This window comes from Erigeron canadensis, chromosome 6, assembly GCF_010389155.1.
Source record: "Erigeron canadensis isolate Cc75 chromosome 6, C_canadensis_v1, whole genome shotgun sequence".
NCBI classification, from domain to species: Eukaryota; Viridiplantae; Streptophyta; class Magnoliopsida; order Asterales; family Asteraceae; genus Erigeron; species Erigeron canadensis.
This window is the reverse complement of record NC_057766.1, coordinates 31,822,602-31,964,215: the sequence shown is the minus strand read 5'-3', so window position 1 is coordinate 31,964,215 and position 141,614 is coordinate 31,822,602. Positions and strand designations below refer to the sequence as shown.

The 141,614-nt window shown below is 32.9% G+C and overlaps 22 protein-coding genes and 3 long non-coding RNA genes across 36 annotated transcripts; 11 read left to right on the top strand and 14 right to left on the bottom strand.

Annotated features, from left to right (window-relative positions):
• Positions 1-6,869: 6,869 nt before the first annotated feature.
• LOC122605546 lies at positions 6,870-7,714 on the bottom strand. Its single transcript, XM_043778503.1, has one exon. It carries the CDS (start codon positions 7,613-7,615, stop codon positions 7,103-7,105), a length of 513 nt encoding a protein of 170 aa, XP_043634438.1. The 5' UTR covers positions 7,616-7,714; the 3' UTR covers positions 6,870-7,102.
• Positions 7,715-19,973: 12,259 nt separating this feature from the next.
• On the top strand, positions 19,974-22,256 carry LOC122602724 (pentatricopeptide repeat-containing protein At1g20230-like). The gene has a single exon (XM_043775314.1). It carries the CDS (start codon positions 20,090-20,092, stop codon positions 22,148-22,150), a length of 2,061 nt encoding a protein of 686 aa, XP_043631249.1. The 5' UTR covers positions 19,974-20,089; the 3' UTR covers positions 22,151-22,256.
• A 64-nt stretch (positions 22,257-22,320) lies between these two features.
• On the bottom strand, positions 22,321-23,682 carry LOC122602726 (oxygen-evolving enhancer protein 1, chloroplastic). Its single transcript, XM_043775316.1, has 2 exons — positions 23,349-23,682; positions 22,321-23,196 (listed from the first exon to the last, which is right to left on the bottom strand). The coding sequence occupies exons 1-2, from the start codon at positions 23,580-23,582 to the stop codon at positions 22,447-22,449; spliced, it is 984 nt and encodes a 327-aa protein (XP_043631251.1). The 5' UTR covers positions 23,583-23,682; the 3' UTR covers positions 22,321-22,446.
• A 745-nt stretch (positions 23,683-24,427) lies between these two features.
• Positions 24,428-29,335, bottom strand: LOC122602723 (wall-associated receptor kinase-like 14). Of its 2 annotated transcripts, none has more exons than XM_043775312.1 (4): positions 28,364-29,335; positions 26,996-27,070; positions 25,077-26,899; positions 24,428-24,823 (listed from the first exon to the last, which is right to left on the bottom strand). In XM_043775312.1, the coding sequence occupies exons 1-3, from the start codon at positions 29,103-29,105 to the stop codon at positions 25,647-25,649; spliced, it is 2,070 nt and encodes a 689-aa protein (XP_043631247.1). In that variant the 5' UTR covers positions 29,106-29,335; the 3' UTR covers positions 24,428-24,823; positions 25,077-25,646. The 2 variants fall into 2 exon arrangements, with proteins under 2 accessions (XP_043631247.1, XP_043631248.1); XM_043775313.1 differs by having other exon boundaries at positions 24,428-24,818.
• Positions 29,336-34,084: 4,749 nt separating this feature from the next.
• On the bottom strand, positions 34,085-35,633 carry LOC122602725 (protein JINGUBANG-like). Its single transcript, XM_043775315.1, has one exon. The coding sequence runs from the start codon at positions 35,619-35,621 to the stop codon at positions 34,092-34,094; it is 1,530 nt and encodes a 509-aa protein (XP_043631250.1). The 5' UTR covers positions 35,622-35,633; the 3' UTR covers positions 34,085-34,091.
• A 9,276-nt stretch (positions 35,634-44,909) lies between these two features.
• On the top strand, positions 44,910-48,935 carry LOC122603481 (extra-large guanine nucleotide-binding protein 1). Its single transcript, XM_043776194.1, has 8 exons — positions 44,910-46,425; positions 46,523-46,660; positions 46,842-46,946; positions 47,030-47,215; positions 47,306-47,468; positions 47,560-47,801; positions 47,898-48,061; positions 48,157-48,935. The coding sequence occupies exons 1-8, from the start codon at positions 45,103-45,105 to the stop codon at positions 48,752-48,754; spliced, it is 2,919 nt and encodes a 972-aa protein (XP_043632129.1). The 5' UTR covers positions 44,910-45,102; the 3' UTR covers positions 48,755-48,935.
• A 766-nt stretch (positions 48,936-49,701) lies between these two features.
• On the bottom strand, positions 49,702-52,400 carry LOC122604707 (B3 domain-containing transcription factor VRN1-like). The gene is made up of 4 exons (XM_043777578.1): positions 52,308-52,400; positions 51,348-51,726; positions 50,087-50,235; positions 49,702-49,953 (listed from the first exon to the last, which is right to left on the bottom strand). The coding sequence occupies exons 1-4, from the start codon at positions 52,398-52,400 to the stop codon at positions 49,702-49,704; spliced, it is 873 nt and encodes a 290-aa protein (XP_043633513.1).
• A 5,139-nt stretch (positions 52,401-57,539) lies between these two features.
• LOC122604706 (amino acid permease 3-like) lies at positions 57,540-59,576 on the top strand. The gene is made up of 5 exons (XM_043777577.1): positions 57,540-57,651; positions 57,786-58,019; positions 58,213-58,306; positions 58,423-58,637; positions 58,771-59,576. The coding sequence occupies exons 1-5, from the start codon at positions 57,540-57,542 to the stop codon at positions 59,574-59,576; spliced, it is 1,461 nt and encodes a 486-aa protein (XP_043633512.1).
• A 1,298-nt stretch (positions 59,577-60,874) lies between these two features.
• LOC122605286 lies at positions 60,875-63,415 on the bottom strand. Of its 2 annotated transcripts, XM_043778194.1 has the most exons (2): positions 62,888-63,414; positions 60,875-62,470 (listed from the first exon to the last, which is right to left on the bottom strand). In XM_043778194.1, exons 1-2 carry the CDS (start codon positions 63,341-63,343, stop codon positions 60,983-60,985), a joined length of 1,944 nt encoding a protein of 647 aa, XP_043634129.1. In that variant the 5' UTR covers positions 63,344-63,414; the 3' UTR covers positions 60,875-60,982. The 2 variants fall into 2 exon arrangements, with proteins under 2 accessions (XP_043634129.1, XP_043634128.1); XM_043778193.1 differs by having other exon boundaries at positions 60,875-63,415.
• Positions 63,416-65,800: 2,385 nt separating this feature from the next.
• Positions 65,801-67,816, top strand: LOC122606244 (GDSL esterase/lipase At2g23540). Its single transcript, XM_043779204.1, has 5 exons — positions 65,801-66,065; positions 66,429-66,559; positions 66,664-66,912; positions 67,112-67,367; positions 67,517-67,816. The coding sequence occupies exons 1-5, from the start codon at positions 65,819-65,821 to the stop codon at positions 67,744-67,746; spliced, it is 1,113 nt and encodes a 370-aa protein (XP_043635139.1). The 5' UTR covers positions 65,801-65,818; the 3' UTR covers positions 67,747-67,816.
• Positions 67,817-69,009: 1,193 nt separating this feature from the next.
• Positions 69,010-72,475, bottom strand: LOC122605992 (methylesterase 10-like). Its single transcript, XM_043778957.1, has 3 exons — positions 72,033-72,475; positions 71,319-71,447; positions 69,010-69,488 (listed from the first exon to the last, which is right to left on the bottom strand). The coding sequence occupies exons 1-3, from the start codon at positions 72,417-72,419 to the stop codon at positions 69,207-69,209; spliced, it is 798 nt and encodes a 265-aa protein (XP_043634892.1). The 5' UTR covers positions 72,420-72,475; the 3' UTR covers positions 69,010-69,206.
• Positions 72,476-83,353: 10,878 nt separating this feature from the next.
• LOC122603969 (autophagy-related protein 101) lies at positions 83,354-86,430 on the bottom strand. Its single transcript, XM_043776839.1, has 7 exons — positions 86,143-86,430; positions 86,001-86,037; positions 85,178-85,263; positions 84,453-84,548; positions 84,183-84,348; positions 83,943-84,105; positions 83,354-83,731 (listed from the first exon to the last, which is right to left on the bottom strand). The coding sequence occupies exons 1-7, from the start codon at positions 86,173-86,175 to the stop codon at positions 83,656-83,658; spliced, it is 657 nt and encodes a 218-aa protein (XP_043632774.1). The 5' UTR covers positions 86,176-86,430; the 3' UTR covers positions 83,354-83,655.
• A 2,708-nt stretch (positions 86,431-89,138) lies between these two features.
• Positions 89,139-91,462, bottom strand: LOC122605746 (L-ascorbate oxidase homolog). Its single transcript, XM_043778703.1, has 8 exons — positions 91,319-91,462; positions 91,115-91,224; positions 90,730-91,000; positions 90,525-90,624; positions 90,078-90,423; positions 89,635-90,000; positions 89,448-89,529; positions 89,139-89,336 (listed from the first exon to the last, which is right to left on the bottom strand). The coding sequence occupies exons 1-8, from the start codon at positions 91,460-91,462 to the stop codon at positions 89,139-89,141; spliced, it is 1,617 nt and encodes a 538-aa protein (XP_043634638.1).
• A 1,372-nt stretch (positions 91,463-92,834) lies between these two features.
• LOC122604705 lies at positions 92,835-93,374 on the bottom strand. The gene has a single exon (XM_043777576.1). The coding sequence runs from the start codon at positions 93,372-93,374 to the stop codon at positions 92,835-92,837; it is 540 nt and encodes a 179-aa protein (XP_043633511.1).
• A 1,924-nt stretch (positions 93,375-95,298) lies between these two features.
• Positions 95,299-97,717, bottom strand: LOC122605747. Its single transcript, XR_006324704.1, has 3 exons — positions 97,480-97,717; positions 96,119-96,431; positions 95,299-95,615 (listed from the first exon to the last, which is right to left on the bottom strand). It is a non-coding gene; the product is annotated as an uncharacterized LOC122605747 (long non-coding RNA).
• A 2,883-nt stretch (positions 97,718-100,600) lies between these two features.
• LOC122605255 (probable disease resistance protein At5g66900) lies at positions 100,601-104,199 on the top strand. The gene is made up of 5 exons (XM_043778166.1): positions 100,601-101,354; positions 101,934-102,340; positions 102,432-102,793; positions 102,878-103,089; positions 103,203-104,199. Exons 1-5 carry the CDS (start codon positions 100,733-100,735, stop codon positions 104,039-104,041), a joined length of 2,442 nt encoding a protein of 813 aa, XP_043634101.1. The 5' UTR covers positions 100,601-100,732; the 3' UTR covers positions 104,042-104,199.
• Positions 100,835-105,849, bottom strand: LOC122605256. 9 transcript variants are annotated; one of them, XR_006324573.1, is made up of 7 exons: positions 105,580-105,849; positions 103,483-103,892; positions 102,860-103,399; positions 102,077-102,786; positions 101,854-102,004; positions 101,154-101,386; positions 100,835-101,012 (listed from the first exon to the last, which is right to left on the bottom strand). It is a non-coding gene; the product is annotated as an uncharacterized LOC122605256 (long non-coding RNA). The 9 variants fall into 9 exon arrangements; XR_006324579.1 differs by having other exon boundaries at positions 101,154-101,382; XR_006324575.1 differs by having other exon boundaries at positions 102,860-103,026.
• A 1,242-nt stretch (positions 105,850-107,091) lies between these two features.
• LOC122605253 lies at positions 107,092-110,842 on the top strand. Of its 2 annotated transcripts, XM_043778163.1 has the most exons (12): positions 107,092-107,456; positions 108,084-108,220; positions 108,322-108,589; positions 108,688-108,784; positions 108,874-109,008; positions 109,093-109,177; positions 109,355-109,487; positions 109,582-109,760; positions 109,851-109,971; positions 110,053-110,232; positions 110,328-110,399; positions 110,503-110,842. In XM_043778163.1, the coding sequence occupies exons 6-12, from the start codon at positions 109,116-109,118 to the stop codon at positions 110,689-110,691; spliced, it is 936 nt and encodes a 311-aa protein (XP_043634098.1). In that variant the 5' UTR covers positions 107,092-107,456; positions 108,084-108,220; positions 108,322-108,589; positions 108,688-108,784; positions 108,874-109,008; positions 109,093-109,115; the 3' UTR covers positions 110,692-110,842. The 2 variants fall into 2 exon arrangements, with proteins under 2 accessions (XP_043634098.1, XP_043634097.1); XM_043778162.1 differs by lacking the exon at positions 107,092-107,456 and having other exon boundaries at positions 107,928-108,220.
• On the top strand, positions 108,059-109,096 carry LOC122604704 (replication protein A 70 kDa DNA-binding subunit-like). Its single transcript, XM_043777575.1, has 5 exons — positions 108,059-108,220; positions 108,322-108,589; positions 108,688-108,784; positions 108,874-109,008; positions 109,093-109,096. The coding sequence occupies exons 1-5, from the start codon at positions 108,059-108,061 to the stop codon at positions 109,094-109,096; spliced, it is 666 nt and encodes a 221-aa protein (XP_043633510.1).
• A 1,497-nt stretch (positions 110,843-112,339) lies between the features above and the next one.
• Positions 112,340-112,921, top strand: LOC122605258. The gene is made up of 3 exons (XR_006324582.1): positions 112,340-112,424; positions 112,498-112,611; positions 112,791-112,921. It is a non-coding gene; the product is annotated as an uncharacterized LOC122605258 (long non-coding RNA).
• Positions 112,922-112,996: 75 nt separating this feature from the next.
• Positions 112,997-117,386, top strand: LOC122604703. Its single transcript, XM_043777574.1, has 9 exons — positions 112,997-113,090; positions 113,168-113,510; positions 113,604-114,544; positions 114,633-114,981; positions 115,087-115,560; positions 115,872-115,963; positions 116,344-116,531; positions 116,617-117,261; positions 117,357-117,386. Exons 1-9 carry the CDS (start codon positions 112,997-112,999, stop codon positions 117,384-117,386), a joined length of 3,156 nt encoding a protein of 1,051 aa, XP_043633509.1.
• On the top strand, positions 117,353-118,033 carry LOC122605254 (ATP-dependent DNA helicase PIF1-like). The gene has a single exon (XM_043778165.1). It carries the CDS (start codon positions 117,439-117,441, stop codon positions 118,006-118,008), a length of 570 nt encoding a protein of 189 aa, XP_043634100.1. The 5' UTR covers positions 117,353-117,438; the 3' UTR covers positions 118,009-118,033.
• Positions 118,034-122,478: 4,445 nt separating this feature from the next.
• Positions 122,479-125,529, top strand: LOC122605252 (probable disease resistance protein At5g66900). Its single transcript, XM_043778161.1, has 5 exons — positions 122,479-123,201; positions 123,289-123,689; positions 123,798-124,159; positions 124,246-124,457; positions 124,555-125,529. The coding sequence occupies exons 1-5, from the start codon at positions 122,562-122,564 to the stop codon at positions 125,391-125,393; spliced, it is 2,454 nt and encodes an 817-aa protein (XP_043634096.1). The 5' UTR covers positions 122,479-122,561; the 3' UTR covers positions 125,394-125,529.
• A 1,288-nt stretch (positions 125,530-126,817) lies between these two features.
• LOC122605818 (pentatricopeptide repeat-containing protein At4g37170) lies at positions 126,818-129,128 on the bottom strand. Its single transcript, XM_043778776.1, has one exon. It carries the CDS (start codon positions 129,103-129,105, stop codon positions 127,078-127,080), a length of 2,028 nt encoding a protein of 675 aa, XP_043634711.1. The 5' UTR covers positions 129,106-129,128; the 3' UTR covers positions 126,818-127,077.
• A 9,662-nt stretch (positions 129,129-138,790) lies between these two features.
• Positions 138,791-140,961, bottom strand: LOC122604019 (LOB domain-containing protein 36-like). The gene is made up of 2 exons (XM_043776903.1): positions 140,632-140,961; positions 138,791-139,874 (listed from the first exon to the last, which is right to left on the bottom strand). Exon 2 carries the CDS (start codon positions 139,862-139,864, stop codon positions 139,013-139,015), a length of 852 nt encoding a protein of 283 aa, XP_043632838.1. The 5' UTR covers positions 139,865-139,874; positions 140,632-140,961; the 3' UTR covers positions 138,791-139,012.
• Between the last annotated feature and the right edge of the window lie 653 nt (positions 140,962-141,614).

Sequence of the window (141,614 nt, the reverse complement as noted above, 5' to 3'; positions counted from 1 at the left end):
GAGCATGATATCCGCGCAATGCAGCGACGATGACAGTGACATTGATGTGGTGGCATCGACGGATGGTGATGGTGGCGGCGACTGTTGGTGGCGGCAGATGCGTCAAATGGTGAAGGTATTTGATATAAAGATATTTGATTTAAAAGAGTAGTGGATATTTTTTAAAAGATAATGAAATGATTGTGTAAGTTAATTTATTAAGGGTAAAATGGTAATTCCGTATACTCCAAAAATCTTAATTTTTCAACTAATTTGTATATAGTAGTATAGATAGATTGACTTTTTGTACAACATTATTACTATTTTCATTGACCTACGTACATGGATATCTACACATATATGATATATACATGAAGTACAAATGGAACAAAATTGATAGATCCAAAATAACTTTGTGACAATTTTTATTGCGGAATACAGACATGATGTATGGGATCGTTGTTGTTCCCATCTCAGCAGGCTACATGTTCCATTCCAAGTGTAATTGTGTAAATATTATGTACATGACATAATATGACATCCCATAAGAAAAGCCTACCCCATCATCATGGACACATATAAAAGACATGCCCAATTGTCTATTGTCCAGTTGTAGTACTGTTGTCTAATAGAGCATATGCATCACGAGATGTATTTATTATAATAACTTTTCATTTACACTTCGATATGTGAATTCGCAAGTTTCAAAGAAACCTTTCATACGATCGGTGGATTGATTGATCCTTTTAAACTTAATTTGCCAATTTTCAAAGGGTAATTAAGAATCATCCACCCTCATGTACCGTCTTGGCATCAGAGCGTATAACACATAAAACTTATGTCCGATAAGTCACTATCCGCAGTTCACACATAGATCACAACTCTACTTGCCTTTTGCAAGGTTTTAAACTTATGACTTTTAGTATTCATATGTGGATTCATCTGACCACATAATAACGGTACTATTGCGGTTTAGCACCTTACTAGATCATGTAATAATCAAGTTGCTGTTAATTAAAAAGAGAAACCTTTCATATTATAACAAACAATATTAGATGTAAGTTTCGTATACTCATTTCTCCTCAAGAGTCAAGAATATGGTAAAACAATACTCGATCGGTATATATTATTTCTTATAATTTAATTAAGTCAAGAATTGATCTCAATAATTCATTTTTTAAACTACAAACATATATAGAAGGATCAATCACAATGGGCAGCTAAACAAACGGGTGATGATCTCTACACCATTTATTTTTGACCATACACCACCAAACGTGCTTTGAAGTGTTGTACATTATAACACTATATAGCATATTTGGTGGTGTATAGATCAATAAACGAATCAATAAGGGAGATGTTCTAAGACATGTGCCACCGATCTTGTCAATTTCTTAGTAAGTCACTTCGATCGGTTTGGAAACATTGTTGGCACTAACCCTTTACTTGGTCGTTTCAGTTGATATATTTTTGCGGTTAACTACTGACTAATGAAGTTTTTATAAGTAAATAAGATGAAAAACAAAGTTAACTGATGTTAACAAGGTCAATAAGTCAGTGTGTGATTTAATAAGTGGATAAAGTCATTGAAGGTGTATAGACCAACATGATGGACCAACCCATAGGATGGGCCAACATGATGAACCAACCCTTGGGATGAACCAGCACGATGAGCCAACGAACGAACGAATCAACGAACAAGCCAAAGCAATTCATCAGAAAGTATAGTGGAGACCAGCTCACAAAAGGGCTCGCTATTGTCCAACGAATACAAGAACGATAAGGTAAGTACCAGCTTATTACCCGGGTGATGAACCACCCCCGAGTCGAAGCACCTTATTATCCAATATGGTGACTATAAATAGAGGACTTCAGATCCTCATTTATTACGTTCTCAACCACTCACTCTCTTCCTCTTTCTCTCTCGATTATCAATTACCTTACGAAAAACCCATACTTATTATCACGCCCGAGCTTGGTCAAAAGAGGAACCTTCCTCCTTTTTTGACGAGGCTAACGGTGTGCTTTCTTTGTCATAGGTAGCACGCTAGAACAAGTTCAGACGAACCAACTACCTCATCAAGCAAAGGAGTACAATTTTCCTTCGTCAGTCATAAAACTGTTTAAAGAAAAAAGAGAATACTGTTGAAAATAATATAACTAAATTCAATAACGATTATTCAAATTCATGTGACCCACCCAACCCTGGTATCTATACAGTAGTAGTTAGTTTAGTTAGGCCTCAGCCAACCCTGCAGCTTTTTCTGACTTACCCTCACTGCCACATCAGCTTTTCTTTCTCCTTAAATCACTTATTCTTATTCACTATCAACCCTACCTCTTCCTCATCTCTTCCCCACTTTTATTAATCTCTTCCTCAAATAAAAAACGTTTTTTTAATTAACATTGCATGCGGCCCCACCTAAACTCATTATTAAACGTTTTTTTTAATTAACATTGCATGCGGCCCCACCTAAACTCATTATTACTCGGCGCCACAAGGAAGAGGGAAACAAGGAAGAGCCAATAAGAGACATGGTGCTATCGCAGGAAGAGTGGAAGAGCATCCAAGATGAGCTTTCACGTCGGGGTTGGCTCCAGCCTTATGCATGTATTGTCTACCCTGACGGCTAAAACTTAAATGTCGTTGGATGCATAAATAGTGACGGAACAAAAAACAAAAGTGACCGGTAGCACAATGTTTTATCCACTAGTTTTGTATCGGCATAAAGTAATGATAACAACTAAATTGTTACAATTTTTAGTTTTTTTTTTAATGATTTTTGACTATTTATAAAAAAATTTAAGAATTTTTTTTGCACTTTTAGTAATTTTTATTTATCATTTAGTTGTACAGATACGTTTTTATAAGTTTTATTGATAGAAAATGTTTTAAAAGTTTAAAGTTTGTCACATTAACCGGTACCCTATATTTATTTGACCCGTAACACCAATAAAAAATACATCATTTTTTATAAAATTTGTATTACATGAGTTTAACGGACTCAAAACCTTGGTTACCCCTAAGTTACATGAAGTTCCGTCCATGTACATAAAACTCTTTACTAGTAAGCATATAATTTATTGACTACATATAATGGGACTTTTGTATAGAAGCTAGACTAAATGTAACGCAAAAATGTATTTCATTTCAATATATAAAAAAATTTTGAAACTGCAAACTTCTAATATTTAGACATGATACATCTTGTAATGTTGGGTATTGTATAAAACTTTACACTACACAAAAATAGCTGGATTATTCACGTGAATTCAACACCCCTGGTGATCCAGTAATCAAAATTAATAACTTGTACACTACCTAACGATCATAAAAAAAAAAAAGCTAGACAATAAACGAAAATATTGTCCTAGGATTAAAATCGACTGTCCCATAACTTGTCTGTAATTGATACCAGATTCATTTAAAATCTTAAGTTTTAATTAAAAAATATAGTATACATAACTTTCTCATCTCGCCCTACTCAACACCTTGAACCGCAACCATTATTGTCAAGGGCGGATCTCTTTTGGAGCCAGCGGAAGCCCGTGCCACCACCGTTTTTTCACTTAGTAGTACCTGTATATGCGCTCTTCGTCCAAAATTTTTTCACTTAGTAGTACTATTAATTTATTGTCCCCGCCAACGTACCATCTAGGCATGATGCCTCAAAAACTTTTCTTTCGCTTTCATCTCCCTTTCTATTCCTAACTACTGGTCTTTTCCGGCATCCCGGCCCATTGCATCCAACAACTTCCCTTTCCTTTCCCCTTCCTGCACCCAACCAAAGCCCTTCCTTCCTCACCTCCCTCACCCTTTTGATAGCGCTTGTCTTTTTTTGTTTGGACATACAAATTAAAAAAGTTGCCAACGTAGATTCCTAGCATTTTCTTTATTGCGAAGAAAATAAGAACATCATTGCTTTTCTGACCCCTAAATTAGATTAACTCGGTCATTGAACTATTGAAGTAGAATATAGAAATGAAAATGACATTTACATATTTTTGGTCTTGGTCTCGGTCTTGTTATACCAATGTAACTCGAGTCATTGCATTAAGTCATGGGTGAAAGAAACCATGCCTACTTTTATATTTTTCCATCGGATAGACTATTAGAATATAACTTCTTTTTTTTTCCCTACTTGTTAATATTTACTTTTTCCAACCATATCTATTTTTTTTTGTCATATCTTACACCTTTACAATTTGTCATATAAGCATGGTAGCCGCGTAATGAGACAGCGGTCTAGTGGTGTCGGTGACGGTATTATTGGCCAGTAGTGGTGGAGGTGTCAAGTGGTGTAGGTTGATGTAAATGACTTAAAGTGTTAATTATTAAAATAAAGGTTTAGGGTGTAAATGAAAGGACCAGACTCGATTAACCGAAAATACAATTTGATTTTTTTTTTTACAACCACACTGCGCCGCAGTGGAAATCCTCGGCCTAAGATTGAACATGCCCCACTGCGCCGCAGTGGGTTTAACATATCCCTCACTGCGCCGCAGTGGGAGGACCAGATTTATTTCTGTGGAAACCCACTGCGCCACAGTGGGCAAAACCACCCCCACTGCGCCGCAGTGGGATACCTGATCAGCAACTAAAAATCATTTTGACACATGAATCAACTTGCAATCTTTACATTTCACAAAGAACTTCATAAAAACACATTCCAAAGATTTCCAAGACACATATAGACACATTTTAAACCAATTTACAACATCAACATGTTCACAAATCATGGATACCATCAAACAGGTCATTTACCCATTTTGACACCGTTTCGACCAAATATGCAACTTCACAACGGATTGAAAACTTTACACTTGATCATAAACACAAGTTTAACAAGAGTATGACCATCAACGCAAAATGTACCAAGAGCCATAAGGTATGGGACTTCTAAGCATCTACCAAAAGATCGTCATTCATCCGCAAATGACCTATTTACCTTAAGTCTTGCAAAATACTTCACTTCAAACACTTCAATCTCTAAATCAACACTAGTTCCTTCTTCCGGAACTACCTATAAAAGGGTAAACAACTAAAATATAAGCAAAGGCTTAGTGAATATATACTTGCATACATTTACGAATACGAAGGAGGGCAAAGTACAAGGACTTTTACATGTAACCTATGGTATCGTCATGTCACATTTACATATTCACCTTGTACACTAACAACACATATATGGATCCATATAAGCTAAACAATCATATCTATCGGGATTCTTAGGCCCCAGAGGTTCTTAGGCCTCGTATCATATCAACTATCGGGATTCTTAGGCCCCGGAGGTTCTTAGGCCTCATAAACACAATGCCCCACATGGGTTTATGCCACATCAATTACCACACATGGATTTACGAACTTCAACATGAAATGGTCAAAACCACCATGGACAAAAGGCTTCAATATGATGTGGTCAATTGATCCAACATAAACATAAAGGTATGCAAATATACTCACCTCCTCCGCAAAAAGGACAACAAAGCTAAAACGAATAAGCACAAGCAAACTTCAACCTATAATCATATCATAAAATGCATAAGCTTACATTCACAACTTGACTAGTTCAACTTAACCATTCCCAATCACTAGCCTTTTCTAAACCCAAAACCCAACCCATTTGTCATTGAACTACTTTCATCTTTAACAACAACATTGGGTAGTTCAACCTACCATTTTCATCCACATTTCAATAACTAATAAAATTCATCTTTTCTCATTAACTAAGATTTTCACATGAACTTATCAATTTTATAATCAAACACATCACATTGCTCAATGACTACTAGGTTAACTAAGGAATTGGGAAAAATTATCTATAATTCATATTCTACCAAAAATCCCCAAAATTGGTTCACTCCATGAACCCTAATTTCAAAAGAAATATGAAAGCTAAATTAGGGGAAATCAATACCTCAATAATGGAAGACAATAGATTAGGGTTTTCAATTCACAATTCTTTCCTCTTTTTTCTCAATTTTTGGCCACCACCACAAAACCCACAACCCTAACTTTTGAATTCTTGAATGAAGATTAATTGATGGTGATGATTATTAGGGATGATTTTTATCTTTTACTTGGATGAATTATTCTTTGATTTTAAAAGAAATTGAGAAGGAATGCATGGGAGGAAGAAGAATAGGAGAAATATGATTCATAAGCAAATAAGTGTCTGGCACTTCCTATGGGTGCCACGACCCACTTTTCAAATTGATGGGTATTTTACACGCTATCCGTTAAAGTTCCAACTAAATTAACCCCATATCCAAAAATAAAATACTAGGAAATTAGTTTAATGTCAAAAGTATGAAAAGAGGTTAATTTCTTTTACCTTAAAATATTTGGGGTGTTACAGTAAATTAATTTATTAAGGGTAAATTTGGTAATTTATAAAAACTATTTCCATAGTGAGTATTTTTTTAAGAGCAATTTAGTACCTTCCTATGTAACATTTGAGTGACACTTTCTATTTGTAAGGGTTGAATAATTTTTATAAATTTGTAAGGGTTGAATTATTTTTATAAATGAGTATAGATATTACCATGTAGAAAGTCATACATAAATTGTAAAAATAAATATTGTATTAATTTTCCTGATAACTTAAACAAAGGTTGTAAAAATAAGTTTTTCAAATTACAACCTAATAAATGGTAATCATCAAGTAAAATTTACACAACAACTGATCATAAGTTTTTACGATACTATTTGTTGCAAATCATAATGGACCCATATCGATCGATTATAATTTTCAAAAAACATAAGCCTAGCTAGCTAGCATATACAAGTCCAAAAAATAAGCAATGAATTACAATTTTTAAATATATATTCTTAAGTCCTAAGTCATGTATATAAAAAATGCAACTGCATGGAACGTGCAATAAATTAATTCAAACTCAAACAAAAAATAATAATCCATCTCATTTCAGGACTAAAACTTGCAATTTAGAAAGAACCCAAAAAATAAACCAAAAAGTGTTACATCTCCCTACAAAAATCTAATCTCATCAACAATAATATTCACAAACTATATATATAGATCATTAATTTCTAATCTCTATATATTCATCATATCATATATATATATATCCATATATATATCCGCATACATATATGATAAATCTATTCAGGTATGGCACTCAACATCACATTAAAATTCCGTCTTCTCCCACTGCTTCTAGACCCAACACTTCCAACATCCGAAACCCGACCCGAATTCTTGACATGCCCATTATTATTATTACCACCATAACCTCCGGAAATTACAGGGGTAGAAAAATAAACATTTTTACTGCTACTTTTACTGCTACACCCACATTTATCTGTTTTATTAGCCAATGCTGATGTGGCTTTGACAGCCAATGCAGCCATTTCTTCAGGCTGAAGCGGTTTTCTTAACCGATTTAACGGTAAAGCAAAATACAACTGGCCAAGTTGTAGCGTTTCTTGTTCCGAAACAGGCGAAACGACGTCGTCGAACTCCATTTCATCCGCGTTACATATAAAAATGGTTGGATGTTTTTGTAACAGGTTAGAAACCTTAACAGGGTACGAAAATTCTTGTAAACTTCCATCGTGTAATACTAGTTTTGCTGTCGCGACAGATGTTGCGTCGCATGAACTACAAATTCCCATGTTTCTTTTTGTTCTGTGTGTGTGTGCGTTTTGTTGTTTTTTTTTGAGAGAAAGTTCGGAGAGAAAGAAAAAAAGAGAATTGGAAATAGTCAAAATGAAATGGTTGTGATTTTTGAAGAGGTGGGTGGAGATGGAGTGAGTATATATAAGGAAAGATGACACGTCGGATGAGGGTAAAAAAGGTGATTAATATAGAAAGTGGGGGTGGGGTCTAATTTAGCTGGGAGGTTGTGGATGACAGGCTGTGAGCATCAATAAACAGTAAATTTTGGGCGAGTTTTTTTCATTATTTTATTATTTGTAGGGGACCGGTGGTGTGGTGAGATAAGGGGTTTGGAGCTTACGTTAGCAGATAAGTAGCTACGTATATATACGTAATTTTCTTATTTTTTGTTTCTTTTGATCAAGTAAATTAATTGTCATTTCTTAGAAAATAATAAAAAAAAAACAAATTTCATCGAATTATACTTGATGAAAAAAAATAAATAAATGACTACTAAACATAAGAACAATAATCTTAAAATGACGTTACACACTTACACTAATACTTTTTCTAAACTTATCTTGTTTTTATAACTCCTTTTTTATTTTTTCTCTATAAATTTAGCGTTTAATTCGTTGAAGCACGGGTAAAAATACATTTTAAAACTTTTTAATCTAGATGAGCATTCAAACAAAAGTTTGTGAAATCTAAACTCGTGAGAACAAATTAAAAATGTGTATGAATGCACGTTGGAACACTTTATATGTTTAAATATTTATACATTTTTAGCTTTTTTAGGGGCATATGGTATAGTTAAATCACTTTTATTTTATCACAACAATATCAAAAAAATATTTAACAAAACGCTATCATGTATCATCCACTACATTTAATGTTGCATTTGTTCAAGTGTGAACAAATTAAAAAATTTGTAAACGCTTTTATGTGTGTAAAAATATATATAATTAAAAGTGTGTAAAATTAAATTTATTCATATATACTAAAAAGTATGTATAACTAAAAGTTCACACTTTTTAGCGTGAATTTTGCTAATTATTTTATAACACCCCATTTGTCCATACTAACTTAGTAACTTCTTAGTTAGTGTGGACAAATGAGGTGTTACAGATTACAGATTAATTGTGAAAGTCCACACTAATAAATGTGAACTTTTTTTTAAAAAACTCAATTTTTAGTGTAGATAAATTTCTACACACTTTTAGTTCTACATATTTTTACGCAAATTAAAACGTGACAAAATTTTTAATTTTTTCATACTAACTAAAAGTGTGGACAAATACAAGTAGTGATCCGATCCATGTTCCAAATACATCACTAAATATTTAGGATCTACACTTTTTCATTTTAATATTTTTCCGATCATTATATTTTGGGTAAATTACAAAAATCATACCTGAGGTTTGTTCAAAACTACATTGGTCATACCTACAATTTTAAAATTACGCGAGCCATACCCATAATTGTCAAAAACTTATATTGACCATACCTATCACTCACGGCCGTTAATTTGGCCGTTAATTCAAGTCACGTGTTGTGCATGTGAGATATCAAAACCGTAATTTTATGTATACTTCAGGTATCATTTGTGTATTCCACCCTAATAAAAATTATTAAGATATTTATATTTATATTTCATTTATTAAAGTGGGTATATATTCTATATTAAAATTCAAACACACACACACACACGCACACACACACACACACACACATATATATATATATTTAAAAAAACCTATTTTAAAATAAAAATTAAAAAAGTTATAAAAGGATGTTATCATATGATACAAGTTTAGGCTTAGAAATTTTAAGATTAGACTAACAATTAACCCTTAAACTTTAAACACAAAATACTACAAATTGCTAATTTTAAGATATATTCTAAAATCATAACGAGTATTCGATATTGCTTTACCCTCTAATCTGAGGGGGATGTCAACAAACCATACGAAAAAATTATATTGCTCTTTAAAATTATATTTTTTTAAATAGGTTTTTATTAAAAAAAAATAAATCATAAATTACTACTAATAATATAATAATAATAATAATAATAATAATAATAATATATAAAAATGAAAATGTTAGTGGTTTTGATGGTTCTCATCCTTGTTATATTTACTATACACATATAACAAAATAATAATGACATGTTTAATAATAAATGTATTCTTGTATCAACTATTTTTCTCGATATACTTTTCATTATAAAATTTATTGTTTCATAATAAATGTCATATCTATCCAACTTAATAAATGAAGTATAAATAAAACTCTGAAATTCTTAATAATTATTTTTATGGTAAATTACAAGGATAATACCTGAAGTATTCACGAAATTGCAGTTTTGATACCTCATATGCATGACACGTGACTTGACTTAACGGTTAAATAGACGACCGTCAGCGATAGGTATGGTTAGCGTAAGTTTTTGATAATAGTGGGTATGACTCGCGTAATTTTTAAATTGTAGATATGACCAATGTAATTTTGAACAAACCTCAGGTATGATTTTTGTAATTTACCATTATATTTTTAGTTGGTGATCGCCATCACTTACTTCTATCACGTATGATCATTATGTCACTAATATTGTGGATCGCACGACAACTATACACGTACCCACGTGTGAACACTTATTTTTGTTGTCTACACAAAGTGTTCAATCTAAAACTGTGAAAGAATAAAATGTTAATTATGCTTTGACAAAACACCTTATAAAAGTGCTTATAAAGTGTCTCATTTATACGCAAAGCTTGATGAGTTATCAAATGTTTTGCGACAAAGTGAATGCATTATATAGCAATTAATTGTTTTCGTTGAAAAAGAATAAAGACAAAATATGCTTTTGAAATGTGGAATATTATCAACATAATAAACGGCCTTGTTTATCTTTGGAAAAGTTTCGATGTGATAGAAAAATGATAGATTTTTATTTTAAACTTTATTAAAGGTATAATAATTAATAAACTATGTGATTTTATGGTAGTGATGATTCAAGTTTATACGAACGTGTCTTAAGTTGCTTGTAAAATTATTATTGTATAGTAGAATACGTAGCAATATGATTCAAAATGGATACATAACGTACTTCTAACATGAATACTTCATGAACAAATTAACAATACGTTTCATTAGTTGATATCCATATCACCAAAATAAAACGAAAGAAGTATTTATTTATATATACATTATTGACATTTTTTTTTATAAATAGTTATTATTTTATATTATTATACATCAATATAAATTCAATGTTGTTGGGTTGCTTATATTTTAAACTGTTACAATTAATTTTGACAAATCCCATTTCTTAATTTATACAACTCGTTAGTTCATTAAGTATGATAGGGATTATATTTATATGTTGTCGATGAAGATTATACATTTTTTTTAAAAAATCAGCCAAGAAGTACATATGGAATTAATTTATGCATGTACATAATCTATATGCGTTGATAATGGAAGTCTGTGTTAATTTGAGAGACATAGGTTCAATTTTTATAAAAGGTACGTCTGAAATGAAAACTAATCATCGATGAAAAAAATCAATACGGAAATTTCACATATACCAAAACAGTATATGAGATTACAATTTTTATTATGAAATAAAATTTTCATCTGCGGATCACTTATTATTCTTAATTGATAAAAGAAATAAAACGTATAGTAACTATAGCATATACTCACGTATTGTATGTTTTTTTTTCTTTAAAGAGTAGCATATATGTTCTCTGTTTGGGGACTAGGAGTGGTGGGATACATTTTATCAACCCTCCCAAATCTGATCAATAATATTTATTCACATCATTTTATCTTTTCAACCCTTCTACTCAACCTTTCCAACCTCTTTTACTGGCATTCCATAAAATTTTCAACCCTCCCAATTTTATTTTTTTTTAAATAAATAAAAAACATAACATTTTATTATTAAAACATAACATATTATAAATAAAAACGCAATACTACATTTAAAAACTAAAAAAAACAAAATACACTTCAACATTATTTTTTAAACTAAAACACACAACATACTAAATAGTTTTTTCTAATTTAAACATGTTATTATTAAAATTAAAAATCCATTATATTAATTAAATCAAGTAAATTATTTAAAACAAATTATATCAAAAAAACTAACATAATCTGTAAATATATAATACTTGAGGGTATGTTTTGTAAATATTATACTAAAAACAAAAAAAAGAAAGTATATACACATATATACATCACAGTTTAAAAAAAAAAACTCCAAACCCATTCCAACGGCTAAAAGAAGGAGATGGTCCCCACGTTTTTGATTTTATGAGCAGCGGGCTCCCATATTACCACCCAAACCGCTCCACCATAAATTTCATGTTGGCGGTGATGAACCCGTCGGTTTCATGTCATGAAATCACCGACCCGCCGTCCACTCCTAGTCCCCTTATGTTCAAAAATAATAGCATTGAAGCTCATTATATGCAAACGCGTGTTCTTTTTAATGACAGCTTTTAGTTAAGGTTACTTTGTCTACGAGTCAACTTCATTTTGGTGTTGCAAAGTTTGATCATGAATTGTTTCTACGTAAATGATTTTTTTAGAAAAGGTATGATTGATCCATATAGGATTCGTCGATTAAAATGATGTTTAAGGGTAAAGTTACACTTAATTTAATGAGGGTATAATCTAGTATGAGAAAAATGGTATTTAGTGATCGGAGGGTAATAATAGATGATTTCAGACTTGCTAGCGGTTCCTTCTTAGTGTGAGGCCATCGATACCTCACGCCACCAAGTGTATGTATGTGTGTGAAAATGCATTGTCCCCTCTAGGGTTCTTGTGGGGAGGTATTTATAAGCCCTCCACCTAGAACTCACGAGATGGGCCGAAGAATCTATAGGTTGAGCCTGACGGCCAACTTAACGGTAGTCTCCGACACATGACCGTTACCGTTAGACATGTGTACCAAGATTGTTCGTTAAGAGACATAAGCACGAACTGTACGTACTGATGCACGTGCCACATTGTACTGTTTGTCTGCCAGATGATCGTAGAGTTCGGGGCCTATTCATGGTTTCACTGAGTAATTAAGGTATGTACCTTACTATTAATACTAGTAAGCCGGAACGTCCGGATCATTAATGATGATACATCATCAAATGACAATATAATACAAACATTTATAATTTCTAATCTCGATAAGCCAAAAAAAAGAGAATTTCTGAACCACTTAATTAAATTCCATATAGTAGTTAGATCGAATAGACATTGATATTGGCATAGGTTATCATTTCGTTTTTCTTTATTGACTTTAACATTTATAAATGATATAAGAATAAAACTCTGATATATATAAACCTACATAGTTTCATCAAATAAAGGATGGATAATTTTCACATCATGAAAGACATATGCCATATCTAAAAATAGAATATATTAATTTATTCGCTAGTAATTTTTGACGGTCCAAAAATTTCTATATATTTAGCTAGACATACAAACCGTAAACGTTACTTACAACAAAAACATGGAATAATTCACTCACAAACGTGTGCGCACAATAAACTTACTTTGTGATTTGTTAATTACTAATCTGTCGTTCTAAAAATAAATTAATTACTATTTTGTTTTGCTATCTTTAATTATCTATCAATTATTTTTCGTTATCTATTTTTTTGAACGTTCGTTTTTTTTGTCAGAATTTGTTCACCCCATATATAGTCTTTACATCCACCGGGCAGGATGCCGTCGCGGTAGTACACAGAGAAAACCTCCGGATAGATCGTCAAACAGCACAGTATCTACGACATTGAATGTCATTTGGGGTTAAACTTGCGCTCCTTTAGACTCGAACACTGGTTGTCCAATAAAGTAAACCTTCATTGGAGGTCTCGGATACCACTGGACTATCAACTCATATTATTTTATAAAAAAACATTAAAAAAAATATGTGATAGATTACGATATTTCCAATTTTTTTTTATATTACAAGTAACACAAAAAATCATCGGTAATCTTAAAAAACTATAAATTATATATATCTTGTCGTATTACGTGGATACGATACTTGTACGGGACAAATTCGTAACAATCCAAATATAGAATACGTACATATAACATATATAGCAACTCATATGTTTTTTAGCTTACTGTTTTTAACTCAAAACTCAACAAATCGACGTTGGTTTTCTAGGCGTTGTTTGATTTCTTTGTAAAAATACAATGTGCTATTTAAGGTAAACGACAAAACGTATTGGTGACGGTATTTTGGTAGTTACTTTGATACAAGTTAAAGGGAAGTAGAACTGTAGTATTATTGAATTAGTACGTGGCTAGCCAAGCTAACCCATCGAGCCACGGTGCGGTGCCATCGGATCACCACGTGGTTGTATATAAATAAGTGGCACCGTTACCGCTAATGGGAATCTGAAAACTGACACTCATGATATCTGCTATACAATCTCCATACATTGATTTCAGCCTTGGCCTCCAATGACTTATTTACGTTTATGCCCACACTGTGCGACATTCAGTCTAACTTTTTTCCTTTATTAAGGAAACGACAAGTTTATTAAACAAATATGTTGTAAAGTGATGTATAAGAAAACAAATATGTTGATGAGCATCTATCTATATATATAGAGGTACAAAGTTTGATGAGGCTTTTTTGGTTATGATAGCCCGAATAACTCTATGGACTGTTAGATTATCCGCAGTTTAAGATATCCTTTTAACAAACATCTTAATTAACATGTTACGTCAGCTTTTTATCCATCTTTCCCCAAACACTTTTTATCCACAACAATAATATATTCATCCTTTTTACAAACAACCAAATAAATTCCAAAGTAACTTTTATCTTTTACCTTTTATCTCTCCTCATTTTTCCCCATCTTTCTTTACAAACAACTATGGATGGACATCATCCATGTCACCATCCACATCAATAGTCTTTCTACAAACACCCTCCATATCACCACAAATTTCATATGAACATCCTTGTTGTGATGTTCTTATGAATTACTTAGGTTATCACTTGGACTATATATATGTACGTAGTAACTTTTTTCAAAGAACATGGTCAATATGATTCATACTACATGCATTCGTTAGTGCTTCTTTAAAAACTAATAAGATATGGATAAACAATGGAAGGAGGAAAGATAAAATTCATTTTATTTTTTTGTATTTTCTAGATTGTAAAATGATAAAAAAAAAAGTTTAGAAATTAAGGATGTTCTAAATCAAAGTTATTATATTTACAAAAACAGAAAAAGGTCTTCATTCCTTACAACGAAAATAACAATACCCAATAATTACATAAACAGATATTAGAGGGTGTTTGATAGGATGAAATAATAGAGAATGTAAATATAATAGAGAATGAAAATAATGAGAAATAAAATGAGTATATAAAAAAAGAATATATTCCGTTGTTTAGTTGTAAATGTTTAAAAATTGATAACACTTAATTGTAATTGAAATAACGTATTAAAACTTATCGATTTAGAAAATTCAATCAAAACAATTATTGAATTATATAGTCTATCTTGGAATATTGCACATTCTCCAGCAGTACGGTAAAGTCATTCAAGATAATAATAATAAGAAATTTATGTTTTGCTATATTGGAATTTTGACAAACTTTATGTTGGAATTGGAAGAAAATTATGTAGTTGATCGATCAGATCAAATACACAAAAGTCATGGCTAATTGGCTATGCTGTTTAAAATGATAGTTTGACTGAGTTGTTTTTTTAATGAAAAATGATAAGTACTCCTAACCCAATAGCTTAATAATCCTCCTAAAATATTAAGAAGGTGACATGTGATATATGCACTATATCTTTTTCCTAATCTTATCCTCTGATTTTTCCACATGTCATCATCTCATAGTTAGGAAGATTATTAGGCTATTTGATTATGAGGATTAATCATTTTTCTTTTTTAATATATGAGGAACTCTCTATCCAATATAAATAATGATCTTTTGAGGCATGTACGTATGTTATATTTGCGTTTATGAACTTATCAAAAATACCCACTTGCGAATTTGCAATAATTTGGTATTCATTTGTACGTACAGTATGCCTATGACTATTTAATCGTATGTGTTTGTTATAAATGTATTTAGAATGCGTATACATGAAAAACTGTAGCTAAAATGAAAACGAGTCTAACTTGCTAAACAAGGTATTCAAAATACGTACATATAATTGTTCCAATAAACTATTAAGATCATCTAGAGATGTAATCATAAAGACTGTAATCTGATAGAGACCCTTTCAAGTTGGTCAAATGTAATCGATCCAAAAGCTCCAAACATGACTGATGCCACAATTAAGTAAAACAACCTATTTGATTTGTTCATTTTTTCGCCACGCAATAAAAAATAACAACGATATTCGACAAAGCTGGATTATGAGAAGGTTAGATGACAAAGAAAAGAAATACTAATGATAATGATAATAACTTAATTAGATATATTAGCACTTGCAATTTTAGATAGGAAGACTTGCTAATCCGATCCCACTCAAGCTGGATATATAGTCTTTCCCCTTGTATAGATGACACACCTTTTCAACTTTCTCTTTATAAAATGGTTGTGGACTTGTGGTTCTTAGATTCTTTTTAGTTTTTAGAAATTATTTTACAATATATTACGAGTATCATGCTAATGCCAATGAAGCACAAAGCATGCAACAAGGAAGTTTCCCTAAAACATACTATAATCCATTATAATTCTACTATCCACATTCCACATCATTAGCTTAATTCACCAAAATTCAGATTAGAATATGTACAAGTTATAATAATATTTACCTATGAATTGAAAAGAAATCATGTGCAGCCTGCCAAGCAAAGCTGTATATATTAGGCTCCCATGCACTAGCTACTAATAATTAATTAACCATCTTCATTGTGTATATAATAAACTCGATCAATGTTTATTTCTTTAAATAATTCAAAAATCTAAAGATCTACACTCACAGATTCCATATAAATGCTAATTTTAACCAAAGCTGACTGGATTTCAAGAATTTAATCAGTTGGCACGTTCACTAGTTCTTGGAACAGCAGACAATATGACAAGAAACTGTAATAGCAATGACTAGGACTAGATTTAAGAAATAATGCCCATATTCCAAATCCTGTTCCTATGCATGTAAATGTTGGTCATATCTATATATATATGGGCTAGCTTATCTGTTATTGTCTGCAAATGTGTAACAAGATTGAAAGTGGTGATCAATCATGCACATATATGTGATCTGGACCGGTCAAACTTATACATCAAATTAATGATCATCAAGACACACGTATGCGCGGTTTGATTTGATTATTATATAAAAATGTCAATGCTGATGAATACAGAAAGTTTTGGTTGTTTTTCTTCTGTGGTGTTGGTTGGTGATTATAAAACTGATTTGGTATAGTATTTTTAATTTTCCCACTTGACTAAATTAAATAGTTATTTTGGGAAAGATTCAACTAATGAAGAACTAATATGGGAAAGTTTCTGCCCTTTGCAGAATTGTCTCTAAGGTGCAGTTAACTTGGTCATCTGCATTTGCTCATCATGTGTGCTGTTTTTTTTTTTTTTTTTTCCTTTTGGTTTCTGTTCCAGCTGTGATCAATGACAGGACAGAGCTACAAACTAATGAAGATCGGGTGATGACTGTTTGGGATGTTGGAAAAGTAAAGGTCGCATCATTATACAAAATGCATAAGCTAAGGTTGATCCAAGACGATATATAGACGCTACTGATGATTCAGATACAATTATGAGGTATAAACTGAGTTGAAAGTTCATAATATTGTTATAAGAATCTCAGAAGGTAAGCAGAACCCAGAGTCACATAGCTTTGAGAAAAGTGTTTATAGTACGAGTATTACTGAATGGCAGTTAAAGCGAATGCCTTTTGAAATGAGTCGATTTTTGGCAAGTTAGCTTCATATAAGTCATTTGATCACTCATATTTCTGGTCATCAACTCTGTTCTTTCGATGCCTTGATCCTTCATTTGTTTTCTTACACTTTTCACGTACATCCTGCCATCTTTTGGCTTCACAATATATATTCGATACAAGTACATAAATTTCCAAAGTAAGGTTCTAGTTCCAAAACCTGTTTTAAAATTTGTTTCCCAAGTTTGAAATTTTACATGAATCCTACAAGCCCGAAGCAACGGACCCCAAACTACAACATCAGGCTTCATTGTCATTACTTTAATTAACTTTATGGCATTTCCAAATACCCCAACTCTTCAAAAAAGATTAATCATACAATCATAACGTTCAACTTCAGGTGGTATTTTGTACAAAGTAGTCATTTGATCGAAGTAGTCAAGTAGAATGTACCTAGTTGCATCAAAAGTTAAAAACAAAGTTAAATCTATACTAGTTGCATCAAAACAAAAAACAAAGTTTAAAAAAAATAATGATAAAAATGTAGAGCTTGCATTCTTCATGTAATGACTTAAAACTCATAATTGCATTCTTCATGTAGGTTATGTTTTGCACATGTTTTTCAAGAGCTTTATGTTTTTATTTTAAACTTAAAGTTTCTTAAAGTTTTGTTTAATCTATTTTACCCATCTCATCTATTAACTATTTCAAATTTTTTTACATATTTATAATATCCATATAAATTTCTTACTAATTTAACAAAATTGTTAGAAAATGTCGAACTTGGATCACCAAAAGCCACTATCTTTAATAATATAGAAGATCAAGATGGAATATTGATGAAGGCGGCAGCCAAGAGAAGAGTAGTATTCTATTCAGTGACGGATCTAGAAATTCAAACAAGGTTATGTAAAATTAAACGATATTCACTTATAGCAAAAATCCAAAAAATATTCGGTTTTTATGGGTTCGGATCGCGGTTTTAAATTTGCTTTTGCTTTTTTTGTTTTATCAACCTTTTATACAAATCATAAAATCATATTTACCAAATACTTTTACGCTTAAAAATATGCAAGTCAATTTGTTCATATTTTTAAGTATCAATATTTATTCAAATACATATAAGAAGGGGAAAAAATTTCTAGTCGGTTGGGTCCAAGTGGCCAAAAAGAAATAGTAAAGAATTTGCACACAACCGACTTGTTGGGTGGACCGATCAATAGTCGGGAGAATAAACTACTAATTAAAGTGGCGAGTGGGCAACGCATGTCTGCATGTTCCCTTTTTACTTATTCAATTTTTATAACTTTATACATGTTCCCTTTTTTACTTTCATTTGGCAGTGAATTTCTATCAAGCTATATATATTTTGTTAAACTGATAATTAAAACACGGAAAATGCTAAATACAAACCTTAGAGTTGTATTTAACGTGCATAAAAAAACTTATACCTTTCATATTAAAAGTCTGCCCCTGATTTTTATGCTAAATGTACAAACAATTTATACACCTTAAACACAACCCTTAGAGTTGTATTTAGCAAACCTCTTAAAATATTTAAGTTATAGCCGACGGTTTGCTTTTAATCAACTAACATTAATTATGTAATACATTGAATTGTAAAATCAAAAGTAAAAAAATGTAGATCATTTTCTACTTTATATAATTATATACTACATTGTAAAATAAAAATTAATTGGCATGCATCATTTTAATAGATTTTATTAATTTATATTTATTTGTGATTATGAATAACTTAAAATTTCGAAATGAAATGTTAATTTTAACATAACTAGTTAATCAGCCCGGCTTCAACCCGGACATTTTTAATAAAATTTTAAAAGCAATAAAAATTTTAAAAAATTTATATAACTTTTGTTATTGATATATTATAACTCGGCTTGAAGATATTAAATTGATTAACACAATAACTATATATATTAGTACCTATTGCATTAATAAAATATAAAAAGACATTTATGATTTATGATATTATATAAAAAAGTATTTATTTTGTTTTTTCTACTAAAAGAATAAATTTGTAGACATCATAAATAAAATAAAACATTTTGAAAATATTTAATGGGCTATTTATCTTTAAAATTTTATTAATTTGATATGACATCATAAATAAAATAAAAATATTTTAAAAAATTTTGTAAACATGCCACATCATAATTGTTTCTAAAAATAATTTAAAAAACAATCCTTCTTTATTATATATAAAGAAGATTATTAAACATTACTCTATAATTTATTTTTTAAAAAATAGTTTGGTTGGGTTGTTAATAAAAGTGTGAAAATTAGATTTAGTTTGGTTGGATAGATATGAGAGAAAAATCAATTATTTAATGAATAGTTTGGGTCTAAGTATATTTATACCTAACAAAAATCCATTTTTTACACAATTATCTTATTTATTAATCAATTTAATTTTTGGCATTCTTTTCGAGCCTTCAAAACGGTTCCTTGTGGTGGGCGTTAACACACGGATGGTCTTATAGTTATGCCGTTAATGTCGTTAAAACCAAACAACCTTTTCAGCGAAAATCTTTGTATACAATAATCACTTAACCAAAAATGTTATCCAAGCTGCCAACTAACCTCCCGCCCCATCTGAGTCTCAAACTCATCAAGACATACTGCGATTCCGGTGATTTACGACGTGCACACCAACTGTTTGACAAAATTCCTGACCCAGATTTACATTTATGGACAGTTTTAATATCAGCTTATACAAGACAAGGTCTACAGAAAGAAGCTATAAATTTATATACCCTTTTAAGAAACAAAGATATTAAACCTGATAAATTCATACTTTTGTCATTCGTCAAGGCGTGTGCCACGTCTAGAGACGTCGTTGAGGCTCAAAGAGTGTATAAAGACGCTGTTACGTTTGGGTTTCATCGTGACGTTTTGTTGGGGAATGCAATGATTGATATGTTTGGGAAATGTAAGTATCTTGAAGGTGCAAAAAGAGCGTTTGATGAGTTGGGGAATAGAGATGTGATCTCTTGGACTTCGTTGTGTTCTTGTTATGTTAGTTGTGGGAAGCCGAGAATGGGGATTCAAGCGTTTAGAGAAATGGGGTTGGATGGAGTGAGGCCGAATTCAGTTTCAGTTTCTACGATTCTTCCTGCTTGTTCTGACTTGAAGTGTTTGAATTTGGGTCGAGAAATACATGGGTTTGTGGTGAAAAATGGAATTGGAGGGAATGTGTTTACTAGTAGTGCGATTGTGGATATGTATGCTAGTTGTTTGTGTATCAAACAGGCTGAACTCGTGTTTAATAGAATGGTTACTAGAGATACCGTGTCTTATAATGGGATGATATCTGCGTATTTTGAGAATGGAGAAGCTGAGAAAGCGATTAGAATGTTTGAAAAGATGAAAAATGAGGGTTCGAAGTTAAATTATGCATCTTGGAATGCTGTTCTTTGTGGGTGCTTGCAAACTGGGCGAACACAACAAGCATTGGAGTTACTTGCAGAAATGCAACACACGGGTTTTAGTCCGAATCAGATAACATTGACTGCTATTCTGACTGCATGCACAAACTTAGAAAGCTTGCGGGGAGGCAAGGAGATTCATGGTTATATCTTTAGGCATTTTTTCTTGGATGACACAACAGCCTTAACCGCTCTGATATTCATGTATGCTAAATGTGGCAAACTTGAGTTTTCTAGAAAGGCTTTTAAGATGATGTCTAGAAAAGATACAGTTGCATGGAACACAATGATTAATGCAAATTCAATGCACGGGAATGGAGAGGAAGCATTGGCTCTTTTTAATGAAATGCTAAAGTCAAGTGCCAAGCCTAATGCAGTTACTTTTACAGGAGTTCTATCTGGTTGTAGCCATTCACGACTAGTAGATCAGGGCCTCTCTATTTTCAACTCAATGAGTCGGGTTCATTTGATTGAACCAGATGCAGAGCACCACTCTTGTATAGTAGATGTTTTGAGCCGTGCAGGCCGCCTAGACGAGGCATATCGGTTCATACAAGATATGGTAATTCAACCAACCGCTTCTGCTTGGGGAGCCTTGCTTGGTGCATGTAGAGTATATAAAAATGTAGATTTAGCACGAATTGCAGCAAAACGGCTATTTGAGATTGAGCCACACAATGGTGGGAATTATGTTTTGTTATCTAACATCTTTGTCAATGCCAAACTGTGGGGCGAAGCATCAGAAACTAGGAAATTAATGAGGGATAAAGGAATCAAGAAAGAGCCAGGTTGTAGTTGGGTACAAGTCAAGAACAAGATACATACTTTTGTGGTTGCTGACAAGAACAATGAGCATAGTGATGCTATTTATAAGTTCTTGAGTAATATGAGTGAAAAAATGAGGCAAGCCGGATACTTGCCTGACACAGAATTTGCACTTCAAGATCTAGACCATGAGGAGAAAGAAGGCACCTTGTGCAATCACTGTGAGAAGCTTGCCGTGGCGTTTGGTTTACTAAACATGAATGGTGAATCATCCATTACGGTGTTCAAGAATTTAAGAATTTGTGGAGACTGCCATAATGCCATCAAGTATATGGCTAAAATAGTTGGAGTGACGATTATTGTCAGAGATTCATTAAGGTTTCATCATTTTAGAGATGGGCATTGTTCTTGTAAAGATTTTTGGTAATCTTTTTCAGTAAGTTATGGCATTTCCTCAGCTGCTCAGCATCGCATTCAACTTTGTAACCGATTCAAAGCAAGGTACAAATCATGATATTATACTAATGTCGTGTTGAGTTGTAGTGTAACAAACACATGTATCATAGCATTGATTGTAAGAATTGTTGATAATATATATGCAAGATAATCTCAGTAGCTCTTCATTGGGGTCAGAGAAAAACTTTTCGATCATCACCTTTTTATAGTTGAGCACAAATCATAAATCAAGAAAACAAATACATCAAACTATAACATACACTCTTATTACTCCAACTGAGCATACCAGACACCTTGAATTTTCACATCTTTGGGAACCTTGGCCCCCAAATCAGTATCTGAAGGCTGAATACTCTCAAACACACCAATCAGTTCACCAGTCTCGGGCTTGCTTGAGGTAACACTCAAGGTGATTTTCCCGGTTGATGCTGCAACATTCTTTACATTCTCCTTAGAAAGCTCCTCTTCATCTCCTCTGCCTCCTGCTGGTAGAGCAACGGCATTGTCATAACCGGTGGAACCACCTCTACCCTTTGGGTCAAGGAAAGAAGAACCTCTGTAAGATGGCACTAAAAATTCCCCACCAAAGCTCTCGGGTTTACCCGATGCTACAAGTTGTTTGATGGTAAACAAGAATGGCACACGTTCCCCTCCTGGAAGTTGAACTGTCACTGCAGCGTAATCAATACCATCTTTTTCTTCGAACTTGAGGGTGCCATCAGGTGAAACTTCCAATGGGCCCTCAATTTCATCGAGGGTGTAGGTCAAACGGGTCATGAGTTTGGTCTTTTGGAAGTCTGGTGCAGAGTTCTTGCTCACACCCTCAGCTTTGACTGTGAATGAAGTGGGTTCTAAGCAGAACTTCTTGGCGTTGTATTTTCCGGGTTTGACCGCAAATCCATCGACTCCACCTTCAATGGTTGGGCACTGGTTAGCTGTACCTGTTCCCTTGACTTCCATGTATGTCTTACTTTGGATTTCATCAAAAGTTAGCCTTTTTGTTTCAGCACCTGCTCCCTGTTAGATAATATATATATAGTTCAGTATAGTTGGTGTAAACCAAATGTATACAGGCAGTTTTAGGGAATTAGAGTCCAGTTATGAATATAGTGATCATATAATACAGTTATCTCCACGGATGACAAGCTTAAGAACAGGAGAAAACATACCGAAACGACAAGGGCAGAAGTTGCTAGAGCAAAACCGGCAATCTTGGCCGCCTCGGTGAACTTCTGAGAGAAGTCTTTAAGATCAGATTGAAGTGAGCAGCTGATTCTGGCTCCAGCTGACTCGACACCGAAAGCCTTACAAAGGCTCTGAGAAGACTTGAGCTGGAGTCGGTTAGAGACACCAATCTTGGTTGGCTGCATGAATGTAGCAGCAGCTTGTAATGAGGCTGCCATTGTTGTGAACCTCAATTCACCACACTTTTTTTTTGTGTTTCTTGGAAGACTTTGTTGTTGTGAGATGTGAATCTAGTGACTACTTGCAGACAATTGGATTAAAGTAGGAAAGAGATTTGTGTGGTGTATAGAAAGAGGGTTGATAGATACAAATTATCTGGTGGATTTGGATATAGCAAGATAAGCAGATAGGATAAGATGGTCTTTCATTGGTTGCTCTGAGTTAGTTTTTATGGCTTTGTGAACTGCCACCTGGCATTCATGGTTTGTAGGACATAAAAAGTTTTATTGTCTAGAATATTATTATTTTTACAACAGATTTTGATTAGTTTACTTTTCAAACACTGTAATTATTGAAGTTAATATTTTCTTGATGCAACCAGGCTTTTAGTTGGGTTATTTTTTTACTTTTAAGCACTTGGATTTGAATTTTCTTGTTTTTTTGGTCTGGGCTTGAGAAAATACTGTAGTTATGTGGATATGTCATTCATCTAGATACATAGTATTTACCGAATGAAATGGACACAGTAAATAGATAAACTGGGTTGGTTTTCCTTGTTCAGGTTACCCAGAAAGGGGATCTTTTGCTTCAGATGTACGACCTACTAGGGTATCCTCGTGGCCGTTTCTGACCAGTGACCACCCCTTAGATGTTTACTTATGTTGGTTTGAATCTGAAAGCTCTTGTGAGGACATCAAGTCGCCCAAGCCCTACGTCCCGGTTAATGATATGGACAAAGTATTTGCTCAATCTAGGGGCATCGACATACATAAATTTCAAGTTCTGTTCTTGCTTTTAATCTTGTATTCTTTAATAGACCAAAAGATACCATGATATGTATCCATTTGATGAAAAACTCGGATAAAGTTTGATTCGCATTATGTCCCTTAAATGGATACATATATGAATGAAAGCGTACAAAGATGATATTTATGCATTTGCCGAGGTCTACTATGCCTTCCTCATATCATAGGAGCCATATCCGCCTTAAACGAGGAAGATTGACCTGGTTTACGTGGGGAGGACACATTGTATAAATCCTGTGGATTAGTGACCCATGAGTCCATGACCCACCAAAGATGAAATCGATACCATTGTCCACCAAAACAAGACTAGACTATAGACTCACAACCATAATTTTTATTATTATTATTGTCAGATGTAATTAAGTTTAAAAAATGGTAAATCCTTCAGTCATGACATTTCATTCCTATCAAACAGCTTCCATGATCAACCTATCCTGCCAAATGGGAGGCAAGAATCAATTTCAATTCTTATACGCGTAACATACAACGGCCAGAACCAAACCATATTTACTTGTTAAGTTTATTGAGCAATATGTAGGTATGAGATTCAAACTCAAAAATTTAAGGCAGATCATAGTTAGCTTGATTCTAGCAAACTTCGTGCTTCAAGTGTAGGCCAAAAGAAGATTGAATATAAAGGAGCCAAGATCAAACTTCAACTTAAATGAAAGTTCCCGATATATTTACCTGCAGAAGATGTAGTATTAGCAGTGGTAGTGCTGGTAGAAGCCTGGTAGGATGAAGCAACTACAACCCCAGGCCAGGGACGACACATACAATGCTTACCCTCATCTATGCTCCCATAAAGAGTTTTCAAATGTTTCCCACAACCTCCCCACCCGTATTTCCCACACTTCTTGCACTCCACCCTATAACACATTGCTGCACACTCCTGTAGTTATTTTGTTAGCCACCTTTAACTGTTTCTGATCAATTTATAGGACAAGAAGTTCACCAAAACTTTGGTTTCATCGATATATTGTACCATGAGGGCCTTGTGTTGAAAATAACGATTTTCATTGGTCCTTTTTGTACCTTTATAACTAAGTCTGCTGTTTCTTTCCTAGGATCCAATGATCTTACCAATGTGTTTCAAATAAGATTGAACCAACGTACAAACGACCCAAGTGTATTAGCATAAAAACGCATGATATTACTCTCTTTTTTTATGTTCACGAGAGGGACGGTCAGATGCTGATATTCACAACATCAGTCATGCTTACTCACATTTTGTAAACACATAATGGCCATTAGAGTTCAAGAAACAATGTTGCCTAACAAACTGTTGGTTGAGGGGGAGCTCTGATCACTTAAGCATGAAGCTTCAACAGAAACCTGGGAAGTATCTTTATCTTTTCTTGTAGTCAAACAACTTGTTATCATTTGGGGAACAACGAATCTTCGGCTTCCTTTCTTCTCACCTCCACTATACAGTGATGAGGAAGAGGATGCAACCGAAAATGATCTCTTGCTAATATTATCATCACACTGAGACCAAGCTCTTTGTTTAATTTGGTCCAACTCATCTGCAACTTCCATCATTGAAGGCCTTACATCCCCATGAAAAGCCAAACATCTAAATGCCAGTTCAGCCACTTTGTGAATCGACGAAATTGTCCATGCATCTCTGTTTGGCTCCAAAAATGGATCTATCATTTCATCTATGTGACCTTTTCCAATCTTGTCTATGGCAAGAGCAGCCAAGTTGACTTCACTATTACGCCTAGACAAGTCAACCACCTTTAGAGCTGTGATTATCTCTACAAGTACCACCCCAAAGCTATAAACATCACTTTTATCAGAGAGATGGAAATTTTGATGGTACTGTGGGTCCACGTAGCCAGGCGTCCCTTGAGGTGCAGTCGAGATGTGTGACTCATCAAGCATCCCAAGCCTAGAAAGACCAAAATCTGCAACTTTTGAACGATATTTGTGATCTAGAAGTATATTGCTAGATTTTATATCTCTATGATAGATAGGTGGATTCATCGCAGAGTGAAGATAAGCAATAGCTTGTGCAGTTTCGGTTGCAATGGCCAACCTTATGGTCCATGGAAGACCTTTTCCTCTTTCTCGTTGTAGATGTTGAGATAGCGTCCCGTTTGGCATGAACTCATAAACAAGGATTTGCTCGCCTTTTTCAATACAAAAGCCTAAAAGGCGTACAAGATTTGGGTGGCTTACAGAAGACAGAAGCTTGATTTCATTCATTACTTGATCCATTCCGTGTGCTTCTATTTGTCTAATCTTTTTAATTGCAACCCAGTCGCAATTGTTAAGTTTACCGGCATAAACTGTGCCATAGGCTCCTGTACCTAACATTTGTTTCTCAGAGAAACCATTTGTAGCCCTCTCGATTTCTTTGTAGGAGTAAGATGGTACATTAAAGCTACCTGTAGCTTCTGAAAGCAGACGTTTTGCACTCATTTGGTTTCTTAAGATCATTCGTTTTCTGATGCAGTAACATATAAGTGTGATAGTGGCAACAAAAGAAGCTCCAGCAATAATTCCTAAGAAATAAACGAAAAGATAAGTACTGTCTTAAGCCAGTGCCCCAGTTTGGCTAAAAAATGGACCAAATCTTGAACTGCTTGTGATAATATTACCTGCGATTAGCACAACTACTCTTGTAGTTCCACCACATTCACCAGACATGTATTTTGAAAAGTTGCAATTTGACACTGTTGCAAGTTAATACAAACAAAGTTAATCAGCATAGAAAGCACTCATAAGGACACTCTTAAAGCAAAAGCCCAAAAAAAACCTATTAATAACCGCATCCATATACGAAAGTTTAGCACACCATATGTTGGTACAATCTGGATCAGTAACACAAAAACACAAAGTTGTCCCAATTGTTATTTATAGCATTATCAAATCCTTTATCTTTAAGAGGTCAGTTTAATAGTAGAAGTTTCTTAGGATACAAAGGTGTGTTCTTTTTGCACCATTCGTGCAACGATTAGAGAAGACCTGGTATCACATTTTGGGCTCTTGTGCAGGGAACCACAAATTATAAAAGAAAGTATTATTTGCATAGTCAATGGTATGGAGGATCCTGAATCAAGAATGATTCATCGTTTGACTAATGCAGACATTGAAAATGCAGATTTTTCAAGAAAGCATCTTTTGATCTGATCTAATCTAATCAATATAGTCAGAATACTTCACGATTTATCCATCTAACTACTTGCAATTGCAAGCATTCAACCAAGTCAAAACAAAGAAAATGTCACAAGTAGATAACGTTTATGTCTATCCCTGCGTTGTCATTTGATTATAAACCAGAGATTATATTACGCAACTGGCTTACTATTTACTAACTGCATTCCCTGAATCCAAATGTTATCTAAACTAATACTTGTACACATAGAAACCATGTTTTGCTGATTTTAAAGGCAAAAGTAACTTGGATTGTAGATAAAAGTACAACGGTTAAACGAATGAGTTTTTTCCTGCCCTGTCTATCAAGGCAATACTCAGTAGGAACTTCTATGTGGTTGGAATTCCATGATTCATAAAGAAGATAGATCTTTAATGAAACTATCCACCTAGATCCATCATTGCCTAAAGTCAAAGCAATTACATCAATTACCACAACCAACCAATTAACAGATTGGGGTGGACCAGAAAATATTAAATTTCAGTTCCTTTTAGTCTACTCTAACTAATTTGTATCATTCAATAATGGCAACTAATCTTCTTACTACACTTTTCCTTCTACATAATGCAAAACAACATCTAATTCTTCACCATTGACTAATTGAACTTAGAATTATGCCACAAACAACTATAGCAACAAACAATTAAAAACTATACTATTTTATATACAATGTGGTGTCAGTAAACTTCAGGGTGACCGGATAAACATGTCAGTAGTATCCTTTTTGGTACTAATCTAACCTGTTTATCTGGTCACCTTTAAGTTTACTGACAAATAATGAAAGTAAATAAAACTAAACCAATCAACTAACCTTTCCGGCAACCATTTCCAGCGACGAATCCATCTCCATCATATCCATCAACACAATTACATCGATACCCAACTCTCGCATTATCAATCGACACATTCTTACAAACCGCCTTATGATGACAACTACAATCCCCTTGCATCCACCACCCCAACTCCATAGCTTGAAACCCCATTGTCACTAACGACCTCTTCTCCTTATCCAAATCAATAACAATCGAAGAATACAAAACCCGACAACCTTTCATTTCTAATTCAACTGTATTCATAAACTCCACGTCAGCATGAGAAATATTACCATTATCCGAATTATAACAGCTTATATTTGTATTACCCATTATATCACACGTTGGTAAATTAAACTGACTTTGAACCATACTAGTTGACAATAAACACTCATTTGACGTGCCACGACTACAATTTCTCAAGATTAACTCATTTCGCGATGTTATAGCATAGCTTTCACTTCTAAATCGACGTATTTCTTGATATGGACGCGTGCAGTTTGCTGGAAAAAAAACAAGTATATGGTCACTTGTTATATTAGAAACCTGGTATTTTGATATATGAATTTCGCCCGCTTTTGTACACTCGAGACGAATATTGCACCCGTCTGAGAATCCAAACGGGTAAGGTACCGCGGTTTTTTGATTGTTTCCTTTGCAAACACGATCACAATTTGATATAGCAAAAGATGGTGGTAATGCTATTACAAGAAATGTGATGAAAAGATGATGAATGAACATTATGTTTGAATAACAATAATAATAATAATATTAGTACTAAATTGTTAGCCGTGTAGTTGAATGAATAAAAAAAAGGTGTACAAATAAATACTATATCTGTGGCCGGTGGGTCTAAAGATTTAAATGAGTGTGGTTGATATGTAGTTGAGAAATTTATGTGATGTTCTTTTTAATGAAATGTTTTTTTAAAGATAATAAAATATGAAACATATATATACATATACATGATGATATGATATGAGGAATTTGGATTTTGGATGTAGGAAAGACAAGAGATGTTTCTGAGAATTTGAAAAGAGAGACAGGCCGGGTACGTACGTGTTGATGAGGAGGAGGTTTGGTGTTACTTGAAATAAACATGATACGCGTATGTAGTTTGACCCAACTTGTCATAATAATTTTTTTGAACGAAACATGTCATAATAATATTAGTTAAATGAAGAAAGAGATTTGGGAATGATCGACAGTATATCTTCCAATTAAGACAATGATATATTTTTTAAATAATTATATTAATTAATAGTTGATCTTAAATTAGTGCATTCAGTTATAACTTTCACCCTTACGATAATAAAAAAGTAACTACTCCTTTCAATGGTGTATTTCAGAGGTAAAAACTCTAACCACTAATCCAATCCACCTGGTTTTTATTTGTAATCTTTCCATTCTATTTGTATAGTTTTTCTTTCCATATTCGTTTGTTGATATCCTTCGTTTAATATAACTTATTTTGGTTAACAAGTTACATTATAAAATATAAAATAGGCCAGGTAGTCTTAGGTTACCAGATATAATGTAAATCTTTTAAGAAAAAAACCGATGTTCATTTTTGTTACGATGAAAGTTAGTAACTGTAAACATTTAAAAGATTTTCTTAACAATAGATTTTATAGAGAAGTACTTGTGTAACTACTAGTTAGTCTACTTACATATGTTTAAAACTAACTTGTAAAGAAATACTCTAAATCTGGTTTTTCGTTTTCGGCTTTGACTTCGTCTTATCGTCGAGAAATTTTTTTAAAGGTAAAGTCTTAAGCCAGAGGTCTTTTTAGAGTAGTCTCTCATACATTTGTTTTCCATGATTGGGTTCCGTTCTTATATTGTATATTTGTATATTTAACTTTTTTTTAAAAAGTTAAATCAAATCGGACTCGATGCACATCGGCACATGTGAAAAGGGTGGCAGCTTGTTTCTTTAAAGTTTACACTTATTCCATGGGATCATGCAATGTTGTATTGGATTATCGGGTGGACCCGTTAGCTTTTTTTCAAGTAAAGCAGCTAACTTTGTTGGGCCTCATATTCATAAAGTAAAAATAAGTGACAAGTTGCAAGCTGATGGGTAATCCATTGAATTTTACTTTTAAGTTTTTTTTTTTTATTTAATAAACTTAATAGTTAAGAAATTAATCATTCATTCAAATTTTATGTCTTTTTTTTACTTAATAAATAAAAATAATTGTCAATTACATATATTTTACTTAATATATACATACATTCTTAATGCATTTAGCCACTTAATACATTTAACACTTAACGACTAAAATACGAAAAGGGCCCTAAGATCCATAGAGATTTAAGTACTAAACTAATTAGCATATGTTATACTTTTTCCTTTTTTTTTTTTTTTTTTTATCGACTGTTCTAAAATTCAATTAATGAATGATAAATTTTATTTTATTTTAATTGATCAATTGTAAACTTAGTGTACTTAGAAGTACACTAGATTTTAGACCCGTGTCCAACACTGGACACAAGATTTACAATATTAACAATATTTGATCTTCATACATTTAAGTCACAAAAGCTTACAATTTTTAAAAAACACGGTTTTAAGTGTTATATTTTGCAAGTTGTAGTACAATAATCATAGGTTCCTCACTGTCATTATTAGCCTAGACATATTGATGGAATTGTTTACCGTAGTCATTTCACAAGGCATATGCTATATATAATAATTTCTCCATTATAATATATTTTGAAACAGATGTACTCATAATGTAATATTATTAGGAAAAATAATTAAGAATTGAAATATAAACATATTTGTGATCCCGAACTTGACATTCAAGTATGTATTTAATCATGATGCGCGTTCATAACACGCATATGTTTATTTTCAATCACTTGTTCTATGATAATATGATAACACTTAGGATTGTTTTATATTTTTTGATAACAATTAGGACTCTTCTAATATTTGTTAATAAGTCATTAGGTTTTCAAATAAATATTTTTTGTAGAAAATATTTCATATATATGTTAAATTTTTTTATTTAATTAAATGATTGTAAATTTAAAAAAAATTTCTTAAGTTGATGACTAAAAATAAATATAAATTAAGTATTCAGGGCTAAAAAGTGTAAATTATTGATGGAAAACAAAAAAGTGTAAATTAATGAGACTTTTTCTAAAAATTAATATAAATATTAATCTAATGATATATTTGGATAATGATTATTAGGATTTTTAATTTGTAATCATCAAAAGTTAATTTGATGAAATCGAACGATGTGATTGGTTAATTAGTCATTAATTCAACTGTCTTATAATATATATTAAGATTAAGATTTTTATTTCTAAAAATTTCTATAATTTAATAAAGTTTTAATTAAACCTTTATAAGACACAATGTCTTTACGAATACGAGGTTTTTAGTGATATGTATATAGTCATTCAGATATTTATGAATCGTTATCATATATTGCTTGTGCACTTTGGATCAAACTGTGTATTTTTATTTGTATAAGTTAGTTTCTTACTTACATTTTTAAAAAAAAAATTTTTTATTGTTTTTCTAAAAAAATTATAATGACGTGTTATTATCTTGTTATTAAATAAATTGGTAAAAGAGATATAAAATTTACTATTTAAGAATGCATCATTAATCTCTCTAGATTAAAAAAAAAACTTCTACATGAAAAGACAAACTAATGATCAACAAGCCCAATTTATGGGGACTAGGCAATGCAATGTGAATTGTGATCTTGAGTTCTAGGTTACTTTTTTGTAAATCTGGCATTTGCTCATTTGTCAACCGAGGCAAAGAATATATTTTGCTCATTTGTCGACAGAGGAGGCCCGGAGGGAAGGCAAAAGCCCAAGCTCTTGCCAAAGCACATGTTTGAAAAAGACACAAAATTGTTAAAATTTTTCTACTTATATTACATATATATTAATGTAATCTATAATATAACTAAAAGAGGGGTTGAGGGTATACTTGGCACCCCTAATTCACCTTTTTGAGTCTAATTCTCCATCCTTATTAATTCTCTACTTTTTTAATATTAATCTAAATTAATTTACACTTTTTGGTTTTCTATCACCAATTTACACTTTAACCCCAATCTAAAATAATTAATTTACACTTTTTGGTTTTCCATCATCAATTTACACTTTAACCCAATTTAAAAATAATTAACTTACACTTTTTGATTTTCCATCACCAATTTATACTTTAATCCAATTTTAAAATAATTAATTATGCTTCTCAAATAAAAAAAAAAAAAAAAATCCTACGTCCGACCAAACCAAAAAATAGTCGACTACTAGGGCTTTTTTTTAATATACTGTTTGTAGTAAGTTTAGATTTAACAAACTGTAAAATTTTAATTTAACTAAAGTTGGAAAAAAAAAAGGTAAACTGAAATCAATATTTATATGGAGTTAATTTTCATATGTTTCATTCTTTAGTTTCGTATTGATTAAATTATGATATTGGTCATAGGGATTTAACATACTTGAATTCCAATTTTTAGCTTTGATTAATATATTTTAAGACTACACGTCCATTGGACGGGCTTGAGCACTATTATGTACTAGTCCTAATACCCGTACGATGTACGTTAACTATATAAATTTTATCATAAAGAAATTCGAATATATCTCATATATGATTCGTGAGTATGAAATAAATTGTGGTTAAAGTAAATCGATGATTGAAGCTAATATAATAAACAATAATGATAAATATAATATATGTTTAGTTAAAGTTTTGGATTTACCTTAAATTTTTAAAACCGTATCAAAATCGGAACTTGTAAACATAGTGGATGATGACAAATAGCTTTGTGATTTCGGATTGTGAACTTAAACTTTTGAAGTTTTCATGTTAATAACTTATTATAATTAATATAGTTGAAGAACTGAGAAAGGAAAATAGACAATTTATTAATGAGAAAACGATCAATCAAATAAGGTTATAATGTCTTTTATATTAATAAGACAAAAGTTAGAGTTTAATTGTAAGTCTGATAAGGAAATTGAATTTATATACAACTGAAAAAGCTAATTTATAACAAAATAAACAAACTAAAAGGACACGTGTTGATCAAGGATTACGCCACGTGTCGTTTCAAGAACATATTAATCATGTTTTAGTTTATTGGTAGATATTTGATTCTCATAACTAGTTAATACAACAACAACAACATATGTTAATCCTTGAGCGAGGATGGGGGAAGTGAGTTGTAAACAATGTTACCTCTATCCAAAGGTAGAGAGACTGCTTTCATAAAGACCTCCGATCACCAAGAGATAAAAGTTAGAAAGTGTAAAGTGTTTAGATACCATACCTGTCAGTCGAAAACATCATAAAAAGATATACATTTATGCTTAGTCCGGCTACCTCTCATAACTAGTTAATAGCTGAATATAAATACTATGATTTTGTTATTGTTATAAAGTCTCGTTTATAAAACAAATTGCTTATATAATTGAATTTCCTAATAGCTAGGGACGTATTTTTTTCCTAACTCAGTCTGGACACTTGAATTTTCAGAACCGTTATTGTTTGTCGACAAGATATTGTCGTCTTTCTCGTCGAAATTGAGCTCTCTGATGGTTAACCTCTTTTTTAGAATTGATTCATGGATGTGTGACAAAATTAAGAGTTAATTTTACAAGAGCAAATACACAATTACCCATTTGTACATTAACTCATCACATATTGTACATGGCCACTTTTCATATACCTTGAACTCATGATCACTCTCGTAAGCGTGAAAACATTTGTCCGGAAGAGCTTCTAGGTCGCGAAGAGCTACCTGGCCGATGGTGTTGCGCAAATGGTGCTTGTTGGTTCTGATCCATTTCCGTGGTTTGTGTTGATACCCTCCATATCTTTACCGACTTATCCAAACTACCACTATACAATGTCCGAACCCTGTTAGTAGTACTATTACTACAATGGCGTGATGCTCCTGGCATCCGCTCATCCTCCACGGCTAGACACTTCACTGGTCCAGTATGTCCGGTTAACGTATGCAAACACTTATGCTCACCCCCTTCTTCCCTTCTCCACACACAAATGTTTGTATCAGCTGAACCGCTAAAAACCAAATTCCCCGTTGACACCAAGCACAAAACTGCGAGTCTATGTCCTTTTAAAAGCCCTCCACGAGCCAACAACTTGTCGCGCTCCCAAAAATGCAAAAAACCATCCGATGAACCACAATAGACCACTGTCCCGGTATCGTTAATCACCAAAGATGTCACGGCACATTCTTGCTTCAATAAATTGTCTATAAAAAAATGCTTAGTTCTCTTCCCTTGATACTCCCTTTTCCAAACCTTAACTGTTCCATCCGCGGATCCTGAAAAAACCATACCATCAAATCCTGTGACAACCGAGTTGATAGCGTCTTCGTTAGCATTTATAGACTCCAAACACTTAAAATCTGATACACTCCAAACTTTAATAGTCTTGTCCCAAGAACCCGAATAAAGAAGGGATTGATCTTCACTCAATGCAAGGCTAGAAATCGCGTCATAATGTTTAATCCATATTTGTTTATGGTTGCCTCTAACTTCGGTATAGTTTTTTGGTTTCATGGATTTTTTAAAAATGGATTTGAAATTTGGCAATGTCCCAATTCTTTTATGTACACTAGGGTTCTTTACGGATACTTTCCAAACTCTAATCTTTCCGTCCTGATGACCAGTAAATATTTTTTCGTCCGCAATCACAATGGCTTTAACCAAACCACTATTCGATTTAAACCAAGAAAATTCCTTATGGTTTTTCCAAACACGAATGTTCTTGCTATCCGAGCCGGTATATAACAAATCACCGGTTGCAGCTAACGAATATATATTCCCTTCTTCTCGAACAAGGGAAGCCATTAAACCAGTGTAGTTAGAGCCGGTGTCAGACGAATCCGGGGCTGATCTTTCAACGTAAGATTGCCATGGGGATCTTGTTAATGGAGACATTTGTTGTGTTGAAGGTGAAGCACCAAAAAATATACGTGATGTATATGAATCAGAACGATGAACCGAATCTTCAGTTGGAGAATCAATATCGTCTATTATTGGAAGAGGAGGATGAGGATGGGGATTATTATCGGACATGTTTCTTAGACGAAACGACAATTCGTCCATCATTTCCTTCGTACTACGATCATTATTGTTGTTGTTGTTTATAAGCTTTCCGGCTTGATTTGGCCTTGCTACATTGGCGTCGTTGTATGAAGTATTCGACGTGATATGATCTCCTTGCGCCGGGTTTCTAATCATGGTGTGGTTTTGTTTTTTTCTTGAATTTTTTGTTTATCCTCCTAACGAAAAGGCGAACAATCAAATTAATGTTGGTGTTATTAGGCCATGATTATAGATTTGGAGGTCTAAAATATAGAAAGGAAGATTGTATTTTGAAGGAAACAAGAAGTTCAAGGATGATAGAAAAATGAAAGAAAGAAAAAAAAAAAAGAGGGAATTGAAGAGTTCTATGGACGTAAAAGTGTGTTTAAAATTAAATTGAATGGCAATGAAGATGCATGTGTAACAGGTGGTGCATGATTTATCTTTGGTGATGAAACATTACGTATTTGGATGTTTTTAATTACTTAATGAGATGGCACATTATATTCAATCTTACATATACTTAAAATTCTTACAACTTTTTAATTTTTACCATACAAACATTCTTATATATTAAATGGGTTCTAAAACAAAATTTAGAAGATATATTCAAAAACTCATGAACATGATACAAACACGTACAACAATTTTGGACATGCTTCAATGTTTAAAGAAACTATGAACATGTATGGACACCTAGTGACAACTAAAGATACGTGTGTTGAAGTTAGTCTAAGAATCTTATAAAGTTTATTGTTAATTTAAACTATTTTAGTTAATTATTTATTTACATTTCTTTTTCTTCTTTGAAAAGGAATTAGAACCAAGGCTGTGATAGTGGGCTAGGCAATTGCCTAGAGGGCTAGAACCTCACACATTTAGGGCCCTAAAATCTTTGGGTTTTGGGCTTGTAAAATGTGAAGATTTAGGCTAGCTAGTTCTTATTTATCTTTTTTAACAAAAACTATATTAAATTACTAAATTGAATCATATAATACTCAAGTTAGAAATTGAACTTGCTCTTTACTTCAAAGGAAAATGAATAATGTGTTTAAATGAAAAGTCCAAAGATTTGTCTAACAAGGAGTACGTGGTTAACAGATAGCAAAATCATAATAAATATTAAGAAAAAAAAAAATGTATATCTCATGTGTCAACAATTAAATAGATTAGTATCTTTTAGGCATACATATCTTAATCCAAAAAACAAAAGAAAGATACCGCTTATGTGCCTTATGCGGGTTATGATATAGACAGACATTACTCCTACTAAGGTAGAAAGACTCTTTTTAGGTTCTACCTAAATGGTAGAAAAAGACTTCTTGTATTTGCATGGGATGAAAATTGATCGAAGATATTTACTCCAAACAACGAAAGTCTACAATTAAATATGGGTTAACGACATATAAATGATGACCATGTAGCTCTTTTTATGCAACATACCTTTCTGTACGTAAAGACTAATTCGTGCATTCTAATATCTATGTGAAATGGAAAAGTATTCAAATCCCCGACTATTTTTTTTATCAATGTATTTTATAGTGGCTCACTGGCTCTATAAAGCATTTAATTATATGTATGGAAATGATACCATTAAAGCCGAAACGGGCCATGTGGTTATCTATTTGTACTTTTAACGTGTAATGGAAAATAAACTACGTACAGACTATTACGACATAATTTTATTTATCAAGTATGCAAGATATTTGATTGTTTTTTAATTTTTTTTGTAATAGTCAACCAACAGATACTCCATGTGGAATAATTTTATTTATCAAGTGACTAATCCAACCGCATAGTGCCCTTGATTAGAAGTCTCAAGTTACTCCAGATTCGGGAAAAAAAACCCGATAACCTGTTTGCTTGTAATTAGCATACGACGACAAATTATATGTAAAATCCGCATGCCTCAAAAATCGAATTGATCACCTGGTCGGTCTCTAACAGACATAGTCTGTTATTGAGCCATACCCAATTAACATGGTGTACGTTCTCTTGAATCTTGATATTTCTAGTAAGTACTTTCACGTACAATGAGTAAATTAATTATTATTCACTTGGAATCTCATAGAGGGAAATGTACGTGTAACATCAGCTTTGAATTCTACGACTGTATCTTGGACTCAGATCCAACTATTATACGTACATGACCGGTCAAGTTGCAGTGACACAGTGGAATCCGTTCTTGATCCGTCTCTTTTCTTCCAACTTTTTTCTATTTCTCATTCAAAATGCCTGTATATATTTATTGGGCCTCTAGCCCATGATTTTGCCTTATCACACTAGTGAGACCTATATTATCAATCTAAAATTTTAAACTATGAATTGCTTTCTTGACGAATGTTTACAAATGTTAATTTTAATATTTATTGAGTTAATATTTTCTATTTACGATTGCTGCATTTTTATTTTCAACAGAATGTTTCAGTTAGATAGACACATCTAAAAAGTGCCGAAGCCCACAAAAACACAAGTTAGCAAAAACTTTTAAACATAAAATAAAATTTTACAATAAATTAGACAGGGAAGAATAATAAAATTGTGAAGAAATATATACATTTTTATGACAAACTATAGGAAATAGTGTTATATTTTCAATTATTATTATTATCTATATATATATATTTCTATATACTTTTATACTACTATATAAAGCAAATTACCTTTTCTTTAAGTAATTAAAATTTTGAAATGATCATATTATCTCTCTTATTTATTTATTAATTTAAACATTTTCACCTATATACCTATAATATCCTAAATGAAATAACTTAAAACATAGATCCTCCAACACTTTAATAACCATTTTAACCCCTCTAAAATCAATTAATTTACATTCACTATCACGCCACCACCACTGCCGCCACCACTGTCGTCGTCGCCACACCATCATCGCTATCACTATCGTCGCTGCATCGCGCGGGAAACCCCGCTAGTTGTATTTAAGTGGATGAGTTTTATTGTTTAGATTACATAAATGAAGAGAATAATTATTTATTTCATATATATGCGACTTAAAAGATGTATCTTTAGATCATTATAAAATATTTTCTCTGACCATCTTTAAATATGTACTTAATGTATTTAAACTTGATAAAATTTGTGAAAAACCAATGCTACTTTGATGGTCAAAAGGTTTTTCCTCTAACCATTATGACTTCCAAACTCATAAAACATCAGCCCATGCCAACCGATTTTGATGACGGCGGTGTTTTCGTATGGGTTAGATGTAACCCATACTACAACCCACATCAAATGCTAACGCCATAAATGACATATGATCATCGTATTTTATTACGAGCATAGTACCCGCGCGTTGCAACGGCTAGAAGATGAGGACAATATAAAATGAAGGCGGTGGTGGTGATCGAAAAATGCGAAAAAGAAGGATGTTGTGTGTTTTGTGGGTTTAAATTTTTGATAAGGGTACTTTCGGTAGATACTTGAGGAGGTGTAAAAAACAATAGAAGTAAGAAGGGTATTATGGGAATGAAAAAGTTGCTTAATTTCTTAAAACCAATACCCTTTATAAGGGTTTATAGAAGTGTATCTTTAGATAAGCCTATATGTAATTATGTATCATTTCTCGTATTAATTATTACTTGATATAGTAAATACTTTGTCTTAAAAGTAAAAAACTGTACAATGATATTCCCTGATAATTTTTCCTCCAAATCAGGTTGAGGTTCAGACCGGATTCTCTCTGGTCATTGTAAGAGTGGCGTCCGACATGGTCCCGGGTCTGGTCAAGCCAGTCCGAGTTGCCATTTTCAATCGTGTCAAATACCTTTCTTAACCCACCCGCCAATTTTATTAACTCCCAAAAAGGATATCACTTATTCCAGACCCAAATATCCAAGATCCAATACATATTTACTCTCTTTAAGAGATAAATTACAAGTGGATAAGCGCTGAAGGACTGGATTATGTGTTTTTTGTCCTGGAAAAATTAATGATTTAAATAAAGCAAGAAAGTGACTAAACTCTGCTTTTGAGATGCAAATGGACCAACACAAAGGAATAGTATTAAATTATTTTTGGCGTAATTTTAGTGTTAACTTCGTTCACAATCAAACTAAAAAAATTGTAAACTAGTCTAACTGGTCAGAGGCATCTCAGGTTTTATCTAAGGTCTTGAGTTCGATTTTTAGGGATGACAAGTCTTAGGTTTTTTTTCCCCGAATACTTGTAACAGCCCATAGTCAATATCTCATTGTCTAGGGTACGTGCAAGACTTCACCATTTACGATGAGGTTTCCCTGATGTCACATACCGACTTAATGTTAAAAAAAACAATCAAACTAAAATATTTAAATTTTAAACTAATTTTATTAAGATTACTTTAGTTAATACTAGTTATAGCTATTTATTATTGAAAAAAGAAATATTTAGTAAAAAAATATTAATGATATCAAGGATAAAAATTTTTAGATAGATAATAAACATTAACATCACGAATATAATATTATGATCAAAAGTTTCACAATACGTCTTGTTAAAAATGTTTCGATTAAGAAGATGCTTTTCAATTAATTGAAGATTTAAATCTCAAGGGCATGTTTGGTTCACAGAATGTTTTTGAAAAGAATGAAATTTTTCGAAGGAATTGAAATATACAAGAATGAAATTTGACGGAATGTTTTTGATTTTTTGAGAATTCAAGTGACGGAAGGAATGAAATTCCTTCCTCCATGCCCAAGGAATGGAGATTCCATCAAATGATGGAATGTTTACATTCCTACGGAATGATTCTTCCTTCTTTGAACAACCAAACGCACTAAAGAATGAAATTCAATTCCAATTCCTTCAGATTCCATCAAATTCTGTGAAACAAACGTGACCTAAGTTTCTTAAGAAGATGTGTATTGAGGGGATTATGTTTTACACTATTTGAGCTATATGGAAACATCGCAACGATCAAGTTTTTTCTTCCCATGGCCATCGCTCGGATTTACTATTTGATTTCATCGTCGCTCAATCGCATGTGTGGTCCACGAACAGGTGTAGAAAAATGTGTGTGTCAAGGGATGAGTGGTTTCAAAACCCGCTTCTTTTCTTGTAATGTTCCTTTCCTTGATAATGTAATTGTATCTATACTTTTGTAACAACGTCAAGTATTTTGCTTGACGATATTTTATTTAATATTTTGTTGTTCTAAAAAAAAAATGTTTCGATTATGTTCATGAAAATTAAGATTAGTTGGATAATACTCTTAATCTTATATAGTTTTCTTAACTAACTTTTGTATACATTTCCAGATCTAAGTAACTTTTTTGAGCTTAAATTTCAAAAAGTTGATTTGTACCTAATATTTTAATTTAACAACGTTCCCTCGTGAAACTATAATAATCCATTTCTTTTGACGAAAATAGCAGATCATGACCTATCCCGATACTTTTGGACTCGATTCAGACGTACAAACAAGATCATGTTGAGTGTTGACTAATAAGGCATCTTATACGAGTAAAAGAATAGGAAGTGAATATTTGAACCCGTTTATTTTTCATTTGAAAACTTCATACGAGTAGCTTTTAAGAACCAAGCCGATCTTAGTTCTTGTTTTGTCGACTTTCTTTAAAGGCAAAGTCTACTTTTAAGTTTCTGTAATTAATTGCTGTTCAAAAAAAAAAAAAACTTTTAAGTTTCTGTTGAAATTTTTTTTATTAATACCTACTAATTAACAATAAAAATTTAAGTTGTGCTTCATATATGTCATGAGATATAGATCATAGATATAAGTAGAAGTCATTGTGACTTTGTGGTTCGGACCACACTGATAGATTAAATAGGATACAAAGGGAATCACGCCATGTAACAACTTTTTTTCAACTAGATACTTCCAATACCACTATGACGTCGAACCACCTCGTTTTTCATACAAAGTATGGAAATCGACAATTTATATATGTTATACATTGACAATTAGAACCTATATATTATAGGCCCAAGGTCTAGCCATGTGGCTCAAAAACCAGAATTGTTGTCAAGCCATATGGTTGATAGTAAGATCGATACTGAAACACATGACCAATTGACCAAACAAAGGGTTCTACCGTTCGGGCTACATTCTTAATAGAAACATGCAAAGCCGACACTGTATTCTTGAGTTTAAAATAGATAGAAAGAGAAGGGAAATATTGGATAGTGAAAGAATGGAAAAAAATTACTTTAGATAAAATTCTCAAGTTTAAAAAAAATGAAAGGAAAAGAAAGATAAAAAGATACATTTTTACTAAAAAGTCATTGTTATATAAGAGTAGCTGCAGATTACTTTAAATTATTTTGGCCTGAAAAAAGAGAAAAAATATACCGGAGACGAGACAAAAGAGAAAGAAGCTAGGAAGAGAGAGAGAAACAAACTGAATACTTTTGTTTTCTTCTTTTCAAATCTCATTGTTTTAGGTTCGGAAATAGCGTATGTATGCCTAAATTAGCTTTTATATCATTTTACAAACATTATACGTATTGTTACTCATTATCAAAACAACGGAGACGTTTATCTTAACCGTAATGCCTAAAATGCACCAACAAACATCACATAATGGGGTTCTTAGGCCCCAGAGGTTCTTAGGCCTCGTACACAAGGGGTTTTTAGGCCTCGTTAATCACATATCAAGAGGTTCTTAGGCCTCATAATCACAATGCCCCAAATTGGGCTTAACGCCAAATCAATTTCCATACATGAAATCCATCATCATATGGAGATCGACCCAACGTATACATAAATGTATGCAAATATACTCATCTCCTCCGCGACTTGAACAATAACTCGATATAGTGTCAATGCACAAATACAAGCTTCAACCTATAATCACATCATAATATGCATATAAGCTTACATTCATAATCTTGACTACTCAACTTAGTCATTCTTATCATTCACTATCTTTTTTTAAATTCAAACCTATCTTATTTGTCATTAAGTTGTTTTCTCTTTCAGAATTTTATTAGATAGTTCAATCTACCATTTTCATCATCATGAAATCAACTAGTGAAAATCAACATTTTCACAATTCAATATTTACAAGTTAACATATTTACTCCTTAGTCAAACTTATCATACAACTCAATGACAAACTAGGTTATTCAAGAATTTGGGGGTAATTTATATAAAACTCACTTTCTAGCAAAAATCCCCAAATTTGAAAATCCTCATGAACCCTAATTCTCAATAACAAATAAAAACTAGGTTAATGGAAATCAATATCTCAAAAGTGAAAGACAATAGATTAGGGTTTTCAAATCACAATCTCCTCCATTTTCTTCTTCTAAAATTCAGCCACCACCACCACCACACAAACCCTAAGTTTTCAATTTATGATCATTGAAGATGATTATTATTGTTATTATTATCCTTAGATTACAATGGAACTAGGCTTGATTTTTGAAAGAAACAAGAAAGAAACAGGAAAGGTGAGTAAGGAAGGGAAGGATGGCTGACACATCCTCAAGATGCTACACCTCTTTTTCCAAAATTAGAGGGTATTATATCCGCTATTCACTAAAGTTCCAACTAAATTAATCACATATCCAAAAATAAAATACCAGGAAATTACTTTAATGTCAAAACTATTAAAAGGGATTAATTTCTTTACCATAAAAATATTGGGATGTTACAACTTAACTCTAAATCGTTTAATCTAAAATTGTTGTTTTTGTTTGTAATAAGTTTAGATATAACAAACTATAAAAAAATTTATTTAACTAAAGTTGAAAAAAAAGGGTAAACTGGAATCAATATTTGTATGGAGTTAATCATTATATGTTTTCTTATTTAGTTTTCGTATTCATAGAGATTTAATATACCAGAATTCCAATTTTTTTAATTTTGATTAATATATTTTGAAACTATCCGTTCATTGGACGCCTGAGCACTAGTATTAGTATCAAGTATCAACACATGTAATGAAACCACGGCAATTTAAAAATTAAACGAGAAAATAAGCTAAAATTAAACGAATGAGTCGAATCAAGCAGTAACGTATAGACAACACACTTTACAAGACGACGACAAAAAGATCTACAACATTACGATAAAATAGCAACAATCAACTATATTATTTGAACAAAACATAATTTATTTAATTATTAGAAAAATTTTACATAAAAAAGCTTCGACGTGCATGCTTATTTTCGTAAAGTATGCTTTTTAAATTAGGAGACGATTAAGTTATTTTCCAACTTGAGTTAAGTTGGAAAAATCTTAACCATTGATTGAAAATCAAGTAACAAGATTTAAAGATAATCTTTAAATCTTGGCATTTGATTTTCAAGGATTAAGATTAAATTGAGAGAATCCTCTCCTTATAAACTCAAAATCTCAAATTAATACATTTTCCATTGTAAGTAAATAGGGCTGTAACCAAGTGAACCTTCGATAAACCAATTATGAACCATTTGGCTATAAGTTTGTTCATTTATGTTTCATAAATGAAATAAATGAACTTAAACACAAAAATCTATTCGTCTAGTAGTTAAAAACGAACAAACACATAACTTTTGTTCGTTCATATATATATCCATGAACATTTAATAATTAGATCTATACCCGGTCGTTTACCGGGTTAAAAACAATATAGTATATATATTTAAGAGTACACAAAACATGTTGAACTTTATATACAATAACAAAACTGCAAATATTCAACTTTTATTAGTAACGCGTAACATAAAACATTAAAAACCCACACATAAGATTACTGAAAAACAAAAGTTATAGATTTTCAAATAAATATATTGACGGTGCAATAAGTTATGGTAAAAATATAATACTATATATTTTCGACCATATCATTAGAAACACATATCTATACTTCTATATAAAGAATTCTATATAATGCAAACTACCCATCCCCTTTAAGTAATTAAAACTTTGAAATGACCATCTTACCCTTCTTCTTTATTCATGAATTTAAACATTTCCACCTATATACCAAAAATACCATCAATGAAATAACTTACAACATAAAACCTCCAACTCTTATATAACCACATTAACCCTTTTACATCAACTAATTTACACCGCCGCCGCCACTTCCGTCATCACGACACCGTCGTTGTTACCATCATCACTGTCGCATCACGCGGACATCCGTCTAGTAAACAAATATCACACAGATAACATCCTTCTAGTAAAGATATAATATCGTCATACAGCAGGGTTTAAAAATAAACTTAAATACTTAACCTATACAAAAAATGTATTAATAAACAAACATAAATACTACTTTTAATTTGTATTTATTGAGTTCTTTCACTTGTTAAAAAAGGTTTTTTCTTCCTCTAAAATTTTAAAAAGTAAACATATAACAACACTATCATAAAAAAAAAGAGTAAAGAAAATAAAATAAAAACTAATCACCTTCGATTCTGATGGCCATAGAGAAAAAGGACAAAATTCTCTTGTCTCAATACTACTACTGCTCTTTCACTCTTTCTTTCTCTCTCACACTCACACACACACACAAATACCATATGCCTTATTCTTCTTCCCACTTTTTTCTCTGTCCTTTTCACGCCATTCACTTTCCCAAATCCCTCACTTCTCACCGGAATCCCTCCCTCATTCCATCCATCCATCCAAACACACACTCAAATTAGGGTTTCAGTCCATTCCATTCCCAATTATTAACACAATATGGTTTCAGACGAACCACCCTATTCTTTCGCCACTGAATACGACGGTCCACCAATCCACGGCCTCCCACGTGCTGTCCCAATTAATCTCCACAAAATCCCCGTCGCCGCTGCTGCTGTCGTAACTAACTCATGTAACGGTAATAACAAACTGTTGTTTTCTTCTACTTTACCTGTTATACAACCTATACTTACATCTCAACATATATCTATCATCTCTAACAACTTTAACAAAAACAATTTGTTAGTTACAACTAATTCTCAACAACTTATTTATAATAATATTAATATTAATATTAATAATAATAATAATATTAGTGATATTAAATGTTTGAAGAAAAATATAGGGTTATTAGGTACTGAACTTGAACCCGAAAATGAACCCGAACTCGAAACCGAGACGAGTGTTTCGGTTTCGCCTACTATAAGTAATGTGATTAGTTCAGGAGAGATTACTGATGTGATGGATAGTAGTAATGGTGGATGTGGACTAGGTTCGTCTTTCGTTAGCCGTGATTTCGAGTTGTCGGGTAGGGGAGAGGGGGAGAGTTCGGGTACATTAGGGTTTTCGGATAGTTTTGATAAGTCTAGGGAGTTTTCGGGGAATTCGTTGAAGTTTAATGATGGGTGTAAGGAGAGTTTGGATTTTAATGAGATGAATTCCAATCATTCTGATTGGGTATCGAATGCGTCTAGGTTGAGTTTTGAGTATCCGTCGTCGAGGGTGTCGAGTTTGAAGACGGTGGTTGGGGATTGTAAGGGTGAGAGTGAGAGACGGTGTGATTTGAGGAAGAATCCGTTGGTTAGTTTTTGTGATGTGGAGTCGGAAGACGAGGGGTTTGTTGAAGAGGTTGGTGTTAGAAGTCAAGTTGATTGTGTGAAGGTTAGGAAAGAGCCGGAAGTGAAGACACGGAAAGGGGCGTGTTATAGGTGTCTTAAAGGAAACAGGTTTACGGAAAAGGAGGTGTGTATAGTTTGTAATGCAAAGTATTGTGTTAATTGTGTGCTTAGAGCGATGGGGTCGATGCCAGAGGGAAGGAAGTGTGTTACTTGTATTGGGTATTCGATTGATGAGTCAAAGAGGAGTAAATTGGGGAAATGTTCTCGATTGTTGAAACGGTTGCTTAATAGCCTGGAAGTTAAGCAGATTATGAAGGCTGAAAAACTATGTGCCGTTAATCAATTGCCTTCAGAGTATGTTTGTGTAAATGGGAAACCACTTTGTCACGAGGAGCTTTCTGTATTGCAAAGTTGCCCAAATCCTCCAAAGAAGCTAAAACCCGGGAATTATTGGTATGATAAGGTTTCCGGTCTTTGGGGAAAGGTAATAAGATTTAGTCTTTGTAACCTGTACTATGTGATTTTCTGTTTCTTGTGTTTATATGGTAATTAAGGTTGGTTCGGTCTTGATCTTTTAACAGGAGGGTGAGAAGCCTTCAAAGATTATTAGTCCCCATCTAAACGTTGGGGCTCCCATTATGCCTGATGCTAGCAATGGAAATACAGGTGTTTTTATAAATGGTCGTGAGATAACAAAAGTTGAGCTAAGAATGCTGCAGGTTTGTATTTCTTAACTGGTTACATATGTTATGAAGTTATAACATGATAGATAATCTATTGTATCAAATAATGTATAGGACATGTTCAATTACCAATTATCTTACAGTTATAACATTGATGGATAATTCAAAGTTTACAGTCTGTAGAGTATGTTTAAACCGATTATCTTAAATGTTACAGCTATCTGGAGTCCAGTGTGCTGGTAACCCACACTTTTGGGTGAACGATGATGGTTCTTATCAAGAAGAGGGACAGAAGAACACCAGAGGATATATATGGGGGAAAGTGAGTATTTTTAGTTAGAATTTTGTGGTTTTTTTTGTTTCGCTCCACAGTTCTTTAAACATATAAAGTTTCGTGGTAATCAGGCTGGAACGAAGCTGGTTTGTGCTGTACTCTCACTTCCTGTTCCATCTAAAACAATTTACCCTACTGGAGAGCTGTTGAGTAACACACTTGGTCAATCGTTGACAGACTATTTTGACCAGAGTGCACCACAAAAACTTCTTTTAATTGGATGTTCTGGTTCTGGTACAAGTACCATTTTCAAGCAGGTGATTCCATCTCTACTCATTCTATGTTTCTAATTTCTTTCACTTTTTATATACTGAATTTATTTACCTCGAAATGCTATCTATGATTAGGCTAAAATCCTGTATAAAGAAGTCCCGTTCACCGAGGAAGAACGTGAAAGTATCAAGTTTATAATCCAGAGCAACCTATATTGCTACCTTGGGATTCTTCTTGAAGGGCGTGAACGCTTTGAAGATGAGGTATTGAACGGAATGAAGAGAACTGAATCTGCTGGTAGGGATTTGGTTCTGTTAAATTTTGCCCTCATATACGTTAAGCAATTTTATATTCGACAAATTTTGAAAGTAATCTTGGCTATGAACAGGCAGTGAGGGTGCAGAGGATGAGAAAATTATCTACGCCATCCCCCCAAGGCTGAAAACATTTTCTGATTGGCTTCTTAAAACTATGGTTGCTGGTAATTTAGAAGATATATTCCCGGCTGCCACACGGGAGTATGCACCAGTAGTTGAAGAGCTATGGAATCATCCTGCCATGCAGGCCACATACAAGAGGCGAAACGAATTAGAAACACTTCCCGGTGTTTCTAGTTATTTCTTGGAACAGGTAAATAAAAAATATTATGCTTTTTATGGATTGTTTTGACATTTGTTTAACCATGTAAGCTTTGAATTTAATATCTTATTGTGTATGAATTACCAGGCTGTTAACATATCGAGAGCAGACTATATACCTTCAGATGTTGACATCTTGTATGCTGAGCATGTTACTTCTTCAAACGGGCTTTCTAGTGTCGATTTTTCTTTTCCTCGGTTATCACCTGTAGAAAGCAATGACACCAGCGATCAACAAAGTTCTTCACTCAGGTTTGTTAATTAAATCACAAGTTTGGCTCAAATAATCTCAATGTTTAGCACTTCCTTTTTGGTAAACATGTCATAATCTTTATGGCCTACACTAGGTTCCAACTTATTAGAGTGCAAGCAAGAGGCTTTGGGGAAAGTTGTAAATGGCTTGAGATGTTTGAAGATGTCCGAGTTGTCATCTTCTGTGTTTCCCTAAGTGATTTTGATCAGTATACTATTGATGGAGAAGGGAATTCGGTGAACAAGATGTTGCTAAACAAGAAGTTTTTCTCGAGCATTGTGACACACCCGACTTATGATCAGATGGAGTTTCTACTAATATTGAACAAATTTGATGTATTTGAGGAAAAGCTTGAACGGAACCCACTAACTTGCTGTGATTGGTTTAGTGATTTCCAGCCAATAGTGAGCCGCAATAGCCACAATAAGAACATTAGTAGCAACAATATCAACCACAGCCCTTCCATGGGACAAATGGCTTCACATTATGTAGCTGCGAAATTCAAGAAACTATATGCATCGCTTACTGATCGCAAGCTGTTTGTTTCAGTGGTGAAGGGCTTAGAACCAAACAGTGTGGATCAGGCTCTCAAGTATGCAAGGGAGATTGTTAAGTGGGATGAAGAGAAATCAAATTTTAACTTCAATGAATACTCGATTTATAGCGATGAGGAAAGTTCCAACTCCCAATGATTCTCTACACGAATGTACATAAAGAGTCTTGTCACATGAACAGAGAGGCAAGTACTAGCCATGTGTTTTGACATCACCCCGCTTCATTTCTGTAGCTGTTTGATTGAGCTGTATTATAGAATTGCAAAATGGATCACATTTTAGGTGATATAAATGTATGTATGTGATTTCTATTTGATCATGTGACCTTTTCTAGCTGCTTCACAAAACTTCATGGGGAGCAAATTGAGCATAAGCAAAAAAGTAGGTTGTTCCTCACCCTTTAGCGATATTGGTTAAAGCACTTGTAGTTGGTCAGGTCGAAGTGAAGTAAGCAATTGAAGAAGCAGGCCCAGAGGAGGATGGTAACTCCAATTTGGTCTGTACTTACCTTTAAAACACATATCTCCAACTGTAAGACCACTGTCATTCACAATCAGCCAATCGGCATACCCCAATAAGCATTGTATGACCTTAAGAACACATATTTCGCCTTCCATCATACATAGCCCTGCTATTCTGTTTAGTAATTAGTAACCTTGTATAATCTTTACATGACTACTGTTAAAAACACCCCAGAAAAATCTCATTTGCTCTGGCCTCCTATATGATTTTTTAGTTAACTAGTCCCGTGATTCTAACTTTAACATCCTTCTGAAAATACGTAGATGCATTAAAAGCAAAAAGGGCAATGGTACATTACAAAAGCTCCAAACAGGAGCATTGAGCTACAGATATGAGATTAGACTTAAAATACACCAATTGTACATGCATGAAGTAAAGCCAAAAGTACAAGGTACCACCAAATGACTTGTAATTTGCATATCTAGCTATTGGAGATCAATCGGAAAAATAAACTCAATTATTGAAAATACTTCTTCTTTGATAGAACACAGAATCTGCAGGAGCATGTACCACTTTGTTTCCATTTCCATATCACCCATGTGAGAACCATGAAGTACTGTAATCTAAGAAGCAGATCGAAAGATTGTGACCCCAAAAACGTTGTGGTGTTTGTGCAACAGCTCAAAAACACACACATCCCCAACTTTAATAGCATTTTCTTCCACAAACATCAACCAATCACCAATCCCTAAACAACCATTATCAGCAATAACCTCCCATGTCTTTAGTGTTCCATCATTCTTAAGCTGAAGCAAACATTTGAGTCCGTTCGTATAACCCCTCCATTTTTTCATCCTGAAATCAGCTGGTACATACTGCATATGTAAAAAACAGATATGTTAAAAAGACTTGAGTATTCGTGACGCCTATTTAAGAATACTTTGGGCCTTAGACCAAATTTGATTGTCTCATTTTTCAAAAATCTGATGCCAAAGATGTAATACTTACCACTCCACTCTTTGTAACATATGATTTCTGCATATAAACAATGAAAAAAGGTTTGGCAGATTTGAAATTAGCCTTGGCCTTTTCAAGTGCTTTTCTTCCATCCTCCATATTCTTTTTTCTTTCCATCTTCTTTGAACATTCACCTTCATCTAAAACCAAACAAAAAATAAAAGGAGGTTTTTTGTTGTTCAGTTTACCCAAGGAAGATGGGTCTTTAACTTAGATGTACACGCGGCTTAACCATGGTATCCTCTAGGGGTGTGAGAAATGAACTGGAAAACCGAAAAACCGAAACCCGAAAAAACCGAAAACCAAAAAATCGATGTGTAACGGTTCAATTACAGTTTTCAATATTCATTACCCGCGGTTAACTGAACCGAACCGAATTTTGTTATATACCTACATATAAATCATATATATGTATATTTAGACATATATGTATTACATGATTACATCATTTAAATATCTATTTAGCTAAATTTTGGTATTTGTTGTCTAAAATATTAACAATTTTACTAACTTTCTTTCACAATCTATGATTAGTTTTGGATATTCTAAATAATTTTCTTATATATATATATATATATACTCTTTTTAGAAAACTTTGTTAACTTTGTTTAAAATATTAATCTAAAATAATAATAATATCACATAAAAAACATTCTAAGTAATAAATCATGATATTCTTAAATAGAAACTTGCATTACATAAATATAACGGGTTAGAAAAAAGTAATTCAAAATTAGATGTAATATATATTAATTTATAAAACAAAATATTAGCATAGAAAAATAGTAATGTAGTTAAATGTCTATTATACATAGAAAAATTAATTAATATAATGTAAATTGATTATTATAATTGAAAACTTAAACTTTATATATTAGCATAACTTTAATAAATGGGTAACCGAAAATAAAATCGAATTTAACCGACTTTTTCGGATAACCGAAATTAACGGTTTAAAATTTCTAGCTAACCGAACCAAAACCCGAAAAACGGTTCAAAATTTCTAACTAACTGAACCAAACCAAACCGTTTACAACCCTAATATCCTCGTGACCATTTCCGAGGGAAACATTTTTCCTAACCATCCTGAGATCATCCTGAGATGTTTACCTAGTAAGACTCAATCAGTAGGCCAATTTCTTGTGAGAGGACATCAAGACGTCCAATCACTAGTCACTCGGGGAGGTGGTTCAATTACAAAAGAATGAGTAAATAATTATTACAAAAATAAAAAATAAAAAATTCAACAAACCACCTTGTTGATCTTCACTCCAAGTCTCATCTTCTGACTTAACGGTCTTCAACTCACCACAAGAAACTTGACTGTTTCTTGTATCTTCTTTTACATACTTTTTGTTACCATTTATGTTCTTTTCAGGGTATTCTATTTCTGATGCATTTGAACTAAATATAACCACACCAAATATTGAACACCCTTCATACTTAAACATCAACAAGTGCCCAAACTTTATACCATAATGCTCCACAAATTCACCCCAACCTTTTTTAAGCCAAATCTCACCTTTTGACTTTTTTACCTTAACTTCCCAGATATCACCATTTGGTAACTTCAATGCCACCTTATCTGACAATTCCTTTCCATGTTTGCCAGTAAACTTCTTTGATAACCTCTGTACAAGTTATTTAAATATTTATAAACATAATATATATATAAAAAAAATAGACCCAGCAGTCTCTACACCCTAATAAGGGTAGAGATTATTTATGCATATATTAATATCTTTCTCGTGATGGTTTATTTTGAGAACCCCATTCAGCTGTCACATGTATCTTTATAGATCCTTAAAAATCTTTTATTTTTACCTCTAACCATATAAACATCTTTACATATCCTTATATTTTTCACATCATTACACATCCTTACATATTTTATATAAAAACAAAAAATAAATACTATGCATGTATACCTAAAGATATCTAAAAACATGTCCATTAACTATGGACAAATCCCCTATGCACAAGTAAGGACGAACATGTTTCAATGTTACTAACAAGAAAAGATAAGCAAGGATATAGAAGGGTGTGTAAAAACATCCCCTTGGAGTAGCCTAAGAAACAATAAAACCAATCAGAGGTTTCATGGTTTATGATACTTCACAGTCAACAGTAATAACTTAATGATGTAAATAGTAAAGACTGATAAAAACAAGTATATATATATATATATATATATATATATGAATAGACTTACAATGCCTGTAGATGGAGTGTCGTTAGAAAGAATGATCCTAAGAAAGTTGAATGGATTGTTCTCTGGAGGCAATGGGGTGTGGTAATTAATCATGCTTTGGCTTTGTAAATTGATCAAGATTTGGAAATTGATAAATGACTAAATGTAATGAAATATGGTGAAGTGGACTCTTGGTTTTCTATTATGAGGAGCATGGTACTCACACAATGCGGTTGTGGTGACGGGACAACGGTTTAGTGATGTCGTTGACGGTATTATTGGTGGTGGTGGTGGTGTCAAGTAGTGGTGTAGGTTGATGCATGTAACGGTAATAGTGAAAATTTTAAAAAAATAAAGGTTTAAAATGTTAATCATTAAAAATAAGGATTTAAGGCGTAAATCAATTTTATTTAGTACTTTCGACATTTGAATAACATTTTTTATTTGTAGTGAGTGAATAATTTTTATAAGGAAAGTATTAGATAGTGTTTATGAACACCCAATGGCATGGGTGTTAAGTCCGGTTTCTGCATTAATTATTATTTTATTTTTTTTGAACATATATAGTAGCTTTTCTTTTAAGGAAAATGCTAAAGGAAGCCCTTAGGGCTTCATTTAACGTGCATAAAATGATTGTACGTTTCCATATTAAATGTCGGCCTCTTGAATTTTATGATAAGTGTACAACTAATTAATGCACCTTAACGAAAACATTTAGGGCTTTGTTTAGCAAAACCCTTCTTTTAATTACTTCGAACGAAGTAAGCTAATTTAGCGTTGGAATAAAATCGGCGAAGTTTGAAGGTAACTGAAACACAAATAAAAACAAAGAATAAAAATTAACTTTGTTTATTAACCAAGTGATTGCATGAGATATCCACAATCAGCTTCCTCTTCCCTCATTTTAATTAGATGGAAGGACTAACGAAGTCATTCTAAAACTAATCCTAATCTATTAACAATGTATAGAAGCTATTTTAAACTTTCTATAAATCAATTTTCTTTGCCTTACACTTATGCTTTTAGGCTTTATATAAGCTAACTTGAGTACTTGACAAGCAATCTCTAAATAAATATATATTACAAATAATATTAAAATTATTCACACTTTTAATTAGCGTAAACAAATTAAAAATTTGTTCACATTTTTATGTGTATAAATTTATGTTAAACTAAAAGTGTGTAAAAAATTTATCCCACTAAAAATTGTGGTATCCTAAAAGTTCACACTTTTTTAGTGTGAACTTTCATATATAATTTGTAACACAAAATTTGTTCATAGTGACTAAAAATGTAGCGTGGACAAATGGGGTGTGACAAGTTAAATATGAAAGAACACACTAAAAGTGTGAGCTTTTAAAATATCACAACTTTTAGTGTGGATAAATTTTTACACACTTTTAATACAATATAATTTTACATACACAAAAGCGTAAACAAATTAAAAATATTTTTCATACCAATTAAAAGTATAAATGATTGAAATATTATTTGTAATGTCCATGGCTGAATGGTTATAGCGTCCAACCGGGCAAATTCGTAGGTTTGATTCCTGTTGATAAACTTATAATATATATATATATATATATAGGGGATGAGAATATAAGGCTGTTGGGTATCTAAGTTTAGGTGTGGAACACTCACATATTGTTTTTTTAATCCATAAAAATCATGGGGGCCCATGCATTTATTCATTAAACAAGAAATAATAAAATATTAGTATGTGAGGGATTCCACACCTAAGCTTAGGTGCCGAATAACCTTATACTCTCTTTTCTCATATATATATATATATATAAAGCTTCCTAGATTGGGGCTTCAGCCGGCCATAAGCCAAAAATTGCACATTTAATGTTGGGTATTTTTTCAGTCAATTGATGGTCAAACCGTCAAACATTGGGTAAATAAATTGGGGCACAATAAAATTTCCTTGTAAGCTGTAACCATAAACCACGATTCACTTTTTTAAAACATTGATGATGCATTTTTTCAGCTTTCAACATTGATAGCACATTTAATTATGACTGAGAAATCATCAAAATACGTTTCAAACACAAATGATAGATTGTTCAAATTCAGGTTGGAGTTAAAGTTTTTTTAAAGATAAATTTTGTTAGAAATTTCGTGTCGTGATTTAACAGCGGAAGGTTTAAAATATGTTGTCTTAATTGAGTCTGCGCTAGAGAGCTCCTTCGAAGTAGAAATGTCTATTTCAAATATCTGATTGGGAAAACCATCTACTAATCCGTTCGAACGCACTACGATTAATAAGGATAAACGTTACTCCTTCATACTTGAACTTGGGTATGTCCACTACAAGGCCTGAACACAAGAGTTCTTCAATGGGAATCTGTTCTTTCAACCACTGAGTTTATTAACCGAATAATATAAAATGGGTGGGGTACATGACCGACCCGATTTGAGTGACAGTTAAATTTTCAAAACCTTTAACAAAACAACTCTATTAAATCAGAATAAGTAGTGGAAGCATGTTAATAAACTATTAAATCTAATTTAATATCTCTTTCCAAGATCCACATGCATGCAATATAAGTAACTTAATTAAATACAAACTAACTTCGTTACAGTAGTAGAGATTCTTCATTGAAGTAGAAGATTCCGGAAATAAGATTCCAAAATAGAAACCTTTCGTGTGTGCGTACACGAACAATGTCTCAACCAATGATCTGCTAGACACCGTTAAGCTTGCGATCACAACCAACCGAAACCCTTGCGAATCACCCTAGCTAGTTGAATTCGACTTCCCTTTGATAGGGTTGGTCGAATTCGAAACCTTTCGAGAGGAGGGGATTTCGAAAACCCCACAAAGACAAAAGGCAAAAAACCTTTTGCTAAAACTAATTTAGGATTTAACTAAAACCTTAAATAACTAAACCTAAAACAATATAGGGTTTTGATGGTTTTGCTTTGTGAATGTTGAACCACACAAAGGAAAGAATCCCTTTGTGTGTGTTTTTAGAGTTTTTTTTGTGAATGAATTATGGAGGTGATTGAGAGGTTTATATAGGCAAAGTTCCTAATCAAATAAGGAAACTAAAAACCTTATAATTCTTTTATGGGAATTTCGACCACCTCCCTCACTTCCGTTGAAGATTTTTGGCCATGAGACCTTAGAAGGGTTGGACCATACTTTCCATATTATAATTAATCCATTACTAATTATTTTGGATCATTAAGTAATTAATTATTTAACCCGTTAACTCATTTATTAACTATTAAAATACTTTTAATTATTAAGTTGTTTATCAAATCAATTAAAACTAACTTTAATTGACTTTTATTGATAACATGCAGTTGTCAGCTTATCCATTTATCTCAATTAACTCGTGTTAATTTTATAAACGAATAATTTAATTAAAACTATTTAATTAAATACATGAATGATCAAATGTTATTCCGTAGCTTTATGGTTAAACATTATAAACATTCTATTGTGTATGACCCTACGGGCCCAAATATCCGAAGACATATAATTTGTCGGGTTTACCAAAGTTCACACTATTTCAACAACTATTTAGCATAATATTGAATGAAAAAATCAACCACCACAGTTAGAATGCAACTCTGCAATACCGGGTATGCAAAACCTTGTGCATTTTAGATGATACAAGACCTTTGTTACTAAGTTTGATTGTCCTGTTGAAACGAAGTAATGTTGATGCCCGACCCGATTAGGACCAAACGAGATTAATAACATGCTAAACAACTTTGATTTGGTGAAATGGTCTAATCTCAAATAGTTGCACTTAACCATGTTCGTAACAAGATTGCACAAAGGTCCATGTCGAAAACCCATGTAAAAAAACTTATTCATTCCGCGTGAAATGCCCTGAGATTCAATCTTCAGTCACCAATTTCTTTTTTCCGAACATTCGGTCGGTATACGACGTACATCACATAAACCTCACCATATAATAGTGAAACCTTAAACGTACCCTAGACAACGATATATTGGTTATGGGCCGTTATAAGTATTTGGAGGGAAAAACCTCAAGGTTTGTCATCCTTAAGGATCGAACTCAAGACCTTGGCATGGGTTAAACCGGGAATGCCTTGATTAGCTAGGCTAGACATTATTGGCTAAACCTAATCACCCACACATCACATCCAAATCTTAAAAGAATTTCACTTATATATTAAGTAGAATTTTCATTTTGGAGAAAAGTTGCTAAACCCAAATCAAATGATTCTATATCTGTTTGTGTGCTTTCATATGCAAACCATTTAGCTAGTCATATATCTGTTGTTTTAACTTTTAACTCGGATAGCTAGACCGGATATTCAACTAGTTAAAAGGAAATTTTATTACAAAATATCAACTATTCAAGAAAAGGAATTTTTATTATAAAATAAACACCTAATCGTTGTTTAATTAATTAATTTATTTTATTGAAGTTACAAATAAAAATCTTAATTAGTTTTTCCAAATTAAAGACACCGACTAGATATATTTTTTTAAAACTATTTCCCCATAAAAACCTAACTTTGTGATTAATATCCATAAGTTTTATAAAATGTCCTTTATAACCTTGTGATATTTACTTAAATGTGAAAATAGTAATCGACCCGTGTAGCCGTATAGTATTGGTAGAAATAAAAATAGAAAGTATAGATGATGTAAATTAAATAAACAAATGAGAAATTTTCAAAAAAATAAATAAATAAATAAACAAATGAGAACTTTAATAACATTGAGGGGTCTTTCATGTTAATTAATACCGTCATTACAATGCTAGTTGTCCAAATTGTAGTCAATCTCTGACAAGTCGGCAATGTATATATATAGGCATGCATTAATTGGCGCATTGCATATAGTTATTGCAAGGGATACACGAAATATTATTGAGTCGAAATTCAGGAGATCGAGAAAGAAGTATACGACTAATCAAGAACCATTCAATTCGACGTTTAGGGTTTTTGGTTTGATCAATCGTTCGTACGTGATTAATTAGTTATCAGGTAAAATACTACTCTATTTAACTTAATTTCAACTAATTAATTTCTCGGTATAATTAGAATTACTCGTAGTGTACGTACGTATATCCATGCATGACTACTTTTTACGTACTTAGAACATATACTCGTATATAGTCGATCGTCGTTAGTAAGAGGTTTTTAAACTGTTTTCCGTTAATCTTGTTCAACTTTTTAGTTATTCGAATGATCTTTTCAATATTAATTAACATTCATGTTGTAATTCCCTTTCAGAGTTGTACTATTTTCGGAAAAAAGATGAGTGATAACGTAAGCGAAAAGGCTCAAGAATGCATCATTCAAGTTGTGGGAGACTTCGCCCAAGACGAGTCTAAGTTCTTCGATGACGATGGTCGTCCTAAGAGATCTGGTACGTACCTTTTTGTAACCCGGCCTTAATTTCTTTTTAATATATAATATAATATTTTTGTATCTTAAATATTTGATTTGCATACGTCGATCACTAGTACTTACTTACTCGATCTTGGCGAAATTATAATATAGGGAATGTTTGGACTACAAGTGCACATATCATTACTACTGTCATCGGCTCCGGAGTGTTGTCACTAGCATGGGCCACGGCGCAACTGGGCTGGGTCGTTGGGCCGGTCGTTCTTGTCGGGTTCTCGTTTGTGACTTACTACACATCTTGTCTGCTCGCCTACTGCTACCGCTCGGGGGACCCTATCACCGGCAAGCGAAACTATACCTACATGGAAGTTGTTCAGAACAATCTTGGTACTCTACTTAATTTTCCCCCTATACTATACTCTTCTATTTAATTAATTGTGTATGTTTGTAGGGATAGATTAAATTATACTCATATAGTATTTGAACATATATATATATATATTATATTATTGCATATTTTCGTTAAATTCGATGGTAACTTATATACATTATTATACTTATGGAAATATTAATTTTTCAGGGGGATGGAAAAAGAAAGTTTGTGGAAGCATTCAGTATCTGAATATCGTTGGAACGGCAATTGGATACACTATTGCAGCATCCGTTAGCATGATGTGAGTATATATTTTTCATATATCTAGTTAACATTTAAATCAACTGTTAATATTGTGTCGATCGTATCATAGATTTTTAATGTGATTTTCTTTTTGGTGACGATTGCCAATAACAGGGCTATAAAGCGATCAAGTTGTTTTCATGAAAAGGGTCATGAGAATCCATGCCAAGTATCAGGAGCGGCATACATGCTCATGTTTGGTGGCTTACAAATTTTGCTCTCTCAAATTCCAGACTTCCATCAGATTTCATGGCTTTCGATGGTGGCTGCTGTCATGTCATTCACTTACTCCACCATTGGACTTGGCCTCGGAATCGCTAAAGTTGCCGGTAATTTGTTTATTCTTTTTTAATCATGTTATCTTTATGTTAAACTTAATTAATTAGTGTGTCTAGCTATATATAATAGAGTAGTAATTTGTTTATATATGGAGATTGATATGTTATCTTGTTGAATGAACAGAGAATGGAGAAATCAAGGGAAGTCTAACTGGTGTTAAGATGGGGAATAATAACAATGTGACAGCAACTCAGAAAACATGGAGGGCGTTTCAAGCACTTGGTGCCATTGCTTTTGCGTATTCCTACTCCCTTGTTCTCATTGAGATTCAGGATACCGTCAAAGCACCGGCTGAGCACAAAACCATGAAGAAAGCAAGCATGATCAGTGTTGCGACCACGACCGCCTTTTATATGTTATGTGGATCTTTTGGCTATGCTGCCTTAGGAGACATGGCACCTGGAAACCTCCTCACTGGTTTTGGTTTCTTTGACCCTTTTTGGCTTGTCGACATTGCCAACGTCGCCATCGTGATCCACCTTGTTGGGGCCTACCAAGTCTTCTGCCAGCCCTTATTCGCCTTTGTTGAAAGCACTGCCGTCAAGTCCTTCCCTGAGAGCAAATTCATCAACAACGATATCGAGATCCCAATTATTCCTGTTGGGGAGCATAAACCCTTGAAGCTAAACATGTTCCGGTTGGCATGGAGAAGCGCCTTCGTCTGCCTGACCACACTCATTGCTATGTTGATGCCGTTTTTTAACGATGTTGTTGGGATTATGGGAGCATTTGGATTCTGGCCATTGACCGTCTACTTTCCGATAGAGATATATATTGTTCAAAAGATGATACCAAGATGGAGTGCCCGATGGATTTTGCTACAATCACTGAGTGTCGTTTGTCTCCTTATTTCGCTCTGTGCTGCGACGGGATCAATTGCTGGGGTGGTTACTGATCTCAAGACTTACAAGCCTTTCAAGACAATGTGACTGGAGTGCAAGAAAATACCATAACACGAAGTGGAATAGTATTCAACCGATTTTCAGAGACAAATTTCTTATGGTCACAGATTGGGTTTGGATTGAATAGTGCTACTATGATGCATGTGCGAACTGGAATAGAGAGTGCGTGAAAGATGAGCCTTCTTGGTCCATTCTAGTGCATCATGGTTATGTTTCTGTGAGTTGTTTCAAGATGTATTTCTTGCATACTTGATGACAAGAAAAGTTTAAGTCTATAATGCGGGTTAATTCACCTGTCCATTACTGTTGTTTTGCATGTAATTGTATTTTGTTGAGCAGTTAAAGTTATAGTGTTGTTTACAGTTGTATAACTCTAACCTACAAGTGATCTGTTTAAATCCAATATTCGATTTTGATTATGTTCCTCTGTTTCGTGCTTGTTATTTCATAAATTAGATCTGAACTTTGTTGTATATTGAATTCAATATTATGTTATTTGCACTTCATGGAATATACTTGTTTGAATAGGGTGATCATCTGCTTCTTCTTCCATCACTTGGTTTTAGTAGGGGTTTTGAGGAGCTTGTAGAAACTCCTTGTTTTGTAGCTTGATTTGTGACCATATGATTTTAAATTAGCACAATATTGAATGAAAAAATCACCTACCAGTTAGAATGCAACTCTGCAACACTGAGTATGCAAAACCTTGTGCGTTTTAGTCTTTTAGATGATGCAAGACCTTTGTTACTAAGCTAGGCTTTATTTTCAAACTTGTAATGAAGTAAGGTTCATGCCCGGCATGATTAGGACCAACCAAGAGTCCGAGACTATCATTCTATCTACACACTGAACAACTTTGATTTGGTGAAATGGTCTAATCTCAAATAGTTGAACCTCATTCGTAACTGGATTGTACAAAACTCGATGATTGAAATCCATGTAAAAAAACTTATTCTGTGTGAAATGCATAAGGTTTCACCATAGTCACCACTTACATACCCACACCTTACCTCTAGCATGTCTAGCCCATGACATAACACAAAGCTTCCCATCTAAAACTCCTTAAACAATTTGACCAGACACTTTGCATTTTGGATGGAATCTTGGAAAAATGTTGCTAAACCAAAATCAAATGACTCTACCGTTTGTGCTTTTTATATCCGGACCATTGGTATAACAAAGCCAATGAATAGGGCAATCATGCCAATCTAGATAAATTTCATCAGTATTATTTATGAGATTTCTTAACGGGTTGTTTGGGATTGCTTATTGTAACCTTCTGCAGAAGACAACTTATTTTAATCAAAGATGATCAGATACACAGTTTTGATAAGCAAAATCATTAGCACTATTAACACTGCTTTATGTGTTGAATCAAAATACAATAAGCACAATCAGATTTAGTAAGTTGGCAAGGAAGAACCTTATCGCCTTTAAGACTCTTCACCTTCTATGACAGTTGAAAGTCCATATTCTCGAACAAAAGATGAATTAAGGAATTTAGAGACAAAAACCCATAATTTATAAACATCATCAAAGTTGGTCAAAAAACTGAGTGAAGCAGTGACGACTTCAGCTCTAACAAACCCTCCTACGTTGTTGTCCATTGGTCTGCAAATTGTTGTATCAGCAAGATCAATAGCCCCACGATTCTGCTTTGTGCTTTGTATGATCTTTATATGACTAAGAATGCCAATACCAAGTGAAATCCCATTTGCTTCCGCCATCTTTTGAACTATTTCTGGACTAATTAGTCCCATGCTTCTATCTCTAATATTAAATGCCACAGATGCACCCCTTTCGTACTTGATTTTTGGACCATATATGTGAACAAGTGGAACCACATCTTCTGTATTTGAGCCAGGTAGTCTCAATTGAATCAAGGAAGTAACAAGCCAGTTGATCAGAAACCGAAGCCTAGATGTAGTCTTGCTCAGCCCCAACATGTTTACATGATCAAGATGTCTACATGTTATCTTGGGTTCCTTCCTATCCGATTCAAACTGTTCTTCTTCACTGATAGAATCATCTATGTTCTCAAAACCAAATGATACTCTTCTCCCCTGCAGCCTAAACTCGCCCTCAGTGTCTCTTCGTATAACTGAATTATCAATTTCAGGCTCTTCTTGTATTTCTGGACTACAAATATTTGCTTGAAAGTAGTCTACTTTGTTGGCCTTCATGCTTTCATGAGCCTGTGATTGGGATTCTATGTTGCTTACTCTTTTTCTTGTGAACCAAGACGGTGGTGGTAAAGGCATGACAGGTTGTGATCCTAATGGACTCGGGCCTAAATCAATCCACATCGAGTCCTCAGGCGATCCATCATCACTCAAAATCGGACTTTTCATGATTGAAAAGATGCCAGCTTCTTCAAAAACAGGGCTACCCTCATCACTATATGTGTAGTTACCATGTTCTATCTCAGTTTCGTTTACATCCCTCACAAGAGACGGAGTCAATACACCTGAAAAAACTGGTAGCTGACTTCCACTTTGGCTTTCAGGGACTACATCATCACATTCGGTCCTTGAGAATTGAGGGAATCCACCCGTAGAATCGCTATAAAATGAGGGATACACTGGACTGATCTTCACCATACCGGAACCAGTATGACCAGGTTGCTTCTTAAGGATTTTAATCATAGATTTCTTGATAAGAAGACACCCAAATCCTGTTGGGTCAAACCCAAAGACTCTGTAAAATGATGTAATGATGAAATCGGGTCGAAAAAGAGATAAGCCAAGTGAATCCATATCTAATGGACCCAATGCCCCTGCATCAAGCAATACATGCCAGTTGTTCTGTTGAGCAAATGACATCCATTGGTATGAATACTTAGCACCAGTAACTCTTGATTGAACCGGAAACACAAATAGACCTTTCGATGAATCTTTCTTCCTCTTTTTCTTGTTTAAGATCTGTTTTTTCAAATGGGTTGAACATGGTTTAAGTGTAGGCCATTTAAACCAAGCACTATGAACCTTAGCCCCTTTCTTTTTAGCACTCTGAGCCATCCAATTAACCGACTGACTTTCGTGATCAAACATTGTTAATAGGTTTTTATTCGTGTGAAAAGGATATGATTCGGCTAGAAGCTTAAAAGCAGAACCTCTACTAACCGTAAACACTAGACCATATTCATTTTCAGGGATGTTCAAGTAATCCATGATCCTAGATTTTATATCATGTTCAACTGTACCCTTCTCCATACAACCATATAATGCATAATTACTTAAATTTGAAGTTATTTCGGTTAAACGTATGGTACATGACTCCATATATTGAATAACTTGTAGAAAAGAAAACAGCCCAAATCCACAATAATCAAGACACACCTTAGAATCATTGTCAACCAGGTGTCCATACTCATCAACTCTCAACTCATCAATCCTTTCAGAAGACTTGTATTTCGGATACATGGTGAGGAACTTTGCGAACGCTTCATTAAAATCAGTAATCGAATCTTCAGTCTCAAATACGGTATCTGCAGCTAAAGAAGTTGCTTTCAAAAACTCCTTTTGAGCTTCTAGTCTTGCTAATGACCTTGATCTTTCCAAAGTACCCTTGTGTTCGACATTGATATCTTCTGAAACGTCGATAATTTGATGTTTAACAAGAGACCCATATTCAGATGCTTGTTGTAGAGCAGCTTTGAGCTTATTTTCATGCAATTTCTTATCATCTAATGAGTTTCTTTTGGCCTGATCATCAATAGATTGTTTGGACCCATGTTTCTTTCTGGCCTTTTTGCTACAAATTAATAAACAAGCATAATGAAGTGAAATATGCATGAATTGAATCTTTCTTTAAGATTCAAAACAGAAATATATGAAATATGCTTTAGAAATGGAAGTAGGAAAAGAAAGTGATTTATTTTGTGCTGTTTGTTTTGTGTTTAACTACTACTCTAATTTTTCTATCACAAAAGCTTCAACTAGAAACTAACCTTTGATTAAAAAAGCAAAAGCAATATTCAATGCATGCATGATGGAATCAAACTTTAAGTACATAAGTTATATATAGGAAAAAATCATGCATGATGAAGGATACCTTTGCTTTGTAAAGAAGAAAAGAATGCACATATATATAGTATAGAATAATATATATAGGACCATATAATGATATTTACATAACATGGAGCATATATCATATCTTCTGGAATGTTTTGGTGTTTCTCCCTTTTCTTTAATTTACTTCTCGGAGAAGTAACTAAAAGAAAATATCGTTTTCTTTGTATGAATCAAAACCCGCCAAAGTACTTTAGTGGTCAGATGTATGATTGTAGTTCTCAGAAGAAAGCTCAAGTTCAACCTTTCTACATCAAACATGCATTGTGGCATGAAAAAGTGTACATAATCACGTAAATTTCGGGTTAGACCATGTATATGAGAGGGGAATTGATATCCGTACCAAACATTTTGATAAATTTACTAAACTGTACAAACTTTATAACATACAGTACAAGTAATTCATGTATAACTTTGGTAGATTAATAAAAACAAATGGTACAAATGTTATCTCCCATACGAGAGAAATCCGCCATCTCGAAATTATTGAACATGAAAGACCTCAACCTTTATTATTATAGTGTGAATCAAATTTGTTTTAATCCGTGAGCTATTTACTCCAACAATTTTGAATGCTTTTTCGCAATTTGATGTCTTTAAAATCACACTGATAATAGCAAGTGACCAGAATTTTTTAAGATCATAACAAAATGAATTAGAATTAGGTTAATTTCTGTATAATAATAAGTATATATATATATGACTAATTTGCCAAATCTAGACACATGTCTAAAAATATGATGATAACATTATAGATTCCAATTTTGATTTGCCATGTGATAACATCATATTAGTAATTAAGCATATATCTAAACTTACGAAGTTAGACGCACATCAGCGCGATGCCACGATGATGGTAGCGACAGTAGAGTGGTAGTTGTGGCGGCGACGGGTGGTGGTGGGGTGACGGTTAGTTGGGGCTGCAGTGGCGGCACAACGATGATGTGGGTTTGCATGTAAAAATAATTGACTTTATTTGGGGTAATATAGTTATTTTAAGGGTTGGATGATGTATGTTGTAAATTATTTCGTTAAGTTTATTATTATAAGTGTATTGGATGAAGATTGTTAAATTATAAAAAATGTTTAATGTGCCTAAATAATATGGGATGCCTAACAATAAAGAGCGAGGGTTGGTGACCCATTGGTAAGGTCTTTGACCTTGGGAGGATCCACTTGGGTTCAAGTCTCACTTCCACATTTTGTGAGGGTGGATTAATTGGGGGTTTTTCGAGAGTCCCGATTTCCAGGCATACGTGCAATTTAGTAGTAGGAGTATAATAGAATGCCGTTAAAAAAAAAACACAAAATTTATATGTGTGTTAACAAATAAATAAAATATTAGGTATATTTGACAAATATATCATGAATTACTCTTAAATTTATAACTATAAGATCGAAAGAGGCAATTTTTAGTCATATTTATCATTTTTTTTATTAATCTTAGATAATTGAGTTACTCTCTCTGGTATTTCTAATCAAAGTAGTATGCACATCAAAATCATAAATTAACTATTGCATTTCATTGCTACTTAATATAAATTGTCCACAAATGGAAAGAAAAAGAAATGGTTGCACCAAGCCACCAAGGAAGCAAAAGCAGTGAAGTTCTTTTAAAGTTGATATGGGAAGTTGACTCTTGATGGTTTGGTTAAAGTCTCATCACTTTTCTTATTTTTTTTTTCTTTTTTCAATTTTTATTTTCTATCGATTAAAAGTAATATGGTACTTATATTATTAATTTCTATTCTTAATTTTTATTTTATAACGATTAATTTTTTTCTTTAAAGGTTGTGAATAATATACTACACCATAACTTTTGTACGTACTGCTTATGTATAATGTTAAAAAGATTTCGGTCATCAACCCGCCACACGTACATGTATACTGTTTAGTCTACAAAATTATGTGGTTGCAGGCAAGACAAATGCCAACAGTACTATGTGAATCAATAAAAGTAAAAAAAATTATTAATACATGTCTTAAAACCTGGCATTCTAACTAGTCAAAACAGGTGAAGACAATAATGACGATTTCTATAGTTGATCAACAACCTAAAACCTGGTCTTACCAAACACACATACATTTTCACTACCATAAAACATGCAACAAATATAAAGCTCACACCTAGCTTTTATATTTTCACCACCAACATTTTTATATATGGCTTCTAAGGATCAAGCTCATGCTCCTAAAAACATGGCTGCGATTTTAGCTCTTTTTGTTGCTTTCGCTGTTGTTGTTGCGGCTGATGATGATGGTGAGGGAGGTTCGGCTTTGGGAGCTTCTTATATCTTTGGAGATTCATTGGTAGATGCCGGGAATAATAACTTTTTGCCGACGTTATCTAAAGCTAACATCAAACCTAATGGGATTGATTTTAAACCGTCTGGAGGAAAACCTACCGGGCGGTATACAAATGGTAGAACCATTGGAGACATTATCGGTATGTATGATCCTAAACTCCACTCTTTTATTTTTTATTTTTTAAAAAAGAAAAAGACAAACATGAATAACCATTAGCTATTTGGTGGATGAAAATCCGCTAAAGTTGTCTTCTAACTTTACTAGTAAAGTTGAACGCATCTTGATCATTAGATTAAAATCAAGGGTCAAGATTTAAAAATCATCTTTGTATTTTGACCCTTGATTTTTATTCAATGGTCTAGTAAGGTGTAAAACAAACCATGACAATATAGGTTGTAGGTTCAAGTTCCATCAGCGAAACATTGTGATCAATTAGTATTAGAAAAAATAACGTTTCATCATATATGTATACTAGTTAAAATGTTAAGATTTTTTTTCATAGGTGAGGAACTTGGGCAGAAACACTATGCAGTGCCGTTTTTGGATCCAAATTCTACTGGACAAGCTCTATTATATGGTGTGAATTATGCCTCAGGTGGTGGAGGGATTATGAATGCCACCGGTAGAATTTTTGTAAGTTGTAATTAAGCGCTTATGGTACAATCACTATTAAATTAAATATCTTCATCATGTTGATACATTAATGATACTAATCTAAAATGTTTTTTTTTTTATAGGTAAATCGACTGTCAATGGACATCCAGATTGATTACTTCAACATCACAAGAAAACAGATTGATAAACTCCTTGGCGCTTCAAAAGCGAAAGAACACATTATGAAGAAATCAATCTTTTCAATCACGATTGGTTCCAACGACTTTCTCAATAACTATCTCCTTCCGGTTCTTTCAATTGGAGCTAGAGTTACACAAACACCCGATTCTTTTGTGGATGATCTACTTAGTCACCTCAAATCCCAGCTTACTGTAAGTCTCGCCCTACGAAAAAAAAACTTTAATACAAATACTCACATATACATGTCCCAAGCATACTGACTACCTCATAAACACGTCAGCAAACTATTTCAGTATACTAAACTTAACTGATTACATATTATATGATTGGATTCTAACTAGTATTAATTGTTAATTAACATCTTTTGTGTGTAAAATCGATTAATTGCAGAGACTTTACCAACTAGATGCACGAAAATTCATCATAGGAAATGTAGGACCAATTGGATGCATTCCATATCAGAGAACAATTAATCAATTGAATGAGGATGAATGTGTCGCGTTGCCTAATCAACTTGCACTTCGATACAACTCTAAATTGAAAGATTTGGTTGCACAATTAAACGACAATCTCCCAGGAGCTACTTTCGTTCATGCCAATGTCTACGACTTAGTCTTGGAACTCATCACAAACTACGCCAAATATGGTAAGTATTGATCACCAAACTTAACTACTGATTCAACTCTTTAAGTCCTCTTATGGACATTATTTGTTTATCATTATTTTCCCTTTTTAGAAATTAAGAAGAAAAAAAAAAGTTATGGTAAATCATTTTGTTTTGAACAATATTGATAGGATTTAAAACCGCAAGCAAAGCATGCTGTGGAAATGGAGGTCAGTATGCAGGGATAATTCCGTGTGGTCCAACGTCGAGTTTGTGTACGGACAGAGATAAACATGTGTTTTGGGATCCATATCACCCTAGCGAAGCAGCTAATGTGCTCATCGCGAAACAATTGTTAGCAGGGGACCCGAAATATGTATCTCCAATGAATCTTAGAGAACTCCGAGATCTAAATCTATAGTCAAGTATGTAAATGTAACTATATATCAAGGATCGATCAACCGCTGCTTCTGTTTTGTACTGTGGATCGATGTTAGTGTTTCAATCTTTATGGTTATCGTGTATTTAATAGTTAATTTTTACATGTATGTTAATTAATTGGCCAGCATGTGTTGAATTGTAAAATTGGAAATAATCGAAATATGAGCTTGTTATTTTGGGATTATTTTTTGTGATTTCATGTTCATGACACAATAAGTTGCAACATATACTATACCACTTTAGTTAACTACACTAAAGTTAACTACACTATGCCACTTTTGTGATTTCATGTTCATGACACAATAAGATCGTTCTGAGATTAATTATTTTCGTTCTGGGATTAATGATATGGTTAAGTGAGTAGTGCATAAGTGCGCATACACATGAATATAATGAAAAGGAAAAAAAAAGGAAGTTGGGCCTAATGTTATGGCCTTATAGGCCTTATCTAAGAACAAAAATGAAACTTATATGTGAGACTGACTTTTTCATATATTAATTTATCAATCATATTTGTTGATATAAAATAACTGAAAATATAACCATACGCTTTTCTTAGTAATAAAATAACTGAAAATATAACCATACGCTTTTCTTAGTATATTAAATCAACAAATATAGGCTCGTGGAGAAACTAATATTGCAATAATAAATAAATGAAATATTACGCGAATGGATTTGAAAAAGTGATACGACTTGTATCACTTATGTACTTGGTACGCATGTGACCCATGACGTCAAATTGTTCGTTATACTTCGACTCTATATTAGTCCTAGGTTTGTTTATTTTTAAAAAGATGACGAGCATGGTACCCGCATAATGCGGCGGTGGTGGTGGGGAAGACGATCTAATGGTGTTAGTGATGGTACTATTGGTGGTGGTGGCAGTGTCAAGTGATCTAGGTTGATTTAATCGTGATAGTGGAAATTTTTAAAAAATAAAGGTTTAAAGTATAAATTAATCCATTAAGAACAAATTTGGTATTTTATAAAAATTATTTCCATATTGGGTGTTTATTAAGAACAATTTAGCAATTTCGTATGTAACTATTGTGTAACTATTTCTAAAAATGAGGGGTGTGATAATTTTTATATAGGAGTATATATAGATAAAGCATAAACATCTAAATTTAAATATCATTTTTAAATGATAAAAGTTGATTTAAATGTTTGAAACCCAAATTAGTACAAAAAGAAAGGGGAAATGGATTTTAAAACCCATCACGCGAGTTTGATGTGAGTATATAATTATTTAAATGGGCTTGATATTCATGTTGTAGTCCAAAACTATCAACCAAACACTTTCAACAAAAATGAAAATCATAACATGAGTTATCAATTATATATAGCAAGCTTATAATATTCTGAAGGAAAGCACATCTATATATTCATAAATATATCCAGCAGTATTACTCGGCTGATTAATTGTAATATAATCAATCACGGGTACTTTGAGGCTATTTCTTGCAAATATAAAGATAGATCCTCCGATTTCGACAACATGATCATATGACCGGCTCCTGGAAAGTGTTTTACTTCATTTGGGGGACTGTCTTTTACGACAAATTTTTGAAATTCTTCATTCATAACTTGATCTCCTTGGCATACCACATAAATCCTGCTAATCGAACCATATTTGTCTTTGGTTAAAAGAGAATCCTTGCTCATATCCTCAAAGAATAACCCACTTGGTCGTACCAACATCTTTGCCAAGGTTAAGTCCTATATTAAATCATTCTTTTTAGGTTAGAGATCGATACACAAAAAGATATCGCCATGTATGAACATGAATGATTCAAAGTTTATTATTGGTCAACAATATGGAAAATCAATTATATGCAAAATTGATAGACGCAGTAACACAAGCAAATCAAACGAATAATTGATATATTACAAAAATCTTCCTAGGTAACTGCATTAAAAATTTATGCAGTCAATATTATCATTCAAGCCAAGCCCTAACAATATATAGTTATTTGATTATATATAATTTTTTCTTATAAAAGGGCAATCAAATAAATTAAAGCAAATAGCAATTACAAATCATACATAAAAATACGTAATACCTTAACACTAAACCACAAACACTCAAAAGAGATAAAAATTCCTTAAGAGAAATAACTAAATACTTTTCTTATTTTGGACAAATTTGGTATTAATATGAACAAGCAACTTACTATGTTGTAGCTAAGTACATATAATATCAAAACTACACTGGGAGTTTCTCCTCCTACTAGATATTGAGGGTGATGAGGTTCTCTAACGTGGACCCGGTTAAGACAACGTAAGCTAGATCCTTTGTTGCGAGTAAATGATACACACTTTAAAATTTAAAAAAATAAAAAATAAAAAAAAGATGCGTTTTGAAAAACAAACTACATTTAGACATACAATAAGTGAATAACCTATTAAACTATGATTATGAAGTAGTCCAATTCAGTGGACTCCATGACGGGCCCATTCAAAAAAAAAAATGCCCATTATTTTTTCATTTTTTTAGCCTATATTTCTTTAACAAAACATTTCAAAGTTTTAGGGAGTAGTTGATCTTCTAGCTTTAAGAATGCGAAATCTGTAACCATCTTGATTTTGAAATAATAGATTTTAATATGAAGTACTCCAGTCTCAGTTTAAATTTTGTTTCTATTGCTAATTCTAATTAATTACTCGTATCTGAGATTAAAAGTTATGCACTAATTGAAAGATGAGTTGGTATAAACTTAAAGAAAATGCTAAATGAAGCAATTAGGGCTTCATTTAACATGTATAAAACAATTGTACTTTTCCTTATTAAAAATACACCCCTTAAATTTTATGGTAAATGTACAACTATTTAATATAATTTAATGAAAGTCTTTAGGAATTCATTCAACAAAACCCCAAACTTAATTATAATGATTAAAAAAAAAAGAGTAAATGGGTAGATGGTTTCCTTGACCACCACGTCGTTAAAATAGATTTTGCTTTTAAACCAACGGTTGACAATTGTTGACCAGTCCTTCAAATAAAATGGACATGTCGTCTTACAGTTTAGCGTGTCTTGCACATGCTACTATTTAGTTGACCAATTTAGCGGCCGTCTGATAGAGGGACGAGTTTGTTCGAAATATGTAAAAGCGTAAAGCCGAAATGTGTAAGTTGGTCCAAACCACATATAAATAGTATATAATTTTCAGGACTTCAGATTTTGTGATTATCGAAATTAATACTAGTATATTTCTGGGTTAACTTTGAACTAAGATGCATTGATGATAGACCGTAAATAATGGGTTAACATTTCGAGGACAAAATCCTAAATTTGCTATTAAGTTTATCGTTTAGGCCAAAAATTTTATTAATTACGAGTAATATATATAGAAGTAATACATGTTTGTAACTTATTTTGAATTATTTAGTACGTTTATCGTTTAGGCAAAATTGCAGCTGGCAGGTGGTTTCCTGTCCGCAAATGTTTTCCGCCACATGACCACATTTGTAATATTACGAGTAATTGCATATATACAATTATAAAACTCCAATTTCTCGTAAAATATAATCAAGAATAAAACGCACCTCCGGTAGGCAATTCGGGTACATCATGGTGGTCATGTAACCCTCCCCTAGTTCCGCTGTCTTTGGCATTCCATTATCCAATGTAAACCGGCAATCCATAAATGTTTCAGGCTTCGAATTCATGAAATACTAATTAACAAAACCAAAAAACACATGAATTAGAGTAAGATTTTGTCTACGTACTTTTAATGGAACTCCAACATTAAAGTTTAAACTACATAACTCTTTGATGAGACTATTTGTGGGCGCCCTACTAAGTGTTTTTTTTTTTTTTTTTTTTTTTTTTTATTTTTAATAATGACAACTGTAGAATAGAACATTTATCAATGTATCATCTTAAACTAAATACCTAATTAAAGCAGGGTAAATAGTTGTTTTAACCAAGCTAGCTCCATTACATCCAACGTTCCTAGAAAATTTTGATATGAAATATACTACGAGTACTATGTTTTTAGTAAATTTTAGATGTTACTCGTATATATGATATATATTTTTTTCTAAACAACTAGCATAAAAATATTGTGGAGATGACGATAAGAAGCACTAGTAGTTTTAAAACAAGTTTATAACTCTGGCCGCTTGTAACTTCTAAGTCAAAACGATTATACGTCAATTAAGTAGTTCAAGTAAGATAAAGTAAAAAGGAAAAAAAAAAAAAAAAGTTCTCGAATTAAGCGATAAACAAGAAGATGATGTATTAAGTATTATATATACTTGTTGCATCTGGACGGAGGGCGGATCTTTACAATTTGGCATGTACGCACTGATGAAAACTGCAGCCGAAACAATGTTTGAAAACTTCTCCATGGCTAACGAAATAGGAAGCCCGCCATAACTATGTCCTACTAACACGACTCGTTGGTCAACAGATATCGACTCAAGAATTTGAACAAGCGGCTGTATATATTCATAGAAGCTTGGTATGTCCTCAAGTCGACTTGGGTGCACCCCAGAAGCACCAAGGTCCACAGCAGTCACTTGATGACCAGCGGACCTTAGGTGGCTCACAACTTTATACCAACACCAGGCTCCGTGGCCTAGCCCGTGAACTAGCACAAAGTGCTTGTTACTTGAATAAGTGGATGATGTGGTTGTTGGCATATTGAGTTTGTTATAAATCTTAAGGAGAATTAATATTGGGAATGGTTTTTTGGATGTTTTTTATGATAACATTAACAAATTAAAACAATGGCTTGAAACTATTATATATACTAGTAGCTAGTACTCCGTGTTACTCGTATAATTATATTAATTGAATAGAATAGAAGCTAGCCAAATATTTTACACATGGACTAATTAATTATGCATTTATATATATATATTCCAACCGGCCATCAAATAGCAGATTTAAGTTGAAGACGTGAAGCAATACGATCGAGTATATACATTTATAACTGTGTTGTATGCATTTGCAAAGGCTATATTCTTAATTTTTGGATAATAAATTAATGAATGAATACGAACCTTTGAACAAACAAAATTCTGTGTTCAAAGTTTGTCCTTTTAAGTTTCTGAAAACAATAAATGAAAGAACACGAATATTAAAAATCGGACACTTTCTATTATTGAAAAAAATTAAATGATCTCTTTCATGGGAAATGTTAAGGGCCGGAAATGTTAAGGGCTGTATTTAACGTGCATAAAAAAACTTGTATCTTTCATATTAAAAGTCTGTCCCCTGATTTCAAGGTAAATATACAAACAATTTATTCACCTTAAACACGGCTATAAGGACTGTATTTAGCAAACTCCCTTCTCATTTGGTTTTCTTAAACTTGATAAAACAAAAATATGTGTGAGAATCCAACGTTTTCACCGGAGACTATAATTATAATCTATACTATCTATCTATATCCATAGTATATTTTATTTATCAATATTATCTATACTATATTATAAAACAAATTTACTTTTCAACTTTCAATATTCAACTTTAACAATGTACACATTATACTACATGATATACCATACATTAGTGCCTACAACTTTCTGTCTCCTTCATAAATCATTATATTTCTCTAATATTTTCAAAACTATACTATATTATAAAACAAATCTACTTTTCAACTTTTAATATTCAATTTCAACAATGTACACATGATAATACATGATGTACTATACATCAATGCCTACAACTTTATCTCTCATCCATTAATCATTTTATTCCTCTAATTTTTTCAAAATCTTTTATCTCAAAAACCGTACATCGATAAATTATAAAAATTATATGGGTGTTGTTAAAATTTTATGCTCTTTCATTAGAGATGTTATTCGATATACTTTTGACGAATTTTTATATCCGAAGCGGAGCTCGTACGACCAAGGCATTTGGCTATGACACTCTATGACATATCACCTCTATGACCTATCACACTCACCATCTCACCGCCGCAACGTACGGGTACTTGCTCTCGTTATATTATAAAGCAGATTTCCCTTAAATTTTCAACATTGAACTTAAATTTTTCAATATTAATTTTAAAGTAGTTCCCCAAAATGTCACTCATATCTATTCTATATTTACTTAAAATAAATATAATACTATTTCTCTCTCCTTAAATCTCAACCAATCATTTTTTTCTCTTCTTCATAAATCATTTATTCCTCCAATTCATTCAAAATCTTTTATCTCCAAAACCGTACATCGATAAATTATAAAAATTATATGGGTGTTTTTAAAATTTCATGCTCTTTCGTTAGAGATGTCATTCGATATACTTTCGACGAATTTTTAAATCCGAGGACGGAGCCCGTACGGATAAGGCATTTGACTATAATACCCTATGACATGTGAACTCCTATGACCTATCACACTTTATGACATATCACACTCTATGACCTAGCTATCGCCCCTACCATCTTACCGTTGCAACGCGCGGGTACTTACTCTCGTATATTATAAAGCATATTTTCTCTAGATTTTCAATATTTAACTTGAATTTCCAATATTGATTTTAAGTACTTCTCCAAAATGTCATTCCTATCTATTTTATATTTACCTAAAATAGCTATAATACCCTTTATCTCTCCTCAAATCTCAACCAATTATTTTTTTCCCTATCCACCATAAATCATTTTATTCTTCTAATTGTTTTAAAATCTTTTATCTTAAAAACCGTACATCAATAAATTATACAAATTATATGAGTGTTCTTAAATTTACATGCTCTTTCATTAGAGTGGTCATTCGATATACTTTCGATGAATTTTTAAATCCGAGGGCGGAGCCCATATGGCCAAAGGCGGAGCCCGTCATGTAGATCACCCCATCACCGCCACCGCCATTACATCACCACCCCGTTATTACCCCTATCACGACCGCAACGTGCGGGTACCGTTCTCGTACTATATTATAAAGCAAATAAGGTTTCAACTTTCAACTTTCAATTTGTACAATGTACACATGAGAATGCATGATATACCATACATCAACGTCCCACAACTTTCAACTTTTATTTTCATCCTTCTACTCAAATCTCAGTCACTCATTTTTTTTCTATCTTCTCCTTAAATCATTTTATTCCTCTAATTCATTCAAAATCTTTTATCTCAAAAACCGTATATCGATAAATTATAAAAATTATATGGGTGTTCATAAAATTTCATGCTCTTTTATTAGAGATGTCATTCGATATACTTTCGACGAATTTTTAAGTACGAGGGCGGAGCCCATCAGGCTAAGGCATTTGGCTATCACACTCTATGAATTATCACCTCATATGACCTATCACATTCTATGACCTATCACCCCCACCATTTTACTGCCATTAACTCCACAGTCGCCGCAACGCCCGGGTACCGTTCTCTTATATTATAAAGTAAATAAGGTTTCAACTTTTAACTTTCAATTTCAACAATGTACATTATAAAGCAAGGTTTCAACTTTCAATTTTAACAATGTACACATGACAATGCATGATGTACCATATATCAATACCCGACAACTTTCAACTTTCATTTTTATTTATCTTCTAAAATCTCAACCACTTATTTTTTTTCTCTTCCATAAATTATTTTATTTCTATAATTCATTCAAAATCTTTTATCTAAAAAACGTACATCGATAAATTATAAAAACTATATGAGTTTTCTTAAAATTTCATGCTCTTTCATTAGAGTTGTTATTCGGTATACTTTTGAAGAATTTTTAAATTCGATGGCAGAGTACGTACGGATAAAGCATTTGAATATCAGACTCTACGACCTATCACCACCTATGACCTATCACACTTTATGACCTATCACCCCCAGTATCTCACTGCTACAACGCGCGGTACTTTTTCTCGTTGTTTATAATATATATAGATAAAGATAAAAAGATGCGTTCAATATATGCAACGTACCTATAAATATAGGATTCTAACCATGTTTATCGAAAACATACTTGTTGCATGTTAGATAGTTTTAAACGACAATGATTACGATATTCATTCACGTACCTCAACTTCCTTACGTACGTGTGTAGCTATGTCTATGCATTTATTAAAGTTAGATGAGTATATATATATTTTATTAGGAAAATAAATATTTGTATCACGATTGTTGATAGATGTACCATAACGTACAAGTTATATAACTAATTGTACAAACCAGTAGTGTATAATTGTGATAAATTTATCAAAATAAGGAGTACCAATATCACTTCCCATTTTATTAGGCACATGTGACGTAGAGATTACGTATAAATTATATAATTAACTGTACAAACCAATAATCTATAATTGTGATAAATCTATCAAAATGAAGAATACTAATATCACTTCCCATTTTATTAGGCGCATGTAATGTAGAGATTGGCATTTGTACTGTGCAATATAAACTGTGAAAGATGAATTTTTTTTTATCTATACATATAATTATATCATCATAATATCTACGTTGAATATTTTGCTCGACTTCTTAGTTTTATACCAGTAGTAATATTAAATAATGATGATAATAATAATAATTAACAAATTAAGTTTGATATTAGAACTCATATAAATTCTTCTTATATATTTTGATATTTTGCCTCTTAAAAAAATCAGAATTTAACTCTGAAACCTTGATATTTTCATGTACTATACGTCTATATGTATGTCTCAAAATAATCCTTTACTCATACCATTTCGTACTTTATTTCACAATAGCTGTTTACTACAAGAAAAAATAGATAATTGATAAAAGTTTTATATATATATATATATATATATATATATATATAATATATATATATTTATTTGTACTTTCCGTTATAGTTCAATGGTTGAGCACCAACTTTACATACTACAGGTCTCGAGTTTGAGACATGATCAGAAGGACATTTAAAATTTTTTTACAAATAAAGTCTTCTAGTGAAGCATGTTTAAGTCCTCTAGAGGGGGCAAGGTTCTATCCCAACTAAATGACGTGCCTTCAGATGGTTTAGTTGGGAGTTTCTCCTCTTGCTAGGTATTGAGGGTGAGGGACTCTCTAGCGCAGACTCGGTTAAAACAACGTAGACTAGATCCCCTGTTGCGAGCAAATGATCCACACCTTTCAAAAAATATATGTATTTATTTTATTTTGACACCGAGTTAGTAGTAAGTTTTATATTTTAATTTATTTAATTTTATATTTCATCTAATATATATATATATATATATACTATAACTAAAAGAGGAGATTGAGGTTATACTGGGCACCACTTAAAGCTCTTTTTAAGCTTAAAACTATCTCTTAATTACTCTAGAACTCTCTCATTTTTTCTATACTTTTTTCATTTTGTATTTGTTTATTAAATAGATAATTATATTTATAATTCTATCATAAATTTTTTTTTTATCAAAACAAATTTTTTTAAAAATTTTAAAAATATATAATATTTTTAAAACTCTTTCACTAAATAAATAATTATATATATAACCTAAATTTTTATTAATCATTCTCATTCATATTATTCCTCTTCTTCCTTTCTTTAATAAACAAATTAACCAAGTTAAGTAAGTTTCTATTAAAAAAAATCACTTTAATTTTATTGAAAGTGTTTTAAAAATATTATATATCTTTAAAAAAATTTTAAAAATTGTTTAATAAACATACGGTTTTTTTTTATATCACCTTAATTTTATTTTTGGTATTTTGTTCGTGTTTCTTTATTATTTGATATTGAATTGTTAAGTTATTGTTATTTTTCATCTCTTTTAATTTAGTTTATTTTCAATTGTAGTTTGATAATGATTTCTTCTTTTACAACAAAAGAGTTTATTTTTTAAAATTTGTTTTGTTCATGTTTTGTTGTTCTTTATGTGTTTTGTTATATATTATTTTGATATTTATCATTGATATATTTTGAAATTATCTATTCATCGGACAAGGCATTGACACTAGTTATATAAGGAGAGACGTCATATTGGAAGATTTAATTGGTTGCATAGTAACGAACATGTTTTTCAAAATTTACATATTTCACGTAATGAATAAAAAAAATTGTCGGCAGGTGAAATGATTTAATTTGGAGATGATATTAGTTTTTTTAAGAACGGCGAATTTACCTTGAGGTCCTTGAGTTATCCGTCATTTTTTGACTTTGACACCATTCTTAAAAAAATATTCTATATAAAAATATTATGTGCTTATCTACAGTAATTTTTTAGATTGTCGAATTTCTGGCATCTCTTGTTGAATTTTTGCCACCAAACTATCTTATCCTGTTTGACCCACCCACCTCCGCCCATCCCACCCCTTTTTTTTTTATATGCTTATGAACAGTCAAGCTGACAGGTCTGTCAGCTTGCTTACATTTTTTTTTAATTTGTTTTTTTAATTTTTGTCACATAATTTTAATTCTTTTACTTTTAATTGTTTTATTTAGTTTTTAAACTTTCATTTTTTTAACTTTTTGCCGCATCGTTTTCGTTTCTTTTACTTTTCGCAAGAAAGTTTTGTTTTATTTACTTTTTATACTTTTATTTTTCTAACTTTTGTCACGAAAATTTCATTATTTTACTTTTCACCAAATAACTTTTGTTTTTTTAACTTTTGTCAACTACACGAAACTTTTAACCTTTTTGCTTTTTGTCACAAAACTTTATTTCTTTTACTTTTGTCACGAAAATTTTGTTTTATTTAGTTTTTTTAACTTTCAATTTTTTAACTTTTGCCACGAATCTTTCATTCTTTTAACTTTTTATCGCATAATTTATTAAAATTTTCGCCTTTTTACCTTTGCCACATCACTTTCGCTTCTTTTACTTTTCGCAGGTAAGTTTTGTTTTATTTACTTTTTATACTTTTATTTTTCTAATTTTTGCCACGAAAGTTTTATTATCTTACTTTTCACCATATAACTTTTGTTTTTTTAATTTTCGTTAACCTTTTTTCATTCCTGCCACGAAACTTTTAACCTTTTTACTTTTTGTCGCATAACTTTATTTCTTTTACTTTTCGAACAAAAGTTTTGTTTTATTTAGTTTTTAAAATTTCATTTTTCTAACTTTTGCCAAGAAAGTTTCAGTCTCTATACTTTTATCACATAAATTTTCCTTAATTACCATAAGTTGTAAATTTCACGTGTCGTTATCTTTTTCGGGGCAACGCCCAAAGACTGTGGATGACCATTGCTTTTTTTGTCTTCTTCTGCTTTTATCGCGCATCCACGATTATTGCAACCCGCAACGCGGGCGTTGAATCTCCTCGTGCTAAATAAAGTTCCAAATACTCAAGCTACCTACATGTTAGAATATGAACACATAAACATACATAATCACGAGTACGCGCAACGGAAGAAATCAAAACATATATGCAATCAAATTAATTAACAAAGAATAGAATTGAGTTATGTACCTTATGCAAAGCTCCAATAAAGATAATAATAATAAGATTATTATTAATGCTTAGGGTTTAAAGCAAAACCCATCTACGATCGTACACTAGACACCCCGAATAACGTATGCTAGTACTCGATCACAAATCAAACAAACCTTTTGCTTGAACCTTAAACTTCAAAGTCGAAAGACCCTAAAGAAAGGGAATTTCGGCCACTTCAAAGAAAAAGGAGAGAATTGCTTATGAGAAAAAGTATGTGAAAAACCAAGAATTAAGCCTTTATTTATAGGGCTTAATTATGTTAACCTTAACTTGGAAAATAAGCAACATAAAGGCTTAAACAAGCCTTCATGTGTCGTCCCCCCTTTATGGACTTTAGGTCCAAGTCCATTTTTCGATTTTCACATTTTAATCCTCCTTTTTAATCAATTAAATATAACTAACCCTTTAATTATGTTTAATTAATCATTTCGTGATTAAACTAATCAATATATTACTTTAATATATCAATTAATATTATCGAGTTACCGTGTCATTTCATGTGACCTCGTAGGCTTAAATTATTCCCGGACATGCGATTTATAATAAAATGATCACACTCCAACACTACATCACCCATTACCAAAAAACCAGGTGCTCTTCCTTAAACAACTCCGGGAACATCCACCACGAGAGCACCACCATGTCTTTTCTTCCATTCTTCTACTGTATAAATATTCACCAAAGATCGACTTATCGTCATCATTCACATACCCGTATGCTCAATCTCCGATAGCTCTTTGTCGGAAACCTTTGAAGTGCTTTTACGTACACAACCTAATAGAACACATTTATCATCTTCTTTGTTATGATGTTGTAAACTATTCCCACCCGCACAAAATAAACTCTCCACATAATGACATATGATTATCAAAAATAAAATTTTATAAATCAATCACAGTTTTAATGATTATGATGGTTGATACACAAAATTTTTTATATATAATGAATTTAAGGACATTTTTTTCTTTCAGTTTATAACATATTTTATTAAAAAAACATGCAACAACAAAAATTATGTTTAACAAATTCATAGAAGTAAAGTCAACAAGTTTATATAAATTCATCAAGATTAACAAATGTATAATTTTTTAAGTACTTAATACTAGTATAAATTTATATTTGTAACTAAAAAAGTTGTTAAAAAATAAAATAAGAAGTTAGAAAACATGGGAGAAAATGAAAAATAAAAAATAGGCCCACTGTTCAATTAAGTAATGTTAAGACTAAAGACTTAAGAAGCCTTGTTCGCCACTTCTCCTTCAATAAATCATATGGTAATAACATGCAAAAATACATATAGGTATATCTAGTTGGGGTGAGAATCGAGCCCATATGTTCTGCCGGTCCTGCATAAGGGCGGTCAGGGCAATAGCCCAAAGCATCATACTCACAAAGGGCAGAAAACTTGTACTACTATTAAATACAAACATTTATGATGTAGTCAAAATTTCCAACTGATGCATGAGTTTTGAAAAAAAGAAAACATAAACTAATGAAAAAATATAGTTAATTCTCACCTCCTACCCCTTTAAATATACAAAGTGTAATTAAAACCCCTCCCATTTTTGAGTTGTTCTGATTAATGTTGTTATTGTGATTTGTTAGTATTAAATCTAATTTAATGTAATGAAATATCATGAAAACCAACTAATAGATTAATTAATTAGTGAACTATATTTGTAAATGACTACGAATAACTACAATCTTTTGTCTCTAGCAGAATACCTATGAATATGTGATACTAAAATACTCAAGGTTATGGTTAAAAATGAGGTTTCTTATGGTTTTAAATCTTTAAAAATAAATGTATCGTTGTTTACAAATTTAATAGGAAATTTTTAAATTGTCTTGCCCTGAGCAACAAAAAACTCTAGATCAGTTGTTCTCTAACTATTCGGGTTTGAGATTAATTGTTTTGGACTTGAGTCGTCGTGCTTGAGCCGAGTTATTGACCTCGGGTAGTTAAATGTGCGAGTTTTTTAAGACTCATTTGAAAAATCGTTTGACGAGTGTACCGATTGAGCTCCACAAGTTACTCGAGCTAGTCGAGCCTTTCATTACATAGTTAAAAATACTCATTATATATCATGCTAATTAACAGATTGAAACTGAAGATTTCTAAATATTATGAAAAATATTGTTAAAGTGAATTTTATGAGTTTTTTTTATATATATAAGATTAGTTTATACATGATAACAAATGCGATTATTCGACCTCAGGTACACGTAATTAGACGAGTTTATTGAAATTAAGGCTTTGAAGTTAATTTAAAATAAAATTGTAAAATTGATAAACGAGTATCGAGCTCGAGCTCAAACAATTATGAGCCGAATCGAACTCAAACACATTTTTGAAAGTTTATACAAACTCGGTCATAGTAATAAATAAACGAACAAGCCTATAATCCCGAATCTATAAGCCAAAAATTATGTGCTAAAATCTGATTAAAAGTGATTAATACCAAGTTATTTAACTTTATTATCCATGCAAAGTATTGATAATAACTACATTGTTATGATTTCTGGCGTTGGTTTTTTGGAAGCTCATCCCCACAGTGCTCACAGCAGATTATTATTCAGTTCCCTTGTCAAAGACTTGGTTGGATGTAGGATCTACTCCATGAGGATAAATGATATCATCACGACATCTCTTTTCATACCTCTAGGGATGCTTAATGCCACTTCACCAATTGATTACCTATACTTTCGTCTCTCTGCCTCCAAATACTCTTGGTTCTTTTTATTTTATCTTTTAAAAGTTTTTGGCATTTTTGACAACTTTCACTTGCCATTTATTTCAAAAACAACTATATATGTTTTGTTGCGAAGATAAGTCTTCATAAATTTAGAGTTAGCTATATTCACTAGTATCTCATATTTACTCATACAGTCATAGCACCCATAAATTACACAATGTTTTCCAAAGATATTTACCACTACATGTGTTTGATGAACTCCTAATCGAGCGGGCACATACATGTATTAATGTATATAGTAATATACTACAATGATACTGCGTAATACGACGACTTTCTCAAAAACATTTGCACTCATTTGTAAATCAAATTAAAAAATAAATTTTATTGTACTTCATGCAGTTTGTGGTGATGGTGGCTATCAATCCGTTATTAGAAGATTATATATAATTTGTTTTGTTTATTTGTTGACGAATTATTAAAATAAAAAAATATATTTTACATTTTTACTGAAGTCTGAAAGTATTTCGATTTATTAGAGTGGGTATAATAATAATTATTGGAAATTATTAAGAAATTCAAAAATTAACGCACTTTTTGGATGACAATTCTTTTTTATTATTAATACAATTATTATCTAGATGACAAATTACTTCCTTCTAAACTATATCAGATAATTTATACTAATGAAGATAGAGCCTTACAATACAGGAGGTCATTTTGTATATTAATTTTTTTTTTTACCCGGACCTCTTTTTCTAAATCTCAAATTACAACTTTGAAATACCTAAATTATCTCTATCTTTATTCACTGATGTAAACATCCCTACTTAATATACCTATAATACCCTTAAATCCCAACCACTGATTTTTTACTCTTTCCTCAAATCTCAACCACTCATTTTTTTTTTCTCTCCTCCATAAACCATTATTCATTTAATTCATTCAAAATATTTTATCTCAAAAACCGTATATCGATAAATTATAAAAATTATATGGGTATTCTTAAAATTTCATACTTTTTCATTAGAGATGTCATTCAATATATTTTCGACGAATTTTTAAATCCGAGAGCAGAGCCCATAGGTTAAGGCATTTGTTATCACACTCTATAATTTATGACCTCCTATGACCTGTCTCCCCACCATGTCACCGCCGCAACGTACGTGTACTTTCTCTCGTTAAATAAAACCTAGAAACAACCTCTTTACACCGTCGTAATAAGGGTAAGACTGTCTATATCTCAACCAATGTAAGGTAACACGGGACTAGGTGTTTACTTATGTCAGAGATCAAACCCTTAATTTCCCTTCAGTATTCGAAGGCGAAAGCGTCTAGGAATTATTATAACCCTACATTGGTTATTTTATTATTTGCTTTCTATGAAAGGCAAATTCCGTTAGAACACCATTTAAGATTATAATCAATCATATTATAAATTTCATTTGTTTTGAGATGAAATTAATAGCATCATTAGGCCCAGCTGGACATGCAGATACCATTACTAACTGGTTTAAAACAAAAAAAACATATATGATATGCGTACATGAAAACCTAACCAACACAATTGAAGTTGGATCCTAATCCACCATCTGCATATTCCTCTGGTTCAAATTCACTAGTACAGACAAACTTTACAAGATACCTAAAAATCTTCGTGCATATGAACAAATGTAATAAAGTGTGATCTGAAGCCAGATTATCATTTGCAAAGCTAAGGATTTTTACAGAACTACCGAGTTACATGGGCACTCTCATCCAGAAGCTGCTGAAATGCCAGGACGGCAGGACCTGAGGTTCAAGAGCTTATAAAATCAGCTGAGCATGGTCGGGTGCCCAGTTTGGAGCATCCTCTTAAACATGTCCATCCCGAACGCTGAATCTGATGAGCTAAACATAAGGCAGCAGTGAAGATTAGTTAATAGCCAACTTTAGATTCTTGAAATGATCACAACACTTGTAAAGGCACAAAGAATGCATACAACATGCCATATGTTATTGGTGATTATAAACCACACATCGTGCAACCATCAATATTAGCGGTAAAAGTAAGAAAGACTACATTACACAGCACTATGATTCTGATTAATTTAAATCTCACCTTGAGATAGTAATTTCATAAGGAAATGAGACTCCCTCCATATTTGGTATTGGGGGAATATGATCTTTCTTCTCATTCACAAATTTGATTATCTGAAATAAAACTTCATGCAGAGTGGACTCCAGTGTTGCCCGCCGAGCACTTCTCTCATCAGATGCACTTTCTGTAGCAATATAAAGGGTGTTCAATTTAAAGCATGTGTCATAATGTTTTTTTTCCTGAAGTAACCAATCATTATACCTCCTGGGTCTACAACTAGTTTAGAATGATGTGACTTGCTAGAATGTGATCTCGGGTGTTGGGAGACATTTAAATTTATATACCACCGCTCCCAGTCCAAGTGTTCAACTTTGTGTGTAAACCACGTTGCTTGTTTGTTCTTTACTTCGAAAAAAGATAAAATTATCTGCATAACTAACAAGTCAATTAAAGGAGAAATGGCTGCACGGTGTACTTCAAAGGCAGATACTGAGAGTTATTGATCAAAAACATTAAGTTCATTGCTGAAACCTGGTTTTTCTTGTTTGGGTGTTTCTCTACTTTATCAATGAACTGATCAATTTTCTCATCTACTTTCTTTTCCAGCTCTGCATCGCCACATTGGACCTAAAAAAATACGTGTCTAGCATAAGTAATATGGATCCTAGGAGCAACATTAACCACAAGATGAAAGAGACAACAAAGTATTTTCAGACTATAAGATGAAAGGGTTGCAATGATATAAATCAATGAGATCGTAAACTGCACAAAAGAAGATAAATAAAAGCTTTCAAGTCATCTAATGGACTATTGCCATACATATATACATACATGCCATTCATCAACATGAAATTGGACATCGTAGCTCCTACATATGCTAGCAACCAGCAGGTTTCAGAGTATCACCACATACAAGCATCTCTTAGTAATAGAACCTAACATATATAATTATATATTTGATGATAAGTTGGTTGATTTAGTCTTGGATGCCGAAAATCACCCATCTTTACCGCAAAAGCTCGCAATGTATAGAAAACTTACGAGAACAATAGCATCATGTTCAGATCTCTACACCTATAGTTTGTTTCAATGTCTCTCTCGGGCCTCAATGGACTCAACAACCACGACAATACAGAGGGCATGCTTGAAGCATAGCCCCAAAATAGAATCTACACAAACAATATATTCCTCTAAAGGATTTATATTTTGAAGGGAAAAAAAGGCATGCAACATCCAAGGAAGTAGATAATACTTACATAGGTAATTTCAAAAAGTTCCAAATCAATGTCTTTGGGCCGCACCAGGCCTAAAGCTCTGTGAAAGAAAATCGTGTGTAGGATGCCTGCAAACATTTTAGCCACATAACTTAACTACGTGTTACTGATTATTATTTTCCAGCAAGATTGCAAATGGAGTATCACAGAACTACAAGACTTATATAGAGACAAACTACTCACGCTAAAAAAAAGGCATTAATACATATAATACAGAAAAAGACAACTCTTTCTCAATAAATATACACAATAAGATAAATGCAATTATATATGTATGTATGTATGTGTACAGGCAGCAAAGGCACATATACACACACAAAGAAACAGGCATCAAATAATCAATAAACGTAAGACCGCACTACTTTCATAATGAGATAGTCCAGACACGAAACACATTTTATCACGGCTTCAACATCAATCAAGCAACTCCAAACATTACAGACGACGAAATGTAGAAGCGTTTTCTTTCCTTAAAACTCAAAACATTCGGCTTATAAAAACATGCAAACATTTCATGTACAATCCGATGATCTATACAACGAGTTAAAAACGATCCTCGTACTTACACCGAAAGAACCTAAGTTTACATGTATAGCATTTTGGTCCAAAAGAAAGTCAATGGTTCTATGTTTGATGATCAATATATATTCTTAGGATTGAAATTGAAATTATAACATTATGACTACAAAAAAATCATCTAAAGGAATTAAGAAATAAAATTTAACCCTAACAAAGCTAAAAAAATTGCTAAGAAAATTAAAAAAAAAAACAAAAACAAAAACAAAATTGAGATCTAAAAACTTACATCGAAGAACTTCACGTATCTCAAAGTATTCTACATCCTGCAAACAATGATATTAATTTACTTAGTTAGAAAATAAAATAAATTTCCAGTATAATAAATGAGTATATATATATATATATATATATATATATATAACTTTTACCAGTTCTTTGAGTTGACAAACTTCGCAGTTCATTTGGAAAAGTAGAGCGTGTAAAAAACGTGAAATGAAATTTGCGTGTTATAAGAAAAAGCCCTGATTCTCAAGTATAAAGCAAAAACAAAAGTTTGAGATTTTGATCTGAGGGGTTTACGGATTGCACGTCACTGTTGGATCGGATCGGATCGGATCCGGTGGCTGCTCCGTTTGGAACAAGTTTATATTGTGTTTTTTCTTTTATTATTTTCTTTTTTGAATATAATTTGGGGTTTTTGGATGTGTCATGAATTTAGGGTGTTTGTTTCAGGGTTTTTTTTGTGTTTTGTTTTTTAAATATTTTTTTTCTAATTGTAGGTCTACAACTCTACATGACTACATGTATTCAAGATTCACTACTTGCATGGTACATATAATTTATAAATTCTTCGGTTGTAAAAAATTAAACGCGTTTGGTTCATAGAATATTTTTAGAAAAAATAAAAATTTTCGAAGGAATTGGAATTTGAAGGAATGGAATTTGACGGAATGTTTTTGATTTTTTAGAATTCAAGTAACGGAAGGAATGTTTACATTCCTACGGAGTGATATTCCATCAAGTGATGGAATGTTTACATTCCTACAGAGTGATATTCCTCCTTTGAACAATTAAACGCACTAAGGAATAGAATTTAATTCCAATTCCATCATATTCCATCAAATTTTATGAAACAAACGCGACCTAACTATAACATCAATCTTCTTTATCTTGGTTTCACAATTTAAAAATGCAGTTGTTATTAGTATCATAATAAAATAAAAAATAATAAATTTTTTTAAGTGAATTTAAAAACACTGATCAATAACGTAATGAAAACTAAAAATATAAAATTACTTTTCAAAATGGAATTTTTTTTATTGAGATTAATAAAAAAAAAAAAATATAAAGAGTAAATCATTATTCTTAAACGACACAAAGTATAAGCATTTAATCATGGAACATTTGATCCAATAGTATTCTTTTTATACACAACTTTTCAATTATGTCATAAAAAGTTGTGATTGACACTTGTTCAAGTTTGATTGAACAAATGCAAGATACAACAAAGTAACGCATATCATTTTGTTCTCTTTTGTCTTATTATTATGTCTGATAAGATTGGTTTGTGTTATTAATCGACAACAAACTTGGTATATCAACAAGTATCTGCAAACTTCTGCTAATGAAGCTTTGATCTTTAAGATTTCATTATTAATTCTACTTGACTGATGTCTCTTTTACCAACTTACGAGAGGGCACCTGCACAATGTAGTGACGGTCACGGCGATTAGTGGTAGTGGTGGTGGTGGTGGCGATAACGGTGTGGTTTATTAATGTGAAAGTAACTAATGTAAAAAGGGGTAGTGTAGTTATTTTAAGGGTTAAAAGATGTATCTTGTAAATAATCTCATTAAGAGTCTTATAAATAATTAAATATATTAGATGGAAATATTTAAATTAGTGGAAAAAAAAAGAAGAAATAGTTTGGATTGATAAGGTTGAAAAATATTTTAGGGATATTTTGGGTAGATGTAGTGTGTGGGTTAAGAACGTGTTCAAAGTTAAGGGTATTTTAGATTTTTTAAAGGTTAAAAGTTAAAAATGAGGGAGTGGAAATTTATTTTATAAAAGAGTATAGATTTCTTCTCTTTCAACCGACGAGTTAATGAATTAGGTAATTATCTATATGATTCTTAAAATTGGTTACTAGACATGTTTAGCCGTTTGTTTTAACTAATTAAATTCGATGTCTTTTTGGTACTAACACTTTCTATTAAGAAGATCATAACACATAGTAAAATCAGAAATTTAAATTATAGAAGAAAATTAATAGATTACACTAAAGCTTTGGGAGGATTTTTCATTTTCCAAATAACATTTTCCAAATAATATTTACCATAACTTATCAGTCTTCAAATTAGGTAAATGAATGTCTTTGAGCTTTAGCTCAATGGTTGAAATATCACCCCCCCTTTTCATGAGGTCTTGTGTTCAAGCATTGGAGAGAACATAGAAATTAAGTCCCTTTATGAGAGATTGACTTGGGGATACCCAAGTTCAAGTCTGAGAAGATAGGGTTTACCCTTCGTCGTGCCTTCAGGCGGGTTAGTAGGGGGTTTTCCCCTATCGGGTATTTGAAAAAGGCATTTCTACTTGGAAGGAGCTCTCTAGCGCGAATCCGGTTAAGACAACGTATGCTAGACCTCTCGCTGTCGAATCGCGACACGAAGTTTTCAACGAAATTCACCTTTCAAAAAAAAAAGTAAATGAATGTTTAAAGGCCCCTTTGTATCGAGCCAATTGTCAAGAATTCTTTTACCATATATTGTTAATCTTCCACTTGAAGAGATTGTCAGGAGGGTGTAACATGCAAGTTAACGATGAAGCATTGCAATGGTTCACCAATTGAGAGTGCAATGGATAGGTGATTGGTTAAAAAGTCACTTGTCATTGGTGGTTAGCAATGTTCAAACAGTTTACATTAGTGAAAAGGCAAATCATTGACGGGCCGGCCTCTGATTGTTAATAAGGTCATAGCTTGGGCAAAAATAATAAATCCAAACTTTTCTCTTTAAAGTTGATTTCGAAAAGGCTTTTGACTTGCTTGGAAATTTCCTAGACTCGGTTCATAGACAAATGGGTCTTTCCACCAAATGGTGCAATTGGGCAGCCTCCATTTGGGTTTTAATTAGTCTTGGCATTTACTACTTTTCCTCTTTCAAAGTTCCCAAGTGTTCTAAATACTTTAGAATGCATTCATTGTAATTTCTTTTGGGGAGGTTTTATTGTGATAAGATTAAACATTGAAACGACAATGTAAACTCAAGAAGAATCACTTTTATGTTAGAAAGAAGAATCTTTCTGCTAATCAGGCCTGTTCTTTCCACTTGTCTAACACAGTTACACCATTGTAACTGATCAAGAATTGAAAGATACAAGATCTAAAAACAAAGCTAACATTCATAAGTATTTCAAGAATTTTCTACTTCAATGGTGCCAGGCCACATCTTAATGCATTTTCTGGGATGGCATATTCAGTGCGAAAACTTGGTTCATTGTTCCAAACTCGAAGGTACAACTCCTGTCCTAAGTATCGCCTAGGCCAGATTGCAGACCTTAGATTCCAGATACCTTTGTTGTCCAAAGAAACTAATATTGCACTCCATGATTTTGGGTACACCTGTTAAGAAATCACAAATAAGTAGTTCAAGATTGTTAATAATCAGTAAACAACTATAGTCATGTACTCATGTAGAAAAGTTGGAACTTTAAAGTACAATGGCCATGTTACCTGAACGGTGTGTCTTGTCGTAGCATCATTCAGATTGTAGAATCTTTTTCTAAGTGTGGAGTTCCAAACCCCCGATCCGAAGCTGCATTTGCAAATAATTAACAATCAATATGGACTTATGGTTCTAGAGGCCATGCCATATTATATAATTTTTTGAAAGACATGAAAGGACTAAAATGAGGCTTACCCAACAGTCCAAAAATCTGAGCCATCAAGATGCCATGATTGAATGGTGTTTTCATTGTTTTGGAAGACAATTTCAGCATAGTCGTGAAGATTGTAAGTAAGAACAGATACACCATGAATTGGAGCAAATGAAGGTGGTGTATCTTTGATTGAGTTATCGTTGAAGACTCCAGGTATGTTGTAAAAGTCTGCAATCTTCAGGGGAGTTGTTGGGTTAACATAAGACACTTGATTCACAGCGTACCTAAGCTTGCCGTTGATATTTACTTCTGAATTAGCCAGGACAACTGTTCTCGTTACTGGGATTGTTCCATAGTGATATGAACCTTGAGGGTTAGGCCTAGCTGCATTTGCTGTCAAATTCCATCTAAAAAGTAAAAGGAAAAGTTAATGTTTGGTTATCAATGATGGTGAAAATGGGAATTGATAATAAGTTGTATATACCTGATTGTTCTTGCCTGCTTCATTGACCAATGAATATGATAAGTGGGAGCAGTTGGAAGTGGCAACGAAGCTTTTGTTTGAGAGCCGCTATAATGAAGAATTCCAGTAGAAGTAAGAATGGATTTGGTGAAACGAGTTGAAGCAACGATGAAATAGTCTTTTACAGGAGCATGCATTTTGACCAAGAAAGAAGCGGATTGACCAACATGAAGGTCAAACGATTCATATGATTCTCCCAAGGTATGTGATCCTTCGGTCTCAACTAGTACAAGTGTATGGCTTTGGATTCTAAAGTTAATTGAACAAGTCAAGGCCACATTTGACACCCTAAACATGTACAGTTCACCTGAATCAGAACAAACAAGCAGAGTTGGTTAAGCTTTACTACATACTCGCTCCTTATTAGAAAGAACCGATAAGACCTTTTGACAATATGTAACAACATACCTCCTAGAGTAGTAAAAGAGGTTGAAGAAACACGGCCATTGATGAGGAGACGTTCCGCCATAGGAAAAGGTGTCCCAGCGTCGAGTGTTTGTGCTAGCACCTACAAAAGAACCACATTAAACTGTTTGTCTGCAGTATATTTTTTGGTCATGCAACTAAGTACCAAAAAGATCCTACGGCCGAATAACAATTGTAAACTACGAACCTTGTGATCAGATTTCCACCAGTCACTGATGAGTACAGTGAACTCCTCAACTGGTTTGAGATATGGAACAAAGATCACGGCCCTGGCTCGGATATTAATTGCTCCAAACCCACCAGCAGCTCTATGCATTTTAGTTGAAGGGAAGTAAGAGTAGGATCCGATTTGATCTTTCATTTGCATCTGGTATGTCCAGTTTGAATTTGGTGGAATTGGACAGTTTGTCCCCAGGACTCCATCTTGCCATGAGTTCTTTCTCTGTTTGACACCATTCCTGTTTTACAATCATAATAATAGCATTATAAAGATGCGCGTAAAAAACAAATAATTAACCTAACATGAAGACACTAGATATCAAATGTGTCCAAGTCAGGAAAAACACACTCACCATGTGATAAGAAAAGGCTCATCCAGCTTATTAATGACATTAACAATTACATTGTCGTTAGTGACACAGTCAATGGTCGGGGCTGGAAACTGCCCGTTGATAAGAATGCCCTGAAACAATCGTGCATAAGAAGAGTATCAGCCGACATGTTGTCAATATTGTGTGTTTCTGCAAGTAAATAAAAACTACATTTACTATTAATACCCTTTGGGGAACACCAAGAGGAGCAATCTGTCCGTATGTAACTTCAAATGTAAAAAATCTATACGGGTCTTCAGCCTTTACACAGAAGACACACAACCAAGCCAAAAATCCAAGATAAAACGATAGGAAGACGGCCTGGTTCATGTTATATGTCCTCCAAGAATCTTATAGCTGTGCAATGTAACAATGGATTCAGAAAATACATACACGCAATGAAATTACGAATGTCTAAATTGTATAAACGAGCTTGTTAGTAAGTCTTAAAAAACAGAACGTACAACGATATGGCCAAAGACCTAAAATAGTTACATGCACGACTACATGCAACAACAAAAAATGCTCATACTATTTTACTTAGTTAAGTTGTTTCAATCATATATAACTCGTATGATTTTCATAATGTACGTGACACAAGTGATATCGACTTACAGAATTCTGAAGGAGAAATCGAACGATATATAGATATCGAGATGAGAGTAGTACTTGGATAGATAGATGATGAAAAACAAGTCGCCAAAATGAGAATTTATATACAAGGACAAGACCCGAAACATGACATAGATCAAGGAGGTAGTAACATGGGGAATACATTTCGAAAATAGGATCGAGATCCATTTGCCCCGTACTTGAAGGTGCTCTCATTAATTATATATCATCTCTATTTTTATAATTACTACTCATCATTTTTCAAATGGAGATCTATATCATGTTTGACCTTCCAAATATTTTATTGCCCGCGCCATAATTAATAGAGTTGGGTTAAGCTATATATATATGAGGTTAATTATGCTTGCAAACTGAGATTAGCGAGTAGATCGAATGGCTGGCCCTAGAATGTCGCAGTGGTGAACGGATCGGCCATAAATGCTGTGAACTTCATTCATGTGTGTTTTAGTGATTTGAAATTACTAGCGAGTTGTAATTAAGACAATATTGGGAAGCTTCTGTCGGTACCTAACTTAATCCCTTGCTTTTAGGCGCCAATTAACTTGAATGTTTTTCACAATTTTGCTAAGGGTACTAGGAGTGGTTGAAAAGATTTTATCAACCCTTTCAAATCTAACCAATAATATCCATCTATCTTACTTTACCTTTTTAACCCTCTCACTCAACCCTCCCAACATTTTTTAGTGGCATTCCATAAAATGTTCAACCCTCCCAACTTTTTATTTCTTTTTTAAATATATCAAATACATAACATTTTATTATTAAAACACAACATATTAATAATAAAAACACAATACTACATTTAAACAGCTAAAAAAAAACACTTCAACATACTAAAAGATACTAAATTAAATTTTCAATCGGTGTTTGTTGAAAAGCCTGGTCATCGAGGTTTGCCAAATCTAGACCCGATACATGCTCTGTAAGATCATACCGGAGACGATGATGGACGTTTTCGTCATGCAACTCCGGTAAAACGCTAGGATCATACACTATCGGTGTCGGTTGGTCCATTATATGAACCGGTGAAATTGTCCTCCCGTCGTCCTTAATGATCATGTTGTGCAATTTACAACACGCTTCGACGACTTTTGCCGATCTTGTCTAAATCGTAAAAACAAATCGGGCGCTCCAAAATCTTCCATTTTCCCTTAAGAACACCAAAAACCCTTTCAATATCTTTTCTTGCCGCTTCTTGTACTCTCTTGAACTTCTTTTCTTTTGGATCGACAGGGTGTGGATAAGCTTTAACAAACGTAGACCACCTAGGATAAATCCCATCGGTTAGCAAATAGCCATGTTTGTAATAGCGACCGCGAACAATGAATGATGAGTTTGGAGTCGTCCCATTTCGAACCGTGTCATACAAAGGCGACTGATTCAACACATTAATATCGTTATTTGACCCGGGAGGACCAAAAAACGAATGCCATATCCATAAATCTTGTGAAGCGACAGCCTCAATCATGATCGTAGGGACTTTATGATCCCCACGTGTGTATTGCCCTTTCAAACTCCTTGGACAGTACCTCCATTCGACATGCGTACAATCAAGACTACCAAGCATCCCGGGAAGATGATGTCGCGCTTCATGCGCCTGTTGGATCATAGCTATGTCATGGGACGTCGACCTACGTAAAAACTCGCGCCCATATATATTAATGACCGCATCACAAAAGTTGATAAGACATTCGCATGACGTGCAATCGACCATGCATAAATACTCATCGAAGTTATCCGATGGTTCACCGGTCGAGAGTTGCTTGATTGCCGACGTGCATTTCTGTATCGGCGAGAAACCTTGTCTATTCCTTGCGTCCGTATGTTGTTGAAAATACGGGTATTGAGCTTAAATGTCACCAACAATCTTTAAAAACAACCGTTTACTCATGCGATAACTATGACGAAAGAAGCGTTCGCCGAATTTTGGCGGTTCCGCGAAATAATCACGCATTAACTTTTCATGGGCTTCTTCTCGATGTCGCTTGATGTATGCGCGGGTGTCATTAGAGGAACCCTAGTCTTCTAGTTCTTCCACTGCCGCTAACGCGTCTTTAAAAAATAAAAACGAACTACCCGTTGATAAGTCGGGTAGCATAGGCGGGAGGATGATTTCGTTGGATGAAGATGAAGTAGATATTTTTATTATGTGAAAGTGTATGTGTTTTTGTTGAATATATTGTTGTTGTGTTTGAAATGGAAGAAGAATTGGTTAAATAAAGGTAAAAAGGGGGAAAAAAAATTTTTTTTTAATCAAAGCTTCAAACGACTATATTGTTTGACCAAATACCCCACCCCAACGTTCCAATTTGCACGCTCCTTCCCATTTTCAATTTTATGAAGCCCGGTTTGTGAAACCTTCTTCCAGCCCTCCAGCCCAGCCCGCTAACACATGGATTGGTGAAACCGGCGGTTTGGGCCCAAGCTGCTCCAACCCGTTTTCCCACTTCGTATGCCCTAATTAGAATAAACATTATATATATATAAGAAAAGTACCACATATTCTATATGAGTAAACATGCTCATAAAAAAATTACTCCATCATATCTTTCCCATAAGTGTCTTGAAAGAAACACAACTTTTATGGGAAAAGTAATCGGTAAATCGTATATGCTAGCAAGACAAGATGACTATATGTCTATATTATACGGACAGAAATTAATTATGTTAAAAAGTTAGGCCAAAATTAAAATGCTAAAGTAAGATAACACCTAACACCGTTTTCAATGGGTTTTCGATCCTAATAAAACAACAAATAATTGATGAAAGGTAATTTAAGGAAATCAAACTTGTTAAATGGAGATGATGTAAAAATAGGCCTAACTCGGAGAGTACTCCTAACTCGCGAGCCTAAGGAATCGAACCAAGCCGACTTGGGGTCACTCAAAAAACTTGGTCAAACTCAGACCAAATCGGGCCAGGTCAAACTCAAATGAAAATTTATCAACTTTTTTTTCTTTTGTATTTAAAGTATTATGTTTATGTTTTCAAACAATTAAGTTTGAAATTAAAGTATTATGTTTTATGTTTATGTTTATTTAATTTACTATGTTTAAATTTAAAGTCTCTAGTCTATTTCTAATCATTTATAACATATAAATTTCAAATATTATTACTTTTATATATAAATGACTCAATCCGATTACGTCCCGAGTTACCAAAAACTCCCTACTTTTCACCGTCGAACCGATTTCGAGTCATTAGTTCCCAATCATTGGATATACACAAAAACCCGGAATTAATTAACTATCCGTGTAGCACAATGGGTTAACTGGTTAACCCTCCTTTGGTTATTTTGTATGTCAAAGGATCTGACCGTGACCTGCCATCTCCCACACATGTTAATTACGTAGTACATTTTAAAGTTTTTTTTTATTTAACCTCATAGTCTCGTATAGATTGCCTAGTTGCCTAAACTATTTCCTTTTCCCTCCAATTTCTCCTTTGACTTTTTCTTCCTTTATTGTCCATTTATTAAAAAAATCAGTAATCAGTAATATATAATACTAGCTAATCAACCCGGGTGACTACCTGGGCATGATTAAGAAAGTATAAATAATATTTTCTGTACTTGATATTACAACGTATATGTAGAACATCTTCATTACTTAAGCTAATCGATCCAAATATATTGTCACTCTCATTCAAATCATTGCAGTATGTTACTAACTCAAAATTTTTAGTTAAAAATTTAACGACCCATGTTAACTTCGATAGCAAAACGCAGCATCCTTTCCCAATATTGCCATGTCGATTTTCAAATCTTATAAAGTATGTTGCTTCAAGATAAGGACATTTGAGTTTCCTTCTCCTTTCCTACTGTTGCTTGCTTTTTTGAAACTTGAATGACCTGTCATATTTAAAAAACATCATTAACTTACAATTACACTATGTGGAAGATATTTCAGAGTATAAGCCAAACGAAACTATAAAGTTTTTACAGCACACCAAAACACTTGTATAGTAGTTTCTCATCAACAAATTGTCATGTAACAAGAATTTGAGCATATTCAAGTAGAGCAGCACTGCCGTTGCTCTTAATAGCTCAGCTCAATTTGTGCACACAATTTGGCAGTTTTATATAATGATGCATAGTAGCAATCGTTTAATGTAAATAGCAAGACACAAATCTGTTAAACATCTAACTTGTAATTGTAGCTATTTTAGCTGCCATATTTTCCCTTCAACTTCAATTTAGAGCATTTATCTCTACCACATCTCCATGAATGCTTATCCCTAATAACTTCTCAAAATGTACATGCTATTATCATATGCACACATTATCGTTGAAGTTCATTGAAATTGAAGCTTCAAGAGCCGAGACGTAGCTCCGTGTGAGAGAAACTCTCTTACCTAGAGAGTTTCAATTATCTTTTGAATATCAACTTTGACTTCATCAACTCCACATGAAGCAAGGTAGACATGAAGCTCATTGTGGAAACCGAAAACCTTTCCGGGGTGCACCAGACCCAGACAATGGACCGAAATGTTGTTCATGACTTTGTCTGCCTGGTTTCCTTTTACACCTGGCGACTGAACTGGGTATGCCATAGTCGGGTCATAATGTTCCATCTTAGCCACACTTGGGGTGACAGAGCCTCAGCAGCCTGCCAAAACATGCCAAGCATATACGTACCCGTAATAACCCAAGTGAGTTTTCTATGGTCTGCAAAAGGCCAAAGAGTGAAAGAGGCATCATGAAAGTCGCCAAAAGGCTATATGCAAGTATAATGATGCTGTTATCATCTAGTTTCACAATGGTCAAAAACAGATCAATAATGAGGTTCTAACTATTTAACATGTTCATATGATAATGTATAAGTGAGCATGGTATTATTATGTCATAGCTCCGTGCATGATTCTAATACATGAACTTACATGATTATAAAATTGATATATCCACATATCATCTCTATTTAATATGACTATATAACTAACAATCATCATTAGTTGAGACTATTACCACTTTTCTCATTTAGGAAACATTAATAAAATATTTGCATAAGGTTCTAAATAGCCTGTTCAGAAAGCCAAATTTACTTTTGATATGAAGATAAAATTTAGTTTATGTAAGCTCATTTGGGTAACCTTTACCAAAAAAACGGGCGTTATCAATTTAGTAACACATAAGTCGAAGATCCCTGTTACAGATTAAAAACAAAATCGGCGTTTTCAGTATATTAGATATTTAACAGATATCATATGCTTTTTGTAGACTCTCCAATGACATGGTGAGGTAGCAATTTGTGTCAGGTTCAATAAAGCGAGCTAAGGTTGACATGTAAATATCATATGACTTAAAAACTTGACCGACTTAGTTAATAGTGTAGAAAAGAAATCCAACCCAAACCCAGACAAGGCCTGGGTAACCTTATATCTACATAGCCACATAGGCCAAATGGGTTGGCTGGTTCTTAAAAAAAAGGGGGGGGGGGGGGGATTGACATACATAAGACATGAGACAATACGGATAACATTAACATGAGAAGCGATTTCTTTGTATACCTGCATTAAATCACATGAATTCACAGAAAATCGTAATTGAAATTTAACAATCAACAACCTTAAACGTTGCAAAAACAAAAATAATAAATAAACTATAAATAAACTATATACAAACATGTCTCAAAATCAAAATATAAACAAAGATCACAAACATAAAATAAACTAAAATATATAAACCCTAGAAATAGGAAAAAAGAAAAATAGATTACCGATAGAAAAGAATTAGAAATGAAGTCTTTTAAGATTATTCATCCTTTGAATTTTGTAATTGATCTGATTTATTTTGATCGTATTCTCATTCCTATTCCTATCTGTAAAAGTTTGTTAGGAATTCCTGGTCAAAGAGTTTTGGGGGAGCAAAAGGGAGGGGCTGCCACGTGTAAAGCTTCTAAAATATCTTTGTTTTGGATCCTCTTTTATCAAAGAAAAAGATTCGAACAGAAAAAGGAAAATTCAATATATAAATATATCAGATTATTTTCATATAAGGCTTCGACTTCACTAGCTTTTATACTTTAATAATAATTGTTATTTCGTTTTAGGGTGTTTTCATTTCACATCCAATTTATTTTTATTTTTTATTTTTTTTAGAACGACAATATATATTAAAAAACTGGTGTCTGGCAAAGCACTAGACACCAAAGAGTAATACAATTACAAGTACATTATCTAGGAAACTCAGCAAAATAAACAAAATCCTAGATATCTCTTGAGACTCGAACTGCGAGGAAAGCAAAAAAAGTCAAAAAAAACTCGCGCCAATTACGCAAACGAGACACGAGAAAAACCCTTACCAACGAGGCCGAGCCACCGATTTTCGGAAACAATATTGATAGCATGACATTTTTTTTCTGTTTTCTCTTAGATTTGAATTACTCATGAATATTGGGCATTCTTACATACATTATCTTAACTAGTTTTGTTTACAGAATAGCTCATGATTATGATATTTGGTTCCAAAAAAAATTTTCAAACTACATTTAAGTAAAGCTATGATTGACTACAACTTTTTTCACATAAGCCACGTATATGAAGGATTTTGTAATATCGATGTCATTTTTCAACTTAAGATATCTATACTATTTTATAAAAAGAATAGCTTCATATTGAAAATTATATTAGAAGAAAAAATTAAAATACCGTTGGTTTTATATTACATTATTAGCATTTATCCCTTGAAATATATTCATTAACCATTTACATCAATTAATTTTTACATCAAGTATCTACACCAATCAACGCCGCCTTCACCGCCAACCGTCATCCCCTGCCACCACACCGTCGCCCCCAAGAACACCGCCGCATTATGTGGGTACCGTGATAGCTCTAATCTAATCTAAATCTATATATACTTCGTTTATGAAGCTTTACAAAATAGGGTTATGCTGTGTTAGCATTTTCATTATTTTTCAGATAGACTATTATTGTTTCGAATAGTCCGCACGCGAAGCAAGCCATAAAATTTTCATGCCGGCCTGATTTAAAAGACAAACTAGTTCTGTACGATTCTGATGGAGGGGAGAAGGATGTGTGGGAAATAACTCGTTATAAAAAATTCATGCCGCCTTTGACAAAAGTTTCTAGGTCCGCGAGTGTAGAATCACGTTACATAATTACTTACTCTAATAGCACTAATCTTATATTGGAGAAAATACAATACGGTAAAAGTCAAAGTATGAGCATAAATGGGAGGTGTTTCCCAATGACATTAAAGTCAAAGTGTTTATATCTTGCAATTTTTATTATCTAAAATGTTAATAATATTAGTTATTTAAAGTGTGTATTGTTCATGACTATCTAAAGATCTAGCATATGTTTTATGATACTAGAGAGCAAATAGATTTTCAATCTTGATGAGAAATTTCTATCACTGAAAGATCCGAAAGAAAATTCATACGGGTCTAATATAAGTGAAAATTAAATACTTGTCCTTACACCTCAAATATGCATAGAGTAAGACACAACTTGAGACCTTTTGTGAAAACAAGTGTTATTAGAGTATTTGGTGATGGTAAAGTTACCAACTTTTAGCCCGTATATATATACTATCATTTTGTTTACTTAAATCCAAAATAACATTTGAATTCTAATTATTTGATTATCTATTACTTTGATAAAAACTTTATCAAAATCCAATGTCTTTTTCTTTTAACATTCAAAAGCTTTTTTTTAATCAATTAATGAAGGCTAGACAAATGGGGTCTTATACAGAGTCGATAATTCCTTAGAAATCTCCATTAGACCCAACGCATCATAAACTTGTAGTGATTGAACATTGACCACAAAAGTATCCAACACGAGCCATGACTGTAGTAGGCCCATCATAAAATTAAAAAAAATAAAAAATTCTCCATTAGACCCAAACTCACTTCTCCTTCGCTTGCCTTGACTCATGAACGACTCTATTTTAAAGCCTTTTATCAACCAAACCCTTCATCAGAATCTCAAGTTCACACGCTTCCTATTATCTCCACTTGATTGACTTAATTATGCCTCAAACATTATAATAAAGATGAGATTCTCACCAATTATGCAACTTAGACTAGTTCAAACACAAAACACAACTTGGTAGGTTGCAATTTCCTAACCTAGGTTAGTTTAAAAATCCTTTTAGTAAAGCATTAGTAAAAGAGAAATGATATACTCCACTAGACTTTTACTCCTAATAATCCTCCTAATACCATGACTACATGATAAGTATATTCCACATCTCAATTCTCTTCTAATCTAATCTTTGATTTTACCAAGTTTCACAATTAATGTTTATTGTCACGGTGAAATTGGACATACATGTTTTTTATTACTAGATCCATCATTGTTACCAACCGATAGTTTTTTGGTCGGCGGATAAGCCTTAGTGTCGCGCCAAGTGGACGACACTAAAAAAAAACATGTTTCATGAAATTAATGATTTATGCATAATAGATAATGCACTAAACCTAAACAAAATCTTTAATAGCACCAATTAGTTCTTCAAATATTAATAAATTGTACTTTTTTTTTAACAGTGAGTTAATAGTTAGCAGTTAGCATTCGAAACATCATAGTGACATCCAATTACATGGGACAAAGTGTATAGTCAATGTATGAACAAAACAAACTATCGATCAAGGAAAATAACTAAAAAGAAAATCCAGAACAAGACCAACAGTTGCAAGAGCACTTTATAAAGCCAACGGAATCTTGAAAAATTATGGAGGAAACATTTAAAAGATTTAGACGCGGAAACAAAAAGAGAACTCGTCTCAATTCTGATTAGATAATAACAAAGTCAAGGGCATCAAACCATTGCTTCCTGGAAGTTGCATTCTTTTAATTGATTCTCATTTACCTACTACTCCAAAATCAACTGAAATAATTGGAAATTGCTCTTTATTCCCTTTTGAACTAGATTCAAAGTTTAAAGATCTCACCAATATCTGATTGCAAGATATTGAAAGTAGTGATTTTGTGTTATCAAAAATGGCTGAGGCACTTTTTGCTGGAGCTGCTTTGGGTGTGGCTTTCGACAAATTGGTGAGCATAGTTGTACAACAGGCAAAACTTATTGCAGGGTTCAAAAGTGAACTCCAACGCCTTGAAACCACCCTTAAAGATATCAGGCCGAAACTTTTAACAATTATGGAGTTGAAAAATGTCTTGAATCGTCCCACAGAAGAAAAAATAACCCGGTATTTAAAGGACGCGGCAGACCTTGTGATCAAGTGCTCCAATGTGAGGTCCTGGAACGCATACCATAAATCTGTTTATGCAAAGAAGCTAATTAGTTTGGATAATGATCTCGTGAGGTTCTTTCAAGTAAACGCCCAGGCGGACGCAGCTATCACCGGTCTGGAGATTTCAATAGAGATAGGAACAATGCAAAAAAAGTTAGATCAGTTACTTGCAGCTGGCACTGGAGGATTATCAGGTTGGTGCAGTGTTCCAGGGCTTCCAGAACTTATTGTTGGTTTGGATGAGCATCTTGCAGAATTGAAGTTTAGACTGCTCAAGGATGAAACCCGTGTTTTGGTGATTTCAGCTCCAGGTGGTTGTGGGAAGACTACCTTGGCCAAGATGTTTTGTCATGACGATGAGATAAAAGGTACTCACAATACCCCTTTTTTTATATCCTGTCTACATATAAGAGAATACCTTTTTTTAGAAATATTAATAATGAAAAGATCAACTAGCAAGACGCTAGAGATCACAGTACATATATAAGAGAATACTAGTAACAATAATCTTGAAAAAACCAACCACTCTAAGAAATGTTGTCATTGAACCCACTTTTTATCAGGAAATATGACAACACTAGATATTTACTAAAAAAAAGGGCGCACGCGCACACACACACACATTCTCAACATGGTTATAATGGCATTGCAATGACCACGGCAATCCACCACATCAAGGTGGAAGTGACTGCCTCACCAAAAACCGGCATGGTGAGTGGAAATTATGTTGAAACCTTCCTTGTTACTAGTACTCTAACTGTTACTTCTGGAGCACATTCTTAGTTGACAGGTCAAGTTTGTCCTTGCTTACATAGTCTTTCTACCAATAATAAAAGAAAAAAGATTGAAATAATTCATAGAGCTCACCACTGTGAATGTTGTTATTAGATTCTTCATTTAAGGTTTTCAACATTTATGTCAGCCTACAAATATTTGTATGTTGACAGGCACATTTGGTGGGAACATCCTTTATGTTACTGTCTCAAGAGTGTCTAGCCTTATGATCATCGCCCAAAAACTATTCAAACATTATGGAGAAAATGATCATGTCTTTCAAACTGAAGAAGAAGCAAAGAATCAAATCGAGAACCTGATGCGGAGGAAGATGGGATCAGATAAAATGCTGCTTGTGCTGGATGATGTCTGGTCTGAATCAGAATCCCACATTCAGGACCTTAAGTTCCAAATACCAGGATATAAAATTTTGGTTACATCAAGGTTCTTATTTCCAAGATTTAACTCCACTTATCAGTTGAGCTTGTTAAGTCATAAAGATGCAAAGGCTCTTCTTTGCTACAACGCATTTCCAAACAATAGGAATCCAAGTCATGTGCCAGATAATCTAGTGAACGAGGTAAAGGAAACAATTTCTTGATACTTGGAAAATAGTGTGGTTCTCATGTATAGTCCACTAACTTTTTTTTTTTATTTGCTTCCGGATGTAGATGGTTAAGTTCTGCAAAAACTTCCCACTGGCCCTAAACCTAGTTGGTTCATTGACCTGTGGGCAACCAGTGAGCAAGTGGAGAACCATTCTCAAGAAACGCTCTCATGGTCAATCATTTTTGCAGTCAGACAGCAAACTGCTGCTTTGTCTCCAGACAAGCCTTGATGCATTGGATGAGCTGCCCATTATCAGGAAATGTTTCTTGGACCTTGGTTCATTTCCTGAAGATGAGCGGATTACAGATACTGTTCTTATGGATATGTGGGTGGAGTTGTACAATCTTGAAGACGAGGTCATGGATTCAAGTGAATACCTCCTTGAGCTCTCATCACGAAATCTTATCAATCTTATTCCTACAAGGTACTTTGGAAATTGAAAAGAAATAATGCATCATATTAATGGTTAATGCTCTAAAGGTCAACTAACCCATGTATGGCTTTATAGGAAACATGTCGGTGAACTAGAAGGCTATGACAATGAGCATTATGTCACACAGCATGATTTACTAAGAGAGTTAGCCATCCACCAGAGTGGCCAAGGGCATGCTGCAGAAAGAGAACGTCTGCTCCTAGACATACAGAGGAATGTCTTTCCTACATGGTGGAGTAAACAAGAAGAACAATGCATCAATGCCTATGTCATGTCTATTACGACAGGTATTATTTCTTCGGGTATACGGAGTTTCGTTTAAGATGAGCACAATCTAATTAGATGTGGTAAACTATATGCACTCTTTATTTAATAACCTTAACACAATAATTAACTACAGATGAAGCATTTAGCTCAGAATGGCATCATCTAAAGGCACCAATGGTCGAAGTATTGATACTGAACATAAGGAGTGAAAGTTACACCCTGCCCAAATTCATTGAGACAATGAGCCAACTGAAGGTTTTGATTGTCACAGGCTACGGAGTTTATCCTACCCAACTAGAAGAGCTTCAAATTTTGGGTTCTTTATCCAGCCTAAGAGTAATCAGATTAGAACACGTTTCAGTTTCCTTACCTATTGAAGTCATCTTCACATTGCAGAATATAAAGAAACTTACCTTTGTTACCTGTAAGATAGGTAAGTCTCTGAATAGTGGTACAACCGACTATCCTTATATGCTACCAAATCTGACGCATCTCGAACTAGATTGCTGTTTTGATCTGACGGAACTACCAGAAGGACTATGTAGTTCTGTCCAGCTTCAGAAACTGATCATCAACACATGCCAAGAACTGGATGCTCTTCCTAAAGAATTAGGGAACCTGTCAAAGCTTAAAATCCTTAGGCTTCGTTGCTGCACAAAATTACAAGAATTACCAAAATCAATAGAAGAACTACAAGATCTGACCGTGCTTGATATATCTGAGTGTTCAAGTATCAAAAGAATTCCCAAAAAGATTGGCGAGCTAAGTGGCCTGAGAGTGCTTAATATTAGTGGTTGTCAAGGATTGGAAGAGTTGCCGGTGTCTGTGACAAACTGGTCACAATTAGAAGACATCATATGCGACGAGGAAACGTTATGTTTGTGGAAGAAGATTAGAAGTGATCACAGTAATGTGAATACAAAACTTGTTGAAGAAGACAGATTAGGCAGCTTTAAGAAAATCTGTCGGTAAAATTAATTTGTTTGTGTATTGGTCAAACTATATAGCATGATAGTGATACTTTTTACAAGAATGCTGAGCTCGAACCCGAGCTCTGCTTGTAAGATATCTAGACCATCTAATTAATTGTAATTTGTAATAATAATCAATAGACAATATTATCATGCTAATTGACGTCTGTTTATGACGAGTAAAAGCATTTTCAACAGATTCCAATTATTAGAAAATCATGGAAACTTTGTCTCACTAATAGCTGCACGGAACTATTTTTAATATCTCTGCATATAATAAAAAGATAACGTCCATCTAACACGCAGATAAAAGTTGTTTAAAGCTTTACATTCTAGTTAAGCGCTATGCTCCAAATTACGATAAGCTCAACATATAGCAATAAAACTTTGCTGCATCAAATACACTAAGCACAATAGTTCGTGATCCAATGCATCTCTTTCTGGCATTACGCTAATTGCACTAACAGGTAACAGATACAAACTTCCAGGCCATCATAGGCTAAATCAATATATGGTAGAGACTAGAGACAAAAGCATATGTGTGTGTATCTATATCTATATCTATACTATCTATCTATACTAGTACATTATAAAACATTTAGGGCGCGTTTAGTTGGAGAAAATGTTTTTAAGTTTTCCATTTTTAGTTTTCTAGAAAATGAAAAGGTTTTTCATTTAAAAAAAACCCTTAGAAAATTTTGAAAACGCTTTCAAAATAAAAGATGGAGTTTTCATTTTTTCATTTTAGAAAACTAGAAAACATGTTCAAATTCACTTGTTTTCTAATTTTAGGTTTAGAAAATAGAAAAGTGAAAACAAAAACTGAAAAAAACAGTTTTCTAATTTTAGTGCAAAAGTTGGAAAAGGGAATTTTCATTTTCTAGGAAAACTTTTCTAAAAAATTACAATTTGAACGCGTGTCCTGTTTTCCATGTTTTCTTGGAAAATGAAAATGGAAAACAAGGGAGTTTTCTTAAACTAAACGTACCATTATTTTCTAGGAAAACTTTTCTAAAAAATTACAATTTGAACGCGTTTCCTGTTTTCCATGTTTTCTTGGAAAATGAAAATGGAAAACAAGGGAGTTTTCTTGAACTAAACGCACCCTTAGTTCCCTCCATTTTTTCAACTAAGTTGTTGATAACCCCAAAATGTCTCTCCTTTTTTATTCACTATTTTAAATATCTTTTACTTGAAATGCCTATAAATCTATAATACCCTTAATTTACACCATCTACCTTTAACTTTTAAATAACTACACTACCCCTTTTACATCAATTACTTTTAAATTAATAACCACACCACTTAAAGTAAAAACATGAACTATAATACAAGCATAGGTCCAAAGTTGGGACATTGGGTCTAAATCTTAAATGTTGGGACTAATAGCGTACGGAAGCAATAACGCATAACGAGTCGAGGCTAAAAGACAGGGCGTGGCTAAAATGTCAACAAAGAACAATATTCACAACAAATATCCTCTGAATGATAAATATATGAGCATCAATGAATGATAAGACTCTGAACAGAAAAGCTCACCTCTGAGTGGCTCTCAATGGGATAAACTCTTAACACGCCTGGTAGCAATTTGATGATCACAATATATATTCAAGATAAACCACGTCTCTTTCATTCAGTTATTTCAACAAATTAACGGCTTTCGCATCATTAACTTGAAAGTATTATTTAGGGGGTGTTCGGCAATTGGCATAGTTTTCTTTAAAGGCTTTCAGATTTTTTGGGATTTTTTTCTTTTATACTCGTATAAATAAGTTATTTTTGTGTTTGTTTTAGCTTTATGGTTTATGTTTAAAGAGGAAGGTTATTTGAGAACCAAGAATGCGAGAACACCAAATGGATTATATAAGTCAACTTTAAGATGCCTTTCTAACAAAGTTTTTGTAGCAAAAATCATGAACTTTGTTACAAAAAAGCCATAAGCTTTTCAAACACTACCAACAAACAAAATACGAAGTTACGGTTTTCCTTTCCAGAAAATACCTCACGACATTTAACCGGGAAGAACTTATAAGTGAATTCAACTTCGAAGATCCTATCCTAAATTCTTAACATAAACTAAAATTATAGACCATTACGGTGTCTTAAGCATTATAGACCGTCGTCATTGTAATGCGCGAGCACCACTCTAGTAATAAAGAAAATCTGCAAAAACCTTTTGAATTGACTCTTTTACCCCCAACAATCATCATTATCTCTATTATGTACCCAATGTACCTATAATAATCTTAATAAAATAATTTACGACATAAAATTATCGACTCATAAATAACTATACTGCTCCCATTTATATCAAATAATTTTCACTTTAATAACCACACTAATATTGTCGCCATTGTCACTGCCATCCTCTCTGTTACCACCTGTCACCGTCACATCGACCATCACATCGTCGTCACTAACTCACTATCACCATTATTATCGCATTGGGCGAGCATACATCAATTAATATAGATCCATAGTATATTCAAAAGTGAAATGATAAATCTTTTTAAATTAATAGCTTAAAAAGACTCTTAACTATTAGATGATGACATATAAAAAATTACATATACAAAAAAAATTAGTGAACTTCACGTCATGTACTAGTTTTAAAAAGATTTTTATACTAATTTAAAAAAAAAAATAATATATTTTTCTATTCAAAATGGTCTGTGTATAGATAGAAATCCATGTTGCTTGGTGAACTTGATTGATCATTGATGAATAAAGTTATAAAACTATAATGGAAGGCTTTGGGCCTTGTGTGACTTAGGGGCCCACACGGCAATTACACGGTTATATATAAAAAAAAAATTAGCCAGACCATTTTGAAAAAATCTTTTTTATATATAAAGTTGAAATCCCTTCCTAAAAAATAGTTAAAAAAATCTGATTTGGCACAACTATTACCCTTTCATTCATTAATTTTATTTTTAAAACATCTATTTATGACATCATGTATGTTATGATATAATTAAATAAATAATTAAATTTTCTCATTGAATTTCATCTGCAAAAAAACTCATCTTTTAACCTCAAAAGCATATTTTATATAAAACCAATAAACCTCAATGTTGCTACGAATTCAAACCAGATTAAAACATATGCACACAATATGTTTAAGATGATAATCCGTAACCTTGATCTTAAACGCAAATCCAATCGCAAATCCAATTTCATAAATCATGAATCCCCAATTTTAAATCCAATTTCATAAATTTGGGATGACATATACGCAAATCCAATTTCATGAATCCCCAATTTTAAATCCAATCTTAAACGCAAATCTAATATTAAATCCAGTTTCTTTTAACCCAAAAATTGTTGGGGGTACGATGACATATACACATACTATGTTTCAACATTGTGTTCAAGGAAGTTTTTTTTAAAAGGATATCAATGTATTTGGGATCCAGGTTAGTGTTTTTTTTTTTTTTTTTTTTTTTTGTTAATTACTAACCATATTTTTTGATGCTCATCCATATTGATTCGTCTATATACAAGGATAAAAAATAATCAGAATTTAAATTTGAATACTTAGTACATAAAATCACGGCTGCAAAGAAGTTATGGAATGTGGATGGCATTGAGATGATTATTCATAGAAGTATAGATGGGTTTAATATAAAGCTCTTAATGGGGGATTAGAAAAGAGTTTGAATCCAGGTTAAATTCTTCTTTTATTATTATTATTTTTGTATTTTCATATTGCTATACACATAACAATTTTTTAAATCTTTTCAAAAACGATTATTTTAGGATTGAAACCTCAATATATATTATCCCGTTTCCTTTTTTTTGGGATTCAACGTTGCATTTCAATTAAACTTTATCAACAATCATCAACTCTATGGATGTTTTAGATATTATCAACAATTTGAAAAACCCCAAATACGGATCTTATCACCAATTTGTTTCGCTGTTGCTCCTCTTATATATATGTGACACATTTTGAAGAAACAAGTATCTGCCTTCAACACACTTTACTCTTATAAGTCTCTTAATATATTCTACTGCAATGGCTTCTTCTGCTATCACCATAGCACCTCTTAATGTTGTGAACGCTGAGACGGACGAATCATGGAAGATAAAAGTCAAAATTGTACGATTGTGGAAGCAGACGTACACCAACAACCTTGCCATGGTGGCAAGCATCGATATGGTCCTCATGGATGAGCAGGTATTGTTACTCTTTCCCTTTTATTGTATAGTTATATGTACTTTTAGTTTTCAATAATTTACCCGGATTATGCTTGACACATACAACTATGGTTGCAATAGGGTAATAAGATCCAGGCTACTGTCAAAAGGAACTTGTTTCCCCAGTTTGAAATGTTGCTACTAGAGGGGGCTGTCAGGGTCATTTCGAACTTTGGTCTTGCATCAAATACGGGAAAGTTCTTGCTTACTCAGCACAAATGCAAAATTAACTTCTACCGTACCACAGTCGTCCGTATTTGCACCGACTGGGACTCTGATGAACAGCAGTTCGATTTTATGTCATTCACTGACATTCTGGCTCAGAAAAGGGACCCAATCTATGCTTTTGGTTTGTCATTTTCAATTATTAATTGACTAAATACCTCTGTCCTAAAAATTGTATGTCCACCTTTTATTTAAACAATAAAGGTTGCTTCATTTTTGTAGATGTAATTGGTGAGGTGATCTGGTGTGATTCCACGAAGGTTTTGTCCACAAAAGGCGGTCAATACAGGATCAAAACTGTTCATCTCCAAGACACTCAGTATGAAATATAATGACCATTATTACTACATTGTGTTTTGATTAAATGTTTCACCTCACTGAACTGTAACATATTTTTTTGTTGTGAAGGGGTGTCAAATTAAATTTAGCACTATGGGACAACTATGCTGATCAGTTGACAACGTTTTTGGCTGATGAAAAAAACAAGGATACCAGTGTAATCCTTCTGCTTGAGTTTGCCAAATCAGGAGAATGGGGAATTAAGTAATTAATCTGCATATCTCATTTGTTTATATGTTTAAAATCAAAATTTGTGATCCTAATATAAACATTTGTGATGTTTTGCAGATGAACTTCAGGTCTCTAATTCGATGTTTGGATCCCGGTTGTGGATTAATGATGATCTCCCTGCTATAAGCGAGTTCAAGGACAGGTTGTGTACTAAAAAACCTTATCAAAAGACATATTATCTTTACTATATACTATTATATATATAGACCAAGTTTGATGGGAGGTTAGGTATTAATAGTTACTTTTATGAGACTTCCCGTTTCAATTACTTTTCTGTACAACTAAGTTTCTATACAACTAAGTGACTATTTTTGGACAGGTTGTTGGCTGTAAATGCTGAAGTTAATGCAAACAACAGGGTACTTTCCTCAAACATGGTGTATTCGAATCCACGTGATTACTGGATGAAGTGGGAAGTGAAAACTATTGACGAGATTGCTGATATCAACACGGTAACTATCTTTTACAAATGCGTATAGTATTTTGATTAAGGTCATTTAAATAGTACAAAAAGTTTGATGTAATCCTTTAAATATATTTGTCAAGGTTACCGGTTGTGTTGTCGTTGGTACCATTATCTCTATTCAAGCAGAAAATGGATGGTATTATCTTGCTTGCCATAAATGTTCTAAGAAAGTAGAACGAGTGTTTACTGCTTTGGATGGCATTCCCAAATCTAAGTTTGAGTGTGGTGAATGCGGGGTAGTAACTGATGTGTATGGGAGGTAATATGTTAATTCTATAAATTTTGTGTAATTCAAATGTTTAGACTCCATACACTAATGTTAACCTTAAAATCACTTGAAAATGAATAGGATAAAGCTCCAAGTGAGGGTACAAGATGGAACTGGAACTGTTTTTTTTATCTTATTTCAAAAAGATGTGACTGACTTCATTGGAAAAAAGGCAACGGATCTTTTAAGCAAGATCAACCAGGTTCATCGTCATTTACTTGTTAAACTTCAAATTTTGGTTATGACATTCATGTTTAAACATCAGCTACTTTGAATTGTTCAGGAGGATGACTTTGAACTATTTCCGGAAGACTTTAACATGTTTATCAACAAACGATTTGCGTTTAAGATCAAGGTTTCGGATTATAATCTTAAACACAACTATCGTGTCTACACTGTTAACAAGCTAAGTGTCGATGAAGGTATCATCAACTCTGTTTTGGAATTAATTCCAATGCTTGAGGTAATATTTTAATCATCTTATCTAACATTTCTCATGACACTATTTTCTATCCATAGTTTTTTTAAAAGTGGAAATTGATACATCGTTTTTACTAGGATATCCCTGATATCCCCCGAGATGCTGATGTCAAAATAGAGTCGATTGAATCAAAAGCGGCTCTCTCAAAGGTATATATGTATTTAAGATATTCTATTTCTTATTCTCCATATACGAACCACGTCCTAATTAAAGAGAATATTTTATAATTTTTGGGTTTTCTAACTCTGTTAGGATGCGGTTTCGGTGACTGGAGATACAACTACCCCTAATGAACTGTTGAAAAGCACTGCGTCCAGTCCTGGTACAAAAAGGAAAAATGAGGATGCGGGCGATGAAACTCATGTCATGTTCAAGGCATCTTCTTCAAAGAATCGTCCTGATATTTCCACCTTGAAGATACCGAAGATGGAGAAGCTTTAAGCTGAAGCCTACATTGAAGCCTACATCAACGATCACCTGCTTCTTTTTCATGCTACTCTTTTAGAGTTATTGCATTTTCGTTCAGTCCATTTTAGACAGTTTGAATTTTTAGCTTGGTTTGGTTTGTTTTGGTTATGTTTTCTTTCATGGAACTGGTTGTTTTACCCAACAGAATTGCTCATTCTGTTTTACCCAACAGAAGTGCTCATTCTGTTGTCTATTGTTATGTTTGGAAATAATAAATGATCATTGATGTTCATTCTGTTGGGTGTTGTCTACTTTGTTGTGATATTATCTTCCAACTTTTATTCATGCAGGGATCGCATTTCTGGAAAGTAACCAGGACCCTTCAATTTATTCATGCAGTTATAGTAGGTGAGCCTATTGAATTGTATTATATCTTACATGTATGATATAGTCTGCTTCTCAATCCCACTGGAAAAGAAAATATCACAGCAGGGTAAAAGTAGCACAGTTGCATAAAGTTGTGGCCTGCTTACTTTGAGTATTATGGAGACTCCCAATGACAAGTTACTCATGTAATTTACGGTGATATGTTAATCATTCACCATATAAGTCATCATAAATAATTATTTTTTAAGTTTTATCATAAAAGTTACCCACTTGGACTTATTCAAAGGTTTAAATTTTTTCTAAATGTTCCAGTTTGAAAAAAATTTAAAATTTTAAAAATTTAAACTTTTAAATTTTAAAAATTTTAAAAAGTTTAAAATCACCAACATCAAATGACTATATGTACGCTCACATCTCATATGAGTTCCAGATTACCTTGATATAGTAATCACATGGATGCAGATATATGTCGGGCAGCAAGACGCTATAGACGGGAAGTAATTGATCGGAAGAGACGCCATAGACGGGAAGTAAATGATCGAAAGAGATGTGCTCCTGAACCTTCCCCGATGGACACCCGTCCATCCAAAATAAGGCAAACAATACAACCATTTACTACTACCAATTTACACCGGGCTCAACATCCTCGAACACCATCTGGTGTAAACGATACTATGAGGTGTACAAGATTAACTTCTTTACCAGCAGGTATGTTTACAGAATATGCCTTCCATTACGATTTCTTTACAATTTTGAATGTTAAATAAATATGCATCGCATTATTTCTATATATGGTCTTCGTAATCAAGGATGCATTTTATATAGGCCGTCCATCCAAATTGTGTCCTAGAAGGAAAAAGTACGATTCTGAGAATGCTATATGTAACCAGAAGCTTCAATCACCTAAACCGAAACAAAGACTTGATCGCCTACCATTGCAAGACATATCGTCAGGTGGAAGATTCATTTACTCTTTACCTTAGTAATGTTTGTTCGTGTAAAAAACCATTCTATTACTAATACAAGTTATCTCATTCCCCTGTATAAAATTACAAGCCATTGAAATGACAGGGCATTATATTGGCACTTCAAATCAGCTTCCTTCGATTGCCCCTATCATGTTTAATTCCCAAGTAATTTCCCTTTCTTCTTTTGGTAACCCGACGTTAGGAGGCGCTCAAACTAACATAACTTCTACAGGTATATGTTATTCTTCCTAATTATGGTTTAATGATACAATATTGTCTCCTTATACATACTTCAATATCTAACTGTAGGATGTGAATATCTAAACGTTGGTGCTGCTTCACCATCATCACATATCTTGTCCCCCGTCACACCTATATTTCGTAACATTCAATCAAATGAAAATCACAGAGGTAAATTGTTTCTATATAAGTGAAATTTTTTACAAATGATACCCCATTTTGAAGTAAACGTTGGCTATTGTAGGATTGTATACCCCTTTAACTACATCGTCAAGTCGGATTCCATCATCAGTCATAGTTGATGCCACTCTTCCACAAACACCGATTAACTATGGCCAACAACATTCATCAGACAAAGGTATATAACCCTCCAGATCAATAACATTTATTATCGTAAATACCTTTCATGCTTAGCATTAATTATTATTATCGTAAGCAATACCTTATCCAACTGACATCTCAAACTTAATCATGTGAAATTATGAATTTTTATGCTCAGTACACGCTCCATAATAACACTTTTATCACTTTTTGCAGGTCTAATTTCACCATCAGCATCTTTCCCTCAAACACAAGCACATCCAATTGACTGTTCCACTTTTAGGCCTGTTAGAAAACGCAAACACGGATGTCCTAAACTCACCACTACAAAGTCACATGACACCATTAATAGAACCAAGTCAACCATACATCTCAATGACCAGGATGATTCTCAATTCCCGGTCAAACGAAAAAGAAGATGCATGTCTTTACACAGTGTCCCACGCTTCGATCTATCAGGAGCTGAAAACGATGAACCTTTGCATGCCAGAACCCAATTCAAACCGATTTCAGAAGGTGGCTTAACTAAAATGAACTTTTCCCCCATTAATAACAATGATTACTTATTATATTACTTATCATTATGTTTGCAGAGTATTTGGATTTGGGTGATCCAGTGTATTGTTGTAAAGCATGTAAAGCCCTGTTGTGGCATGGTGAAGCAACTATAGGAAATCCTTACTTAACGAAAAAAGCTTTTTCGCTTTGTTGTGGTCGAGGAAAGGTCCAACTCCCTAAGCTAACGCATCCTCCCCAGCTGTTGCTTGATCTGTATAGTAAAAAAAATGAAGCTTCTCAAGAATTTACAGATAACATAAGACGGTACTACCATCTTATTGGTAGCTTGCTTCCTGAACAAGGGAGGACTCCAAAGTTTTCACAGCTATACATTGTTGACACTGAAAATGAAGAGCAAAATAGATGGTATGCTGCTAGGTATGTAACTGTTCCTTTATAAAGCTTTTGAGCTATTTATATATCTCTAATATACTTCCGAGGTGTTTAAAATTTTCATATTCTATAATGTAGTTTTCCTTCGGACGCAACACCCTCTACCATTCAAGCTACTCCATTTTGGATTGCAAATCAAATAAAGGGTATGTTGGACGTTGTAAATCCATTGGTTAAGAAATTTAGAATGGTTAGAGATCGGCTTAATGTTAATATTAGCGAAGATGTTAAGCTTAACCTGATTGGAAATAGAGAAAAAGATGGCAGGCAGTATAACTTGCCAACAGCAAGTGAAGTTGCAGCTATCATTGTTGGTGATATTGATGGTAGTGGAGATCCAAGAGATATTATCTTGGAAAGACAGTCTAGTCGTTTGAAGCGTATAAGCGAGTTGCATCCATCTTATCTTGCTCTCCAATATCCATTGATTTTCCCATATGGCGAAGATGGTTTTCGATTGAAGATACCACATCGTGCTGTAGTTGAAGGTAGCAACGCGAAACGCACAGACTCGACCATGCGAGAATTTTTTGCATACCGTTTACAACAAAGGACCGATGAAGTTTCATTGTTGCTTATGGCACGCAGATTGTTACAACAGTTTACGGTTGACTCATATACAATGGTTGAATCACAACGACTTTACTACGTACGGAAGAACCAAAAAACATTAAGGGTTGCACCAGAAAGCAAGTTGGCTAATTCCCGTGATGGTGGGAACACTAATGCTGCCCAAACCGGTCAACGTATCGTAATACCGTCCTCATTTACCGGTGGTTCTAGGTATATGATGCAGAATTATCTAGATGCCATGACCCTTGTGAAATGGTACGGTTATCCTGATCTTTTTCTTACTATGACATGCAACCCGAAATGGCCTGAGATACTAAGGTTTCTTGAGAAGCATGGTTTGAAACCTGAAGACAGGCCAGACATCACAACGCGAATGTTCAAGTTGAAGCTTGATTTGTTGATAACGGATCTGATGGACAACGAAATTATTGGCAAAGTCGAAGCAAGTAAGATTTGTGTCTAATTTTTTGAGTATTTGTTCTTATTTATTTTTTATATGTTATTCAAAAATTTAAGTTTAAAAACATTGTGCAGTTGTATACACCGTTGAATTCCAGAAGCATGGTCTACCCCACTGTCATGTGTGCCTCTTCCTAAAGGATAAACTACCTAATCCGCGTGATATTGATCGAATCATTCAAGCGGAAATTCCTAACCAAGATGATGACCCCGCACTTTACCAACTTGTGTCTGAATTCATGATGCACGGTCCCTGTGGTGAAGATAATCCATCATGCCCTTGCATGAAGCAAAAAAAATGTACAAAATATTTCCCAAGAGACTGGACAGACGAAACGTACATTGACGATGACGGATATGCCAAATATAGAAGACGTAACAATGGAAATAGAGTAAAAAGGGGAGGCTGTTGGTTGGATAATAGGTAATCTTCATTGTGTTAAATTGTTTCTACGTCTTTGATTAATAGTTTCTAACCATAAACCCTTTGTGCAACTACTTACACACTACCCTTTTCTAAAAATTTCAGGTCAGTTGTTGGATACAATGGTACCCTACTTAGACGGTATCAATCGCATATAAATGTTGACTGGTGCGATCAGGTGGGGTCTATAAAGTATCTTTTTAAGTATGTCAACAAGGGTCCCGATAGGATAACTGCTACTATATCAGGTCCAACTCATCAACAAGGCGCTGATGAACCAAACGCAGTTAACAAGGATGAAGAAAAAGAGTTCTATAATTGTAGGTATCTTTCTGCATGTGAAGCATGTTGGAGACTATTTGGATTTGACATACACTACCGTAGACCTGCCATTGAACGCTTATCGTTTCATGAAGAAGGCGGTCAGCCTATAGTGTATGATGGTGATGAAGGCATTGATGAAGTCCTCACAAAACCATCCGTTGGAAGGTCACAGTTTTTAGGATGGTTTGAATGCAATAAACGGTATCCAGAAGCTCGCTCCCTCACATATGCTCAGCTTCCTACAAAGTTTGTATGGTATATATTGATAAAAGAAAATGGACACCAAGGGAAAGGGGTTTTGCCATTGGAAGATTACATAACGTTTCTTCGAAGGCTGGTGATGTATATTATTTACGTATTCTGCTCAACCATGTTAAAGGTGCCCAATGTTATGACGACATAAAAACTGTCAATGGCCACCCATATGCAACCTGCAAAGAAGCCTGCTATGCACTTGGACTTCTTCATGACGATCGGGAATACGTTGCATGTATTAAGGAGGCAAGTGAATGGGCAAGCGGTGAATAATGTAGACGACTATTTGTTATGTTGATTACATCGGATAGTTTATCCCGTCCTGAATATGTTTGGGAAGAGACATGGAAAGAATTGTCCGACGATATTAACCATATTCGTCGTCGTGAAACTCGTGTTCCAGGTATGTAATCATGCATTCAATTCTAACTGCAATAATCACCTTAAAATCAGTAGATTTCACAATATGTCCACGATATATTTCATTCAAATTAATTAAGTTTCATTTTAAAGTTTAAATAAGTGTTGTAGATTTCTCATAACAAATCAGAAAAACGGATTAGTTGTCAAATAAAGATTCATTTTAGAGCCAACTCAACGGATCTTCCAAAGGAGATCATATAATGGACATTAAGTAAAATGGGGCCATGACCTTAAAATGTATGAATTAAAGTTAATTTAATTTAATTAAATGTTATAATTAATTGTTATTACATGTTTCAAGTATTATACTAATTTTAAATATTGTAACATACAAATAATTATTTACTTCCCATGTAACAGATCTCAATCTCAGTCCAGAGGCACTTAGAAACCACACACTTGCAAAGATCGAAGAGTTGTTGCTTTCTCATGGTACAAGTCTTCGAAACATTATTGGCATGTCGTATCCAGATTATGGAATCATCGAGGATTCATGCAATTTGTTGATTCAGCAAGAGCTTGCTTACGACAAGGATGCAATGAGGCAGGTTCATCAGTCATTGTACGCAACGATGACGGATGAACAAAAACATGTTTACAATCGTGTTATGACAGTTATTGACAAAAATGAAGGTGGTGTTTTTTTCCTATATGGCTACGGGGGGAACGGGTAAAACTTTTGTGTGGAAGACATTGTCTTCTGCTATTAGATCAAAAGGGGAGATTGTAGTAAATGTTGCTTCAAGCGGGATTGCTGCCCTTCTTCTTGATGGCGGTCGAACAGCTCATTCTAGGTTTGCAATCCCAATCAATCTAAATGAGGATTCTTTTTGTTCTATAACTCCAGACAGTGATCTAGCTGCATTGTTAAGAAAAGCACGTTTGATAATTTGGGATGAAGCTCCCATGATGCATAGGCATTGCTTTGAAGCATTAGATAGAACATTGCGTGATATAAATTCATTGACCTCCTCCCACTTGGCTAACAAACCATTCGGTGGCAAGGTCATACTTTTTGGTGGTGATTTTCGACAGGTGCTTCCAGTAATTCAGAAAGGAACACGTTCAGAGATTGTTAATGCTTCACTCAACTCGTCATATATATGGCGTCATTGCACCGTGCTTCGATTAACTGTTAATATGCGTTTGCAGTTTGGATGTCCCCAACATTCTTTAGACGAAGTGAAACAATTTGCTGACTGGATTCTTAAGATTGGTGAAGGAAAAATCGGAGAACTGAATGATGGTGGTGAGGGGGACGTTCAATTTCCGGACGAAGTCCTCATCAATTCAGATGGTGAACACATTAAGTCAATGGTCGAATCTATTTATGGAGATATAAATGATCATCTAGATGAACCTGATTACTTCAGAGACAAAGCTATTTTGGTTCCAACCAATGAAGAGGTAGATAAGATCAATGACTATGTGTTGAACCTTATTAAAGATGAGGAAATGACTTATTATAGTGCGGACAGTCCATGTGAAACTGAGACGTTGGATACATTTACAGAGTCCATCTACTCCCCTGATGTCCTAAATGGGTTTAAAATATCAGGTGTTCCCAACCACAAACTATCATTGAAAAAAGGTGTTCCTGTAATGTTACTTCGTAATATTGATCAGGCAAATGGTTTATGCAACGGGACACGATTACAGATCATTCAGATGGCTCCTCATGTTATAGAAGCAAAAATCATTTCGGGGTCTCATTTTGGTAATATAACGTACATACCCCGCATGCGTATCACTCCATCTGACCGTCGTATTCCTTTTAGTTTTCAAAGGCGTCAGTTTCCGTTGGTAGTTTCTTTTGCAATGACGATAAATAAAAGTCAAGGGCAATCGTTGTCTCAGGTGGGTTTGTTTCTACAGCGACCTGTTTTTACTCATGGACAACTCTATGTGGCGGTTTCAAGAGTTACAAGTAAAGCAGGTTTGAAGGTCCTCATTTGTACCAAAGATGGAAATACATCAAACACAACAACAAATGTTGTTTATAGAGAAGTGTTGCAAAAGATTTAGATACAGAACATCAATATGGTTAGTCTTCCGGCTCTACCATTTCAATATTTAACTGCCTTATGATGTTTGTTTTTTAGTCCAACGTTACTTTTGTTCTTTTTGATTTGAAGGGCCTGATGATGTTAAGTTGGATGTTTTGGTCATGCTTCATGCTCATGGTCTCTAATGTCAAGGTTGTTGCTTAGACATGTTTTGATACATTGACTTCGGTTTAATGTCAACATGGTCATTTTTATGTTTATGTTTTGTTTCCTTCGTTCCATGTACTCGGTACTTATTTAGTTTGGTTATGCATATGTCTTGGTGGTTTGAAACTATAATTGTGATTGAGCATTCTTTCATGTTAATAAGTTGGGACGTTTTCAAGGATTGCTTGTGCTTTGATTGTTTTCAAATTAGATCTATACCGTGTAGGAATTATAAGGGTTTTTTTTTAATATATTAAATGACTACTTATTATGTAGTTAATTGTGTTGTATTGTTTACATCTTTACTATAATTAGTTTTCATAATACTACCCGGGTAGTCACCCGGGTCCTTAAACTAGTATACATATATTAGCCAAAAGTCCGTAATATGAAAAAAAAATTATGAAAAGAAATCATATATTTATTTTATTTTTTTCTCTTTGAGCATTTAACATTCATTAATCATGATGAAAAAGTTTTTTTTTGTTTTTTTTTAAAAGTTAAATTCGATTAAGACGTGTTGGAGAAAATTTTAACCAGCGATTTGTTGGACCTCCAATCCCCTCTTCATGGAAAATACCTTGAGATGAGAAACCCAATACATGAATCAGAGACCTTGGGAAAACTCACTTTCGGGACTTATATAGTGGATTTAGAAAATACTCCTGACCAACCTACCTAGGAGTTGGTTTGATGAAAAAGAACTAGATCCTAGCTGGACGCTGGAGTATACAAACAAGATTAAAGATAATAATGCTAAAAATTATATAAAAAAAACATCATTTTAACCATTCGAATTCAGATTTTTTGCTTTATTATTAAGCTAAAGATAGCTTGTAGTCTTTACTTCTTTGGCAGCAAAACGGAATGAAGAATCATACTATATACTTTATTATTAGATATTAAGAGCTTGTGAATAGTAACTTGTTTCACGTGACAAGTTCCCATATACCTATACGAATTTTGTCATATCGTATGTTGTTTGGAGGTTTTTACTACAAGTTACTTTTTGATTTCTTGCACATTTTTTTCTTTTTGGGTTTCCAGTTAATATATTAAAAAATTCAGTATACTTTTTTATGTCACACCTCGTATCACTACTCATTCCGTCTCTGATGGGGTTTAATCATTTAATCTAGCTTTTTATTTTGGAATTTAAGAACGTCAAGACTACCAAACTACCTTTAATTTAACAATTTATATATATGATAAATTTAGTCTTGACAATAAAGTAAACTTTAATCAATTCTTAATAAACAAAAAAAACAATATTATATTGATGTTTAATTATTAACAAGTGTTATACCCGGGCGTTGGCCATGGATAACAATTAAAATGTAAGAACCAAACTCTTTTAATTGAAAACCGTAAAAATTAATTTTTTTTAAGGACCCCCACTGCGGCGCAGTGGAGTTGACTGCGGCGCAATGGAAAATCTCTGTCCGGTTCGACCAAAAGCCCACTGCGCCGCAGTGGAATAAAAACTCTCTCACTGCAGCGCAGTGGGAGTAACCTGATCAGCATTTTTCTTCCAAAATCTAGTTTAAACCCATGACACTTCTTGCTTATCAAGCAATATGCATCAAAACATTCTTTAATCTATCAATCCAACATTTGACATCAAAATTTGCACTTACAACCACTAATTAACCAATAAGTATCCAAAGAGATACATAATGGGTCAATTATCCAAATGATTAACTTACTAAATAATCACATATTCATATACAACTCCAAAAACTCATATGCTTAACAACATCCCAGGTTATTGGTACAAAAATTAGACTTGTTCATTCAAAATAAAACTTGTATCAAGAGCCAAGTGGTCAAGAAGGGATTATCTATCAAATTACCCAAAATGTCAATCTTCCGAAATCTTCAAGACCTTCCACACTAGCTTCACCCAAACAGCTCCTTCTTGTTGTTACCACTACCCACTCTTATAAAAATGATAAACAACTAAAACATAAGCATTTAAGCTTAGTGAATGCATATATGTATGATCAATATTTAACTATATCATTTAATCACATATAAACACTTGAGTCATTTAATTAACAATCAAAGTAATAACAAACAAATCATGATCATGTCTATTCTACTTGGCCAAGGATATATGCTAGTAGGTATCTCATCTTCTACTAGTCTTACACTAAATCAACATATGCTAGTAGGTATCTCATCATCTACTAGTCTTACATACAAAATATGCTAGTAGGTATATCATCAACTACTAGTCTTGCACAAAACCAATGTATGCTAGTAGGTATATCTTCATCTACTAGTATTACACAAATTCAATCATATAAATGGGGTCATAGGAATTATTCATCTATGTCCTCCATATCACAACTATGAACATATACATATGCACTCACCTTGATTTTGGCTAATAGGTTTTACTTGACTATTATGCACAATGATATGCTCTTCACCACCTACACAACATATATCATATAACTATGAATTCTATAAACTCATTTCTTTCACAACCATCTAACTAAGTTCACCATGAACTAAATCACTATGGTGTTTGGCTACACAAAATCTTTCATTATAACTCTCATAATCAATTTCATAACATCATTTTAGCCAAACACCTAAAAATACATAAGTTATTACTATGGGGTTCATCATCTTAATAACTCATTGCAAAAACCCCTAATTTTCCCCTTTTAATTCCATTAGGGTTCCTTAAGAAATTTCCCAAATTACAAATTCCTAATTTCATTAGTCAAGAACCCTAATTTAAATTCTCAAAACTTTAATTTATAATTCAACAAGTAAGGAGAATTCCTTACCTCAAAGAACAATCAAACAAATATAAATCTCCAAATCTTCCTCCTTTTTCTTGTGGAATTCGACCACCACCAAGCCACTATAAACCCTAAATTTGCTTCTTTATTATTTGAATTAGTCACTTAAGTTTAGGAGGATGAATTTCTTATCTTAATCTTTGATAGTTTGAAAGGAGTAGAAGATTTGAGAAAAGGATTAAGAAGAATTAAAGGATTAGAGTTTTTGGAAGTAATTAGGTTCATGAATCATCAAACAAAAAGTGGTTGGCTATCCCCCTTCATGCCATGTTTTTATCAAATAAAATAAAGGTATTATACCCGCTAACCACTAAAGTTCCAACTAAATTAACCCCTTATCTCAAAACAAAATACTAGAAAATCAATTTAAATGTTAAAACTATAAAAAGGGTTAAATTTTCATTACCTTAAAATATTGGGGTGTTACATAACTTATATTTTAATACGGACCATTAAATTTAAATGTCAACCTCCTCAAGCTAAAAAATGCATCGTTAAAAATACAACGTAAATCTTAAAACACAACTTTGGTGACGAAATTAAAAAAACTGTAAACTTTTTTGGAAGATAAATATAAGAAGATAAAAACTTTGACGGTGAAAAAAAAAATTAAAATTGTAGTACCATTAATCCTTTAAAACAAAACTTTAATGGTAAAAATACAAACGTATTAAAAAAGATTCAATGGTTAAAGTGTGAAACAGTAAAACATTACTACCCTAAAAGTAATGATGAATAAAAAATGAAATCACAACACAAAACTAACAAATAAAAAAAAAGAAAAAAAAACAAGCAGTTAGGCTAGCTGCTAGCCAAGCTGCTTCACTATTCAAATCAATTGTTTTTAAATAAGTTATAATTGTTAGAAATATGTTTGATCTTGAATCAACAATATAAACAATGATTAACAATATAGATGTGATGAAGAAGGAGAAAGAGAAAGAGATGAAACAATTGTATTATGTGTGTGTTCAATTAATAGGGGGCTTAACCCTTATATAGAGTACATTAATTTAAAAAGTAAGTTAGGGATAAATTAGTCTTTACATGATATATATTTGGTATATAACACTTCCTCTTAAATATATATATATATATATATATATATATATATATATATATATATATATATATATATATTACACAGTTGTATTACCTCACTAAAAACAAACCCAATGGGATAAAACTTAGTTAAGGGAAAAAAAGTGCAATGCATGTAATACTCCCCCTGAATTGAGTAAACGACTTCAATTTTCGAAGCCCGATCTTGTGTGACAACGACTCGAAACTACTTCAAGGTGAGGACTTCGTATATAGGTCATCCAAAAAAAGGACCAATTAAGCATTGCTTCCAAGAAGTTGCTAATATTATACTCCACCTGCGACGACTTCAAAGTCAATTTGTAATTCAGTGGAAATTGCTGTTGTTCTATTCTTTTTCATTAATTATTTGAAAGACAATCCAGCTTTAGCTCTTTGAACTTATCAAAAAAATTAACTAAAACTCATTTGCAAAGACACAGCGAGTAGTGATTTTAAGTGACAAAAAATGGCTGAGCTTATAGGCGGAGCTGCTCTTGGTGCCGCTTTCGGTGAGTTGCTGAAAGTAGTTATGGAGCAAACTGGTAAAACTGCCAGATTCAAATCCTACCTGAAACGCCTTCAACAAACATTGCTAACAATCGAGCCAGGGTTTGAGGAAACAAAGAAGTTAAGTGCACGTCTGGGTCGTACAGAGAGAGAAATCGAAAGTTATCTAGAGAAGGCGAAAGAACTTGTCCTCAAGTGTCCCAGGATCCATGTTTGGAATGTGTACAAGAAGTTTGTCTATGCAAATAAGTTGATTCGTTTGGACGACGATCTCTTGAGGTTCTTTCAGATAGATGTTCCACTCAGAACGTTGAACACCAGTATGAGGGTCGAGAATCAGGTTAAAATTTTGAGTCAGAAAATGGACCGAGCATTTTCAATTGGTCCACTTCCAGAGGCTACCACACGTGCAGGTGGGTTTTCAGATTCATGTCGTGTTCCGGGGCTTCCTGATCTCATTATAGGCATGGAGCAGCATCTTGTAGATTTGAAGCATATGCTACTCAAGAAAGACACCCGCGTGTTGGTCGTAACAGCTCCTGGAGGTTGTGGGAAGACTACTTTAGCCAAGATGCTTTGTCATGACAAAGAAATAAAAGGTACCAATGCTTGAAAAATATGGTCGATATTTTAGTGCAATTGTAACTTGTAACTGTTGTGTTTGGTCATGTTTGTAACTTTTGCAGATATATTTGGTGAGAATATTCTTTATCTTACTGTCTCGGCATCCTCCAACCTAAAGATCATTGCACAAAAAATATTTGACCATTTTGGAAAAACTCAGCGCACATTTCAAAGTGAAGAAGACGCCAAGAATCAACTTGAGAACCTGTTGCGACAAGTGGGATCTGATCAAATGCTGCTGGTCCTAGATGATGTCTGGGATGGATCAGAATCCATTGTCCAGGATCTTGTGTTCCAATCAACAGGATTATTCAAAATTTTGGTCACATCCAGGTCCTCATTTCCACGTTTTTCCAAGTATGAGCTGAGTTTATTGAACGAAAAAGATGCAAAGACTCTTCTTAGCTACTCTGCATTTCCTGAAGATGGGATTCCTAATGTGCCAGATGATCTAGTTAACAAGGTAGTTAATTTAAAAATTGAAAGGTCCATGAATACTAGCATAGTCGTAGATTAGAGTGAAGTGTAAAGTGTAAAGGTTACTAACTGTTGTTTGTGCTTTTGAATCTAGATGGTCAAATCCTGCAAGGGACTTCCATTGGCCCTTACTGTTGTTGGTGCCTCGCTACGTGGACAACCACGGGTTAAGTGGGAAGCCACTCTCAAGAAATGGTCTGACGGTCAATCCATTATGGAGTCCCACAAACACCTGCTGCATCGTCTACAGACCAGTATTGATGCACTTGATGAGTTCCCTGATGTCAAGGAATGTTTCTTGGACTTAGGCTCATTTCCTGAAGACGATAAGATTGCAGAGACGGCTCTGTTGGATATGTGGGTGGAGTTGTATGGTCTTGACAACGAGGGCATGTATGCAAGTGAAAACCTTCTTAATCTCTCATTGAGAAACCTTGTCAATCTTGTTCCAATCAGGTACTTCTGGATTCAGAAACAATATACTTGCATCATATCAATTGCTATTTCTCCATTGACCAACTCACCTTTATATGATTTTATAGTAAAGATGCAACAGACATGGAAGGCTATTGTCGCGAGCATTATGTCACGCAACATGATTTGCTTAGAGAATTGGCCATCCACCTGAATGACCAAAAGCCTATACCAGAAAGGAAACGGTTGTTTATGGAAATACATAGGGATGATTTTCCCAAGTGGTGGATTGAACAAACAGAACAACCCGTCAATGCACGTATCATATCTATTTCAACAGGTCTCATCTCTGTGTTCAACTTATTAGTTTAACTCAACATATAGAAACTTAAAAAAATAAAATAATTAATTAACCTTACCCCAATCTTTAACTGCAGATGAAGAATTCAGCTCTAGCTGGCTTGAACTAGAAGCATTTGACGTTCATGTATTGATTTTGAATACAAGGAGTAAAAATTATGTCCTGCCACCATTCATCAAGAAAATGAGCCAGCTAAAGGTTTTAATTGTCACTGGCTATGGAGTTTATCCTACTAAGATAGGAAATCTTCATTTTTTAAGTTCATTAACCAATCTAAGAAGAATCAGATTCGAGCACGTTTCAGTTTCACCTTCTGTTCAAGTCATCTTCACATTACCAAATCTAAAGAAACTTACCTTTGTTACCTGTGAGATAGGTAATGCTCTGAAGAGTGGTGCTACTGAATATCCTTATATGCTACCAAATCTCATAGATCTCGAGATTGATCGTTGTTATGATCTGAAGGAACTACCCGCAGAGCTATGTAGGGTTGTTCCTCTCGAGAAGCTGAGCATCACCAATTGCCATGAGTTGGATGATCTTCCTAAAGAGTTAGGGAGTATATCTAATCTTCAAACCCTACGACTTCATTGCTGCACAAAACTACAACAATTACCTGAATCAATTGGAAATCTGCATAAATTGAGCTTAATTGATATATCTGACTGTTTGAGTATAAGTGCACTTCCTGAACAAATTGGTGAGCTAACAGGCTTAAGAGTGCTTAAGATGAGCGGTTCTCAAGGGTTACAAGAGTTGCCGGCGTCTATGAGTAAACTGTCACAACTAGAAGATGTGATATGCAATGAAGAGACGTCATATTTGTGGAAGAGTATCTTGAGCGAAAACTCCAAAGTGAAGATAAACATAGTTGAAGAAGACAGATTGGAAAACTTTATGAAAATCTGTCAGTAGTTTATCTTGATTTTATTTTTGTCAATTAATATTGCATAACTATGGCGATGATACTTCAGTAGGATTCTTTATCAATTTTTTGTATAATAGTAAGAAGATTATGATTTGTATGATAATGAGAATTGTAATTTTAGAAGAGTGACTTGATACGTGGCCTAACTGGGGTATCCTTGAGACAGCTTCAATTCTAAACTCTTCCCCTGGCGACCCCCAGTATGTTTACCTCAGGAGGTTCAAACTTCTTGAGAGGACATCAGGACACTATGGTGGTTCATATTCCATCAATCTATCTAGCTATCCTATATTTAAGGATACAATTCCTTTTTCAATTGTCACATAGAAAGTAATACGTCTATTTTCAGGTTAGAAGTCTTGGCTTAACTGAAATATAGCTGATTAGTCATCATTACATTTTTGCAACATTCTAAGATTCCTATTACTTGTTTTTCACAAACCTACTATTTACTCAATCATATTGTTATCAACAATTTCAAAACTACATCATACCCAGTTACACAATAAAGTTATATTGGTGATCCCAGTCCAAGAAAAGCAATCTCCTCAAGGCATTTCATCAAACAAGTTGCTCGCATTATCAATCAGGCCAGCTTTCGCATAACGTACATCTTTCTCGAGCATTTTCATCAAAAACTTATGTGAATACACTATACTCTTACATTTACAATTATACATGGATGGATTGTTTTGGTAGACAGACAAACAAGATTTGAATATAGTAAATGGAGAGGGTCATGAAATATGATCAAGTAACTTAATTGCTTCTATTAAACGGTGGCGTTTGCATATATTGATTATAGCATCATCAATTCATCATGTTTGCATTGCAAAATCTAAATAAACTTACCTTTGGTTCGTGAAATAGGTAAATGCACTGAAGTGTACCCCCGGATCTCCTTATATGCTACCACATCTCACACATATTGAAATCGACTGCTGCTATGATCTGAAGGAAGTACCTGCATGACTATGTAGTTTTATTCATCTCCAGAAATGCGATGAAGAGGCATCATGTTTGTGGAATGATCTGTCTGCAAGTTACATTGATCCTGTTTTTGTCAACCTGTAAATTATGATGATGATGCTTTAAAAAAATGTAGAAGTATCCCGAGCGCCAGCACCATTTAAAAGATACTTATATCATCATAATAACATATTTATAATGCTGGTTTTTCATCTTTGTTAAAATAGAGATTATTAATATTCCCATCAGAATCATCATAAGGATTACAGTTTCAAGCTAATGATGCAATGCTTTTATCCTGATGTTATCCTAGTTGCTATGACAATTTATACAAACTTCCATGGCCCTGAATACCTAAAGTGCTAGACTAAATTAACAGATAGTGGAGACTAGAGACAAAAAGATAGAAGCATATATGCATGAGTAACAAAATGATTGATTGTTTATAGCATACGTCTGAAACTTACATGTTGGGACTGCTACCGTATATGGAAAAAACTATTGACAATTATAGAGGCTGAAAAACAGCGTGCGGCTACAAAATTCTATAAAGAGCGGTATTTCCCACAGCTAAACTAACGATGGATATGCCTTTCTATATGGAAGTTCTAAATTTACGGTTCCACTAGATCTAAATTAAGTAAACTCATGAAGCAGCTTCTTTTCTGTTGATCAATGAACAAGAAGATGTGTAAAATGAGATCACCAATAGTCTTTGCACGAACAACTCCCATTTTCAAAACAATGAAATCTACTTGAATCTCTAACAATAATTTTCCTACTAGCAAGTTTTGAAATATATTTCATGGCTGTGTGGCAATCAACACAAGTTCTCAAATTCTTGAACACTTTTATCGGTGTCCCTTCTGGAGTAGCAAGAACTGCAAATGCGATAGCAAGTTTCTCGCTATGATATGACAGGTTTTGTTCCTTTTGCTCCTCTTCTACATCGTGGAGAACGTTATCTGTCTTAGGAACATAACCTTCTTCCCTCATTTTCTTTTGAAATTCCTCTAATAACTCATGGATTTCTTTTAATCTAGGATGTGAGGTATCTCCCATCATAAATGTATACACTTTTCTGTTAATTTCAGTCCAACTGAGTCCTGGTTTCTTCACCACTCCATTAACATCCATCAATTTTCGAACTTCAGTCATTTCATGCCATTTACCGGAAGCTGCATAGATGTTGGAGAGGGTAACATAGGTTGCAGCATTTTCAGGTTCTATTTTGAACAATGCATTGGCTGCACGTTCTGCCAAATCAAGATTTCCATGAGTTCTACAGCCAGCAAGTAAAGAAGCCCACAGAAACTTGTCTGGTTTCATGGGCATTTCCTTGATCATCTCTTCAGCTTCACTAAATCTGCCGGATCGACTCAACATATCAACGACACAAGCATAATGATCAACAGTATAAACCAACCCATGTTTTTCTTTTATGGAATTAAAATATTCAAGCCCTTTATCAACCAAACCGGAATGTGTACAAGCTGAAAGAACCCCAACAAATGTTATATGATCAGGCTTAGTTCCAGACTCGAGCAATAACTCAAATAACTTCAAAGCTTCTTCAGGTTGGCCATTTTGAGCATACCCATTTATCAACGAAGTCCAAGAAACTAAATCTGGTTTCGGTATCCACTTAAACACCTTATCTGCAACCTCCATATTCCCACACTTGCAATACATATGAACAAGCGCACTTGCTGCAAAAGAAGATTGGTCAAACCCAATTCGTGCCATATATCCATGTACTTCTTTACCTATACTTTCCATATTATAATGTGCACATGCGTTTAAAACCCCAGCAAACGTAAACTCATTAGGTCTATTCCCAGATTTCAACAACTCCGAGAACAAAACAAACCCTTCCTCCTTCCTCCCATGTTTAAAATACCGATCAATCATTGCAGTCCACGTAACAACATCCCTATCCGAAGTCTTATCAAATATATGTCTAGCTTCATCTAAACTCCCACATTTCCCATACATATCCGACAAAGCACTCCAAACAACAGCATCAGAATCAATACCCGTCCGCACAATATGCCCATGAATTTCCTTCCCAAGAATCAAACGCTGACTTGCAGCCGAAGCAGCAAGCAAACTACAAATCGTAAACTTATTACACTTTACATTACAATCCTTCATCATTAGCCTACACATATCCAACGCCTCATTCGGCATATCGTTTCTAACATACCCCGAAATAATCGCAGTCCAAGAAAAATTATCTCGTTGAGGCATTTCATCAAACAGTTTCCTCGCATCATCAATCCGTCCGCTTTTAGCATACCCAGATACCAAAATATTCCAAGAACACAAATCTCTGTCACGCATTTCATCAAACACCTTACGTGCATCCACTAAACTCCCACATTTACAATAACAATCAATAATTCTGTTAAAACCCGAAACCCCAGGTGAAAAACCGGAACTTTTGATATGGGTATGGATCTTTTTTGTGTTTTCAATGGATTTGTGTTGCAGACAGAGATTAAGAAGGTTGGAATAGAGTAATGGAGAAGGGTGTGGAATGTGATCAAGCAATTGAATAGCTTCGGTTAAACGGTGTCGTTTGCATAAAGAGATGATCGATTGTTCGTCTTTGCATAGAATGAGAGTGTTTTGGGGTTTGAAGAAAGTTTTTTTTGGATGAATGGTTTCAGAACAAGTTGAGATGGAATGGCGGGTAAGAGCTTGAAATTGGCGGTGAATGGATCGCATTGTTTCTTCTGTTTTTGTTTAACTTGGATTCGACGTTTATATTTTTTATTTTCTATCTCCCCTTAAAAAAAAAAACTGGGTTTATATTAAGTTTGAGCTCGATAAATTCGTTTTAAACTTAAACTTCGAATTACATTGATCACAAAAGAATATATTGTTATTACAAAACTGGCAGATGATTACTCTGATCTAATTGACTGATTAGATGAGAAATTTGGTGATTTCGTATAATCAACCCGACTAAACTTTAAAAGAGATTTTTTATTATTATTATTATTATTATTATTATTATTATTATTATTATTATTATTATTATTATTATTATTATTATTGTAATTATTATAATAAAGGCTAAAACGTATATTAGTACCCTAGGTTTGGTTAACTGGGTCTTTTATTACCTTAAACTATTAAAGGTATGAAATGATACCCTCAACTTGTAAACCCGGTAAAATTGTGACCTTGACTCAATTGACTCGGTCACATGCAATTCACGTGACTTATAATTCGTTAATTTATTGACGGAAGCAAACTAATCTATACGAGGTGCAAATATACAATTTTTCAAGCCAAAAATATAAAATAGAACTCCCATACTCATAACCAAAACCCTCACGTTCTTTCTCCATCGAGATTGTTATCTCTTTAAAGAAAAAAGTGCGGTTAATTTGTAAAGTTCATATAGATAAGGTAATTAAATTGTTTCTTTCTCATAATTAATTGATAGCCTTCTAAAGCTTTTCTTTTTTGTTGATCAGAGTGTAGTCCTTCATTGAAAATAAATTAAAATAAGGTTTTATTATCTTTAACAAATGGAGTTATTGTACGTAAAGTTGTCATTGTTGGGGTTTTTGATCTAATTGTTATTGTATAAGATTTTTCTAGCCAATGGTGACTAGTCCAACTAGTCAGAGGCACTCCCAGGTTTTACCCAAAGCCTTGAGTTCGATCCTTAGGGATGACAAGTCTTGGGGTTTTTTTCTCCCAATACTTGTAACACCTATAGTCAATATCTCGTTGTCTAGGGTACGTGCAAGGCTTCACCATTATACGGTGAGGTTTTCCTGATGTCGTGTACCGACTGAATGTTCGAAAAAAAGAAGGTTTTTCTATTTTTTATTTTATTTTGCTTGTAAGTTTAATAGGGTTACGTAATCTATTAGTTTTATTTGTTTATGATTATGCAGAATGAATGTCGATAATACCAGTAGTATTCAATTCAACAATTGAATTTTGGCATTTATTTGTGTGGTTAGGTTTTTTTTTTGTTGGATACCATGTTATGTTGCTACAATCTTTTGAAATTTTATTCGGAACAAGATTATTATTTTTTATCTGTATAGTCTGAGCATGATTGCACCTAGTTACATCTTTCTATATGTACACATATTAAATGGTTTGTTCATTTCCAAGTTCAATAACTATTTGAAAATACAATGAAGAGCTGCATAATATGAGTCAAAGTCCACCACAACCAAGGGATCATTAATATAAGTATGATGAGAATAAGATACTAGTAATTAAACATCGTTTAAGAAAAAAATAGTAATTGAAGAAAAGAAAATGACGGCAGTTTTTTTAAATCATATGGAGTGTTAGCTTGTATTTTGATTGAGCGATAAAAAAATGCAGTTTGTTTTTGTTTTTTATCAATTTTATTTTTGGCTTGAAGATATAGAAATTTACACTTTAGATAAGATTAGTTTGTCTCCGTCAAGTTTTTAATGAAACATAGTCATGTACCTTAACGAGCCGAGTCAAGGTCACAAATTTACTGAGTTTACAAGTTCAGGATACCATTCCATATCTTAAATATATAGTTTGGGGTGGTAGAAAACCCGGTTAACCAAATCTAGAGTACTCGTTTTAGCCTATAATAAATTAAGACATATTCTAGTCTTAATTTTGGGCCAATATGTTGTGATCTAGATTCATATTTCAGTCCAACATGGTTTATGTATCATCTACAAATTTCGAAGGTTAGACCAAGTCCAATATACATGGCTACCATATATGTTAAACGGTCGCTTAAGTCTTACATATATTGAAAACTTTGGGGGGCGTTTGGTTATAGAAAACACCCATTGTTTTCCATTTTTGTTTTCCAATAAAACATGGAAAACAGAAAACGTGTTCTAATCATAGATTTCTAAGAATGTATTTTAAGAAAACAAAAAACAAGGTTTTCTATTTTTTCATAGAAAACTTTGAAAACACATTTTTCTTGTTTTCTATTTTCCAATTCATTCCACCCATCCCTCACAACTCTAACATGTTTTCTAGTTTTCTAATTAGAACGCGTTTTCAAAATTTTTATTTGTTTTCTATAAAACAAAAACCCCTTTTATTTTCTAGAAAGTTAAAAATGAAAAACTATAAAACATTTTCTACAACCAAACGCGCCCTTGAATTTTTGTTTTTCGGGTTTGAATGTATCTTTAACTTTGGACTTATGTTTACGTTATTTCAATTTAGGACTTACAAGAAACAAAAGTTTGAGGCACGTGTAAAGTCTTTTAAGTAAGTTTAACATATTATACGATACCAAGTCCGGATAAAGGAGGAGGTTGTTAGAGATTTTAGAAGAAAAAAACCCTCCAAAGTTGGTTACGCTTAACCTACCAAAAAACATAAATCGGCATTGCTAATATATATGTTAAAATTGATTATTCAAATAAACACACATACATATTATAGTTTTTTAAAAATTTTAAAATGCAATGTACATTCAAAAGAAACCTTAACTTTACGTCCAATCTATGATTCTATGAACTCTCGTAAAACATAAATTTTCATTTACCAAGTTATTCAAAAATATTGGATATTGATATGATATGATACAAGTTGTAAACTATTATATCTTAGCAATTTATTTCTACTCAAAATTATTCCAAATAGTATCAATTCGATAGGACGATAACATGAATAATCCAGAAAATCGGCTACGTATAGAAATGGTATTTATTGTGTTATACCTTTTAAGGCTCCCATTAAAAAATTTGCGCTTGTGTCTATAATTTATAGTAAACGTAAAATCATGTCGATTATAAAACATCTGGTCACAATATAAAGACACAGGACAAAAGGTATCAATGAGTCCGCTCTAAACTTGTCAGAGATCCAAACCTCTCATTTTCTGTCTTTGTTTTGACTTTACAAAAGTAAAGACGAGTACTTTTTTCCCTCAAATTATAGAAATACTCCAATATTATTTTTTGGGTTTGCTAAACAAAGTCATAAAGGCTTTCGTTAAGATACATTAATTAGTTGTACACTTAAGATAAAATTCAAGGGGACAACATTTAATATGAAAATGTATAACTTTTAATGCACGTTAAATGAAGCCCTAAGGACTTCCTTTAGTATTTTTCTTATTTTTTTATTATTAAAGTTATCTTAAAATTTAATGATTCAAATCTACTTATATTTTTGTAACCATTTATAGAAACAAGCAGCATAATCATATAAATTTTCTATATATCAAATTAGATTATGTATTGAAGGTCAATGGTTCTTAATTGGTACAATCCGACTGTTCGAGGAATGTTTCCAAGGTTCATTGGTTCAAGCATTATGTGGCGGTTTTGCTGGTTTGTGTTCTAGGTAAGATTGGTTGCTTCATGTTCGTGATCATATGATTTGTAGGTTGAGTTACCAATATCTATACTCCTTATTGTAAATTATCCACTTTTGTTGAAAGTTTACACAATTTGGGACATGCAATTTTACTTTTTTGTTGGTCATCTCCTTACTCCAATAATCTGAATCTCCCATCTCCTAATAAAAATTACCCATTAATGATATATTACATTATTAGTTCTTACTTTTTTAAAATATCTCAATTAACTTTTTAAATCAATTATTTACACCACTTGACGTCGCCTTTACCACCAAAAGTTGTCCCCCATCACACCGTCGCCGTCCCGAACACCGCCGCATAACGAGGGTGCGTGCTAGTTTTATTTTGTAAATTTTATTATCGGCCCGTTAATCTGAAGCCCAAATTAAACTCTGCCTGCAATGGCCTATTGAGAGAAAACCACCGCAAACTAATCCAATCCACGGTACATTAGAGCACATAACTTATAACTAGTAGCTTAACTATCAATAAATAAAAAATAATAATTAACCCGCTCGTTGAAGCAATTATTTTATTTTGTACGAGTAATATTTATGTATAATTGGAAGATTATTTAATATATTTGTTAATAATTATATATCTATCTATATAAATATTAAAACAATAGTTATTCTAGCATTTTAAAGTCTTCTACAATTTAAAGTTATTTTTAAAAATTGTCACATAGGTCTTTATCCTATATGGCATCTCTATATTTTTTTACAATATATAAATCTACAAAATTATATTATCTAAAAATATAAAATTAAATAAAAATAAAATCTATATATAAACAAAATCTTACAAAAATAAAAGTAAAAAATCACATTCTATATCATAATAGAAACCGTATGAATTTAAAATCTATTTTTAAAATTGAAAAATATTTGGTTTTCAAATTATTTATTTCTTAATTTTACTATCCAATATAACCAATATTATATATCACATTGTAATATAGTTTTAAATCCTTTTCGTGGTGGTGATTTTACGTTTTATAAAAACTATTATCAATTACTAGGTGAATTCAACGTAATTTGAATCATAGGTTTGTTCTTTATAATCTAATTATAATTTGAATTTGGTTTCTAACTATATCTAATTAAAGCTTTTCAACTTTTACGAATTTTATTATTTGATGAAGTAAGTTTTATGAAACTATTTTCTTTGAAAGAGTGTGATGAAATTCTAATAAGTCACATATCACTTTGCAAAAAATAAAAGATCATTATGATTTTACATTACATTTACATTTTAACTTCATTTTATGTTCATTAGTATTGCATGAAGTATAATATGTGATAGTTAATATGAATATTTGATAATGTATGTTTTTATATAAATGCAAAGATTTTCATAAATAATAACAGTTATATTTTGAATTTATCTATTTCAATAAATGTAAAAATTTCCATTTAATGATAATATAGATTTATATGTACATGCCTAAATAATGTATAGTTGTTAAAAGTTATTATAAATATTCATATAACTAAAACAACATTTTTAAATAACCGCACATCGTGCGGGTAAAATACCTAGTTATTATAATATATAAATATTATACTTGTCTTTCAAGTTTATAGCTTATTTTATAAAACAATTAAGCATGTGTCTAAGTCGCATAGACAAGATCGAGATGCATGTTAATTAGTTCTTTAACACATTCCTGTCCGGCTAATCTAATAATTGTATACATAGATTTGAGATTAATATAGTAATAACTCTAAAATTGCCTTAGCCTCTTAAATAAAGTAGCATGGTATCTGTGCAATGCGGCGATAATCATGACATCAACTGTGTGGTGGTGAGAGCGATTGTTGGTGGTAGAGGCGGCGTCTAGTGGTGTTGATAATTGATATAAATGGCTAATAGAGATATTTTAAAAAATAAAGGACTGATAGTGTAATTTAATCATTAAGAACATTTTAGAAAATTCTTTCAACAAAAATGGCAACTTTTTTAATAATTTATTGTATAGAAATATAAATAGACGTATGCCTTAGTTTGAATATTTTAAAACACGAGTAAATAAACGAGGCTTTTTTTTAACAGTTAGTCGGTATTCGACATTAGGGAACACCTCACCGTATTATGGTGAAGTCCTGCACGTACTCTGGACTACGAGATGTAGACCATTAGCCGTTACAGGTAATTCAGGAAAAAATCCCACAGACTTGTCACTCCGAATAGTCAAACCCAAGATCTGTAGAAAAAATCAGAGATGCATCTGACAGTTGAGCTAACTTTTGTTCAGGTTATATGTTAATAATATCTTCCAAACGACTATTTCTCCATAGAATCAATTAACTTATCAAGAAAACAATGATTATGATTATCAAAGAAAGAACAATAGTTAAGACAACGTAAGCTGATTCCTTTGTTGTCAGCAAATGATTCATAACTTTAAAAAAAAATTTTTTTTTTTATATGTACGGATTGAATATTACAACGATATTAATTTCTCAATCTATTAATTAATTAACAATCGAAAGGGAATCTTACAATCTTACAATAATTATAAAAGAGCCCCCTAAATTTTTTTTTAAAAAATCACAACCATTAGATTAAAAGCAAGATTCGAATATAACCTTTAGATTATTTTGATGACTTCATCTTCTTTTTTTAGATTTTTACTACATTAAATATATTATGTTATAATTAATTAAATAACTAAAATAAAACAATTCTTTAATCAACTAAGACAAACATTGACTTACGTTTTTTATCCTTTCTATCCGTTTTCAAGATTTAATATTATTTTTTATTTAAGTTATAACTAAGTTTATATATTCTGATTGATTTTTTGTTTTTTTTTTGGTTTACGTTAAAATGTTTTCAAAGTTCAGATTGTTTTGAATTTGCTTTTTTTTCAATATTTATATTTTCTATTCTTCATTTTTAGTTTGTTAATTTTAATTTAGTTTTTTCATGTTACTTTAAAGTATATTACTTTTTATTTATGGTTTGTTATATGTTAAATTCTGTATCAATTTACTATGTATATTTTATTTTTTGTTAAAAATATGGAATTCGTTCATAATTATTTAACTAGATTTAATCTCGTGTGAAATAAACGAGATGTTTATGACCTTTCTAAGATTGTATTAAATATACGTAACTCAAAAGACAATTTAAATTTAAATGTGAAAATACATGAAAAACCATATAGGTAAATTCAGATGTAAATTAAGAATGTAATTAGAATCCAAGCAAAAAAATATAATATTGAAAAATTGACAAAATTATTTTACATGTTTGTTTATTAATATCAGACATAATAGAAAAATTGTTTATGTTGAAAACTATTTCCATTATGATAGAGGACTAAAGCTTCTCCTTAAAATTTTATACTTAAATTTTATTATATTTATCATTATGATGATATGATATATTTGTAATTCATAATATATTTGTAATTTTGTATTGTTGTTTGTAGACTTCAATGTAATTTAGTTGGAGTCTAACTTTAACGAGATATTAGATATATAACAATTTTCGTATGTTTTTTTTTACTTTATTAGGATTTTAATAAAGATTTTTAATTGACACTTTTAAACTGTAAATATGAAGATGACATAATCAATTTTTAATTTTGAAGAATAGAAAACCCGTAATTGGTTAATAAGTAATTATGTCAGTTGTCTTTTAGTATATATACAAAAAAGATAAAGATAAAGATTTCAATATATTTCAGGTATTTAATTGATAAGTGTATAGTAGGTATTTAAGTTTACAATTATTATCAACATGATTTTTAAATTTATCTTCTTTTTTATACGAACTATTCAATTTCAAATAAAAGTTGGTGTTCGTAGTATACAAAAGTCATGGTCGCAATTTCAAATCTTCTTACCACATGTGAAATTTTATAAATTTTAGGGTTAATATGATACTCAACCAATATATTGGGATGAATATATTATATCATAAAAAATCGTTAACATTGGTTGAGAAATACATAGTGACTTATGATACATAGTGATATATATCTATACTATATTATAAAGCAGATTCTTTCCAGATTTTCAACATTGAGTTGAAATTTTCAATATTGATTTTAAATACATCCCCAAAATACCCTTCTTATCTATTTTATATTTATCTAAAATAACCATAATACCCTTTCTCTCTCCTCAAATCTCAACCAATCATCTTTTTTTCTCTCTCCCCCATAAATCATTTATTCCTCCAATTCATTCAAAATATTTTATCTCAAAAATCATACGTCGATAAATTATAAAAATTGTATAGGTGTTCTTAAAATTTCATGTTCTTTCATTAGAGATGTCATTCGATATACTTTTGACGAATTTTTAAATTCGAGGGCGGAGGGCGGAAGCCGTAGGCATTTGACTATCACACTCTCTGACCTAGCTATCACCCCCACCATCTCACCGCCGCAACGCGCGGGTACTTACTCTCGTATATATATATATATAGTTGAATAAATGTTAAATAAATGTAAATGAATGATCGACATAAGAGAGATCGAATAATATAACTCGAAAGAGAAGCAAGGAAAGGGGCTGGGTTTAATTTCATTCCAACTACCAATTTATCAACAGAAATAGAAGCATATGGACAGGTTATGATTACTGAATGTGACGCATCATATTCATGCATGCCTGTGTGCCTAAAAAGACAATAATTCCTATTAACTACCATCCCTTCTTTCTTTCTTTTGCATTAACTCCTGATTTACCCACTCACTCACTCACTCACTTGTTTAATTATCTGGTGCAGGATCATATCATTCTTTTGAATTTAATTAATTTGTTCCTCAATGCATTTTTTACATTCCCTGTATCTCAACCATACTTTTTGGTATCCCAATCAAAAAGTGTGAGCCTCCATGTTTATAATGGTATATACGATAGAGTAAAAAACGGGCCCCGTGTCATTAATAATCTGATCGGGTTACCAAAATAATGATCGGGATACCAGGCGTCTTTTTTTACTATTAAATATTAATCATATGTTTACATAAATATTGAGATGACCTTTATTTCGTACGAAAATAATTAATATTCATTAATGTTTACGGTGTAGCCACACGAACATGCATCTCGTGTATAGCTATCTAGAGCCACATTTTAACGTAGTCCATTTTGATAGCGAAACATATTGATAGCAGTACTTATTATATGTTGTAAAATTTAATTAACTCATAACTTCATACTATACTCTTTGCCTCTTTGGTATCCTAACGACAGTTCTCAATTATGTGTACATGTACATATATACTACTATATGTCTTGTGTTTTAGAGTACCAATCAATACTAGCTTAATATATGTCATGATGAGAATTTAATTAAAAAGCGGGTAGACAACGCGCGGATTAAAATATTTGTTTGATCCTTTGGCTCTGATATTCGTAGGCTAACTGATATTCTCAAGTGTAATTCAATGACATGTGTAGTGTAATTCATTAACTTTTTCTTCAGATAACTTCCTTTAATTAAAACAAGTGTGTTATTAGGCGAATTTTTATGCTAGTGTTTAATTAGATTGATTTATTGAAAATGTTGTAAATACCTATATCTCCAATATTTGGATTTTACTATAAAAAAACTTTACTATTGGTTTTTTTAATAATTATTAAATATATGGTTGTTATGAAATTAAGCGATGAGACCCTTTACATACTAGTATTTAATATTTATTATATAATGAATAAATAATTTAACAATATATTTATAAATTAAAATATTAAAATATGAAAGGTTATATACATAGGCTCAAGTACATGAAAATTACATAATTTCGTTTCTTTTGATATATGTATAACATGATATACTTACGTATTCATGTGGCTGGCTAGCTTGAATTAACAATATCCATTATATATATCTAGTGTATATATGTCAAAAATAGTTAAAGAAATGTAATAGTTCGACAAACCAAACAAGGAAATTAAAACTAGTCAACTCCAATTAACTAGCTAGGTAGCTACAAGCAGTCAAACTGTACGTACTTTAAAACACACCTATAGTCACTCACTCTAAGATTCATGTTAAAAAATTGAATGGATTCAAGTAGTAGTCGATCATATGTAGTAGAGATTAGAAAAGAAATGAAATATATTTAATTAATTAAATAACTCGCCAAATCAAACAATAATTAATTAGTAGCTAGAGTAAAAAACATGCTGTCAATTCATCTAAAACGTAACTAAACTTTGATTTCATCAAACAAAATTAAGCTAATATTAATGCCCGGAGATCGAAAGGAAGTACGACAAACTAAACTCGATCGACACAGTCCAACGATCTTACGCCGCTACGTTACTCAGCTCTCTGCAGTGGCAGCTGTTGATGGAGAAATAGCTGGTGCGGCTGGAGGTGGTGGTGGTGCTGGTGTTGGATCTGATACACATTGTTGTTATCGTATGAACCACCCAGTGATAAACAAGGTGACATGGCTGCTGCAGTAGTGGTCATGTGGCTAAACTCACTAGTAGTCACTTGGATAGCAGCTGAAACCGAATCAAACCCGCCGCTATTAAACCCCAAAAGATCGCTTGATGACCGCGGAGTCTGGTTATCATAGTTTCTCAACACTTGTTCTTCTTCTTCTGCCTGTTGTTCTCGATCACAATTATGAACACCAATCACTTGTTGAACCATACGTGGCACCTCACGAACAATATCCCTAGTAGTCAACCCCAAAATCGTCTCATGAGGGTGCATACTGTAATTAGGCAAAACCGATGAGTGTTGGATAAACCCTGCTGCAGGTTGATGATTTAAAATCGGAAGTGTGGCTGATGGGCCAATGTAATTAGCTAATTCCCTTTTAGCATTTTCTAAATCCATTTGGACTTGCTTTAAACGATGTTGGAGAATCGAGATTAGTCCAACGCATCCATAAACTGGGTCGCGGTGCCTTGCATCGGCTTCGTAGGCCAACGAATTGACCGCGTCTTCACGTTTTGTCGGTGGAAGGTCGTTGAGGAGTTTAGCAACGTTACTTGCTCCATAGACTTTGTGAACATTGGCAAATTTTTGTGGCTGGTCTGGTGGAAAGTAAGGTGCGAAAACACATTCTTGTGTGCATTTACGGCGTAGGAACTTGCACGCTGCACACGGCGAATTTGATGACATTTTCTCCTTGTTTACCTTCACAACTGCATACATGTTTTCACAACTGCACATGCACAAATTAGCTGCTCATCAAACTTAAATGTATATATATAGAAACTTATCATATATATATATATACGAGTATATATGTTTTAAATTATTCTTAATATATAGATATAGAAGTATACTACTATACTCCGTATATGCACAAGGTAGATAATCATTGAGTTCATGTTGACTGACTAAATCAGATGGTTATAAATAAAGACACATTGATGAGAGTAATTAATTAATCAGGGTCCAGAATATAAGGAATATTATGACATTCAAAGTAAGTTCCATTATACTGTATTTAGGGTTTACTTGACCTTTATACAAGTCATTATATTATAGTTTATCAAAAAGTCAGCAAGACAAATTAAATAACATTTTCATTGGTAGATGAAATTACTAGTGAGTGCATATATATACTTACAAATTACAAAATTAAAATACAAAAAGAAAGAAGAAGAAGAAGAAGACGACAATATATACAAAGCAGTGAAGCAGTAGTACTAGTTTTGAAATCTGAGTCGGAAAGTGAGGGGGCAAAAGGTTAATGATTGTTAATCAGCGTAAAAAGTTAAACAAAAAAACACGTCTTTTGGACGTGTTTACATATATCAACGTCGTCGTGGATCCATATACTTCTTTCTTTCTTTTTTTTTTATATATATTTATATATAATATATAATATAATTAAGCTTTAGATTTAGATTTAGATATAGTTATTTTATTTTAGTATGAGAGGTTAATGAAAAAAACAAAGAACTAAAACCAACCTCTCTATGTTTGTGTTGAAACCACTTCAGATGACAATTCTTCCTTCTTCTTTTTATATTTTCAACAGATTAGAAAACCTGATATATAGCCTGCAATAGATATATAGATATATATACATACAAGAAACAAGATAAAAATCATTAATTAGATACTGTATATTATATTTAGTTAGATGAGGTATTTTGAAGTTCATTTCATGCCTAAAAGCACCATAAATTTCACGTAAATCTTATACCGGCCTTTTTATGTGGATGTAAGAGCTATATATCTAGCTAAAGTTCAAGTAACATATCCAACAACTAACTACTTGAAATCCTTATCCACATATATAGAACCCTAATAAAATAAAAAAAAATTAATTAAGAAGAGTAAAGATAACATGAAGTCAAACTAGCTACAAAGACATATAAACGAGAAACAAAAAAAAAATGTTATCAAGGATTTGATATGATGAGAGAACAGTAGCATTACCTTAACACAATTACAAAAATGTTTATATGTGTGTATGATATATAATATATAATATGTAAAATTATGAATGGATGAAAGAACAAAAAAGTATATAAGTGGAGATATATAGAGAGAGAGAGAGCGTGTGGTGAGGGAGGGATGGTTTTGACCGTAGGATTAAAAATCGGGAGTTTGTTACAGAAGAGAAAAGAGAAAGGAGAGGGACATGACACTATGTGATTCTGAACCAAGTCTTAAATGCCCCCTGAGTTTCCTCTTTGTCCCTGTACTGTTTTCTTCCTTTTGTATTTCCATTTTTACCCCTTTAATTTTACGACTCTTTCTAATCCTTTTTTTTTTTTAAATAATAATATAAGGCGGAGTATATATCCATATCACACTATCTAGATAGCATCTTCTTCAATGAAAGTTTTGTTTTCTTCGAACACTTTCTCTAATCTTTATATATTAAAAACAAAAAACCTTTTATGAAATTGCAACAACTTTTAATTAAAAGAACTTGGGAAAAAAA

Coding starts and splice junctions, on each gene's coding strand:
- LOC122604703 (XM_043777574.1), top strand. CDS start 112,997: ATGTCTTTACACAGTGTCCCACGCTTCGATCTATCAGGAGCTGAAAAC. Junction 113,511..113,603: donor AATAGATGGTATGCTGCTAG/GTATGTAACTGT, acceptor TCTATAATGTAG/TTTTCCTTCGGACGCAACAC. Junction 114,545..114,632: donor TATTGGCAAAGTCGAAGCAA/GTAAGATTTGTG, acceptor AACATTGTGCAG/TTGTATACACCGTTGAATTC.
- LOC122605254 (XM_043778165.1), top strand. CDS start 117,439: ATGACTTATTATAGTGCGGACAGTCCATGTGAAACTGAGACGTTGGAT.
- LOC122606244 (XM_043779204.1), top strand. CDS start 65,819: ATGGCTGCGATTTTAGCTCTTTTTGTTGCTTTCGCTGTTGTTGTTGCG. Junction 66,560..66,663: donor ATGCCACCGGTAGAATTTTT/GTAAGTTGTAAT, acceptor TTTTTTTTATAG/GTAAATCGACTGTCAATGGA. Junction 67,368..67,516: donor CACAAACTACGCCAAATATG/GTAAGTATTGAT, acceptor CAATATTGATAG/GATTTAAAACCGCAAGCAAA.
- LOC122604707 (XM_043777578.1), bottom strand. CDS start 52,400: ATGATTAATTACCACACCCCATTGCCTCCAGAGAACAATCCATTCAAC. Junction 51,727..52,307: donor ACACTCCATCTACAGGCATT/GTAAGTCTATTC, acceptor TAACTTGTACAG/AGGTTATCAAAGAAGTTTAC. Junction 49,954..50,086: donor ATGTTACAAAGAGTGGAGTG/GTAAGTATTACA, acceptor TTACATATGCAG/TATGTACCAGCTGATTTCAG.
- LOC122605546 (XM_043778503.1), bottom strand. CDS start 7,615: ATGGGAATTTGTAGTTCATGCGACGCAACATCTGTCGCGACAGCAAAA.
- LOC122602724 (XM_043775314.1), top strand. CDS start 20,090: ATGTTATCCAAGCTGCCAACTAACCTCCCGCCCCATCTGAGTCTCAAA.
- LOC122605253 (XM_043778163.1), top strand. CDS start 109,116: ATGTTTGGATCCCGGTTGTGGATTAATGATGATCTCCCTGCTATAAGC. Junction 109,178..109,354: donor ATAAGCGAGTTCAAGGACAG/GTTGTGTACTAA, acceptor ATTTTTGGACAG/GTTGTTGGCTGTAAATGCTG. Junction 109,972..110,052: donor TTTTAAGCAAGATCAACCAG/GTTCATCGTCAT, acceptor TGAATTGTTCAG/GAGGATGACTTTGAACTATT.
- LOC122604019 (XM_043776903.1), bottom strand. CDS start 139,864: ATGTATGCAGTTGTGAAGGTAAACAAGGAGAAAATGTCATCAAATTCG.
- LOC122605818 (XM_043778776.1), bottom strand. CDS start 129,105: ATGCGATCCATTCACCGCCAATTTCAAGCTCTTACCCGCCATTCCATC.
- LOC122604705 (XM_043777576.1), bottom strand. CDS start 93,374: ATGATCCAACAGGCGCATGAAGCGCGACATCATCTTCCCGGGATGCTT.
- LOC122605252 (XM_043778161.1), top strand. CDS start 122,562: ATGGCTGAGCTTATAGGCGGAGCTGCTCTTGGTGCCGCTTTCGGTGAG. Junction 123,202..123,288: donor TCATGACAAAGAAATAAAAG/GTACCAATGCTT, acceptor TAACTTTTGCAG/ATATATTTGGTGAGAATATT. Junction 124,458..124,554: donor TATCATATCTATTTCAACAG/GTCTCATCTCTG, acceptor CTTTAACTGCAG/ATGAAGAATTCAGCTCTAGC.
- LOC122605255 (XM_043778166.1), top strand. CDS start 100,733: ATGGCTGAGGCACTTTTTGCTGGAGCTGCTTTGGGTGTGGCTTTCGAC. Junction 102,794..102,877: donor ATCAATCTTATTCCTACAAG/GTACTTTGGAAA, acceptor ATGGCTTTATAG/GAAACATGTCGGTGAACTAG. Junction 103,090..103,202: donor TGTCATGTCTATTACGACAG/GTATTATTTCTT, acceptor AATTAACTACAG/ATGAAGCATTTAGCTCAGAA.
- LOC122605992 (XM_043778957.1), bottom strand. CDS start 72,419: ATGCCAACAACCACATCATCCACTTATTCAAGTAACAAGCACTTTGTG. Junction 71,448..72,032: donor CCTCCGTCCAGATGCAACAA/GTATATATAATA, acceptor TTTGTTAATTAG/TATTTCATGAATTCGAAGCC. Junction 69,489..71,318: donor ACCCGAATTGCCTACCGGAG/GTGCGTTTTATT, acceptor GATTTAATATAG/GACTTAACCTTGGCAAAGAT.
- LOC122602725 (XM_043775315.1), bottom strand. CDS start 35,621: ATGATTAGAAACCCGGCGCAAGGAGATCATATCACGTCGAATACTTCA.
- LOC122604706 (XM_043777577.1), top strand. CDS start 57,540: ATGAGTGATAACGTAAGCGAAAAGGCTCAAGAATGCATCATTCAAGTT. Junction 58,020..58,212: donor AGTTGTTCAGAACAATCTTG/GTACTCTACTTA, acceptor TTAATTTTTCAG/GGGGATGGAAAAAGAAAGTT. Junction 58,307..58,422: donor GCAGCATCCGTTAGCATGAT/GTGAGTATATAT, acceptor TGCCAATAACAG/GGCTATAAAGCGATCAAGTT.
- LOC122604704 (XM_043777575.1), top strand. CDS start 108,059: ATGGCTTCTTCTGCTATCACCATAGCACCTCTTAATGTTGTGAACGCT. Junction 108,221..108,321: donor TGGTCCTCATGGATGAGCAG/GTATTGTTACTC, acceptor TGGTTGCAATAG/GGTAATAAGATCCAGGCTAC. Junction 108,590..108,687: donor GGACCCAATCTATGCTTTTG/GTTTGTCATTTT, acceptor TCATTTTTGTAG/ATGTAATTGGTGAGGTGATC.
- LOC122605286 (XM_043778193.1), bottom strand. CDS start 63,343: ATGCATATTTCACTTCATTATGCTTGTTTATTAATTTGTAGCAAAAAG.
- LOC122603481 (XM_043776194.1), top strand. CDS start 45,103: ATGGTTTCAGACGAACCACCCTATTCTTTCGCCACTGAATACGACGGT. Junction 46,947..47,029: donor GAGGATATATATGGGGGAAA/GTGAGTATTTTT, acceptor CGTGGTAATCAG/GCTGGAACGAAGCTGGTTTG. Junction 47,216..47,305: donor CAAGTACCATTTTCAAGCAG/GTGATTCCATCT, acceptor ATCTATGATTAG/GCTAAAATCCTGTATAAAGA.
- LOC122602726 (XM_043775316.1), bottom strand. CDS start 23,582: ATGGCAGCCTCATTACAAGCTGCTGCTACATTCATGCAGCCAACCAAG. Junction 23,197..23,348: donor CTTCTGCCCTTGTCGTTTCG/GTATGTTTTCTC, acceptor ATTATCTAACAG/GGAGCAGGTGCTGAAACAAA.
- LOC122602723 (XM_043775312.1), bottom strand. CDS start 29,105: ATGTTCATTCATCATCTTTTCATCACATTTCTTGTAATAGCATTACCA. Junction 27,071..28,363: donor TGGAAATGGTTGCCGGAAAG/GTTAGTTGATTG, acceptor AACTTGCAACAG/TGTCAAATTGCAACTTTTCA. Junction 26,900..26,995: donor AGTAGTTGTGCTAATCGCAG/GTAATATTATCA, acceptor TTTATTTCTTAG/GAATTATTGCTGGAGCTTCT.
- LOC122603969 (XM_043776839.1), bottom strand. CDS start 86,175: ATGAACTGCGAAGTTTGTCAACTCAAAGAACTG. Junction 85,264..86,000: donor GATACGTGAAGTTCTTCGAT/GTAAGTTTTTAG, acceptor AAATGTTTGCAG/GCATCCTACACACGATTTTC. Junction 84,549..85,177: donor AACTTTTTGAAATTACCTAT/GTAAGTATTATC, acceptor GTATTTTTTTAG/GTCCAATGTGGCGATGCAGA.
- LOC122605746 (XM_043778703.1), bottom strand. CDS start 91,462: ATGAACCAGGCCGTCTTCCTATCGTTTTATCTTGGATTTTTGGCTTGG. Junction 91,225..91,318: donor CTCTTGGTGTTCCCCAAAGG/GTATTAATAGTA, acceptor CGATTGTTTCAG/GGCATTCTTATCAACGGGCA. Junction 89,337..89,447: donor CGACAAGACACACCGTTCAG/GTAACATGGCCA, acceptor ATTTCTTAACAG/GTGTACCCAAAATCATGGAG.